At 42.2% G+C, this 100978-nt stretch overlaps 5 protein-coding genes across 5 annotated transcripts; 2 read left to right on the forward strand and 3 right to left on the reverse strand.

The window, feature by feature from the left end:
- Window positions 1-20171: 20171 nt before the first annotated feature.
- On the forward strand, window positions 20172-70172 carry sema3fa (sema domain, immunoglobulin domain (Ig), short basic domain, secreted, (semaphorin) 3Fa). Its single transcript, XM_071517926.1, has 19 exons — window positions 20172-20413; window positions 22374-22581; window positions 50020-50180; window positions 50265-50327; window positions 52628-52747; window positions 54236-54325; window positions 55543-55636; window positions 56982-57101; window positions 58145-58284; window positions 59276-59390; window positions 63758-63827; window positions 64664-64808; window positions 64969-65191; window positions 66056-66144; window positions 66302-66343; window positions 66574-66731; window positions 66978-67045; window positions 67232-67365; window positions 67563-70172. The coding sequence occupies exons 2-19, from the start codon at window positions 22416-22418 to the stop codon at window positions 68004-68006; spliced, it is 2442 nt and encodes an 813-aa protein (XP_071374027.1). The 5' UTR covers window positions 20172-20413; window positions 22374-22415; the 3' UTR covers window positions 68007-70172.
- Window positions 70173-71159: 987 nt separating this feature from the next.
- Window positions 71160-75432, forward strand: gnat1 (guanine nucleotide binding protein (G protein), alpha transducing activity polypeptide 1). Its single transcript, XM_071517933.1, has 9 exons — window positions 71160-71390; window positions 72724-72766; window positions 72860-73001; window positions 73102-73259; window positions 73378-73506; window positions 73631-73760; window positions 73912-74065; window positions 74166-74382; window positions 74553-75432. The coding sequence occupies exons 1-8, from the start codon at window positions 71285-71287 to the stop codon at window positions 74354-74356; spliced, it is 1053 nt and encodes a 350-aa protein (XP_071374034.1). The 5' UTR covers window positions 71160-71284; the 3' UTR covers window positions 74357-74382; window positions 74553-75432.
- Window positions 75433-76471: 1039 nt separating this feature from the next.
- On the reverse strand, window positions 76472-85139 carry edem1 (ER degradation enhancer, mannosidase alpha-like 1). The gene is made up of 12 exons (XM_071517932.1): window positions 84535-85139; window positions 82242-82314; window positions 81428-81531; window positions 80455-80626; window positions 80046-80229; window positions 79696-79870; window positions 79030-79150; window positions 78768-78938; window positions 78598-78671; window positions 78413-78509; window positions 78138-78320; window positions 76472-77964 (listed from the first exon to the last, which is right to left on the reverse strand). Exons 1-12 carry the CDS (start codon window positions 84999-85001, stop codon window positions 77875-77877), a joined length of 1911 nt encoding a protein of 636 aa, XP_071374033.1. The 5' UTR covers window positions 85002-85139; the 3' UTR covers window positions 76472-77874.
- Window positions 85140-85727: 588 nt separating this feature from the next.
- On the reverse strand, window positions 85728-93112 carry arl8ba (ADP-ribosylation factor-like 8Ba). The gene is made up of 7 exons (XM_071517929.1): window positions 92917-93112; window positions 89888-89968; window positions 89646-89719; window positions 89365-89458; window positions 89163-89230; window positions 86982-87052; window positions 85728-86734 (listed from the first exon to the last, which is right to left on the reverse strand). Exons 1-7 carry the CDS (start codon window positions 93037-93039, stop codon window positions 86685-86687), a joined length of 561 nt encoding a protein of 186 aa, XP_071374030.1. The 5' UTR covers window positions 93040-93112; the 3' UTR covers window positions 85728-86684.
- Window positions 93113-94021: 909 nt separating this feature from the next.
- tnfrsf18 (tumor necrosis factor receptor superfamily, member 18) lies at window positions 94022-96790 on the reverse strand. The gene is made up of 7 exons (XM_071517955.1): window positions 96667-96790; window positions 96350-96475; window positions 95997-96128; window positions 95503-95590; window positions 95329-95399; window positions 95118-95240; window positions 94022-94851 (listed from the first exon to the last, which is right to left on the reverse strand). Exons 1-7 carry the CDS (start codon window positions 96752-96754, stop codon window positions 94694-94696), a joined length of 786 nt encoding a protein of 261 aa, XP_071374056.1. The 5' UTR covers window positions 96755-96790; the 3' UTR covers window positions 94022-94693.
- Window positions 96791-100978: the final 4188 nt, after the last annotated feature.

Consider the following 100978-nt stretch of genomic DNA (forward strand, 5'->3'; position numbering starts at 1 on the left):
AAACTGTTTTGTTTGTTTTGTTTTGTCTGTTTTTTTGCAGCAAAGGATGGTGAATTTGGTCAATTTCTTGTCACCATTTTGCTGTAGTATGTATGGTGTCTTTCTCTTAAGCACCTGATTAGGATTAAAACTTTTAATTTGCTACTGTGTTAAAAAATGGCCTTTGGAGTATAAGACCTTTTTACATGACGGAACTACACTACAGGTTTTGTACAGTGCCTTAAGCAGTGCTGAAGACTGCTCCAATGTCTCACAGATGTTAACAGTGTGTTATTTAAAGTCCCTGCTCCCTGCCCGCTGATTACAAGCTCCACACCTCCAGGTGGAGTCAGTGGGGAAAGGCCATTTTATTCCCAAAGGCACAGGTGGAATGGGGGACAGACCCTGGTAACTGGAACCATGAATGTTTTGGTTGTGTGACATCCATCCCAAAGAGAATAAATAGTGGATGAGGTGAATGCCATTGGTGATCTCCTTAAATGCATGAGACAGCTCATCAGGCTTTGATTTATGGTGTTAATTGGGAGGGAGAGGGAAGAGAGTATCAGATCTACAGTTAAAGCAACTTGAATCAGCTGCTGTAGTAGCTTGTATCACAACAGCTTGAGTGTGCTTATGCAAGCCAAGTATGGTTGAGAATTAACCCTGCTCAGTTTCATTTAATTCAGAGTGTGATTTTAGGTAAGCTGAAAATGCATTTGCTACCAGCTATATCTTTCATTATAGAATACCAATTCAAAATTGCAGCTTGGTTGGAGTTTGATGGAGAAGTGCACAAGAAAATCAATCACTACAGCGGAATTTGAGGCTACAGTAGATACAAAAATGCAATGATAGTCTCTATCATAAGATGAACCTAGGGAGGATGCATGCAGTAGAAATAATAATGTTGCATGAGGATGAAAGAATATTCCACCAGGAAGAAGTGGAAGAAGTGAATAAGAAACCTGTACAGACCCACGGCGTGTGTTCAATTCTACGCACTGAAGCACTGCGACATGGTTAAATTACCTAATTCCACAAACGTTACTTAAATACGTTAAATATATAAGGTAACGTTAAAGTCACCTACCGTTTAAGTCTGTATGGCAACAAAGACGAGTTACTGTCTACAAATCCCTGTTACTGACTGTGGAATGTTAAGTTTCACTTTTGTTTTCACACCGGGATACTCTGTGGATTGAGTCAGATGCATTAGAGATCGATTTAGATCCATTTCTGTACAGTGAGCAACTTTTGATTTTGTGCCTCTGTATGAGAAACACTAAGCGTTACCTGACTGACTGACTGACTGACTGACTGACTGACTGACCTGAATTTGCCTCATGATGCCCTGTGCCGTGGGAAAAACACTGTGTGTGAACGCAGCCTAACCTTGTTTTTTTTCTTTTTTTTTGGGGGGGGGGGGGGGGGGGGGGGGCGCGGGTGGCGCTCAGCCACTTCAATACCACTATACTGATTATGACGCTGAAATTCTATATTCCGTGACCACTGAATGACCACTGAATTCTGACCACTGTCATAATCAGCAGGACATTTGAGATGCTGTTGATTGTCTGCAGAAAAATTCTTCTGATAAACAATACTCTATAGATAGGCCTATTTTGTTTATTTAGGGAATCAAGGATTATAAAAAAGGCTGTTGATCTTTCAATTGAGGCACCTAATGCTGATTTTTGTTGAAAAACAGTAGGCTAAAGACTGTCACTACCTACAGAGAAGAACTTTCATCACACAAGAAAAGGTGATTTCTCTCAATTTAGATTAGATTAGATCGGATTGAATTAGACTATTGTCTGTTTGCTTGTTAAATAAAGCTTTCATTGCAACTAGTGGCGTTCTGAAGTACAGTACATGTAAACCACTGCCCCCTGTGGCCACCCTTTGCATACTGTGTTGAGGAACCCAGGGGGATTGTGGGATGCTAGGAGCACCAAATAATATGCCTCCATGTTGACAGACACTTTAAGCTGTCTACATCTTATATGTTGCTGTAGCTGGGCATAAGTGTCACATGTTGTGAAGCAGAAATTGCTCAAACTTGTTCCCTGCCAGCTAGCATGGTAGGTGGTGTACAGTAAAGTGACTGCAAACCTGCTTACAACATGAGCTAGTGCAAGTTGGCATGGAAGGGCATGGGAAACTCTGATGAACTGTACGGTGCAGCTACACTGCTGGAAATATGATCTCATTACTGTTTTATTAAAGAACACAACATTTTAGACACTGTATAAACATTTTAGAGAATTCAAGAATTCTGCTGTTTTTAGATATCTATTTGGAGTTTTTTTTTTTAAACAGAATCTATAAATAATCTATAAATGTCCAAAGATCTATAGTCAGAGTGACCAGGATATCAAAGCGTCAGTGTATTCCAACAGCCAACAGGGTCAATCACTTTCCTCAGCTGTTCCTTATTCCCCTCGAGGGTTTATGACCTTTACCTGAAGCTTCTCATTACGACGCCTCAGACACTATACTGGCAATGCTAAACATGTGACAAAGGCTGAGCGCATAGCTGGGACACAAGGAGTTGTCTATGACAGATTCTGTGTTAAGAGGTGAAAATCTGTGCATGGTGGTCAAAGGAGAAACGTACAGTATGCACGCATCTCAGAATTTGCCTGGAGGCTGTTCAACACTCGCCATAGCTAATGGACTTCCTTCAAGGTGCAAAGGGCAGAGAGTTTATTGAGCACAAATCCTATGGGTGTCTGACTGACTGAGGTAGAGGAAGTTCATTCTACACACACACACAGGAGAGGTAGAGGAAGTTAATTCTACTCACACACACACACACACACACACACACACACACACATACATGCATGCACGCACACACACACTGTATTGAGCCATAAAGACAGAGTTTTTCGAAGCGGAGGCAGGAGAGATATGGTTTTTGGTGGTGTGTCAGTGCACCTGGGGTCTGTCATCCAGGTCTGGAAGAGGGCCTCCATTTCACAGATGGTAGAGCTGATGTGGGCTTTCTGCAGAGGGTTTTTGATTACATGACCTGGTTTCGGTGTTTGAGAGAGGTGTAGAATGTGGAAAACAGTCTCTCAGACACCATGTAGCTGCTTTTGGAAAAGAGGAAAGGTTTTTCTGCTTAGATGATTAATTTGTTCACAAGTTTCTTTTTAGCCTTTGTATGCCATACAATCAGTAAAGCATATACCCTCACTAATATGCAGTAGGGAGCACAATTTGCTCTGCAATGACATATGTTGGGTATTTTTTTTTATCATTGCCAAGAAGTTTAATCTGTGCCTGAATGTAGAAATTGTCCCCCGATGATGAGCCTAGCATCTGTGAGCATGTGTCGGCTAGTTTGTGATCCTTTAGACAGGAGCATGATGGATGGTCAAATAAGCTGGACAAATCTTCTCCCTGTGACTGGGTGTCAGTAAATAGTAACGTGTCCATGGCCTTTAAAGTGAAGGATTCTTTGTCTCGTAGCTGCCTCAACACTTCCTGAAGCAACACTACAGGCATAAAAAGCAAAAACATTTCTCTCTAGAGGATTGATCATATCAACCGTGTGGCCTCAATGAGAAGTTCAGAGCCATGAGAAACTGGGTCATCGATCCAACACTTCATCACATTCGCTGCTCTCTTCATATACTCCGGGGGCCATTAGATTAGTGTGCGTTGCCATATTCCATCGATCCCCCTAATCCACTCCCACACTGCATTGTCAACACCTGTAGGTGACAACCTCATGCCCTTGTCAGTGTATGAATACACACAGGACAATGTGGGAGCTTAATCAGGGAGTCCAGTCAAAGGAAAAGCATGGAGAAATTCTATATCATGACTTACATGCTGTGTAGACATTGGGGTAATAACCAGGACCGCTGGCTAATCTCTAAATCTCTTGTTTTGTGTGTGATGTTTCCCATGACACATATTTGCCATTCTTATTTTTAGGTTTCTCTGGCAGCCAATCAAAGCTTGTCTGATCAGAGACGCTTACTTGCTGACAAGGCAGCAAGTCCTCTAGGTCATGGGAGTAAATGAAAAACCTATTTTAGCAGTGAAACAAGCCATCTGCTTTATCTTCACTGGCTACAGATTCACATGAGTGTACAGAGGTTCCTTCTTTTATCATACCTCTAAAAATGTTGGTGTATGATTCTTGAGGTCTGATATCACAAGTTATGGTCAGAAATGCCTATTTATTTTTCACTTTGAATTGATATGTTCAGGTTTCAGATGTGTAAACAATGGATTTGGACATCGATAATTGCAAAAGCCAATGAGTCGGACAACAGGAATACAGGTTTCAGGTTAGTTATTTGTATCATGAACAGGGGTTTCAACTCCCCTCCCCTCTGCTACAGATGAGTCCAGTGTCCCAGCCAGGCCAAACTCAGCTGTAATGACCCAACAAGCTGCTTCCCAACACCTGCCCCTACCTAATCACACCTGCCCCCTATATGTGTACACACACACGCACACACAGTCACTCACAAACACACACACACTACCTCATTAGTGTGCTTGCCGCTTGGTCTCCATGGTAACGCTAGACAGGTGACAGTATTCCAAAGGGGGAAGGTTTGGGGAGCTGACAGGATACCATCCTGAATGTGTATCTTTCAATGTGTGTGTGTGTGTGTGTGTGTGTGTGTGTGTGTGTGTGTGTGTGTGTGTGTGTGTGTGTGTGTGTCTATCTGTGTACGTGCATGCTTGTCAGTGCTTGTGTGTGGTTAGTTGTGCATGTGCCCATGTTTCCTGTGTACTTTTGGCTGCGGTCGTGCTCAGGCTTCGCTCCGTCTGACAAGGCAGGATAGTGCCAGGTCAGAGTGATAGGATTTGTCAGCTGCTCCCTCTGGCCAGTGACAGACACTCCCCCATGCCACAGCCCCATGCTGTAGGTAGCTCAGTCCTTCGCAGCATCATGTCGACACACACTCCTCTAGACTTCTGAATAATTCAACAGACGGATACACAGGAACATGGCTGCCTCGCACTCCTTATCTGTCTTCTTATTCACTTGCTCCCGCGGGGCTTGTCTCTCAGGGGATGACAGAGGAGAGAGGGAGAGCATGTATGTTTGAGCTAGTATAGAATGTGTTTTTTTTTTTTTTTTTATCTTTCAAGAGTATGGGATGTTTACTTACTTTATTGTTGAGATTAAAGTATTAAAAGTCTAAAGTCTAAATATAGAAAATAGTGCTTTAGGCAAGTTAAGGCACACTTTATTTATATAGCACATTTCATACACAAAGCAAATTCAAAGTGCTTCAGAAAACACAAAAAATACACAATTTGTCAGGTAAAATGACAAACTCATAATATGAAATATTAATAATATGACATATTAGAAAGAAAGAAAGAAAGAAAGAAAGAAAGAAAGAAAAAGAAAGGATAACATTTTTAAATTTTAAAAAAGTTAGTAAGGATAATAATAAAACAACTTTAAGTACATTGGCTATCATTATAACATTTCTCCAAGCATTACAGATGTAAAGGATATTTATATTATATGAATTTCTGAGGAATTAATGCTGTATATGAGTCAAATTGCTACATGGTTATCGGGATATCATGATAAGCATGCTCACACACTCTTGAAGTAGACCTGTGATACTCGCTAATGACTATGAATGACAGTCACAAGACATAGTGGCTGATGATAGCGGTGTAATCAGCCTCCCTATTGTATACATGAAAAAAAAACTGATCCACAGAAATGCAGGCATGTGGAAGCATGGTGAGACAGTTCAGTTCGGAAGTGTCCTGAGGCATTTCCTTTCTATGCCATAACAGCAGGGATGAATCCGCAGTGGATTATCCGACCCCCTTTCCAAACAGCTAATTGTTACCACAACAAATAGGGTTGTTTGTGCATGTGAGGAGAAACAACCAGAGGGTGGTCTGGTGGAGTGGGTGAGGGGATAACCCCAATTCAAAGCGTGACCAGTTTAATATGTAGGGCAGACTTAATGTCATGGCTGTGGCTGGTGGTAAAAGGCATAGCGGGCTGACTGATTTCATGTGAAGTTGGGTTCAGAGGTCATCGTAGACTACTAGGTTCACAAAAACATTCACTTGTTGCAAAAATGCTGCAGACGTTTAAAAACCTTAAAATGAGATGGTGATTGAGATGCTGTGCTCAATGCAAATGACAGAAAAACTGTTTCCGCACCATAATGACAACAACTAGTTAACATCAATCCACTTTAGAGGCATGCTTTCTCACTATGCCCCTAAAGCCCATACGCCTATGTGATCCTGCTGTGCCTGAAGACTCGTTACAAGAGAGGCGTCCCATAGAGTGTTGTACAGTTTACGTAGCCATGGTAACTGGACTCAACTGGGACACGACAAGCAGAGCGGAGGGAGGAGAGGGTAAGTGCGCATGTACAGTAGATTCAAATGTTGTCACAGGTGAACACACATCATCCCACATGGGCTCAGATGCTCTGACATGCAGGGGCGAGGCCAGCCTGCTTTCAGCTACCGAGGGATGCAGAAGGGAGGAAGAGGGAGAGACTTGCGCTGAAAACATCAGTGTGTCAGCAGCTCTCTCCACGGTGGGTTGTCAGACATGATAGGCTCATGAACGAGGTCTCCCTCCCTTTCTCTCGTTCGTACACTGCACTGCAGGTGAGCAGAGTGTCAGGCTTGAATCTGCTAAAGCGTCATTAATATTAAAGATTTAACCCACCAGCAGCCACTGAGCATTGCTGTGCCGGAGGGACTCGTTCTGGGTGAGGCAGAAAACGCCCCCAGCTGTGTGACTTGAGAAAGGAGCAGCGAAGGTTCATGAGAACTGGGGATAGCATAGGACCAGTGAAGGTGCAGGAACAATTGTTGTGTCGAACTATCAAGTGTCAAGAAAATGATCCAATTACAGAACAGCCAAAGGCTCCCACTGTCACATCTAGGCCATCACTCTAGGGTCATTTTTGAGAAATGCCACGCCACAAGAAAATAACCCAGAAAGTTTAACTGTAATTTTGTTGTAAGTAGGTAAATTCATAGTCAGAACCTTTTAAGCTCAGGTTTAGCCAGGTTCCTGTGGGCATAAAAGAGTGGTCTCCTCTGTTACCTGACTTTCTGTGTTAATGAGAAGTGACACTAAAGATGTGGCTGATTTCCTACATGGCCCAGGCAGTCGCTTTGCATTAGCAGGGATGACAGATGATTAAAGGGGAGGCAGAGAGTGGTATCTTGCTGAGTGACAGTCAAATGAGGGAAACACGAGTAAGGCGACAACCTGCAAAAGACAGGAGCTTGATTACTTGATCGTTCACTCTCTGGGGCTGCTGTGAATGCATGCAGGCTCCCTAGCAATTTTTAATGAGAAAAAGATGCAGATGTAGATAGTCCAGCTGTGCATCTATTAGCAATTGAAAAAAAAGATTACAAGTTGAATGAATTTGGCATTATCATGCTGTTTAATTCACTGCTATACCTATACTGCACTATACAAATGCTGTGTAGGGAAAATAACGATTAACACTTCTGAGGAATCGAAAAACTGGCAATTACAGACTTGTAAGCTCTGCAATTTTCCATCTATCATTTTCAATCTAACCAATAAATATGTTATATAAATGAATAATAAACTGAACTGGAGTAACTCAAATGACATAACGCCATCATCTATTGTCTGAAGTCAAACTCCCTAATGCCCTTTGCTCATTTGTATCAGGATAACATTGTATCTTATTAGCTATGTATACAGAATCCTCTTCCTCCCTCCCCTGTCTGTGGTCCCCTCCCATCAAATGTCTGTTACAAGCTCCACAGCAGCAGATTTTTGATTGCTAAGAGGCATTTATGGTAAGCTTTTCTCATTAGCATTACCATAGAAGAAGACTCTACTAAATTCCCAAAGTAGCCCTGTGCAGCTGACTGACAGCAGAAACCCTTCTAGAGGAGCAGGGTGGATGCCTGTTCTCCTATAGAGTCTCTATCAAACAGGAAAACTGCAGAGCACAGTTGTAAGTTTGATATAACATATTCTTACACTGAATGCAATGTGAGTTCAGGAAATTTGTTAGTTTGCTGAAAGCATCCCACCCATCCTCCTCTTTGTCTACCTACTGTATAAAGATCTCATCTCCTTTTTCAGCCTGTCAAATACCAGTTTCCTGACCATCAAAGGCCTGGTAGTCATTGTTTGGGTAATAAGGGGTTGCTCCCATCCACAGCCTCTTCCCCCCTTATCCTCATTCCTGACAACTCAGTCCATAGGGGACCAAGCAAATCTGTCTGCTTGAGTCTTTGTGCCTCGGGGAGAGCTGCATTTGGGGTTCTCCCCCACTGTTTTCAGGAAGGGATTAGTAAATTTATTGTGATTACTGGCGCCTTGTATTCAACCCCACAAAATAGGAGGTCTCTCTTTTTATCATCTCTTTTTTTGCAGAAAGCACTAGGGTCTACGACTCCTCAGGCATCTCACCTCCTGATGGCTCTCATCTGATTTTAATCCATATCATACTAGCAACCTCAAATCACCATGTTTTACACAAATGCACATGTTTCACCCCTTCTAAACATTCTTCAAGATATTTCAAAGAAAAACAACAAAGCATGCATGCCACTTAACATTTCCCATACGTATCAGTTTCCATAACATTGGTTAGGCAAGTTAGTGTTAGAGAGGTGAGGGGTCATGTCAGGGCCCACTGACCCAGGTCCTGGGTGTCTCTGGAGGGGAGTCCCAGCATGGCACATGGGATAGCTCATATTGCAAAGCCCTCCAAATGTCATAATCCCTCAGAAAGGTAAGGCTAATATGCATTCACTGCTGAGCCCTTCTGACCCCTCAGCCACTATGGAGAAGACTTCAAGGCTTACTCTTTTCCCCAGTGACCTCTTAATGCTCCCCAACAGATTTTCAGTTTGCTCTAAGCTCACTCAGTTCTGCTCGTGATGAAAGCTACCTGCTAATTCTCACAAAAACAACAGCACAATATTAATAACTATATATATAATAACTATAACTAGCTACTAATTCATTATAGCATTCATAAATCTAGCAACATGTTCAAGCTCAAGAGAAAGACCTCTTTACAGAAGCTGTTGGGCCCAGATGGTGGATAATTACTTCAGTTAATATGTGCATGTTGGTAGGGGGCACAGCCTCATATCTTTCTTCCTTGCCTCTGCCCTTTATCACCCTGGATGCATAAAGCATGACACACTGGATGCTGGTCAGGTTCCAGCATGGATTAAGTGTGGGATGCTTCATATGTATCTGTGAGAAGTCTGGGGTCTAGGGTTATCACAAACTTAAATGTTGACAAGGGATAAAAAAAAAAAAAAAAACTGATACACTTCCTTGCTCCTACTCTAAACTCTTTAAATAGTCATCATTTGCCTGAACTACTGCACTGAATACTACCAGCAATTCTACCAGCCCCAGATTTAAATGTAATTCAAATGGGCTTTGCGTTACGTCAACCAGCGTGTCAAAGATTGTTGGGAATCCAGGTCTGCTTTGAGTGAAGCTAGCACAACCCTGACTAGCATGCTTGTCAAAGTGAGCCATCCATGGCCCCTGTCCTGGGCATCATGCCACTGGTCTATTGCTGGAGACATGAACTCTTGGGAATGTTGGGATAAACAGTAGGACACTGTGTGATTACATGTCCTTTTTACTATAAGACAACACCAAGAGGAAGAAGAGACAGAAGAAGGTTAAAGTCAATAGAGAGGCATAACTTAATGCGTTCAGACATCTTACAATCAATCAGCTATTGCCTGAAGTCCATCTATTTTCCAATAGAGCTGAATATCCAAAACAAGACAGACATTGTTGACAATGCCTGTCAGGCTGTGGCTTGCTTTAATCAACATCATCTCAGCAGAGTGTTCACATTGCTTTATGCCTCACATATTGCTGCAGCGTCAGTGTTGCTACAGCATGTATTGGCCAAGTGAAGGTAGCGGTAGAATAGTAGAAGAAGAATTACAGAATTTTTAAAATGGTAATCCTGCTAAATGGTAAAACTGCATGATGGCTGTCGCTGGTCATGCTAATTACCCAGTTCTGCTTTCATTTTTACCAAAACAATGCTGCTGCTGACAGAAATGTAAAACGCATCACTTCCTGTATACAGAGGATGGTTCCTAGGAAAGACCTAACCGGCACCGGGTGTTTAGGACAGTGAAATGTAAAAACTTTCATGAACTGGGTATAGGTTTATGTTACTATTGTATTATATCAACTTGTGATAGAGAGTAGCAAAATAGGCATTTATTTACTGTATATGAAAATGTCATGGATTATTACTTATTATTACTAAAAAACAATGTAAAACATTATAGCAATAATATCCCAGTAGTGATTGCAACAGGAGCCTGTAGGGAGGTAAGCTTTACTTTTCAATAGTGCACTGTGTGAGTGATGATATAAGGCCTTGACAAAACATGCAGGCTTAACTCTGAGCAAAGTGTTTGGATTGTACAGGCTCATAGAAATACAATTATGGCAGTGCGGAGCAGTGGAGGACTGGCCTTTGAGGTTGCACAGCAACCTCACCCACCAGGGGATTGAACGAAAAGGTCTGTTACCACCTGCCTGTCGACACAGCAGGTGGGCTTTTTGTATATGAGGTGGATATGCTCGTTTGTTTCTGTGATTGGCAAGCCGGAGGTGGGAGGTTTGAGGGAGGCTGGAGGGGCACACATGACAGTCTGCCTGGACCCACTTGGTATGCTGCGGGCTCTCAAGGGGCAGAGAGGAAGGACGGGGGCTTCAGTCTCTGCTAATCTAGTTGGCAGATGACTGACGTCTCCCTGTCCATCAAAGTGTGACCTGGGGCATACTTTTAATGAGATCCATTCCACATGACAGGCGCCACTTCTCCCTGGGCTGTCTGTCTGATCGCCGTCTCTGTTCCAATCAGATTGCTGACTACATGTGTTGCTGCTTTATGTATGGTGTGTGTGTGTGTGTGTGTGTGTGTGTAATGCATGTGCGCTCACTGTGTGTTTAAAAGTGTATGAAACATAGAAAGGGAGGTGATATTGAGATCTCCACAAAACAATGGAGATGTCAAACTCAGTCAGCAGCTCTGTCGGCTGCCAGCATTACAGTTCGATGTTGTTTTCATTAATAGCTCATTTGTCTGATTGAAAACAAGCATGTCATCTTAAGCCAAAGCATTAATATCCTTATTAGCCAGTACAAAGCTCTCATATGCACTGTATGCTGAGCAGTTGTATTTACTTACTGTAACGGCACAAATCAAGCTGTAGGTTTGTGCAGGCGAGAGTATTTATTCAACAGCTGAGTCTGCCATCATTGTTTTAGAGTTCATGTGCTAATGTGGAATCTATGTACGGAGGCCAACATCCATCATAAGCCGAGAAGAAAACTGCTGGAGCGTCTTAGCCTTGGCTGAACTAACTTGGCCTGTTGTTTTATATCAGAAACACATCGAGCTGGGAGGTTGTGCAACTGCTGCCACACATCTTTAAAAAAAAAAAAAAAAAATCCTCAGATTTAGAGAGACTAAGATAGGAACAATGAAACCCTCATAGAGACTAACAGAAAAGGGGGGGGGCATGGGAAATGGAATCCTGACTCCACAAGAATTGCCCAATCTATTAAGTAATCATTATGCAAACTTGAAAGCTGGTATCCATGGAAAAATGAGCTATCATATGTTATTAGTATTACTCATAAACAAATTGATCAAGAAACTGAAATCATTATGACTGCTCTCTGTGACTTTCAAGTGAAATAGGGAAGGAGAATAAGCTTATTTGCACCTCCAGTCCACAAATTACATACACACACACACACACACACACGTACACGCACCTCCACAAACACAGCCCAAAGATAATGGACTCGACAACCTACATCTCAGTACACCTCATAAAAAAGAGTGAACTGTCACAGAGGTTTATTGTCATGTGGAAGGACACACAGCAGCAGATTTGAGGATATAGTGGCAAACTATCTGGCTGACAGCTTCACACGGAGAGGACGACGAGGTTGGCTTACTTTGGCTGACAACCACTGGCACAACTAGTTAGACTGAGGGATCTGCTTATTACTGCATCATTAGGAGGCAGATGTGCCATTTACTGGCAGTTCACATACAGTCTGAGGTTGGACACTGTCCCCAGTGATCGACTGTAAAGCTGTCAAGAGGTGATAATGCTCCAGTCTAATGTCAGTAAAGAAATACATTCATTAGAAAGTTTTGTATAATTCATCAGAATTTTCCAATAAAGTTAGAGGGTGTACTATATATCAGCATGAACTATCTGACCCTTGTGTAAACCATTTTTGGGGGAAACTGGTTTTGAGTACTGAGTTCTTTGGAAAGAGCAACGTTTCTTTGCTATTGTGCCATTGAAGTAACAGGAAACCCTAGCCAACATAAAAGAAAGTGTTCAGTCAGTGATGACTCCAACATCAACAACTGATATTAAAACTATGTGTGAACAGAACTTCTGTGGAAGTGTTGCAGACTGATTCACTGCTCAAATGCTGAGAGGTGTTGTGCTGATGGGAAAGCAGACAGTGACAAGACTGGGGAACTTTCTTCTGGGATTGAGTGGGGAGCCGGCGGCAGTTGCGACATCCTTCCAACAACATTTCCACAGTTAATTAAATTGAGAACTAAGCCATGGAGAAAGCCGTAGTTTAGAACATGCGCTTGATGTGCCATACTGTCTCCAGACAACTTGCTGGAGATAACAGGATCTTTTACAACGCAACTGGTGTTGGAAATATCTGGGAACAGATGTCCGTGCAGATTTGTTCTCTTTCTGCAAAGCTGAGAAGTTTTCGGCTGTCTACATTGGGCACAAAAGGGTCGGGGACAGCGGGGCCATTGTTAGATGTGTTTACCCAGATTCTTCATGTTACATAGAAATTATACCATCATATCACAGCAAGTGACTGTATCTGTTCCAACTGAACTATGCAAAGCCACAATCGTGAATGCTTTTGTGTTGTATAAACCATCCACTCTGTCACTACTTCCAGTTTTATATTGAAACCTGTGTTTCGAGGGCTTTTTTCTTCATCTGTGATATTTAAGAGCCCTGGGTTTGTATCAAGATGGATTTCATTAAGCTTAATTTAATTTAGGTGCGCTCTGGCAACAATCTCAGCAGAGTGAAGGGTCTTATGAAATAACTTTGAGACAAGTAAAACTATGTATGAGGAAATGGGATGATAGTAAGTACTGCATAAACTGAGGGTTGAAATATCATTAAATAAATTATTATTCTTGTTGTCATTGTTATCATTTCTGTTTGGCCTCTCGCTCACTTTCTTCCTGTCTGTCTTTCATGAACACAGGCACACACACACACACTCTCTCTCTCTCTCTCTCTCTCTCTCTCTCTCTCTCTCTCTCTCTCTCTCACACACACACACACACACAACTGTTGGGTCTCCATCTCTCCTATGTCCTTCTGAAGTCTGCAGCCACCTGTTTCATGGCCTCATCAGAGCAAGTGATGACAGGAGGATGAGATGGGGAGAGAAGGGGAGGAGGAGCAAGGGAAAGGGTGAAGGACAAGGAACTCTGCATAGTCCAGGCAGAGGCATTAAAACGGAGGGTAAATTAAAGACAGGCACGGTAATTATATCTTTCGAACACTATACACTCACAACTTTTAACCCTGTGTGAGCTGGGTCACACAGCCTGAGGTGCTGCTCTTGGCAGGTCCCTAGTGGCTGTTCCAGTCTAGGTTGAAAACAAGAGACTGTGAAATGACCTGCCTGAGCAGATTTAGCAGCTAAATCAGTATCATCTTAACATCTTATCTCACTTTTTAAAATGCTTGCTTTTATGTAATGATCTTTTATTAATTGTCCATGACCTCACTTTTTATCTTTTACTTCTGTGTTTCTTGCTAGACAAGTGCTACAAATAATACTACTACTATTGCTACTACTACTACTATAATAATAATTATTATTATCATCTAAAAACTCAGTGGTGTAACAGTATTTTTTTATAACACTCGTCATCCCGTAAGATGATACTTCCTTCCTTAGTCTTTCAGAAGCAAATAATAAACACATTGCAGCCATGGGAAAAAGAACATTGCAAAAAAGTTGTGTGCATGTTGAAGGGGTTTTCCACTCTGTATTAATAACAAAAGAACTGTACTACAGTAAAAACCCTATATTATCACCTACCAGATGAGACTACATTAGACCCACTATAACTACAACAGTTGACCACTTCCTGCCAGTAGAACAAAAGCACAGTCATTTCCTCTGGCTGTCTTCAGCCTCCCCCTGAGGCCAAAGACCTGTGGTTGGTTGGCGATGAAGAATGACACTGACAGACCCTGTGCTGAGGAGGGACTTGCCAACAGCGCTGCATGGGAAAACTATTACACAAGCCCCCCAACCACAGGTAGCAGGGCAGAGGCTCCTTTAACCAAGAAGTCATACTAAATATAAAACCATTGTTATTGTTTGCAGGACATTTTACTGTAAAAAAAAAAAAAAAAAAAAAATGCTGATCTAATGTAATACATGTGTTCCTCTGGTTGATATTGGGGAGAGAATCCACCAGACAAGCAGGGGACAGGATCAGACCCTCTGGAGCCTGTTAGGAAACAGCTTCTAATTCATACCAAATCATCCCACCACAGCTGCCCTCTTCCCTTCGTTCCCAGGCAGTAGACATGTGAGCCAGATACAAAGAGACAAACTTGTGTCATTTAAAAAAAGGCAGCTGTCCCATTTTAACCCCGCAAAGCTCCAGCTGAGTCATACTCAGCTTCAGCGACAAAGGACTGAGGAGCAAATACCAGCAGAAAAAAATGACAATCACTAAGATCTAAATGTGAGAAATATGCATGAAGCAAAGGTCCGGAAAGCCACTAATCTGTAATGGCTACTGCTTGATAATGCTCTGTTGTATTGTACTGTCCTGTTCATGAGAAGGCATACTGTGTGTGAGCGGTTGAAGCAAACAAATCACTGTACCTCTGAGGAAAAGTACTCTCTAAATCAGAATGTGCACATTACACTGTAGATACACATCGATTTGGCTGCTTGCATGGTTCTAATTAACTGGCAGTAATAGCATTAGCCTCTATATTTATAAGCATTACAAAGAGATTAATTCTTACCATTACAGTCTCTTGACAGACAGCTATGTTAAAGTCAACAATGGTAACATCATGACAGGCCAACAAAAACACAAAGTATTTGTTTAGATTTGGTTGTTTGAATTTGAATGACCAAACAGAGGGTGAGTGTCTATCCTGCTGGCATAAATTCCCTTATTTGTCCCACATCACTGTGTGATACATGAATATTCCTATTTATTAACACAAACAATTTGCTAGAAACCCAAGAATCATGCCCTGATCTGTAATATCATCAAGAGACAAAACTTGGAACTGCTCCACCGACAATGAAGACTGACTTCATGGACTCAGCATATTTATTTGGGCTTTTACAATCAGTTTTATTTCACTGCTGTGCCAACTGGTACATGAATAGGAAAATATGCCCTTATTCCCAACAAATCACTGTGGGCACTGTCACAAAATGTATGAAATGTAAAAAAAAAAAATTGTCTCCCATTCACTCTTGATACAAAAGCTCCAGGATTTGTCAGTTGATGACATCACGCTCTCTTGGCTTTCCGCACAAATCAAGACCGGACTGGGGGATTTGTCCTTTAAGCTTCTCCCAGTGGTGATGGTTCGTGTTACTGGACTTCTCTCTAAAACAATAAAAAAAAAGGGGAAAAGTGAGTTTTTTCTCTATAATACTATTGCAGTATTATAACATGCTATATATAATATAATAAATAACTAAATTAGTTGCTGTGTCTTCTAAGAGTTAATTGTGTAAAAGGAAATACGCAAAAAACTATTACAGGAGATAATAAGTATAAAAGCATTATATAATAGATAATAACAAAATAACATGAGTGATATAAAGTGACTATTTTCTGCTCTGTTTTCTAAAAACAGCCCAAGTTTTCAGGGCCACATTCAAGTTTTCTTCTCTGTCTGCCAGCTTTGTGATGGAGGTATGACTCTGCGAAGTGCAGCGTTATCTTTTTCCCATTTAAATGCTAATGAGCGTGCTGCCATACTAGTCAAAGCGCTGCAGAAAGAGTGTGAATTTTTAATATCTTATCACACCAAAAGGTAACAGCTCTCCCGGTGAGGTTGAGGGATGAGTACATGTTCCCTCATTAAATTCTACACAAATGATGTGTCCCTCAGAGAGCGCTAAGGGCCATTCTGCGTGTCACGGTATGCACGGCTCTGTGTGTGGTTTCTAGCGCACTGTGCATGGTCATTTGTGTGTGTGTGTGTGTGTGTGTGTGTGTATGTGTATGTGTGTGCACCCACATCTGTCCATGTCATTTACGTGTGCGTGTGTGTACATGCAGATATGCACAACAGTGTGAGAGTGCACTTGTTTCTTCACCTCATCAGTAATGAACAGCTGTTAATTACCTCCCCATCATGTGGGGAAGCCAACAGACAGAGGTTAAGGTTGTCACAGCCTGTTAAAAATTGCTTTCCATGGCTGGTATAGTCATTGGCATTGATGGCAAAGTGTCAGAGGAAAATTCATCAAATGTAATGACACTCATATGGGAGAATAACCCTTGCCCTTATGCTACCAGGATTTATATTCCCCCTGGCACCTGTTCCCATGAAAATCACCAATAAAAGGTGAGTGTAATTTCCATAATTGTTAGTCCAGTAATGCATTATTTGCTTGTTATAGGATTGCACTCGATAATAAAAAGGTATGTGCTTGCCTATGAACAATCTCCAGAGACGAGTGAAGCTCTTCAAATAATTTATAAATGCAGTGTTACCTCCATTTACTCCAGGAAAACGACAGCATTTTAAATAGATATGCTCAACTTTAGTCAAACTCGCATTGTTAGCACTAGCAGGTTTTGTCTGGCTGATAAAAGTGAAACATTTCAGATGAAGTGATATAATATCTGTACCAAACATAAAACTTTTTCAGAGAAAGAAGAAAGTCTTCCACCAGCAGCATTCAAACTGAGTTTTAAACCTGGCATCTCCTCAGTGCTTCCTATCCAGAACAAAAGCCTTACGTCAGCTTGCACAAAATTCCTCTAAATGATCAACTGTGTTGATAGAGTTTTGCCTCTGTGGTTTGGCACCCAATGGTGATCTTTGGTTTCATCATTATCTTTCAGATTTCACTTCTCAAATAGCTGCTAGAGAATGCAACTCTAGAGAAAAACTGGAAAGCATGAGGGACTTTTACGAAGGCAGGCGCTCCTCAAAGCCAGGATTCTGTAATTACTCTCCTCTTGTCTCACGCAAGTGACAGATGGTGAGGCCGCCAGTGGCTTGAAGATGGAAATAATATTGTTGATTAAAAAGAAATATAGGGAACAACATGCAGCTGTTGGGCATAAGACAGAGGAAGAAAGACAAGAGGAGAGGAAAAGGAGAAAATGGGGATAGATTGTGGAGCTGGATAACAGAAAGAGACACAGCAATGTGTCAGTAATGATACAGTGGTAGTGCAATAAAATTTGGCACAACCACACACTTTTGGAACTGTTGATATGTGAGGTTTGGATAAATGAGGTTCTACTGTATTGCCTAATTTACTGTATCCTCAATGAGCCCTGAAGGATTTGGAACTGTATTCCAAATATTGGTATTATGAAGGTTTTTGGATTTGGATTTGTGCATCATAGAAAATCTAATGTACAGACCTCCCTCTAAACACGCACCTGCCTGCCTATCTTAAGCAAGTCCAGTCCTAGTGCTTCTTTGTGTGTGTGTGTGTGTGTGTGTGTGTGTGTGTGTGTGTGTCTGTGAGGAAGCCAGAGAGTGAATGAGTCTGATGGTTTCTCAAGATCGTCCACGTTTACAGAATTCAGATTAACTGAAAAATATCAATATCCGTTGCCTCATGTGGGCGAGCTCATAAGTGTGGGGTAATTGTTTCCCAGAGCTCTCCGCTGGTGTCAAGGGAAATTTAAAACTTTTAATGGCAAATGCTGAACTGTCTTCCTCTCTCTGCTATGAGTATCAAAGCCTGGAGTCACACTGTGCAGCCCACTGTTTTGCGTAGACTAATGTTATAATTGCTTTCTCTTTCCAAGACAGCTTTCAGAAGGGAAAACTCAAAGTCATAGCCAAAGATCCACTGGATTTGTGTTCACTGTGGAATGCTGATGGTCTGACCAGGGAGGCATAAAGGTGTTTCCTATCTGTCTGTTATGAATGACAGTTGACACAGGGGACATATTCCCCCGACACGAAGGCTGGAACAAGTAGCAAACAGTTACATTTCTTTCCAAGTGACTTTTTACACTAAGTGATCAGCATGCGCATGAGGCCCAGGCTAAAATTACAGCACCAAGGGCATATGCAATATTAACAGCAACTGACCTGCCTGCTGCAGTTGGACCGCATGACACTGTGAAAACATAAATATTGAATCAATTTGAAGTCACAACTACTCCAGCTACTTGAGTATTTAAAAATGAATATTAGTGAAATTAGCATCCGACCAATTTTGTGTTAGTGCGGCAGGTTTCGTAGTTTATCAGTGTGACAATATCTTGGTCAGTGAACTAACACAACACAGTAGACACAGCTGTAGTATCAGTCAAATTAACTCAATAGCTATAATTAAATTACAAGTATTATAAGTATGTAGTAATTATTTCTGGCTGATTTTACATGTTTCTACAGTTGTAATGATTATAAAACTGAATGAAACCTAATCTATTATCATTTATGGAATAATAAGCATGCACACTGGGCGTCAGCTGCGTTGACTGATAAGAAGCAGAATAAGCCAGTGTGATCAGGGGAGGGATAGAGAGAGATTAAAAGATTTAAAGCTCACTTTGCCTATGAATATCAGATGCCTATCTGTGTTTTAAAGTCCCAAAGAGGCAATGATCATCTGTCAGGTCGACAAGGTGTTGGAGGGAATCTATCTTATATGCATCTTGGCATTTTCCAACAGTTTCCTTTGTGAAGCAAATTTCACACCCACATTCCTGTTGTATCAAAGAGCTATACAGTACAGCAGCTGTCAGCAACAACTAAAAGCATTTCTTCTTATCCTAAATCTTTGCTTGATTTTCATTCTTCTCCGTGTGCAGTCAGCAACAAAATGTAGTAAGTGATTCATACTTCATTCAAAAAGCCGGCTCTCTTCCATACTGTGTGACTGCCAAAGCCAGCAGATACTGAACAATTGTTTGGCTCTCCTGACCAGACCTGGCATCTGAAAGCTTCTCACCACTAGTCTCTCTTGGCCCCAGCTACCAAATAAAAACCAGTAGCTGGCAGTCACAGGCTAATCAAGTTGTGAAATGACCTGAGCCCTTTTTTGATACTGGAACAGCCGGGTAAGGAAGGCTTCCGCTAAAGGACAGCCCTCCTTCTAAATTCAGCATCACCCTTAGCTCTGTATTCACTATCTGACTGAGCTTGTTGCAAAAGTACTTGTGAACTTGGGAATTTCACAGAATTTCATTGAATTAACTTAAACTTCCTGAAATTCCAATTCCAATTTCCTCAGTTGAATTGGAATTGATTAATTCAATCATGAATTGAACCCAGTGTGATGTGATTTCACAGACACACAGTACGGTAAGAATGAGTCCATGTGGTGCTTAAAGGAAACCATCACTTGGATAGTCAAAACTCACCGAGCATCTTTCATGGGCCTCCTCCAGACAAAATAGGGTCTACACATTACCACAAGATCAACTTACAGTGTGTAGGCTATTTTGTTTTGTGTAATAAAATAATGATAGGGGTATTATTTAAATCCCGATCAAATGGGAAAGGGAACGCTGAGTGTTCATTTTCAGCAGAGAAAATAGAATTTGCATGACTTTGCTTGTTGCACTACTACTTTTATCTCTAGTTTTTGCTGACGAAGACAAATTGGATCCAAAAACAAAAGATAGAGCATGCTTCCGTTTTACTGCTTGCATGTTCTCTATCACGTTTAAGCGTACCTTTTATACCCCACCTGTACTGTAAGGAGGTAAAATTTGGGGCGGGACGCAGCCCTCGGATGCTAAGGTAAGTTCCCTCCCCATGGGTGTGTCTACCGCCGGCGGACCTCAGTCTATCCACCTGCAGAAGCCTCTTCCCTTCACTACAGACTTGAGCGCCGCTGCGCACAGCTGAATCCCCAGCACTTCTGTCATCTGAGGGAACAACTCTTTGTTCTGACCTAACTTAGTGGGAAAATACAGAGTCTATTGATGAGATCACTTCAAGTCAAGGTGGTTGTGTCAAGTTAATTTAAATCCAAGCTTTGTTTGGCTGTTGGATAATCGCGGGATCTGCGGCGGATACACTGATATTACAGTGTGCGGACAGAGGAGCTCAAAGGATCTGGATGAATGGTTTCTAAATGTTGACCAGTATTAATATAATATCCCGTGGACATAACTAAAAGGTAGGTCGCAATACTATTGATATTTTGATACCAGTCAAGTCAAATTGTATTGAGACAGATGAGCTAATAAAACAATGGGAAGCCACATTAGGTGCTGGAGTCGAGCAATGCCTGTGTTGCATGTGCAGTAAATTACTGGACAATAATACATTTGATTTATTTTATTTTTTGTTTTTAAAGTTAAGTAGAATAATTTTGTCTTGAATGTTTTGAAAGGCGTAGCCTAAGTGATATCATGATCACTACCTCGTTCGTATTTAAGAGTTTTTTTTATATTTCCATTCCTTATTTTATTGGACTTGGGAGGCGTCCTAAGCAAGTCAGTTTTTGCAGTAATTGGCTAGTTTCTTTATTTCAAACTGCAAGAACAGTGGCTGCTTCTCAGTGTGTGTGTGTGTGTGTGTGTGTGTGTGTGTGTGTGTGTGTGCGTGTGTGTCTGTGTGGTTTGTGTATGTGTGTTGAGGTTGGGGTTGAGATTGCTATAAAGTTTTTGCTGTGATCTTGTAGTTTCAGGTTGTAATCTACTCTTCACTGTTAATATTAGGATACTACTCCTTTCTACTCCCTAATACTATACTATTCCCAGTCCCAGGTAAATGAGGCATGGTTCATACATGCCCTTATAATTTAAAGCCAAGTCACGCTTTATTTTGGTTATTGGTCTTTGGAGTCAGGTCTGCCTTGGGGGCTTAATGCGGAACTTGATCCTAAGACCCCGAGTGGCTGTTTGACCTCATACCCTGTTGATCCACGTTTACAAGTAGAGCAGTGCCATGCATGGGCGATTATAGCAAAACCAAAACAAGGTTGCTTTAAATGTCTAAAAACCCTGCAAATAAGCTCAGATATTGTCTTCATCAAGTTTTCTGTGGTGGTGTTTCGCAAAGTTATTTAACCTCGTCCCCGCTGATAAACTTGGAAAGTCTAGAGATACTTGTAGGCTATGTTAATATTGTTTAGCCTACAGCCGGTTGTAGCCTACCATAGAAGTGAGGATAGATGCGCTTTGTGCTTTAATTTGTGAACACTGATTTATGCGCGCCAGGCGTAACGATCGAGCTCCCTATTAATTCAGCGTATCTCGCTTTATGTATAGACTAATAATGAGTAGGCTATATAACTCTTGACTCATATGATTCACTCTCGATTGGAACAGGTATTTGCTGCTTTCACAAATGCCTTTTGTTTCACTATTTATGGAAAGCACTGGGCGTGAGGATCGGCAGAGTGAGGCAGCGCTGCTTCTTCTGGCGCTGTGACACTGGAGCTTCCGTCCATTCAGAGCAGCGCTGTCCTGTAGCACAAAGGAGAAAATACCATCAACAATAACTAGGCTACGGTTGTTTAGGGAAGGAGTATTATAATGAGTCGTCACAGGATTGATATGAAATGCACTGAGAGGAAGAACATAGAGCCAGCAATGATTATTTATAGAGTATCTGATGTGAAAACTACATTCTGCCCTATAAGAGTTTCTTGCCAGACTCCTGCAGCTCTTAACCATTCTTTTAGTGGAGGTTAAGGTACCTGGCCAATATCATTACCTACTTACATATTGCATAAAGAAGTGAAAGAATACCTGATATTTATTTTAAACATTGTGTGTCTTCGATGCCCTCTATACTAATTACAAATATCCATTCATGAATATTCACAAAAAATGCATTTTTGAACATAAAGTGACCCAAATCTTAGCACAGTGTCTAGGACCTTTTACAGCTCAGTGTCAGGTTGACTTTCTGTCTTGTGAGTGTAGACTGCTAAGCTCAGTGGTTGAAACTATAGGCTACTAAAACTACTTACTGTTTTTAAGAGTGGATGTATTATTGCAGCTCAGTTCTCCAGGCAGTGAGGGAGAGTCAGGTGTTGCAGTTGGTGTGGTCTGTCAGTTGTAAGTGTAAAGGCCAATAATCGTTCTCTGATGTGACCCCCCCCCCCCCCCCCCCCTTCTGTCCCTCAGCTCCTGGACTCTGCATCTCCTCTGTTCGGAAACAGAGGGACAATGTTGTGGGACAAACTGTGCTGGCTGCTGGCCCTGCTGGCCTTATCATCCGGGGCATCCGGGCCATCCGGGCCATCCGGGGCATCCGTGCCATCCGGGGCATCCGGGACGCTGCCCGCCTCCAACGAGCCCCTCTCTGCTCCCCGGGTCTTTCTGTCCTTCAAAGGTAAGGCGCTCTCACACTATTGGCTCCAAATGCACACCGTGTATGTGACCCAGTTTGTGTCATTCTCTACGTCTCTGCAGCTTTAAGGACATATAGATTTGATTACTACTATTATAGTCACTTTTCAGGCAGTAACAGTTTCAGGGTTTTTTTGTCTTGTGGGATAATTGGAAAGAGTAAGGTGTCAGTGCCAACTAAATCCATGGCTTGGCAAGCCTGGAGTTTGTCCCCTCACTGCGCAACAGAGAGTTTGATTGTCTGCCCCGAGAGAGGGGAGTGATGAGAGGGATGACGAGAAGTGCTGCTGATTGTCCCTGCTATTCAGAGCCAGAGAATATGTCTTCATTTAAGCGTCTGGCTGCCATTAGTTCCCCAAACAGGGCTTTCTCTGACCTCGGCTCCCTTCTGAAATCAAGTCAGATTTAACACTTGGCTGGGCACATGCTCGGGGCGCCGGCCCAGCACGTTATGGATGTTTCTCAGTGCCACATGAGACCCTGTGTGTGTTGAACTGTCCCTTTAAAATAGGTCTCAGTGCTGCTATCTCCGGTGCTTTGTCATTCCAGCGCAGTACATGTGAAGCTCATGAGGTTTACCTGCCGGTGCAGCTCAAGGCAGAGGAGACTTCATTAAGCCTCTGATGAGTTAAAATCCCCATCCTCTCGGATGGTGACACTTCAGATCTTGATCCATGCATAAACCATGCATCTAGTGGAATATGAACAGTTATGAACACTGAATTGGAATTATTAATAAAGTCAAATTTATGCAGTGAACAATCTGTCAAGCACTTGTTATGATCTGTCAAGCACTTGTTTCTACATCTGAAAAGCACCAGTTGGTCCTGGAATATCAGGAAGGATTTCTCTACTCTAATTCACTTTTTATGACTTCATGTCATGGGCTATGTATTGTTACTCTGAAGAGGACATAAGATTAAATTATAGACCTTTCAGTTTATAGGCTTTGGCAATGAAGACTTGCCCTCTTTCAGTCTCTCCTCTTCTTCCACAGTTTTTTGCTTACCTGTCTGTTTTCTCTCCCTCTCTCACACATCCTCTCTCTCCCTCTCTCTCTCTCTCTCGCTCTCTCTCTCTCTCTCACTCTCTCTAATCGAGTTGGATTTCACAGTCTACTGGTCTCACATTTACTCGGTAGAAAATTGTTCATTTATTTTCTATTTCTTTTAATTGAGTTCCTTTTTGTTTTTAATTGGTTTTGGAGGTTACTTTATGCCTCACAGAGCAACTTCAGATACTCGGCGACTAGAATTTAGCATAAGCTGTGCATTTCCTAATTGTATTAGCTTTGCACTATGCTGCTGGGAATTGCTCTTAAATGTGCCTTTATTAATATTTTATGGGCCAGCGTGCTTAACCAAATAATTGGCTTTAAGTTTCATAATACATGTCTAGTGCTGGCATTAAGGTTTGGCTGAATTTTAATAAGTGCCTCTTGAAAACATAATCCAACTGATTTTAATAAGCATTTCAGTTTTGATGCTGAAAGAAGCCACAGCCCCAGCTTACCTCTGGATCATGCATGCAAAGACTTTCCACATTTTTTTGTAATAATAGCTGGTGCATTCGTGATTTTACCAAATGTAGAAGCTGGAAGAATCTGTTTTGGCATATAAAACCACTAACTGTGCTGTTTGCTTCTGTCTATGACCCAGCGTTACATGTTTAGCCATAAAGGCTTCATAATACCAGTTTTCACTCATTATTTACATCTTGTAAAGCTGGTAGAGTCGATTTAGCTGCTGCTGGCTGACATCCAAACCCTGGCCACAGGAGAACCTAGACCTTGTCTTGGCTTTTCTGATCCTCTCTTTCTAACAAAGAAGATGACAGCTTGAACAACAGACAAAGGGTCACACACACACACACACACACACACACAAAGCTAGAGGCAGATAGAATAAATTCATTTTAAACGCTCTTTAAAGGGAAGAGGTAATGTAGTAGTGTAGTATGATACTGTATTAGGACTTGCATGACTAATATTTGTCAGTGTGGCCCCCTGCCTTACAAAGGCTTACTTAGAAATTCCATAATTTTTGAGAAGTCAGATTAGTTTACTGCCTTTTAAAATCCCTACTTTCCAAATGTGTCTATTTTGATCTAAGGTTTTTATATCCTTTATCTTATGTCATTTTGTCTAAGCAAAGAAAAGCCCTACACTGCATGACTAAAAGCTTAAGGATTTACATACTAAAGATTGACCAAATGAGAGAATCAGATCACATGCTATAGCCACCACACAACATCACTGTCACACAACAGCTCATGTTTCATTTCTCTACAAAGACTAAGGAAAGCCTGTCCTCTGGTATTTTGTGTATAGTTTATGCTTATGTTACTTGAGCACAATTATACAGATTTTGTTGATATAAGTTGATTCATCATTTATAGTAAGCAGAGGAAGTTTTTTTGTTCTTTGTTCAACATTAAGGTCTGTGTCCAAAAGATCGCATTTTTACAATAGTTTTCAGTAAATGTTTACTACCAGTTTTATTAGAGGACAACATAAACTGAAGGGCAACAGCTGATATTTCTGTCTAATGAGGTTCCTAAAGTAGCTATTGAGTGTGTTAGCGCCAGGCTGAGTTATTAGCAGTGATAAGGGCCAAGAGAGCAAGCAGCGGCTAAGAGCAAAGGAATGTCCATTCAAAGCTCATAAGGATAGATCATCTACCCCAACTAGAAAAGAGTTGAGACATAGCACAAACACATGCTCCACAGCACGCCAGGCAACCATCCATCTCTCCTAACTATAGATTGCGTATTTTTCTAGAAAAGTGGAATGCAACACACCGACAGCACGTACATACATGGTAAAATTCTACATTACACCCTTTTCCTCAGTACATTAACTCAGAGGCGTATGATGGGTTATGAAGATAACTTTGGTTTTGCAAGAGCAAATGAATAGTTGACAGAGAGATAGTGTAGCCATGGTATTTCAATATTACAACAAAAACAAAGGACCATCTTTGTGTGATTAAGTAGGTGTATTGTTTTACATACGGACCGAATGAGGCAGAGAACTCCTATATTTACTTTCAAACAGGGTCTATAATCACATGCTATTTTAGGGCATGGGGCTCGGGGAGGTTGTGACCCTTCAAACAGGAGCCAGTCACACCCTAGGTTAACTGCCCCCGCACTGTGGGAGAATGGGAGTATATTAACAGGTAATAGCTTGTTACGCTAATCGTCAGTCACATTTGAAAGTGTTTAACTTTGTTTTCCTTCTGCCTTTAGTTCAGGGTGAAACACCTGGGTACAAGGCTGGCTTTGGGGAAGAAAGCCTGGAGAGAAAAGACAAAGCCAGACAGTCCTGTAATTGGACAATTTCTCTGAAAGAATCTTAAGGTTACTTTAGCTTCTGCTCTCTGTCACGTTCTCCCTATAGCAGTCTTTCTCTCTCGTGTAATGGATACACGATTGTCATGTCTGTACAAAGAGTTGACTGTTGGCTCACCTCTCCTGATATTAGACATAAGATCAGAAACGGCAAGATGTCCTCTGCTTCTTTATTCTGTGAATAATTAGGCTGCTACTAAGTTTGAACTCTCAGTTCTATTTTTGACTCTGCAGCAATAGACCTTATCTCTCACCGTAGATTAAGGTTCTATAGGCAGATATGTGTAGAAGACATGTGGGCAGACCTGTGTCTTCAACAAGTGATATCAATGCAAATTCCTTCTGTGCAGATGGTGCTTTTGGTGTCCTTTTGACTTCTTTAGTGAAAGAGAAAGCAATATAGTAATATGTGTCTAAGTCTTTAAGCTTGTGTGCGTGTGTCAGAGAGCGAGAAAGGAGAGAGAAAGAGGGAGAGAGAGAGAGGAAAAGAGAGAGAGAGAGAGAGAGAGCCCTCTGTAATATTGTTGGCGGACACCTTTTCCACAGAGATTGTTAGAGAGATGCCAAAGCAAAGTTTATCTCCTCACATCTCTCCCAGGCTGCGAGGTTCTTATATAATTGCGACATTGGAGACAGAGCTAAGTGCCTGAGCCAAGCCTTGCCCTCCACACCACACTGAGGATCTCAGCGATCAATGAGCTGCTGGAAGCTTATCCACAGCTAACCTGTCTGCCAGCAGACAACGTTGACTCCTACCTACCCAGGGTGTCTCCGTAGTCTGGCTAGTGAAGTCCACACATACCTGCCAGACAAGGCTCCTGCCTGTGCCACTCCCACAGACATACAAAAGTGTCTTTTAGGCACACATCCACTGTCTGCTTCAATTGTCTTGATCTGTCTCCTTTAAACAAAGGTGAGCAGGCTGCATGAAACCAAGCCCCTGATATAACCTATTGTGATTGTCTAATCACTGGGGAGATGGCGTCTGTGTTCAGTCTGTGATTACATTGTTCTCATAACCCAGAATCCCACCTTGCTATTCAGCTCAGAGTTAATGTCATTAATTAGCCATATCATCAGATCACAGAAACAGCTACATTACACATTACGTTACATTTTATACATGCATTGTCAGAGATGTTAAACACAATGAGACCATTTTGCACATCTGTGTGAAAAGGCTGTTTTTCATCTTCGTTGTTTTTCTTCTTCTGTTAAATATCGTGTATAAATATCCCTGTGTTACTTACTGTACTATAATCACTTCACAACCATTACTGTCCATTGCATCAAGGCCTAGCAGCCCACTATCTCCTTTCCCATTGCATTCTCTTGGCAAATCAAGCCTAGCTTGCAGGGACTGGAGTGAAATATACCTGGTTGTTTGATTGCTGGCATGTAATGAGAATAAAATAAACCAGTCATCGTCCTCTCAGTTAAGCTTGGATGAGAAATGGCAGAGAAAAGTTTAGCCTACTTCGTCTGGTGGGAAGTATTCCCACCACTTTGATTGTGAGCCGAAGGATGACAGAACATTGGACATTAACGTTATTTAGTTTCCCTCATGAGTCACAGCAGAGGCAGTTGGGTTATCCCAAGGTAATGTAGGACACCAACCAACAATTTTGGGGAATGGAAAAGTAATATGAAGTAGCATATCAAGTGAATGCTCATAGGGAGTAATAAAGGAAGTAATAACAATACTTTTGAAATGAGTAATGTGTTACTTTTTTTCAGTAACAAGCCCAGTACTTGTTAGATACTGCTCTTTCACATCTTCCTACGTGCAAATAAGCTCTTTAAACTGTTTAAATTATACTGCACATGCCACCCTGTGCTGTTTGATCCACTCTATACATACCATGTCATATCATATTTAATTCACATCCTTCTACCACTCCCTTCCTCTCATTCCTCTACCTACCAGTTGTGCTTGTTTACAACTTTCCCAGCAGATAAACATCCTCAGTTTACTATAAAGGGAAACAGGTTTGTCACAGCCATTTACTGAGCAACATCAACTCAAGCATAACAGAATCTGAGAAATCCTGGAATGCAGAATGTTTTGGGTTTTCTATAAATGTCTGTCGGCCATATTGCTGGTCATTGTGCTTGCCCGGTATGCAGCATCCATACGTCACTGTGCCCATCAACAGTCAGTAGTCCAGAACTACAACCTTTCCCCATTATCTCCATTAGAGAATATGAGGGCGCCGAAAAATGCTTCAGCAGAACAGTGTGTGGTGGCTGTGGCACGCAAGCCTGCAGCAATTATTATTACAATACTTTGCTACCTTCTCTCCAGAGATGGTGTTGGTGGAGGGGGGTGGGGGGGTACTACATCCCAGCAACCTCTGCTCTGCAGGATACATGCTGTCAAACTGTGATTATTCAGGAGAGAAAAACAGAAGGTGACAGCTCCCGTGCTAAATATAGTGTCCTTTCTGTCTCTGCTTCTTTCTCTTTTTATTTCCCTCTCCTCCTCCGCCTTGTCCTCCTCCTCTCCCTTACTCTACTCTCACACCCTCTCTACTTGCTTGTTGATAAGAGGTTGGCAGTGTGAGTCAAGGGAGGAGAGCACCCAGTATGCCACCCACAGCAGGGGCGCACTGTTTTAGCACACTCAAAAGGGGAAAGGGGAGAGGGGGTCTCTGAAGTGCCCCGACTTTCCTTCAGAGGGGGTGAGAGGGTGCATGGAGGGCACAACGAGAAGGGAGCAGGGGAATGTATAAGGGAGGTGTGGGTGGACATATATGCCTCTGAGGGCAAAGGAAGGTTTCACATACCGGCTCTGTGAACGTGCAGTAAGTGTAGCGGTAAGTTGGATCCCAGGCTTGAAAGAAAATAATGTGTCTCCACTGTGTATTCAGCCCTTTTCAGTCAAACTCACCCTATAAATTGCTGGCTCACCATCCTTAAATGATGTCACAGATTAAAAGGGAGAAATGCAAATATAAACTAGTGCAACGGACAGGATTGAAAATGAAAAGCAGACAGTTCGCTCCGCTGTGAATATTTCTTCTGAGCAGGCGACGGCAACTTGGGCCCATGACTAAGTACTTAATCATGCTGGGATCTCTCCCTGCAGTGACAGAAATGCACAACATCCAAATGAAATCATAATCACTCTGCTATTTATTATTCCAATCTTTAGCCATTAGGCATTTTAATCATAGATTTAATTATCTGTACAGGGGAAGAGCAGATCTACTCATCTAGTCCTCTCAGGATCCGCCTGTCTTCCTCACCACTCAAGGACTGTAGATTATTAGGTCTAGACAGCAACACCCAAACAATATAGTTTCCTTGACAACGGTGTGGTAGTTCGGTTACTGTGGGACCTGAAGTCTTTTTCGGACCAAGTGGGCACACTGGTTCTGTAGGATGCTCGTCCCATGTCACTCCATTATTTGTAATCTGTACACTGCAAAAAATTTCTTATTTTCAGTCATTAGGCTCATATTCAGCCCTCAAATCTTATTTTTCTTAATCCAAGAAAAAAATTCTACCAGTGAGGTGAGATAACTCCAATTGTTTCCAATGCAGTTTCACTTGTTTCAGGAATTTTCGGGAATGAATAAAGCAGATCACTGCACTACTATCAATAAAATGACACTCGATTCTACTAAATTCTTGGAACAAGTTGATTTGCATTGGAAACAAGTGAAATGATCTCACCAGGCAGTTTCCTTTACTTGTTTTAAGAAAATTTGGATTTTAGGACTCAATAACAGACTTGTTAAGATGGAGATTTTTGCAGTGTATAGGCCTGATGGTACTGTGTGGAGAGGACGCTGTTAAATCTCACAAACAAAAACAGAGTGGAGCGAGGAGAGAGAGAGATAACAGGATAGTAGAGCAAGGTGAACAGAAGAGGGAAAGTTTGCTGTTGGTGCAAGTAACTCTCTTCCTGTCATGTCAAATCCACTCATACACTATACAGTTAAGATTCTCGCCTAATTTCTCACACTCAATCTGTCTTTACTCCACATTTTACCTTTCAACAGTTTTCCTCCCCATTGCCTCGTGGCTCCCAGGAGCACTTCCAGTGATGGCATAATGTTTTAAGATGCTGACCTTATACAGTATGTGCCTTGATGAATTTATATTTTCATGCATGTGTGCTTCCTGGGAAGTTTTCTCTTCCTACTACTCTGATCACCCATGAAGAACAAGAGAAACCATTTATGCGTTTCCCAGACTGCAGTCTTCAAAACATGCTGTATTAAGAAAACATGCTGTATAAAGTGTTTTTAGTTAGAATGATATCATACATATGTAGATGATAGTTTTCTTCACATGGGAGATGCTTTGGCAGGCTTGATAAATAGCCCTTCCATTTCTCTCTCTGCTGTGTAAAGGGGGGCAACACTCAGCAGGGAGTGAGAGACAGCTACACTGTGATGGATGTGTGTGTGTGTGTGTGTGGGAATGGCAGTGTGTGTGTGTGTGTGTGTGTGTGTACATGCTTGCGTGTGTGTCTGTGTCCACGTCTCTTGGTCTCTGCTGCAGCCAATTTTTTTGATCGAAATGTGGCAGACAGGATAAAAATAGGCTTAGGCCTCGGTGGTACATCAGACTGATGTCAATTTTATTTTTCCTGGTTTAAAAGAACCACAGAAGTGCATTTAATGTTTCGGGTATCCAAGCGCTTGGAGTGCTTCATGTAGTTAATTGGTTAGTGTAGCCTTTGTAATTGTCTCTGTGGAGCTTCTGAGCACTTTACAGAGTCCCTACTTTTAGAGGTATGATTTTAGTCGTTATTAGAAGCAGATTATTATGCAGGCTGTGATCAACCTCACTACATGCAGAGGAGCAGAGGAGGACAGAAGAGGCAGGGGGGTTGAGGAGGACGACAGTTGTTGTGCTTAAGAGACAGAGTTAGAGAGCGAAATGATAATGGATTTCACAAGAAGCGTTTTTCTTAAGATTCAAAGTGACAAAGAGGAATGAGAAAGGGTCTTTTAATATTCATCTCCTCAAGTCCATGTGCCTGTGCCTGTGTCTGTGTGTGTGTGTGTGTGTGTGTGTGTGTGTGTGTGTGTGTGTGCGTGTGCGTGTGTGTTGTGTGTGTCTGTGTTTGTGTTTGTGTATGTGCGAGAGTGCTTGCAGAGCTTCTGTAAAGAGCTATATATGACACTACTTTGGTTTGGTTGCCATAGCAGCATCTACCTGTCACTCCTTACAAACCAAATCGGGTTCAAATGATTCTCTCCACAGAGGAGAGGTGGAATGCAATCACAGCCTTGTGCTTATTTCCCCTGACATCTGTTGTCTCGTCTGCTCACAGAAAATCCAGAAATAAGCCGGCGTCGAGAACAAGAGTTAGTTAAGACAAATGACGACTTGGAAAATGAATTTGGTAAAATGATGAACTCTGATAAGGATCTGATAGGATGTAAAGTTACAAATTGTGTGGAGTGGGTGGGTGGGTTGCATGGTAGTGAGTGAGAAAGTGAAGGATTAGGACGTGCTCTCCAGATGTGGCCCTGCTCCTCGGGGGTTAGCAACCAGGACTGAAATTAAGGAGACACAGGGTCAAGGGCGCCTCTCAACTTGTTTACCCAGACACCTATCATTCATTACTATTTGTCTGTCAGTGGTAGGATCTTGTTACTGCAATGCCATTGACCTTATGGCGGACATTTTGAACCTTCAGGGTGGGAAACATACCCGAAAAATTGGCATATAAAACTGGTGTTACTTCAGAGACCTAACTGCTATAAAACAACAACAATCACAACAACTGCTTGAATATAGCAGGACAGTTAGCTAGCTTTAATGTGCCAACTAGCTAGCAATAATGGGCCAAATATATTAAAATGTGAGCATATCCCTCCAGATACTTGAGATCCATTAATTTCCATTCAGTTTTTCAGTGGGGAATCTGTGAAATGATGAGTGTTTGATGCATCTTGGTGCACAACAGTAGGACATAGCTGTATTTGTTCTTCCAGGTAGATTTCCCACCCAAAGTGTTCAAAATGGCCGCCATGTGAATAAGGTCAATGGCTTATGCTTTGTCCCCAGAGGCAGACAGAAGCTGGACAGGGAGGAGACATTGGAGGTAGAGGCCTGGTTAGGAGAGGACAACAGTTGGGCTGTGCTATCAGTGACAATAGGCATGTCCTGAGAATGATAGTGAATTTAGCGTGGGAGGAGAGGCCGGAAAATAGTTATCTATGGAGCTTTTGTTGGTATCAGGTGGAGAAAGATGGCCTGTCTAAGGGGATTTTCTTCAGCCCCATCACAATAATGTTACATGAATTTGACATGAGTGCAGGCTGGTACTCCTCCGGACAGAGAAGGACATGTTGAACTGTCGAGCTCATCCTGTTTCAGCTCAGAGAACATCCAGGGGGAATAGGAGGAAGGGAAGGAGGGAGGGAGAGAGAGAGAGAGAGAGAGAGAGAGAGAGAGAGAGAGAGATTGGGAGTCATAGATGAGGAGCGAGGGACTAGAAGCGGGGACTGTCGGGAAGATAGGGCGAGTGGATGAAAAAGTGAAAGGAGCGATAGAGCAGACTTAGAGAGGACTGTGAGAGTGCTAATGGACTACAGGGCATCAGTGTCAGGTTTGCTATCTCAGCCAGACCGGCGTGGATGGATGGAGGGATGGGAGGATGAGAGGGAGAAGGGGGAGTGTGGGTGCACGAAGGCATACTCAGAACAAATTGTGTGTCTGTTTCCCATTAGCTATGTATGAGTGTTGGTTGAGATGGTTTACCTCAGCTGGTGAGTGCTCCGGCTGCCTCCACAGTTCAGCTCCTTGCCAATGCCCTGACAGTAACCTCAGCACATGCCCCCCCCTCGCTGCAAGGTCCAGTGAAAAAGTCAATGAAGCCCACTGACTGTATTCACACTTACGAATTGTCACACAAACTGTTTTAAATCATTTGGTATGGGAGAACATTTGGGCTGAAGCCTGAAGTGCCGTCTGAACCATACATCTATTCACTGACGATACAAAAATGGTTGGATGCCAAAGTACGAACTTGTACAAATATTTCTTTTCGCTGAGTGCTATTGCGATCAAAGTGGCTCATAACATACCAGTTTGGCAAAGCCTGATGGGAAACTTTCTTTTTAGTCATTCCTAAATGAAAGGTCAGTGTTGTTTTTGTGTTGAGACAGAAGCTGGGCAACCTCAAACCCCCACAGCCCTCATGAAAGTTTTCAGCCAGACGCAGGTGTGGGAGATTCAGACTTTAGTCTATCAGGCCTCTGTGTGTGTGTGTGTGTGTGTGTGTGTGTGTGTGTGTGTGTGTGTGTGTGTGTGTGTGTGTGAGTGTGTGTGCGTGTGTTGGATGAGGACCAAGTCGCTGTCTACGTGATTATGGGAGTGATTAGGCCTGTGGTTGAGCCCAACCATGATCCCGTGGGAGGATCCTATAGCGGTGTTTCACTGTTGGATTAGAAACGCCGGAACATTCCTCCTCCTCCTCCTCCTCCTCCTCCCGCCTCTGTCAGAGCTGTATTTCACCATTTACTTACAACCCTCTCTCCCTCAGCGCTATCCTCAGCCCAGAATGAGTTCTTGGCACAACGTATACTTCCTTCTCTAATATCCCCACCAGGTAGAAGAATATCAATATCCATCTGTGAATGGAATAAAAGGGGCAAGTGTTTTGCTGGTTGTCAGCATTCAACACCACTTACATCCAGTCACTCCTGATTGTTCTCACATCTGCAATATTCTCTCTGCAGCATGCATAATTGGTGAAAACTGAGCTTCAGTCAAATCCTAACTTCATTACAAAGTCCACTTTCCAAGCTATAGATGTGAAGCTTCGTAGATGGTAAAGCCCTCAACGTCAGATTTCTCTCGATTCAAACGGATTTGTATTCCCCATGTTCCACCGCTACTGTGGCTTTAGGCATGTAATGTCTGAGTGAGTTTGAAGGTTGGGGTGTCACTTAGACCTCTGACATCACTCCTGTGTGGGCTGGGACCCCTTGAACCCACCCCATCCTGGAGGAACAACAGAGAGCAGAGGAGTGGAGGAGGAGTAAGGGGAGAATGTGGTGGAACATGAGGTTTCAAGGCCTTGTTTTCTGGGTTCATGCACTGATGGGTTTTCTGTGCCGCTGATAATGTGCTGATTGTGAGGGGAGGAGATGGCCTCTCATCCCTGATTATTGTGGCAGTTGCATTGACATGATGCCAAGATTTCCCCCATGCCTGCCCTGTTCACTCCCCTTTGCCTCCCAGCTTTGTTAGTCCGCCCTGTTCTCAGGAACCCTCTCTAGGTGTCCCTAATGGTATGTTGGCAATGTTGTCCATGGTATCTGTGCCATGTGTGTGTGTGTGTGTGTGTCTGTGTGTGTGACTGCATACATATGTATGAATGAGAAATAGGAGCAAGGGCCTCCTATGTTGCTGTTGTTATTGTTGTTGTTGGTGTCGACGCCTCACTCATCCCGGTGAATGGACTGCTTGGTCTCAATAGAAGAGGGGCGTTTGTGTGGGCAGGGTCCATCATTCATTTACTTCATTCATGTCCCAGGGGAAGCGGAGGAGGAGTGGCATACAACACTGGCACTGCATACATACTAAAAGCATCCCTGTCTCTCCCTACCTCCCTCTGCTCTCTCTCTTTCTCTCTCTCTCTCTCTCTCTCATCATTCTCATCTCCCTCACTTTTCCACTTCTTGGCACAAATGCTGAAACAATCATTACTGAAAGCTTGGCTGTGATCCCGTGCTTTCATGATCTGTAGGATTTCATGTTGGATGAACTGATGTGTTCCTCTGGACTATGTGCTAAGCCACACTACAGTGATGGAAGACTACAGGCAGGCAGCCCTCAGGAGGCTTATAGCAAGCAGCACCTCCTGGCACAAATGTGTCTAGAACACAGAGGCACTAACTTTTCTCAGCAGTCCACGGCTGACAGATCTAGTTTTAATGTGGTCCCCTCAGTTGAGAATCAGACAGAGGAAACAAAAAAATCTCTTTTGCCGTAGGGAAGATCTATGGACTAAATAATGGTTTGTTCATATGTAATCGCCTTTAGAAAGTTAAAAAGGCTGCAATCCATTAGCCTAAGACAGTTGATTACACCAGTGCTGCACACAGGATTGGTGCACACTGCACAGCGTGAAATTTGCCTATTCACTACCGTGGCCGGATTACACTGTCCTATTAAGCCATCTATGCATGATTAATTCGTCACAAACCATTGCATTATGGGCAAATTAGACCATAAAAACAACAGTGACTTCAGGTTTCTTGGCTGCTATACTGTGCTGTGCACTGTAGCGGTGAACTGCATTGTTCTTTGTTGCTGATGGTTTCTCCAGGAAACCTGAGAGCCGCAACGTTTTTTGCAGTTGGCTGGTACAATAACATGCAGGCTTTTTTCTCACTGATCTGGGAATACACAGTGATGTTGCAAGAAAAGGAGGGAACAGAACTTGATGAATCAAGTTAGAGGAAGAGGATTTTTCAATCCAGGGTAAAAGTGATGGCTAGCACTGAATGTTTTAAATTTCATTCAACAAATCTGATGTTGTAAAATTAAAAATAAAAACCTTGCTTTCCATCAGACCAGTGTCTGTACAGACCATTTAATTTCTTGTGGATATTAATTCTCGTTAGCTTGTATCTGTCCTTCACAAATGTAAGCCTATACAGTAATTCAAGCATGATAATAACATAAGATCATAAAGCTCTTGATAAGGTCTCATGAGGAGAAGTCCAGCTGGTGCTATCATAATAGTCCTGTTGCAGCAACAGTTACCCTGCAAATTCAGTTTAAATTAAAACTTTGTCCCTTCATATTTTTCCACAAGATTGCAGGACTTGATTGCATGAAGATCAAAAGACTTGATCGTATAGTTTCTCTGCACTCCCAACTCAAGCTTGTGTGAATGTTCAGAATGATTCGCCCATTTTTAGTATGATCATAACCAGACTTCTGAACATGCTACAAGAGAAACTCTGGCAAGCAGCAAACAAACAAGCCCTAAGCAGAAAAATAACTTGTCTGCTGTTCAAATCTGATGGATGAAAAACAGATAACTAAGATAGGGCAGGGAGCGTGAGTGAGAGAGAGGCCACTCATAAACGCAGATAGGAGAAAAGACTCTCTCCATTCCTGGTGTGGATCAGTCTGTGTTTGGTTGTCTTATCGGTGCAGAGCGGATGGCTGAGTGCTGATTTATGAGAAGGTATGACAATGTAAGATAAGAGGGTTTTTAGCCTCCATGTGTCCCTGCAATCACTGGCCGTCTTCAACACCCCGCCTGACTAAGGATGGAGGGTCTGTGACCAAGAGTTCCCGCTGTCACGCATGTTGCTCTCTTTCCAACTGATAAAACAATCACTCATGCCTCCCTCTCTATCTCTTTCTCTTTTTTTCTCTTTCTCCATATATCCTTCTATCTCTCTCATCATTCTCCAAACAAAACAGATACTTCCCAGTAATACTTTATTTTGTCAAACCTGTCTGAGCATCTCCCACCAGGGTGTGTAAATGAGAACCTTTCAGTTTCAGTAAGTGTGAGCCTAAAGCCAAATAGCTAAGACATGAATCCTATAGGATAATTGGTTGGTTCTGAGACACAACCAGTATGGTTTTTAATATGTTGCGTCATCTTGTGATCTGTCTTGAAGTGGAGACAGAAGGCATGTTTACAGCTAAAATGTCAGTTAAACCCCTCTGTAACAGGGTTAGAATATTCTTGGCTATGACTGCATGACTGTTTGAAAGGTCATTTCAACATTGCTTATCTATCTCCAGTTGTGTGCATACTAACTTTCACTGAGCAGAACAGCCAACAATAACATGCCAGAGAAATTATAGCAATTTTCTGATTGGCTGTTAGTATTTGGTTGCATAGAGTTTTTGTTCCACATGGTGCATATAATTGATAAAGCTCTTAATCTGAACAAGGGGCAATCTTATTTGCTGATTTCATGCCTGGTTTACAGTAATTGCTGTGTAATAATGAGAGGAAGAGTTTATGTGAACCAGAGGCCCTGCTGTGGTCCGCGTAGGGCAGAGAGCGTTATCTTGTATTGTGCTTGTATCAATTTGTCTCACTGTCTGTCTGTGCATCTGTTTCTCTCTCTCTCTCTCTCGCTGTCTGGTTGTCTCTGTTTTGCTGAACAAGCCTCTTGGTTTTGCTTGTGCATTCTTAGCAAGACATGCAAATCTGTACAATCTTGCCAAACTCTTTGACTGCAAAACCTCCGTCTGAATTGGAAGTTGACCCTATAAATTCACTTGGGAAAGTGAATTTATGAAGTCCTGTTTTTTTTTCTTTTTGAACTAACTGCAGCAATTCAAAATCATCTCCCAAATGCCCCTAAACAATCCTACTCTGCACACTGACCCTTATGGTCATGGGTGAGAAAAAGGCTACAGGGTCATGGGGTAGGATGTCCCATCTGTCCATCAAACATGAAAGCCACCAAACCAACAGGCGCTGGTGTTTTAAATGGGAGGGGTGAGTATGTCAGTCAGCAAGGGGAGTAAAAAGGCTGCGGATTACACAGACAGACAGTAATCTAAAGGTCTGTCAGCCTGTCAGTCAGTCTGACCTTGGGTAGCACTGCTTTAATTGCAGAGTAGGATGAGAGAGTGGGGCCCGCCCATGGCAGACAATTCACATTATCCATTAAAGATGTAATGGCTGCCAACATGTTTCATCTTGAATGACAAATTTTCCATTCAAAGCGCATTTAGCCTTTTGGAATGTAAATGGTAGTTTTGGCCTGCAATTATTTTCTGAAGCTCGCTCATTTGAAAGTGATTCAGGCCATTTATGTTTGAAAAGTTTTCGTTACATGCAGTATTCTTGGTCATATAGTCAGTGCTTCTCAGAGGCTACACGAACACACATACCTCCAAAACTTTGATGGCGACATGAAGCATTAAGGTGGATTAAGTAGACTGCTGCCTCATGAGATCACACTTCAGTACCCCATCTGTTTACTGAATGATACGGTTATGTTTTTTGCAACTGTTGTGTGGCTGTGTCACGTATCTCTTTCTTCACACCGCTATCACCTTGTCAAATTCTCATCTTCACAGAGACCTTCTGAAATAAAAAAAAAAGAGTGATGACATGTGATGGCAGAAGAAAAATACCTGGGAAATTTGGGGGGGAATTTTCAGACAGGGAGGATTTGTACATTTATTGGGACAAAGGTATTATTACAACTAGTATGTGATTAATACAAGATTTCATATCACTTTTTTACTGCAATCATTACAGTTTGTCTGTTCTTTCCCAACCCCAGCGATTTCCATAAGAATCTTCTATAGCATTCCCACTGTCTGCATTCCTTTATGCCTCCCCTTCCCCCACTTCTGTCCCGTCTCCCTCCACCACCACTCCCTCCATTCCCACTACCATCACCTCCATTGCACAGCCACTCTTCCACAAAGAAAAGACAAATGCCCTTGACTGACAGAGCTCTGCCTCGTCATCCCCCCCTTTTCTTTTGTTTTCTCCTTGTTTCTCTCCTCTCCTCTCCTCTCCTCTCCTCTCCTCTCCTTCCCTCCCCTCCCCTCCCCTCTCCTCTCCTCTCCTCTCCTCTCCTCCGTGCCAAACATGCTGACAGCAAACGGCCCACCTTCAGGAAAGTGCTGTCACTCACAGCATCCGGCCAATAATTCTCACCGGTCTTCCTACCTTTTATTCTTCCCCTAGTTCTCAGCAAACCATTCCTGCTGCGTTCCACTCAATTTTTCAATCAAATGTGTGTGTGTGAGTGTGTGTGTGTGTGTGTGTGTGTGTGGGTATGAAGCTGTTTTAAATGTCTCTGTTGTACTCACAAATGTGGGGTGTGATAAAAAGAAGCAGTGGGATGCTGCATGCTAGCCTTGCTGATAATTGCTGGTGTATGTCACCTGCAGTCTGATCTGAAAATCAGTTTGTCTGCAGTGTGAATTCCTGCAGGCTAGTGCGTTAGACTGATCAAATCACCAAGGAGTCACTAAGGAGAGGGCTAGTGGATTAAGTGAAAGACAGACTAAAAGACACCCAGATAAAGCTGCTACATTTTAAACTAGTCCTGGGAGGGGTCAGTAATGCAGGATCCTTAGTGTAAGCAGAGCCAGTCAAACCCGAGACATGAGACATGAAAAAATACAGCTCATGTTTCTGAGGATCAAACTGCTTACTCAGACTATAGGAAAGCATAATATTAAGTCTGGGCTCTTCCCAAGCAATAACAGCTCAGGAGTTACCTGTAATAACTTGTCAGGGACTATCTGGGTGTTTTTGTTTGAGAATTTACTCAGGAATTCTCTGGGTAAGTTTGCTGGCTAATATGTTATTCTTAGCCAAGGTCATGGTTGCAGTTTAAAAGACTCAAAAGGAAGAGTTTGTGCTCTGCGTGTAATTATCCTCCGAATCATCTGGCTAGGTCAATGCCATATTGATCTGTTGCTGCACAGTCTGCCACTAATGGAATGGATTACTAGAGGAATGTTAGGTTTGATCTGTTTGCAAAGGACTTCTCTTTAGGGAGTGTGTTGTGGAGAAACTTGACCTTCCATGTTCATGGAAGTGTCAATCAACCATGGTTTACAGTGGTGACTAGTTGAGCAAATCAATATATTCCGTCTGATTGTACATGTCATGCATAGCTCTGTCATAGATCGTAAGTAAAATAGTTCAATTAGAAATGATCTATTGAGACACTAATTACAGCGTAGGCCTGTCACCACAAGCGACTGACAGTACAGCAGACTCTGTAGGAATAAAGTTTATTTACTCCTATAAGAAGTAACTTTTTCCCTGGTGGCTAATTTGAGCAGAGCATTAAGTCTTATGGCCATGCATGCCTGTCGCAGCCTTTGTGGCAAAGCTTCCATCTGCTGTTAGCTGAGCACAAAGCCTGTCAGATGAATGCGTAGGCCCTCACCGCAGGCCCTGACTCTGACACCCCATCTTAAGACCACGCCACGCTGCTCAACAACCAGCCACCTGATTGTTGAGCATTATCTGGTTGTCCTCTGCCTGTCATACAGCATTAGTGCAGGAGGCTAGACCGGGGCTCTCTGTTGACACGTACCTGGTCGGGGGTGACCCTGCCTTTGTCTAGCAGAGACGTGGGGGTCAAGTGGGTGTGAGCAGTGGCAGGGCAGGCAGTATTTTGTCGCCCGTGGGGCGGCAGATGGGCCGCTGGCGCTCGCCCATTAGTGGCTTGTTGTATGATAACCTCCCAGATGCCGGTGACCCCTGAGCTAAACTAGCTGGCCTGGCTGGTCATTTTAATGGGACTGGGGGCAGATTTATATTCACATCACAGACCTCTAATTGACCCTCTCTTTTCACGCCCAATAGAGAGTAAGGCATATTTGGAGCAATGTGGTGCATTTGACAAAGGGGGTTACCACATTTGAGCTCAATCTTTATTTAAAGATAATTTTTCTAGCCTTTTTGCCTTGATTATGATAGTTTTTACAATAGAGATAGACAGGACAGATTAGGAGAGAGAGGGGGGAGTGACATGCGACAAAGGTCCTGGGCCAGATTTGAGCTCAGCTTATCAAGGCTCCATGTTGGTTTGTTGAATCTCATTAGACCTGTCTATTTACAACCCTCTTTCTTCATGCTACAGTTAAATACTATTAATGGGTGAAGCATAAGCCTGACAGTCGTAGCAAAATATATCATTATTGCACACATCGTGCATGCAATTCCCCCATCACCCTGCTTCTTCCACCTGTGGCATGCTGGGTGCTAAAGAAAGGAGGAAAGGGATCAACAAAAATAGGCATGCGTTATCTCAATGGGTTGGTATGCAGACAGGGAGCTAGTGGATGCTGGCAGGATCAGACAAGCCAGAGGAAAGGGAAGGTGTCAGAGGAAGCTAGGAGATAAATCAAAATGGCATTAACCAGGCATAGAGAGGGAGATTCAAGATAGATGGCGATGGAATACTCTTCTGTAGAGCTGCCATGACAACACCTTCAAAGAATCCTCCCCACAATGTTCTGGATGGTGTACAAGGCTGGCGGAAACGCTAAAACAATCTGAGGAGGTTGGTGCAGGGCTGGAAAATAGCAGATCTCATTGAGATACTGGCCCGTTTCCCCATCAATCCTCACTGGGAGATAAGTAAGCCTGATTTTGTGAAATAGGAAGCAGGATTTTTCTTATCTGACTTTGGCCATCACCTAAATTTAAGTCATCCAAACGAATGGTCGTTTAAAATGACTAAAGGAAGAAAATGCTTTGGCTTATGTAATATAGCAGAACCATGGCCTAGACTGTGGTCATAACACAGTATCAGCTGTAGGTCAACATTATCTGGGTGAGGAATGATTCAACCTTTACACAAAGGAAAGTCTCTAAAGGTTAAATCCGATTCTGATTGTCTACATAAAATAGAAAGAGAAATTCTGTAATGTGTATCATCAGCATAAAGCATTGCAAATCCGTGCATCAAATGAGTGGTGAAAATACACACACATGTTAAAATCTGTAGTTTTAATGTACTGCCTTGTGCATTCATTTGGACAACTAGCTGGGAGATTTTCAGGTTGAATCTTTTGTAAAACCTAGGGTTGTCACGGTGGGCGGTGTTACCGGTGACATACGGTCTTGGAGTCCACACCACCCCACACCAGGAATACCGTTATTTTGTATTTTGTAAAATAAAAGCACATATTCAGAGCTTCCATGTTCAAGTTAGGCTACAAAATGATAAATGGACATACTAACAACATACTGATCACTAAATCTGATCACTAATATGACAGATTAGGATAAATAGGATTAATTATTTGTCCTTACCTAGTGACAGCAATGTGTCCAGTACAATCCAATGGTAGCCTAAAGAAGGGCAATATGCCAGAATCTGCACTGCACTCACATTAACTCCCTGAGTGTTGAGCAGTGTTATAAATCGCTGATTAAAAAGTGTTACCGTTTACAAATGCCGTTAACGCGAGTTTGGAGGAGTTTGGAGAGGAATTTTAAGTTTAACTTTCATTGTAGTGACGCTGACTTTGATAGCGCTTAGACCTTCTAGTGGCGACAGGCGGTATAACCGGTATGGCCGGTGTTGGGGAGGGAAACAACACCGGTGTCAAAATGGCACCACCGTGACAACTCTAGTAAAACCTCCTTCTCTGGTAGACTGGTAATTGACACTTCAAAAGTAGCAGGGCCAGGAGAAAATCAAATATCCCAATAGAAAGCAGGTTGTAGGTGCTATAGAATATTGCTAATTATATCATTATATCAACTTATTTGACTCATGCATGTAATGAAAATCTTCAATATATCATCTGTAATGCAGCTGTGTGTGCTGTCTATTTAACTTAGATTCATGTAATAAATAAACCATTGACCAACTCTCTGGGAAGCACATTGTGTGTGTGAATTGTGTTGTTTGTAGAGCAGGAATATACAGCTGTCTGTGCTTGAGATAGCACTTGACTGCTTGCTCAGTTCCTTTACTGTTCTCTTTCAGGGGAATCGTGATGTTGGAGAACTTCTCACTCCTCTCCTTTCTCTCCTTCTCTCTACCTAAGCTGGCAGCTGAGATCTCTGTCAGTGTTTTTTGTGTGTTTGGGCACACACTAAGGGAGTTTTGTCCTCTGTCCAACTCATGATTAGAATACACATCAGAGCGCCTCTGTGTGCCTTTGTGAACTGTGTTTTAGGAAGGAGGAAAATTGAATGTTTTTTGCCCCTTCAGCAGCAGAAGAGGGGATCTCAGCCTCTCTGTTGGCCATATAGAGTCAGCCTCAGAGTTTCCATGGCTCTCTCCTGCCTGCTTTGATAAATGGAAGTTCTTAGGTTCGCTGTCAGACTCCTCTACCCTCGGGACTCCTCCCTCCATTCTCACCCCTCTGCCACACCATTTGCTGTTGTGGGTGAAAAATGACCAGAGAGAATATAGTAGATTCCCAGTGCTGGACTGGAGAGTGGAACACCAGGAGAGGGTAGAGATGGCTGTTGTCCCCAGTGGAGCCTGAGTCAACACTTGCCGCTAATGGTCTCTCTAAATTTACCTCCTAATTACCCCCCTCTCATTGCCCCCAGCTAGCACCACATTGGCCATGACCTTGATACTGGAGGAAGCGCGAGGGCACACTTTAAATTAAGCCATGTTCAATTCTGGTTAAAATCAGTGAGAAGAGACGAGAATTGATCTAATGTGGCTTTATCGACAACTGGGCTCAACTTGGGACTATGCAAATTTCTAACGGTCCTAAGAGGAGACAAACTGGATCGAGGAGAGGATTAGCAGATCTTCATAAATAAAGCATGAACAGATTCTTCTGTGAAGCCATCGTGTGTGTTGGCACAGCTGACAGAGGGAGAGTATTTGTTCTAAGTGCCAGGTCAGAGGTCAGCCAGGGAGAGACGGATTTTTCACTCATTCACACCAGCTCCGTCTCATTATTCAGCCCTCCCCTAATCCCTCTAACCTGCGTTGTCACCACTGACCACCGCCGTCAGCCCACACAGCCGCCCCAGCTCCACCCAGCCAGCCCACTGCCAGCTACAGCACAGCTACAACAACAAACACAGCTTCATCATCATTACAGGGGCTTGCAGCATCTGCACGACCCACACACACACACAAACACATGTGCATACAATGGCTAGCCACGGGCCCAGACAGCGCCTTGGGATAGAGCATTTTGTAAACAAAGCAAGGAACCAACCAGTGTTTTCCATGTTCTCCAAAACCCGGGGATTAGTGTTGCCGAGGAAGGGAGCCTGGCAGACCAACTTACTGATTTGCTGAAAGGCAGGGCTTTATGGCATTAACAGCTCTGCATGAATATGGATTTATCATTTCTCTTGGCATCTGAAAGGTTTTTTTGTCTGTAAAAACTGGAAGGTATTCTTGGAGAAATGTGATAAAATGATTGCACTTATTTCTTTGTGTGTAATGCAGCAGAAAATAGGATTATACGGATTGGATCAAAAGCTTTGTGTTACTTTGTGAACAGGCAACAGTAAAAATGTCATTCATTGTATTTGCTTTTTTTTTCATAACTAGGGCAGTGTCCCCCCCCCCCTTATTGGTGACTGAGGTTCGTCTTCCTAATCTCTCCCTGTTCTCCTCCTCTCCTCAAACCAGCCCACCCTAGTATCCCCCTGACCTCCGTGCTCTCTCCTGACCCGGCTTGGAGCAGGCACCCAGACCACCAGAGATAATCCTCATTATGCTGAAGTGTGTAAAGGGCCAGGATGAGCTTTCACCCCAGACCCTTCATGACCTCTGACCCTTCACCTGTGTCCATGCGGGGGTGTTGAGGGCAGCTGTCCATGGCACTGTGTGCTGAGGGAAGGGCATGTAGGGCCCAGTAGTATTCGCTTGAGACGGTACTGCCAGGACAAACCTCTGAATCTCTTAGTAATCACACCGTATTGACACATAATGGCTCTTCATTCTAATGTATCCAAAGCACTGTGTGTACAGCAAATGAATATAGTTTACTGTAATGTCTTATGGAAAGTTATATTTGTTTCTTACATAACAAATATATACATACATACATACATCTTTTCTGGAAGAATCATAATTCAGTATTGGTTATCCCTTTGTATTACATTTGGAAAGCCAATAGGATTGCTCTTGAGGTGCAAGACAAATCAAGTCTACTCCTTCTCTCTACTCTTAATCCCCCTATCTCCTGTTCTCATCACTACATGTATAACATGAAGTGTATGAAGGTTAGGTGTGCAGGCCAGAGAGAAAAATAGAGGAAACTAAATGACCTTCCCTGTCAGTTGAACGAGAGATCCTCCTCTACTCCCTGATGCTTTAATTAACCTTTCCTGTCATCCGAAACAGCAGAAATAGATTTGTTATAATCTCTTGTTTCCACTCAGGAAGTGAACTCACTGCTCAAATCAATGTTTCTCTCCTCTTGATTTGTGCAGTGGGAGACAGGTGTCCCTGATTTGATGTGAGGATCAGAGGGCTCAACGGTGGCACAATTTCTATCTACACACACATACACACACATGCACAAGCGCGCACAGAGTGTGTGTCAGTGGCAAAGAAGCGTGAAGAGCATCTGAGTGACAGCATCCGGAAGCTCAGAGATAAGACATAATCTGGTGCCAATTATTTCTCCTTGACAGGCACAGGTAAGCAGCAATCAGCTCCAGTGACATGTGTTCTGAGTCAATAGTCCTGGTCCCAGTGGGTGGTGAGAGGCTGATTATGAGGTGCTGAAGGGAGGCAAACACAAAGCTGCGACAGGTTTGACTGATAAGGCCTCCCACCTCCCGCTCAGCCCCTCTGATGTCCCTGATGTCCTCCCTGTCCTGTGCACTACCAGTTACAAGACACACCGGCCTAACATATTCAATCAGCACTTGCGTTTTGTACAACACACTTTCAATGTTTGCTTCTGTGCATCCATTTACTTATTTATTTAAGTACAAAATAACCCTGAATCGCATTAATACATGTAGCTATATGGGCCATGCACGTCCTTCACTTGCATCCATTTGCTATAGAAATCCGTGCATGGACACATTCACGCATGCATGGCTGGAGACAAGCTGTAGCAAGATGAGGCCACACCTCTCCTTTATGAGAATGTGAACAGGAGTAGAACGGGGAATTCAGACAACATACCGGGGATGCCTGGGCAGGTATGTGGGATTTTCTGCTGCCTGCACCCTCAAACCCCCCTTCCCTTTCCCCCGAAACAAACACACACACACACACACACACTGGCGGGCAGGCAGACAGGGGGCAGGGGAAGGAAGGAGAGATTTCCGAGTCTGATAGTGGCTTGAAAAGAAGTGGTGGCGGTGTCTGGGAGCTGCCTCTTTCTCCCTCTCCTCACAGGTACAAAACAGGGGTCAGTCTTGTCCCTTTGTGGGTGACCCAGGCACCGCTGCACCCAGCTACAAGCCTGGCCAGCAGGCCACATAGCTTGGCTGCCCAACAGAGCAGAGAGTGTCCGGAGTGCAGAAGGATCACATCAACAGGTGGACAGACTGCAGGCTCAGTTTACCAGCAGATGTCATTCACATTCTGGGATTGCAGTAGGAGTAGATAATGGCCTTTATCTAACTAAAAGATCTTCACCAAGGTCATCAAGATTTTATGTCAATTGCTATAGTTTTCTCAGCTTTGAAATATAAATGCACACGCTCGCACACATACACACGCGCGCACGCACACACACACGCACACAGACACACAAGAAAGAAAAGGAGAAAGGAAATTTAGCTGTCTGCCTGTGGGTCTGGTAGTGATTACAAAGGCCTTGCTGGGAACCTCAGTGATATACACCAGATCCTACGACCCTCATGGACACTTGTGACCTATCATTGCTAGATTTACTATTACCAGTTGGTTCTAAATAATACTGTTTAACACGATGCCAAGGCTATGTCTTGTTTCTAGCATTTTCCTTGGCTTCAGAGGCATGGACTATTAAGTTGAGCTGCAACAGACAGGAACCCTATTGAGAAAATGAATTGTGCTGAGAATAGAGTATCTATTATATGAGACGGACTGTTATCATACCTTAGTCCCTATCTCAACATGCCAAAGGCATTATTTCAAAGGAAATGTGTTTTAGCATGCCTCATGTCGCAAAGAAAGCAATATTTCTCCTGATTGCAAGATTTGCACCTAATTTGCACAGATCAAAATGGCAAGATGAACTAGGATAATATACAGTATACCACTTGTATAGAGATTGTACTTTTCCTGAGCGGAAAATATAGCCTATGGGTTTTAAGAAATGTGCTTTAAAATGAATCCCTTGTGCTGTAGGTGTTGGTTAAGAAATCCTGCTCTGATACTGAGGTGTAAGCTTCAGGTAGTCAGACATCTAGTCCTGGCTGATGCTTGTGCTCAATCCTTTTGGTTCCCCCATTATGTCCCATACCAGTTGATCTCCTGCACTGCAACGGCATCTAGTTTAGATACAGGATTGGATACAAGACAGGGTATCATGATGAGGATTAGCGAGCATGTGCAGCCCCATCACACCATCCCCCACACACCACCCACACACACCACCCATCTACTTTTCCCTAACTCCAGTCAGGTTTCATGCAGGGTACTTGGTCTGCTGTTAATTTGGAAGCCTTAATGCTTCTTTTTCATCCCTTTTGAAACTAGAGACATAGCCGTGTTTACCATTACAGTACGATTAGTTACCAGCAATATGCACAGCAGACCTCCATGCCAAGACTTTTTTTTTCTTCCTTTCTGTATCACTTTACGTCAAACATAGCCGATCTTTTCTTGGTCTTTGACTCTCCATGGCAGTTTTCTTTGGAAAAGAAAGTGAGGAAGGAACAATGTACATCTTAAGATGGTTGTTGCATGCATGGAGCTTTCCAAAACACAATTACATGACATATCCAGCTTGCAAAACAAACCACAGAATAGAAGCAATATCCAGTGTGAACAGGGGCAGTAATTATTCTATTTTGAAAATGTTTTGCCCCATTTATTTTCACATCATTTATAAGCTGATAGTACATATTTCAGTTGTATACTTTGTTAGCTGCCAAATTCATTTTTTGGCAGGCTCTGAAGCTATTACCATATCTCAATATTATAATAGATTTCCTCACTATCTGTAAGGGTGTAGTTCAAATTATCTCATATGCTTATGTTAGCATCCAGTCTTGACAAAGAATTGAGGACCCCCCAGTGCTATTGGTTTTGGCCTGGTGGTCATTATGTCTTTGGCTTCAGTGAGGTCATTTTGTTCAGGATTTGATGAAGTCTGCTCCCAAAACGATAGATACTGGTCAAATGATCCTGTGTGATCAGTAGACTGAGTTAAAGTCAGTGGAGGAGAGCGAGAAAGATGAGAGGCTGTCAGATACTTGAAGCTGGTTGCTGGTGACTGGTAATGTGTTTTGATGAATGTTTGTCTATAATTTAGTGCAGTACATGTGTCTGCCTGTCTGTCTGTCCTCTGACCTTGAACTTAATAGTGACCTAAGCCCTGTCTGACTTGTGCCAGCCAGTCACCGCCAGTAGGCTCTCGTTCAAATGACCGTGAGTGTGAATCTGAGTGCAGAGGTGATGAATGTGGGATGTCAGCTGGTGACGTCCGGTGTCCCTGAAGCTGCCGTCTCCAGTATCCCTCCACCGCTGGCCCTGCCAAAACAGCTAGTGGGCTTGGCGTCTGGGTGAGGGGTGGCCCTGAAATCCTGCCGGTGGCCCGAACTGACAACAACACAAGGAGGGCAGACTCGCCAGGATGTTAATGGAGAGAGAGAGGGAGAGAGAGAGAGAAAGGGAGGGGGGTGTCTTTTCCATTGCTATGTAGATCTACCATTTAGGGCAAGGATGTTCCTCTGTGTCTATGTGTGGACGGTTGGGATCGGGTATCCAGTGTGGATATGACTCATCATCGGGCTGCAACAGCCGCACCTGTGTCCTCGCTCCACTTACTTAACTGGTGCATGTGCTATGAATCTCCCCGTCTTTGTGTCTGGAAACATGTACTCAAACACGTATGTTTGGAGGCGCCTTATGAGACGTGTACGAGTGACAGCCGCGTCGTATTCACCACCCTATGTACCCAACGATGCTTCACCGTGACAACAGCGTTTCACAGCTCCTGAACGAGCTCGGCACGCTAGCAGCTGAGAAGCCGTCTGGTAGAGGATTCATGTTGGTGTCACACCACGTCCTGTGCAGCACCTCCACAGTGGAGAACGCTATTCTCTCTCTTATTCCATCTGAGTTAACAGACGTTCTGCTTCCCCACGGTCAAGGAAAGCTGTCATAGGAACTCTTTATCATCAGGGGGTGTAGTGGCAATGTTGAAGAGAGAGACAGCAGGGGCATTTGTCCAGTCCCATTGGAGTGGAACATGACCAGGTCAGCTACCATGGTGAACTCCACGACTGGAGCAGTGCAAGTGCAGGCTCAACTTTCCCAAGCGTGGAGAGAGAGAGAGAGAGATAGAGAGAGAGAGAGAGAGAGAGAGAGAGAGAGAGAGAGAGAGAGAGAGAGAGAGAGAGAGAGAGAGAGAGAGAGAGAGAGAGAGAGAGAGAGAGAGATCAGATTCTCTAACAGCTCGGGAGGTAATGGGAGGACGGGGACAACGGTGTTTTCTGTACACCAGATCCTCACTTATCTGCCCTCACACCCCTTTACACACACACACACACACCAGTGTTCTGCCATTAGCAGCAGCATATGTGAGCCATTGGAGACCAGTTTTATTTCCAAATAGTTTTTCCCAGTGAAATGGAGGCCATACAGGAGTAGAGATGTGGCGATGTGGCAGTGTGGTTGGCTGTATGATCTGATGTGATGTGATGTGAGACGAACCCAGGAAATGGTCTGCATCATCTCCGAGGAAATGTAATGTGCATTGAAAAGGATTCACAGGAAAATATGTAATGCCACACACAGCATCACGGTAAAGCCTGTCGCCTCCATCACAGCTTGCCAGATAAAGTGAAGTGAAAAGAGGAGGAGGAGACACGGGGTCATGCTGCCAGATCCTGCACATTATCTGCTATCTGGCCCCTTGTAATGGAAGACATGTAATGTGACACCAGCTAAAATGTTGTAGGGCCACCAGTAGCGATCCAGCACAGATGGATCCAATGGGGGAAAGCAGCATGGGCCAATATTAATGGCCATTTATACAGCAGTGAGTGATCTATTGCTTGCCTGTAACCATTCAATTCTGACTCCTTTGGGATATGCTGTGTGTCCATGCTTTGGGAAATGCAGTACATTTGTATCAAACCTAGTCATAATCAGGTTTTGCCAGTCCATAATCCCATGATACATAGTGGAGACATAGTGGAGACGCCCTAGAAAACAAACTTGAATCTAAACAACAGCTATTGTGAATTCAGTTAGGAGAGTTTGAGGACTAGGTTTGGAAAATCATCAGCATATATATCTGTGTGTGTGTGTGTGTGTGTGTGTGTGTGTGTGTGTGTGTGTATGTGCATGTGTACACAACATTACCACCAGAAATGAAAGAATGAAAGAAGAGCTTTGGCAAACAAAGGGGCATCTCTGTGCCAAAAGTGAGCTGCCTACACAAATGTCTGTGGTTTACGTTTGTGTTTGTGGCTTGAAGAAAATAATTTATTTTCTTCTCCTTTCCCTCTCTATAGAGTTGAGGTCCACTGGCACTGCTCACCACTTCTCCTTTCTGCTCAATTCAACTGACTACCGGATCCTTCGTATGGACGAGGACCACGATCGCATGTATGTGGGCAGCAAGGACTATATCCTGTCTCTGGATCTGCACGACATCAACAAGGAGCCGCTCATAGTAAGAAACGTCCTGTGCAACCATTGATCCTGGATGTGCTGAACACGAGTCTCAATCTAACCGGCTTGTTGGTCTCCCCATCAGATCCACTGGCCTGTAGTCCCCCAGAGGAAGACTGAATGTGTCTTGTCAGGGAAGGACACCAATGTAAGTATTCAAAGGACACAATATAAATTGTAAAGTCCCCTCTAGTGGCTTCAGATCATTTTAAACATTTTCAAACAAGCCTTGCAAGCAGTTCATCAGTTTACAAGGCAAAGTCGGAGTAACAACAGACTCCTGCCGATTGAAAAAGGCACAGCTGTGAACTCCTGTCCTTTTTGACCTGCTGCACACCTGAACTTCATTTTGTCTGGAGTCATAATTGTTGGAGATAATCGTGTGTCATTTTATGACAGTGTGTTTTGAGTGTGTGTTTTTGAGAGACGTTTAAAATTTGAATGCGGTGATGAGGTCAGTGGAGGGGGCCTTTAAAGCTCCTTCCAATGTGTGACTGGCTGTGAAGCCCTTATTTACTGTCTCTGCATCCCTGATTGCTGATTGCATACAGCTGCCACCAATTAAGCTCTAGCAGGAACTTGGAAAGTGCAACATTCAATCGTGTTCATTCAATATTGAAGACATATTCCATGCCGTGACCTACATAGCCAAAATTGTTCAATCTTTAAACCACTTATAAAAATAAAAATCTCATCTTCACATAGAATAATTCTTTTAACCTTGGGTTGGTCAGACAATCAGACAAAGTGAATTAACCTCTGGAAGCTAAAGCCACCGCCACCGTCGCCCCCCCCCCCCCCACACACACACACACAAAGATAGGATTGAAATTCATCATTGAAATTCATATCAAAAGCAGATCCTTCTCTTTTGATTTGTACACACATGTTGACCCCCCCCTACCCCCCACACACCCACACACACACACACCTCTCCCCCCATGCTCGGGGTGAATGTGGGCAGGGACGGTGAGCTCCGAGGGAGTGATGAGGGGGGCTGTGGCTAATAACCCTGCTCTCCCCTGCTGGTATTGAGAGAGCAGGCTGCTGTTTATCCAACTGGAATGTTCATTTATGCGTGCTTAGTGACCCGCGCCTCTCACTGCCTCTGGCTACATTGTATTGGCGTCTGTATATGAGCATGTGCATGTATCAGCCTGTGTGTGTGTGTGTGTGTTTGTGTGTGTGCGTGTGTGTGTTTGTGTGTCAGAGGTGAGGTTGGAATTTCATCACTAAAATAAGAAATAAAATTGGCTACAGGGGGAGACATCTTGGCAATCCTGGTCCCTCTTTAGGAAATGACAGATGATGACAATTCAAAAGCAATTCAGAGGGGATGTCGGTTCAGGCAGGAGGTCAAAGGCAATCATCCCCACTGTGCTCTCAGTGGGGGAGCACAACTGTGCACTGAATAATACGCGCATGCACACATGCGTAAACACACAAACACCCCCACACACACACAGAAATCACTGCAATGTGCATCTGTCATGTTGCTAAGATTTGCCAAAATGGCTCATCCCCCATCCTGAACACAATCTCTTTTGTGCTTGGTACATCCTTTTTTCTTTTTTTGCCAGCTGTCGCAAGCATGTTCCATGCTGGACAAATCTGATCAGAGATATTATCAACCTGTACATTTCTGTAGTTACAGTTTTGTCCTGGTAGATTGAGACCAGGAGGGCAGGGTATCCAGACAGCTGGCCAGACAGATAGAGATTAGAAAGCTGCAGACCACCAGCACCTCCATGTCTGCGCTCCTAAAAGAAAAGTGTTATGTTGGCACCTTTCTAGCCAAATCATGTTCTTGTGAATTCTTGCCACTTAAATAATTCCAAATCAAAATAACCCACATTATTGTTTGGATAAAAAAAAATAGACGTTTGAGGACTACAACCACATCTTATTTTAGCTATTAGACATCTTCTTCTTGGTGGACCAAAAAACCCTATAGTGGATTTTGATAACTCTATTTCAGAGCTCAGAAACCAGAATTTAGATTCAACAATCTTGTTTGGTCTGACCAAAATGTTTTTTAGTTGTTAAGTGTGACAGTACATGGAATTGGGTTTACCCTCAATCCCCTTGCAAACACCACTTCACAGCTCAGATGCACTGCTTTTCTGGGTTTCTGCAACACAACCATGGTGTTTGGAAACATTTTCTTCTAACAGTGTGGTCTGATCTGAAGCCTGGGCCAGGCCAGCAGCACAGAGCCAGGGAACAGGCTGCCAAACACACAAGCCACCAGTGGAAATGATAGATGTGATGGTTTTAAGCCTAGCAGGGGGGGGATATTAACCACCAGTGGGGCATTATGTATTACGTAACTCTTTTTTAAAATTGTTTTTTCATTGCATTTTCATGAGCAGAATAGCTTTTTTTCATTTGAGAAACCTAAAGGGATGATTCTCTAATCCTGTCGAGTTGTTTTCTGCTCTCCCTCAGGGGGAATGTGGAAACTTCATCCGCCTGATTGAGCCGTGGAACCGGACCCACCTGTATGTGTGTGGAACGGGGGCATACAACCCCATCTGCACCTATGTGGACCGAGGACGCAGGTCACAGGTAACCAAAGACACAGCCGGGCATCCGTGGAGACACTTTGACCTTTACTCTCCGCTTCTTTAAAAATCAGATCTGCCAATCAATCTGGGGGTCAGAGAATCTCATTTTGTGCCTTGCTCTTCAGTCTCTCGGGCTCCGCTTTTCTTCCATTATTTTCTGGTTCTTAGTTTTCATCGATTTGCGCTCTTTCACGGTCTGGAGGGCTCAAAGAAAAAGCTCATAGCCGGTGCCTCTCTCAATCTCCATTATTATCACAAAATTGCTGTCGGTGAGGTAGCTAACTGCTACTGCGGAGAGATAGTTGGAACACCAATCTTCTCTTACCACTGGGAATAGCATGTTGACAGTATATCTAAAGCAAATGCCCCTGTCTTCCCTCCTCCCTGTCCTCCCTCACCTGTTTATACGCAGCCGAGCCTGTGGCCCGTCTCTCTGTCTGTCTGAGAGCCTCTGAAAGGCCATCATTACTGATGGAGCCTCTCATCCATCACCAGCCTTGTAGCTCACCCCTCCCACCATCCCTCCCTCCCTCTCTCCCTTGCTCCCTCTCTCCAGCACGGCAGCCATGTGGAGCTGCAGCAGCTGCCTCCCCTAGTCCGCACTTACATTCGCTACCCTGCGTGTTTAGTCTCACTGTTCGAATGGAGGTTCAGATTTCAATGTAAAGGCCAGTCCGCCTCTTGTCATTCAGCTTCTCCCCTAAGGCCCCAAAAGCTATGTTACTTCACACTGTAAAGATTTTCCTTGGTAAGAGTAGATGTAAACAGAAACCATTTGTTCGGAAATTCCTCCACTTGTTATACAGAGGGCTTCACGCGTGTTGAGTCCTCAGTCAACTCTCAAGTTTTTCCTTTAACTACCTCACTTCTTTACTCTTTTGTTGATGCTGTTTCCAAGCTCCTTTTCCACAGTTTTTTGCCTAATTGACAAGTTTTATACCAAAACGCTGTATATCTATTTTGGGGAAAAAACGACTCCAGATGATAAAAATGATACCATTTTGTCAACCAAGGATTTAGGTTATCAACTATCTCCAAAAATGACATAATTTGTTTTAATTTGTATTATCACTCATTTCATTAGATGTCACAGGGTGTGGCACACTGTTTCAAATGTTGGTTGTCTCATTTTGGAATGAACCTCTTCAGTTGTTTCTCTGTTCTTTGTTCTGGCATGGCATGATTTATGCATGCAATTTGCAGCTTTGGTAGTGTGACACTGAGTCTAATCCATACACAGATGGATATAGTTACAGTTAGTAACCACTGGGGTCTTTTCAATCTGCTTTTATTTGATAGAAACACTCTCCATGTTTTAGTCATTGTTTGTCTTCATCGAGTCTGTTCCTTTTGGGCTTTCCTATTTTTCCGTTCTCTTTGTTTTATGATCACCATCGGGGGCGTTTCGGTTCACTCTGGGCTGTCGAGTGTTCATTAACGGAATCCTCTCGGTAATCAGATGGCCCACTGTGCCATGTCTCTGTTTTAGGGCTCCCTCTACCTACAGGCGCCCCAATCTGGAGGGAGAACAAGTCGGGCGGCAGACTACAGCACCACAACAGGGCCTATGGAGGCAAAGGTGGGCCATAGGGAGTTTGGAAAGACTTAAGTTTGGTGCCCACCTGGAGTACTATAACGCTCATGTCAGAATGGACTGGGGCTCACATGTCTGTTTGGAGGGGAACAGTTGTTGGGATTTTGACCCGTGTTGCCACTTTGCACAGAGATCAGTAGGATGTTCAAATAATATTTTGGGGCAATACGACCACATGCTGAACGTCTCAATCTCCTACAAATTGTACTGTCAAAATATTGACTATGAATGCGTTTCTTGCAAATGTAGAATAAATGGTTCCCTCCAGTCACACGGAAAACAAAACACTGCTTCGTAAATGTGTTACTCTCGTGTCAGTGGAGCTTTTTGGGAGGATGCCTGCTAGGACTGATGCCATGGACACAGGGGTTGATGGACGCAGCTCCAATTGTCTAGCACCAGATAGCAACCATACAGATTTCTCTCAAACTGTATTTTCTTTTGTTGTTTTTTTTCATTTTTAAGAATATGATAGAAAGACAAATAGACAAATACGCATAGTTGTTGACCCATTGTTATTATTGCTTTGAGATCGATTTATAGGTTGCTATAAAGGGCACCTAATCAAAGGAAATATTTCTGAACATCAGAAGTTATATTTATGGGTTTCTGAAAAGCTTTCCAAGAGCAAGTTATACGCTTTTATATTACTCTGGATTCCCCTGTATATTTCTTACCTGTCAGAAAACATCAGCCTGCTTTGAAGTACTGGACAAAACTCTATGTACACACACACCCAGTGTTGACACAGATGTTCAAGATGTCCTCATGCACTGTGGAATGATGAATTCTCATCCAAGCCACTAACATCAGAAGCATGGTGGATGAGTTTTGGATTGCGCTCCATCTCACCGATAATTGGCTTTGTATGCTTTTTGTTCCCCTCACCAGATCTAATAGTGCCGTGAGAGTGTCTCTGTTCAGCACAATAGGGCTGCAGCTCACACCCCATCACCGTTACTTTGTCTCCCAGCTGATTAAATTATCAGTTTGATGCTACTGCTGCCATCCAAGCAATTAAAACGGCATATAACATAAAAGTACACTGAATGTGCTTTGTATTTGCTTCATTCAAAGAAGATCCTATCCCACACCTCACCCCCCAAAAAATATTTCTAATACATAATAAATCTGTTATCAAATAGAAAATGGAAGCAATACAGTTATTAATGGTGTTCTTCGTAATCCTTTCGCTGTTTCAGGAATACATTTTCCGTCTGGAGCCTGGCAAAGTGGATTCTGGGAAAGGCAAATGTCCCTATGACCCCAAACTCAACAGCGTCTCAGCTTTGATCAGTAAGTACCTGCTATTTTTTTCTCCTTTATATAGTGTGTATGGGCACCTTGAAATGGCTCTCTGTGGAAAACAAAGATGGTTTGCAGTATTTCCTTGGTTTCCAGTCAGCTCAATTTGTGTACTCTCCCCACAGGATTGTTTGTTACCACACTTAAGTTAAGCCATTAACTCCACCATATTGATTTCAAAGTTTCATTTAAAAGGAAACAGTATTTTAAAGTGTTTACTTGAGGGAAATCTAATTCGGCTGTTACAGTAGCTACCCCAAGATATATAGTATTTCCATAAGCAATGATTTCATGCTCAGTTGTCATACTATGCTGTTATTGTGCGCTGGAGATTACATCACCATATATAAAGTTCATTGATATGTTCAGTGATTTGGTCAGACTGTCAAGTTGTGTGCACTCTCATGTCAGTAGGTGGTCTAGTGTTGTCAGCAGCTTGCAGGTGGTCAGATTTGGCTGTTGACCAGTCACCTCTTGCCCTGTGTAGGTATGTGTGTGTGTGTGTGTGTGTGTGTGAGAGAGAGAGAGAGAGAGCGAGAGAGAGAGAGAGAGAGAGACCCTCTATTGTGCTATGCCATGTCAGCTCACTTCCAGCTGACCTGAGCAAAACTAAGAAGCAAACACCAAGGAAATCAGCTGCAGTGTGATTACATACTGCAGCTGGCAGGGCAGCCAGAGACAAACCACACCAACACAACACAAGTTGGAATTCCCCGTTTGGTAGCCTTATTTTTTTGCACTTATTTCACTGGCTGTTTCTCACTTTATCTCCCCATCATGTATCACAGTATAGCCATTAGACACACCTGGTTCCCCCTTTTTGTCCCCCACATAATGAAACTGGGGTCAACTGACACTATGGGTCAGACAATGTCTGCTCATCTGTCCATCCATCAAATGTGATATCTCAGGCGATATCTCAGACACTACTGGTCGGATTTTGTCTTGAACCTGGAATTACACTGACTGGCCTAATGAGGGCGCTATAATAAAAGGCCAAGCCCTTTTTTTAAGTCAAAGTGATATCTCAGACACCACTGGTGCGTTCTTGACAAAACTTGGAGGGATGATGTATTTTGTCACTGTGTTTTGGCATTTAAAAAATTTCACTGATTGGCCTGATACTATAACTATAATTAAAGGTTGAAATTTCAAACTTTGAAAGGCCATATCTGCTACACCACCGGTCCAATTTTGATGAAACTTGTTATCGATTGGACCAAACGTGCCTGCATCAGTCAGAAGGCACAACATGTTTACTTGTTTAACCTGAATTTTTGCATCTGTCATGATTTCACCTCTGTAACACCCTTCGTTCCCTGTCGGTGACTGACAGACGGAGAGCTGTACGCAGGAGTCTACATCGATTTCATGGGGACAGACTCTGCTATCTTCCGCACGCTGGGGAAGCAGACAGCCATGAGGACTGATCAGTACAACTCCAGATGGTTAAACGGTAATGTTTCAACTCGCTGCTTGTTGTGCAACCAGCTGTATTCCTTTGACTTATCCTCCTGACTGTTTCAATTGATTCCTCAGCTCTTGAAGTACACTGCTGTAATGTCTCACATAACATCCACATGTAGCCCAACTCACTGAGTCTCTTCGGACAGTCTTCTAGGAACCATAAAGTCTGTCATGAACTTGTTGCTCTTTCCACCCTGTTCCACATGAGCCAATGATCATTTGGCTCAAAGTACCAATTGCACTGGTTCTTGAACGCATGCCTCCAGAGCCTGGCAGCAAGGTCAGTGGTAGAGAGAATGATGTCGATAATGATTCAGAGTAGCCTCCACTCTCTAATGACCCATGATTGTCACAGCACTATAAATGCTAGGTGGGTGCTTTTTTTGTGGATGTAGCCAAATCGATCACAGCCTCCCCTAGTGTGTCTGGCTCCCACATTTCTCTTTCGACCCTGTTGCCCTGACAACAGTCCCCTGGTGGGGGTACAGCAGATCCGGACACCTGAGTCCTGCTAATCAGCCATGTGGAATCACCGGGATATTCCCCCTCCCCGCTGCACGGGATATTCCCCCTCCCCCATTGAACCGTTCCTGGTAACCCCCTCCTCCATGTTTTGGCTTGCCCCCATTTGGGATCTTGGTCTGTCACAGCGGGGAGGAGCACCCTGTGTTGTGTGTCCAGCAGTGACCCAGTAAGTCAGCCAGTGGGAGCAGACTATGAGGTCATATCAAGCCCTGTCACTGGGGAGAAATAACGAGGTGGAGTTTGAACAGGGTGGCATGCTGTGCTGGGCTTCAGGCTACTACTGTCTGTGCTATAGCAGCATTTGACCAATCATCTGTTTTCATTTTTATTGAATCTCTCCTTCATTCAGTCTCTCTGTCAGAGTTTAAATGATGTCCGTGTGTTGAGCAACATGCACTGCACTGCTGGTAATAGTAACAAAGATCTGTCTCTTTGCCGCTCTCTCTCTCTCTCTGTCTTGCTCTCTTTGATCTCTCTCTCTGTCTCTATCCGCTCTCTTTTTTACAGATCCCACATTCATCCATGCACACCTCATCCCAGACAGTGCTGAGAAGAACGATGACAAGCTCTACTTCTTCTTCCGGGAGAAGGTTTCAGAGATGGGCCAGAGTCCCATGGCCCAGTCCAGAATAGGGAGGATCTGTCTGGTGAGTTATGACACCCATCAGCAAATCCTTGAAGAAGCTGCATGTTTATAATCAGAGGTGATAGGTTTATATGCCTCCAGCATGGTTAGTTATACTCAGTCCTCTGTTTCTTACTCTCTTAGTGCCCCAAAGAGGAAGTTCCCCATAACTTCTTACTGAGCATCAGTAATTACAGCTGTAAGGCACACCATTCACCCGTCACTAAACAAAATCTTTGCCGTTTGCCTCAGCAGCCATGTTAGGAAAACATTCTGTTGCGGGACGGGATATTTTTGTTCCTCCCAATGAAGTGTTTGAGTTGAAGTTTACCTTAGTCCCCATCTGTATACATACACAAACATCCATACAAACTCAGCGCTGTGTTTATGCAGCGATGTAAGTCCTAGTTGTGCAGTCGCCTGGAGCGCTTTCATTCATTGAAGAGGGTCAGAGAGTGACAGTGTCCAACCCTTCAACCCATCGCTACACTCCATCACCTCAGAGACAGAAGGCCTGTCTCTCAAAACCCTCCTGTGTCTCCAGCCTGCTAGAATACATCCCTTAAGCATGTAATTTGCACAAAATATACAAAACACAATGAAAGGAAAACATTTATGTCTGTGCCTGAAGGATAATAAATTGTGTTGCTCTTTTCACCAAAGACCGCAAGAAACTGTAAAAATAGAATTCTTCTGCATTTAATGTTACAGTAAATACAGACAGATACAAAACTATTTTTTTTGCAAAATCATAAAGTGTGTTGAGTTCCAGCCCATTAATCTTTTTCCCAAGGCTTCATTCTCCACCTCAGTAGTAGAAGTTGGCTGACATCCCCAGCAGATGGGCCAGGCTGACACACAGAGATGATCTTTATTCATACTGACCCACTAAGCCAGCGCAGGCCGTTAGTTTGGTCTCAAACAGCTGTTGGTCAGACACTGGGGCGGGGCGGTCCACTTGTGGTGGTTTTGCAGGAGTGTGACACCGCCCGCTGTGTGTCTCTGCCCCACAGAACGACGATGGTGGACACTGCTGTCTGGTCAACAAGTGGAGCACCTTTCTGAAGGCCCGCCTCATCTGCTCAGTGCCTGGAGCGGATGGCATAGAGACACACTTTGATGAACTAAGTGAGTTGAGAATAATTACGGTCCTCCTCCGGCTTTTTTCCCTCCATTCTTGCCCCTTTTGGAGCATCGGAACATGATGCTTGCTGCCATCTCCTGTCAAAATGCACAAGTTATATCCCCATCCTTTCACCACTTGTGTCCTGTGTGCACCACCTGTGTCCATTCACATTCTACTCAGTGTTTTGCAATCCAAAAGTTTTCATGTGTTTTCAACTATAACACACTCACTGCATCAGGAAAATGTCATGTCTTTTCCTCACAAAGACAAATGGGAACCATCTATCTTAAAATATGTAGCATGCTCTTTTTAAGGCTCGTTTTCCTCTGTTCTGGTGACAAACACTGCATACGCTGAGAGTTAGTGTGAGGTGCATAATGAACAAAGCCCTGACATGACAGAAAAACTGGCAGATGGAAAGTCAGAATCCTCGTGTGACCCTGTAACCACGATAATGCAAAACAAGGGTCTGCAGATGGACTTATTGTTGACAGATTCAATATCAACCACTTTTTCCACTATGCAGTTCACACTTTGCGCTGTATTTGCTTTGCATACTTTCACCATGATGTTAAGGTTTTAAGGCCTACAATATTAAACCACGTCTACTCAGATTTTGCTGCAGTGTGTGGGCCTCAACAGCAGACTATACCGTACTGGATGTACATCCGGCTTTTAGCACTTCTCTGCTTGTGCACAGCAATACCTAGAAGAATCCCAGGGAGGTTGCAGCACAGATTAAGGTATCACTGACTCATACACTTCCATTAAGCTTATCGTCTCCTCTCCTTTGAACATCAACATGGTTCCCATACATAACCATCCTCAAGGCAAGACTGTGATCACTCTGCTTTAGAGCATCGTCCACATGATCTGCAGAGAGTTGTTTGTATTTGTGTGAGAGAGCAAGAGATAGAGAAGCATTAAGAATGTGTTTTTGAGAGAGACGGAGAGAGAGAGAGAGAGAGAGAGAGAGGGAGAGGTGAGGGAGTGTGTATGGGTCTGCTGAGCCTGTGTAATGAGCAGCTGTGTATTAAAGGGTGTCTCAGGATAAAGTCCTGCCCCCATGGATCATCCTGTCAATCACTCACATGACTGACACATGACTCTCACAGAAATGTTGGTGGGCTTAAGGGGGGATTTGTACTATCCTTGAAATTATAATGAGTGCTAGTATTAGCAACAATCCTTGCCACTACATATTTATATGTATTAGATGGTTTTAGTTTAGATGAGTCAGGCAATCACTGGTTTTCAGGCAATGCTGGTTTCAGAACAAAATAACTGTTACTACTAGGGATGTGATAAAAATTTGTGACACAAAATGTCCTGATAGAATAAATTTGATGATATGCATCATCACGAAATCATCTAATATCAAAGAAATGACTTTCAGAATGGTCTTTCATCTTTTGCATTGTTTGAACACTAGAGCTCCTGTGTGGCAGCATTTGGGGTTTCCAACTGAGGAAGAAAATGACAGTAAGACAAAGACTGTTTGCAAGTGTTGTTAGAGAGCCTTGCCTTGCAGGGAACACTAGCTGCACGCTGCACCTTGTAAAACCACATCACAATGAAAAGCCAGTCACCAGTACATGGTGAAGTGTGTGTTTGTTTCAGAAGTCTTAAAAATGTTGCTGTTTTTCTTTGTAGTGCTTCTCTAGTGAGAAATTAAATTTAGATTTTTGCTGTTTAGGCATGAGAGGGGATGAAATTGGTCTTAAACTTTATTTAAACTGGCATTAAAAAAGTGAAGTTAAGCTTAAAACTTAAACATAAACAAAATTTAAATTTAACTTACACAAACCTGCAGTCACCCTGTTTATGGTTTGCATCTTTGTTTTGTTTTCCTTCAGAAATAAAAAGGGATTTTTTTCAGTCATAATTGCCTTCATTCAAATTTTGCGCAAAATATTGTGATAATATCAAACCCAGTGAACCCAGTATCGCGTATCGAACCGAACCGTGAGCTGAATGTATTCCTACATCCATAGTTACTACCTTGATGAGGCTGTGCAAGCTGCAACCATATGTTATGCATTAACAGCACTCATTGTGATCTTCTGTCAATGTCACAGTGCTCTTAGCAGCCCATCCGCGGGTCAAGAGGTGAGCCGTAGTCTGAGAGCAGGCAGGGGCACTCATGGTGAGGCAGGGTGAGGTCATGGGCTTGTAACTGCTGCGGTACAGGAGAACATCCCAGAGCGCTGCGGTTAGCCGCAGCCACGGACAGGCTCGCAGAAATGTATTGTCTCCAGTCCTGCTGGTCGTGATGGAGCCCAGCGGAGGCATCAGAGTGGTTCTGCGAGGGCCCGGGGGAGACAGGGGAGTAGATTCAGATGTTGAGGAAGAACCTTGGCTAACAGAGGAGAAGGCCTTTAGAGGAGGCCACAGAAAATACGGTCAGTCAGAGAGAGATGATAATGTCTGCCAGAGAAAAATGAGAATGGATGTGTGGGTGTGGAAGTTTTATTGCCTTTTCTGAAATGTAACGATGGAGAAAAAGACCATTCTTTTTTCTCAATGTGTTCTTCTTCATGTTAATGTAATCCCCAAATCCCAAAACCTCTCTCTGTTCCTTACTGCATCTGAAAAAAACATTTTTGTTTTTTTGTTTTTATTTTGTTGTTTTGCTGTTTTGTCTAAATTTATTCCTGAGCAATGGGCTTCGAGTGGACATTTCGCAACATGTTTTTCTGTCATCAAGAGAGCAGTATGCTTTTCATTTGTGTTGCTTTTGAGATGCAGGTCTGTTTAAGTGGGCGTCAAGGGAAAAATTATATATTATCTACAGTCATCTGACAGTCCCTATTCCTCTCTGTCCATCCGTGAGCACACCATTCACTTTCTCTCTTTTGTTTTTACTTTTTTAAGACATCTCATTTATCCCCACTCTTTGTGTCCCTTCTGTTTACAGCAATCAGTGATGTCTCTCTACAAATGTGATACTGAGAATGCCTCAAAGACTCTGTCTGATCTGACACATCAAAAACAAAAGTTAGAATGACGCAACTTGTTCCACTTCTCTGCTGATTTTTTCTTCTCCTTTTCCCTCTTCCTCTCATTCTGTAGCCAGGAGGTCTGTCAAACTGGCGTCAGATGGGTTATGAATTTCTACTTTGTTTGCCAAAAGTTAATTCTTGTTTTGTTTGTAGCCATTACCTGTCATTTTCATACCCTGGCAAATAATGAGATTTTTCTGAAATGATGTCAAACTCATGATGTCAAAGACAGTTTGTTGATATTGCAACTTTACAAGGCCAGAAATGATCTCTGTTTATACAAGCAAGGCAAGTTTAAGCTTCTTCTTGTTTATTCTTTGTGCACATACTTAATGCTAGATAACGCCAAGGGTGTAAACCTCAAGTAATGTCCTGGTGTTACATTTCACCGTCAACTCAGAGTGCATAATGGTAGAGTGGCATTTTGTTATTTTGCATGGTGCTTCTTACATTTATTCAGGTCTAGAAATAATATTTGAGAGATGTTTCTGTAAGGGCAGCTTGAAGTTGTTGATTCCTGTGGTGTGGCAGATTAAATGTCTTGCTTCTTGCTTCATAGATGACCATGAAAAAGGTCATCTATGAAGTTATAAAGGAGAGGATAGGATTTCACGCCTAATGTTATTGCATATTCATGGTGATTGGCATTTTCCAATGACTTGTTACTAGGAGCTGTTCTTGTCCTATATCTCTCTGTTCAAGGCCATGTGAACTAGCTGATCTGAGCTCTCCTCACTTATTTCCCCCTGATGGAAAGCATTACCTGGAGCTATGTTTTCAACTGTGGGTGAATGGGTGTTATTCTATTCAACTTAGATAGTCTACTTTAAATTGATTTCAATTTTCTTCCTCATTGTTTTTCCTTGCACTTTTCACTCATTAAACCATCACAGGATACCCAGGGTTCAATTGCTTCACCCCCACAGTCATCGGATGCATATGGCTCCTATTAAAGCCATGTAACACCAGAGATCTCTATTTCACTTATATTCCCCGCTGAGACTCAGGAACTGTAGTTTGAGCGTTGGAAGAGTTTGGATTCGGGATCCCACTGAGACTCTGGTAACCACTGGCTCTCCAGTTCAAGAGGCTTTCTCCTTTAACCCACCGCCTATGTAAATCTAGGAAGCAAAACGTCTCCATAAGTCACGGTCACATTTACCTTGGGTTGGAACCAGGTGGAATCTGGGAACTATAGTCATGGGCTTGTTTGATATGAGACAGAAGCACAATATTTACTTATTATACCACATTTGCTTTGACTGGCCATTTGTCATATGACTGCTATTGTGCTTCTGTTACAGAGCTGCTTTTTCATGGTTTTATTACTGTGACTAAATACCGTAAATTATTTTTCTGTCTAATAGGGGACGTGTACATCCAGCCAACTCAAGACACCAAGAATCCCGTCATCTATGGAGTATTCTCAGTTTCAGGGTGAGTGACTGACAGCTTTCTCTAACTCTTAACTTTTATACAGATTGAAGGAAAGGTGGATTTGGGGTTTTCCTCCTGTAGTTTTGCCTCCTCCTTTCATATTCACTCAGCCTAAAGGTGCCAGCTCCCTCTGATATTGAAATGCTGTATTCCATATGGCCTGACAGAATCAGGCTACAAGACAAGAAGTGAATCTAGAGCCCGGAGGGAGACAGGCTCCTCTGAGAGACTGAGCCTATAGTTCCACACAGGTCAGGTTTGATAACAAGGTGTCAGTCAACAGAAAGCATTAAAATTCAAGGAGTCAGTCGCCACAACCAGACATGTAAATTGAGATTCTGAGCGCACGCAAGCAGGGAGAGGTGTCTCAGTCGCACCCAGTCATAATAAACACGTCTTGATAAATGTATTTGAGAAACAAATACTGTTATTGTTTCCACTTTCTCCTTAGGCATCAGGCCCATTTAAACCCAGCTGATAAAAACACTTGCAGTGCTAATGATAGAGGGCTATGACAGGAGTTACAAACATAGTACACCCACCACACAGCGGCGAGGTACTGCGCTCTGGTGATTCGCTGCAGTACGTGGGTGTTTGTATGTCAGTGTGTCAGACAGCTTGACTCTGGTTGAGTCAGTTTGAGAGAGGGTTTGTGCGTCATGATGTTTGAGTGTGTTCCTGCGTTCCTGTAAGAGGCCCGGTTGAGTACGTGGGAAGGAGGTAGATTCTACCAGTCGGAGAGAGTGCCTAATTATCTCAGAGAATGAGTTAACATGTGTTTCCCCCCAGCTGTTGTCTCTTTGTGTTCATCCTTTCCTTCCGTTGCCCTCCCCCAGGTCTGTGTTTAAAGGTTCAGCCGTGTGCGTCTACTCCATGGCTGATATCCGTATGGTCTTCAATGGGCCGTTCGCCCACAAGGAAGGTCCCAACTACCAATGGGTAGCGTACACTGGGAAGATCCCCTACCCCCGTCCTGGAACTGTGAGTTACAAACAATAAAAAAAAAATTGTAATTGTAACTCTAATTGTAATTGTTTAATATGCACAAAATTATTTTCTATTTGTTATTGAGACCCACTATTAAATTCTGTAAATTCTACATGAGCACGTTTGACAGTCAAGTCTCTTATTGTCAACACAGTGTCCCGGAGGTACTTTCACCCCCAACATGAAGTCCACAAAGGATTACCCAGATGAGGTTATCAACTTCATGAGAAACCACCCCACCATGTACAACGCCGTATACCCGGTGCACAAGCGCCCCCTAGTGGTCAGAACCAATGTGGACTATGAGTTCACCACAATCACTGTGGACCAAGTGGCAGCTGCTGATGGGAGCTACGAGGTGCTCTTCCTGGGGACAGGTCAGTGCTCTTAGGCCGTAACTGACATTAATGCTAATAATAATAATAATAACAATAATAATACATTTTATTTGTAATGCACTTTTCATTGCAAGTAAATCTCAATCTCAAGTGCTACAGAGTAAATAATACGTGCATAAAACAGATAAAACAAACCAATAGCAAAGATCATTAAAACCAACACTCAAGCATTATGTGACAATGCGTTGATACCTGTCTCTGTTCTTAGGCACTTTATCTTGTTTGTAGCACTGCGACCCCCTTAGGACATGGCTTTTGCTCTTTTATGTTCCTTTGTCGTTTTTAGCGTTGTTGTTTTAGCTGTTTGTTTAGTGCTTTAGCTTCACATTTTTAACTATTTTAGTGTTTTGTCTGTAACTTTTTATGCTGCTATCTTGACCAGGTTTCCCTTGAAAAAGATATCTTTGATCTCAACGGGATTTTAACTGGTTAAATAAAGGTTAAATAAAAACAAATTAAAAAAAAAAAGGTGATATTATGCAGTAGTCTGATTGCATGGTGTAAAAAGTGTGCGTCAAAATCTGAGAATCGATTACATATTGGCTCCGTCTGGCAGAGGTTCACACACACTTTCTGCCTCTGTTTCTTAATCATAGATGGGTCAGATTGTGGCAGTCACCCTCTGCTGCTGAATTCACTGTAGCATGACAGTATGATATGATGAATGGCTTGTGTAACACACTGTATGACAAGAGATAGTCTTGTATTCCTTATATGATTTAAGAGCTGATATTTAGGAGGGCGGAAGAAAAAGAGTATACTGCACTCACTAAGGTCAAGGGTTCATGGGTCAAAAGGTCAGCAGGACTGTGGATAAAGTTGCTTCCTTCTTGTATGTCTCAGATCGGGGGACGGTCCAGAAAGTGATTGTCCTGCCCAGAGACGACTTGCAGACTGAGGAGCTGGTCTTGGAGGAAGTGGAAGTCTTCAGGGTCAGTCTCTCTCCGTAATTCTTCTTTCTCTTCCTCTCTGTCCGTTATCTTCTTCTTCTTTGTGCATGTGTATCTGTTTGTTGTTGGAGAAAAAAATGTGTGTGTTCGATATTCAGTGTCTGCTCATTAACAGCTGCTGTTTTCTGTGTCACTGCAGGTTCCCACCCCAATTACCACCATGAAGATTTCATCAAAACGGGTAAGATACCTTGAGATGGCTCAGACTAATAGTTCAGTTGGAACAGAACTTCTATGAAGCATAGCAAAGCACTCACTTCTGAGCCAACATTATGAGTACAGCAAGTAATTCAAATTAAAAATTTACATGTTTTAGGTATGCTTTCAATGATTGAAAACAGAATGTTTGCATTTCAAATCAATTATGTTTTTCTGATTTTCTGATCTTCCCCTCTTTGTTTCTTCTTGTAGCAACAACTGTATGTAGGTTCAGTCTTGGGCGTGACCCACCTGGCTCTCCATCGCTGTGATGTGTATGGGGAAGCCTGCGCTGACTGCTGCCTGGCCCGGGACCCATACTGCGCCTGGGATGGCAAATCCTGCTCCAGATACTCCGCCTCACAGAAGAGGTGAGTATCAAGATAGTACAGGCATGCATGGCTGCAGTAGATGGATTTGTCGGTGCGTCTGTCTGTCTGCATGTGTGTCTGTATACACATCCGAATAAAATAAAACAAAGTACACAAAGCGTATACTGTGTGTAAAGAAATATTCTTTCATGTGCATTACGTATTTTAGAACAAGAACAAGATCATATTTTTAGAATGCATTGTAGTTAAACTCTTTATTTTGGATTGTTGATCTGACCCCTCTAGGCGCAGCCGTCGACAGGATGTAAAGTACGGCAACCCAATCCGCCAGTGCCGAGGTTACAACTCCAACAGTGAGTCAGGATGATTTTATATCAAAAAATCAAAAAATATTAAAGCTACAATCATAATGTAAATGTAAATGACATTACTTAAACAATATAATTGTACATTGTTGTCAGCTGCCTTTTTTTTGTTTAATCCATTTTTTTTTCTTAGCAATAATACTTCAAACATATATTCATTATATTGTTTTGTAGCCAATAAGAACACTCTGGAGGCAGTTCAGTATGGGGTGGAGGGCAGCACCACGTTCCTGGAGTGCCAGGCCAGATCTCCCCATGTGTCACTCAAGTGGCACCTGCAGCGGGAGAACAGCGACAGGAGGAAAGAGGTGAGCAAAGCTGTCACTGAAATGCAGTTGGAACAGGTCTGGTGTGTGGATCTATACTTAAACAGCAGGCTGTGGGCGGCCTCTGAATAATGGCGGTGCTAGATGAATGAGCCAGGAAAGGCTGAAAGAATGAATGAATGAATTGTTTCAAGATTTTCCTCCTGACCTCTTGGCTGTCCTCTCCACTCCCCTTCCAGATTCGCTCAGAGGGTCGCATCCTGAAGACGGAGCAAGGTCTCCTGATCCGCTCCCTGCAGTCCTCTGACAGCGGCATCTACCAGTGCACGTCCACAGAGAAGAACTTCAAACACACACTCGTCAAATTGCAGCTCGTGGTGCTTTCCAGCCGTACAGTCAACAATGTATTGGTAGAGACGGGCAGTCCGGCGCTCCCTCCGCTCCAGTCCAGCGCCTGGACTCCGAGCGCCGGCCAGTACAAGGACCTGCTGACCATCCTGAGCCAGCCGGAGATGGGCCTGATCAACCAGTACTGCCAGGACTACTGGCAGCTTGGAGACAGCAGCGTCGGGGACACCATGCTGGGGCCCAACAAGGCCAAAAGCCTGAAGGAGCTGAAGGAACAGAAGAAGCCCCGCAACCGTCGGCATCACGATGAGCAAACGACTCCAGCTGAGACATGAGGAGCTTGACGTACACTAACCTATCATACTCAAACACACCCTGTCTCCCTGTGTTCAACCTTTCCACACCACCTCCTAAACACTCTTTCCCCTTCTGTGTAACCCTCTACAAAGGGGAAAGACTTCAGTCAAAGGATAGAAAAAAAATAATTATCATAATGGACAAGAGAGATACTACAACCAAAAGCAAGAGTCACAAGCAGCAAACAGGTTCTACGTAACTGTTGGAAAAAATACACAATATTTATTGTAGGTTGTAAAAAGTAATTCTTTGTACCTACCTAGAAAACATGTTTTTTGTGAATAGGTAAATCCGTGCAAATATTGTTGTTATTATAATATTATTGTTAGTGTTATTGTTTATTACAATGTGTTATTATATTGAAAATATCTTTATGTTTTGTCTTTTGGAGAAACAGCAACAATACACAGATGGGACGTTGGGAGTATTCACACATGGAGAAGGACCGATGAAAATGCATTCAGAAACGTTTAGCGCATTGGCTACCATGTTGGATCATTTGACTGCTGGCAGTATTTAGTCTTTAAGATGGAAGCCGGGTCACTAGTTGAGTGACACTGCAGAACTTCCCCTAAACTACACCAGAACTCTCTCCATGTTGGACAGTTGTTTTTACTGCAAGATAACAGCCATTGGACATAAAGATGAGAAAAACGGCATTTCGTTGGACATGCACGGATAAAAGAAATGCCCATAGACTGCAGCTCTGAAAATATCTCATGGTCATACAGTCACATGTGAACAAAAGGCCCTTTGTGACAGGTATGACGCCCCAGCACCCTCCTTCCATGTGGTCCAGTCTGGCCTCAGTCAAAGAGACTGTCGAATCCAGATGCTACGGTTACAGCACCCACCCAATTTCTTCCAGAATCAATTGCTGCCAAGTGTTTGTTTTGTTTTATGTGTGAATATTACATCTCAATGTCGTATCCTTACAAACGTGATCTTTGTGATAAGCTGTTTTGGGGGGAAATGGGTCTTTTAATGACACTAAAACTGAAAATGACATTGCCTTCTCTTTTCTCGTTTGAGATAAGAATTTCCAGCAGGCAGCTATATGTGAGTTTGTGACAGTTTGTGAACAATTATTAGAGACAAAGCACCTTCTGTTGCCAAATTGGTGATCTGGATTGATTAATGGTAAATTATTTTATCAGTAATCAAATATATCTGTGGCACATGCAGTATATTCATGTAAGGGAGAGCATGCACTTTGTATGCTCAAAGGATTTCTTTAGCTCTCAAACTCATCCAAAAGTATGCATCCAAAGTTCGCATTCCTGCCAGTTCCATACTAAATATTGGTTTCAATAAGTGAACATTGTTTCCGTTGTCCCAGGTAATCAGTATACAATTAGATTACTACCGACAAATATGCTGATTGCAGTGCTTGAGGTTTGACAGTTTTGATTGGTACTGTGTTTACTGTATCAGTTGGTTAAGCACTAAAGTTCACAGAACTTTCTCAGCAACTTTCTTTGATCAGTCCAGTGCAGTGCCATCTTGCTTTGAAATGTGCCACAGACTTAATATAGAATATGAAACTATTGCTGTTTGTACTGAACAACTTCCATACAGAAAAAAAAAAATTGTACATAACTACAACCACTAGGATGCTGATCACCACCACACCTGAAGATAAATGTGTACCAAAATCTTCAGAAGATGGTTTTTCATTGTGCATGGCATGTACAGTGTATGTACGTATATGATATTTGTCCAAAATGCTATGTTGCTGTGGATGTCAGTGAATGTCTTTCTCGTTGTGGGAATATGGAAATATTATCAGTGCAAGAAAGATGTACTCACACCCTTATGGTGGAAAATGCTGAAAGTACAGAAGAGGTCATGTTCGGATAGTGGTTTTTAACTTCTCTCTCTCTCTCTCTCTCTCTCTCTCTCTTTCTCTCTCTCTCTCTCTCTCTCTGTCTCTCTCTCTCATCTTTTTCTTGCTCTATTGAAAATTTGCAAAACACATTTGCATATCTCAAACATGTGCATCTATTTTATTTTCTTCCTTTTGCAAAGTCTGCTCTGGGTCATTGAGGTAAAGTCATGTATGATATAATGCACAGTTGATGTTATTGTAATGACTTGTATAAATTACTATCTTTTCTTCCTCATCAATGTTGCTGACTAATAAATTAAAGCTCTATATTTTATAATAACAGAAGTTGTATTTTGTTCGCCCTTGGTGAGCAGACAATCTGATCTGAGTTCTCATGTCTACTCGGCCTTTTGTCGTGTTTACTGATCTGCAGCAGCGTTTCCATTCACAGTAGTGACTCAGGAGCTTAACCGCAGCTAGCTCCACAAAAGAGCATGATAAAGTTAAAGTGATACCTGCATGTGGAGCAATATGCAGTGCAATGCTCACACACATACGTACTGTACATGCATGCACACACACAAACATGTAATTGAAACAGAGTGGATTAGGATCACTTATAGGCTTCAGATTGAGGTCAATAGGATCTGGCAGGTGAAACTGCAAAGCTCTTTAATCACTTTAGATCTCACCCTTCAGTAAGCAGGATACTATAAGAGATACCAGTATGTTTTTCCACATGTTTGCCCTGGCAGCTGGGGGGTTGGTTGTTTATTTCGGTGAGCCATGAGCTGCATTCGGATTCTTGCAATACTAGTGGTACTGTATGGAGCAGAGACTGAAGCAATTGTTTAACATGGACCAGCTGTTGTCTCTCTGATGGACCCCTCAGCAAACACCACACATATTCAAGACAACACATTCCCACACCAGATCCACATTTGATATTGTGCACAGTCTTGATGAACCTAGTTTGGAGAACCAAGTTCTTATAGGCACAAACACTCTGCACCAGACACTTTAGCTTTCCTTGCTTCTCTTTTAAAGGCGCCCGATAACAGTGTAGGGAGATAAGCACTTGAGCCGATGTTCATCTTCCGCTGAGCACAGCAAAGTCCCCCTAAAGGTTAGATCACTCCTACACCGGTGTGCCTCTGCCTCCCCTCACACCTTCTCACTCTGCCCCAGAAGACTCCTGTCCTTGTGCTCCATTGGTCATCCCTGGTCAGGTGGGCAGAGGATACCCAAAATCCTTTCCTAAGATAGGAAAATACTCAAACATCCCCCAGTGTTTGCTGGAGGCAGTTGGCGCGTCAGCTGCGTAGGTGACGGCACTCGTCAGGTTGTAGGCGATCAGCTAGGAACCTATTTTCACTTTTTTCCTGCCATTTGGTTTTTGAGCACAGGGGCCGAAGCCGGGAAATTAGGATGGGGGCTGGAGCGAGCGCCGAGGAGAAGCACTCCAGAGAGCTGGAGAAGAAGCTGAAGGAGGATGCCGACAAGGACGCAAGAACTGTCAAGCTGCTGCTGCTAGGTAAAATCAGTCTAGCAGGCTCACTTCTCTCTGAGGCAGAATGAGTATGGCTCAGGAAGCAAAGAGGCCGAGATGCAGTAACAGGACGTCTCATCATCTGGTGCCATTAGTGTAAATTTAAGGCCCCCATAAGGCTTCATAGGGCTGATGAGGCCAGTTTATGGTTACAGTCCAGTGTGAGATGATAGTTAAGGACCCAGCTGTCTGTGGGACATAAATGGAGCATTACTGTGTCTCTGTTAAAAAGTTTGGGGATGTGAAGACAATACATCCACAGAGATACCTGTCTCTTTTAGTGAGGAATGCCTCTGGAGAGATAATGCAGATATGGTTGTTACTTTGTCTGTCTTGTATTCTCAAAGTACTCAACAAAAACAATATATTGTAGATAGAAGTGCATTTATTATTATTAATAATATAGCACTTTACTAATAAGCTCAGAGTATTTATCAAATTGCATAATTTCTAAAGCCATTGCATTTACATGGACTGTGATGAGTACAAGCAACATGTTTGAGTCTAGGGGCTTAATCACCTCTGTCATTGAATTGCTCAGACACTTCTAATACTCGCTCACCTCAATCCCTTGTTAATCCTAAAACAACAAGCCTTCAAACACTCAGAGCTTAACCATGAGGTACAAACATACGCTACAGCCCAACCCAAACTTTTAAAAGCTCCAGTGGCTGTAGCGCTCAAACATCATTCCCTAAATACATTACAGGCACTATGTAATTAGCTGGGTGAGGAAGAAAAAGGATGATTTTTAGGCTAAGTACGTTGTTGGGACTTAAATGAGTAAACATTTAGTTCTATTTATGGACCAGTAAGTTGCGTATACCAAAGATTCTGTGTACTGTATATAATGATGAAGTTGAATTTAAAAGCAAAAACATTCACTACTGGGTACAAAGTTATCTCATACTGTTCCAGTTGGGCAAATACTGTACTGAAGATCTGTTAGAGTATCACTCTCAGCCTGTGTCATCTCCTCGTGACCATATAGGTCACGGATAGGAAAAGTTTCCCCTGACATCAGCTTTCAAGGAGCTTAGACATGAAGTAAGAAGTATTATGGCCTATTTAGGATCCTCTGTCCTCTGATGAATGCTGCAGCCTAGTGGTCATCCTCAGCAAATATAATTCTTCTCTTATACACAGTTAAAACTTACAGAACAACAGAACAAAATAAAGAAACAAGCATATTTCTCAGATTTCTGTAAAACCCTCTGAATTTGAAATCAAGCTGCGTAATAGCATAGTGTTAACTGTTTTTGTAAGGTGTCTTTGATATGAATACCTACATTAAATATGTTTACCCTCTTTCCTACAGGTGCTGGAGAATCAGGGAAAAGCACTATCGTCAAACAGATGAAGTAAGATCTTTGACCTTCCACCTAAGCATTGTATCTCTGCCTCTCACGCCAGATGTAAACCCACATAGTCACACTGTACATTTTCCTCAACAGAATTATCCACAAAGATGGTTACTCACTTGAAGAGTGCTTGGAGTTCATTGTCATCATCTACAGCAACACCCTGCAGTCCATCATGGCTGTCGTGAAGGCCATGAACACACTCAATATTAACTACGGGCACTCTGACCAGCAGGTATTCTAATGGGAGCTGAGGTTGATTTCTGCATGTTCTGTGTCAGTTGGTGTCAGGTTCTTACCAGATTACCAACTCTAACTTGTCTGTCTGTGTGTAGGACGATGCCAGGAAACTCATGCATCTTGCAGACACCATTGAGGAGGGCACCATGCCTAAAGAAATGTCAGACATCATTCTGCGCCTGTGGAAGGACAGCGGCATACAGGCGTGCTTTGACAGGGCCTCAGAGTACCAACTGAACGACTCCGCTGGATAGTAGGACATCAATCCCTGCTCTTACTAGATGAAGAGTTAACAAAGATTGAGTGTTGGAAACATTGAAAAGGTCCCGTGTTAGTGTGTGTGTTAATGAATGCATTTTATTCTCTCTCAGCTACCTGAATGACTTGGAGAGACTGATTGTGCCAGGCTATGTGCCCACTGAGCAGGATGTGCTGCGATCAAGAGTGAAGACCACTGGTATCATTGAGACCCAGTTCGGCCACAAAGATCTCAATTTCAGGTGACGAAACATAAATCAATGCAGTATTCCTTCGGATGAAAATACAAATAACCCATCGCCGGTGCTCCTACTGGGCTATAGATGGAGTAATGATGAAGTTGATGTTGCTACCTTCTCCATGCAGAATGTTCGATGTGGGCGGCCAGAGGTCAGAGAGGAAGAAGTGGATCCACTGCTTTGAAGGTGTGACCTGTATCATCTTCATTGCTGCTCTGAGCGCCTACGACATGGTGCTGGTGGAGGATGATGAAGTGGTAAGAAAACAATATATTTCAAAGTTCATATTCTGTACTAGCTTTTCTCTTACCCTTCCTAATTATCCTATTCGAGCAATCCACACTTGGGACATTTGAAAGGCTCTTCATTGGGACTTCATCTGGGAAATAAAAACCTTTTCCCTTTCAGAATCGAATGCACGAGAGTCTGCACTTGTTCAACAGTATCTGCAACCACCGCTACTTTGCCACCACCTCCATTGTACTCTTCCTCAACAAGAAGGATGTGTTCATTGAGAAGATCAAGAAAGCTCATCTGAGCATGTGCTTCCCTGAATATGATGGTGAGGTCATCACAGCACATACTGTATATCACAGCAGAACAAAAGTCTTCCTAAACTGACAAACTAATCAGGTGCTTTAACTTGATATCTTTTCGTTAAGGCCCAAACACTTACGAGGATGCTGGTATCTACATCAAACTGCAGTTCCTGGACCTCAACTTGCGTCGAGACATCAAGGAAATCTACTCTCACATGACCTGTGCCACAGACACAGAGAACGTCAAGTTTGTGTTTGATGCCGTAACTGACATCATCATCAAAGAAAACCTGAAAGATTGTGGCCTCTTCTAAGAGCCATGCTGAAAAACCCAATGTAGGTGAGTAAAATGCATCTAGTGTTACACTGATGAAAAATGACATCTGCTGCTGCTTCTAATGCTCAGTTCAATGCATCCTTGAGCTCTCAACCTAGATAATTGAGATTGGAACAACTTTTGGACCAGCAAAAATGTAAACTAATCTGTGTGACTGTCTCTCTCTTTTACAGGGTGTTATTGTAGCCCTGTCCCATTCCTCATATCCCTCCTCAATTCAAACTGTGACATCCATTGAGGACCAAGACGAGAAACTGTCCCTCCAAACAGCCATTCTCAAACAGACGCACGCAAAAAACAAAATATGAAGTCATCTATTTGTTGTGTTCAAAACTACGTCATAGCTTTGACCAAAGACTTCAGGTCATGTGAGACCAGAAGAGAGCTCTTAAGTCAGAGATTTCGGTTGAGTTAAATTTTAGTCATGCTAACTTTTCTCTTGAGTCTGGAATACAATAGGAACTCTTCTTTGGAGTGCTATGCAATCTGTAGTTGAGACATCAAAGCTTCTGTCAGCATAAAGTGCTTTCTTCTCATATTCACTAAAGTGAATAGGTGTCAGACAAACGCATCATCTCTATGCTCCAGTAACTGGCCAGTACAGCCAAGACGCAAACAAGTTGGCCTCACCACCTGCATATGCACTTCAGCCTCTGTTAGCTTTTAACGACAGACTTCTCAGTAAAAATGGGTTGTATGTATAGAAAAGACATACATTATAGCACAGTTGGAGCTACTGTACAGGCAGGTAACAAATTGAACTTTTAAGGGCAACACTCATGTTAGAAACATTCATTTTTTTTGCAATAGTTGGGAAGGACCAGTGTTGTATATAATTAAATTAATTTATATTGGACAGTTCATGAAGTGTCAGAGTTGGTGATACCATGTTGATCTGTACCAGTGTGGTGAAGATGTAGCATACTTCAATTTATAAACCCTTGTCAACAAGTTAACTCAAACTGTAGGCCTTTGAGCCAAATACCTGTACAGAAACAAAGCCAATGCCATGTAAACCTGGATTAATTTATTAAAGCTTCTGTAGAAAACTGAGTACTTTTTCATTTTTCACAAACAAAAAGCAACACAGCAATGTCTTGTTCATTACTTGGTATTTATTAATTTCATGGAATATTTTAGGATGTTTTTTCTGACATTATGACACTGCCATGCTTATAATTGTATAGCCTACACCTATAATTTAGTTCAAATTCAAGATAACCTGAGAGGACATGGTTAAAGGGGAATGCCAGTCAATTTCAAAACTCACAAGTTATTCCTATGGCCTGGAACAGTTCAGACACTTGTGAATACTAACAACTGTCTCCCAAAGCAAGACAAGAGAAATGACAGAGTCTCTGTGTTGTGATGCCATTAAGATGTACAGCCTGATGCTCTGCTCTGGCTGTGTGGACAGATAAGACATGTGATAAAAGATGAATGAGGTTCATTTTATAGTACAGGACAAACAAATCTGAGAAAATATAGCCATATCCCCGAATTCCCCTGTGTATAAAGTGACCTCACAGTCACTTTATCCATCAAATTCATTCTCAACGGAGCTGTACATGAATGGAACATTACAGTTAAGGTGGCATTATAAATTATTCCTTCTCCTTTCTGTCTGTATGGAACAGGAATGAATGTTCACAGTAAAAATTGCATATGTAAATACTGAAATTCAGTGCTGTTCACCTTTAACCGCAGATAATTCAGTTCTAAGATCTACAATATAAATAACTAAGGCTATCCCAAGACACTGTAGGCAACACCTTTTTAAGACAGTTGTTTATGAAAGCATGCATTGAAAAAGTTTTTTCTTTAAACCCTGAGTTCTTAGCACATAACAGTTATTAGGTATTATGCTGTGCAATTATGTGAAGGAGAAATAAATAAAGACTTCCATTTGGACTGACTCCCCCATGTACAGGCACAGCTAAGACACTAATTTACAAACAAAAGTGTGACTAAATAAGTGTGAACATTAAGCACCAGTTATGTACTCGCCCCATAACAACTCTGAATATATATGTATACCAGACAAGTGTTAAAGAAGACACAAGGTTGTTAAAGAAGACACAAAGCTGTCACATAACCTTATAAAAATACATTTTTATGGCTTGTTTTGTCATGTCTAAAAAAAAAAAGGAGCATTATGCCACAATCAGTGTAAATACTGTACATACCACATGGAATGATGCCCATTGTGCAATATAAACAGTGGCCGCAAAAATGCTTAACAATGTTATCCACACCTAATGTGCACTATATAACATCCAGAAGTACCAAAAAAAAAGTTTAAGGCACTTAAAAAATAGTATGCATCCTACGCCTCTCTGGCACATCTGTTTGCCCTTTGTAAGACGTCAAGTAACTAGAGGCCTGAGAGATGCATGCACCAGTTTTCCTCCGTCACGTCAGAAATGTGATTATGAATGGGGTTTAACAGCCAACAAGCAGGAAGCATTTCGGGATTTCAAATGTAATCTGTTACTTCCTGGATAGAAAATATCTAGGCTTGGTTTACCAAAATTCTTGATGCCAAGGTGGTTCTTTGTTTCACTTGACAAATCTCAAATATAAGTACAAGAGAGCAACCACTATAAAATTGATGCTCAATGGCCAATCCTGTCTATGATAAGTAATTAAATATGTAGAGAGAAACTCATTGTACTTTAGAGACATGAGACAATTGTTTCTACAACTACTCAAAATCAAGAACATTTTGGGAAACCAACCAGAGTTCCTAGAGGCTCAATCTAAAATGTGGAATCACTAGAACAAGGTTTTACAGTATGTACATAAGCCATTATCTGTTATCTGTTAATGTGCAGCCCTTATGTGTAAAAGCACTGATCAAGTCAAGAGAATAAACTGCAGTGAGGCACTAATCATCATGTTTAGTGAGATGTTGTTGAGTAGTGAACAATCTTTATAGTCAAAATATTTTACATATGTGTGGCTGGATGGCACTGTTCCCATTAACACAATATAACTGCTCACAGCTCAGCTGTATCTTCAATACACATACACACAAATACATACATACAGTACATTCATACTGTATTTGCACACGCATGCCTGAACCAATACCTGAACAGACGTTTTTTGCTTCACTTGTTCTTTCTTGAATAAAAACACATACTAGTTGTTCTAAAAATCACATCCACAACCTCAATCAGTCACCAGCTAAAATGCTGTGAAGCCTGGACTCCACATACATTTCCAGCAGAAAAGTTATTTTTCACCTTTGTTGAGTAGATGCTTCCCCACCGTACAGAAAGATAACACACTTTTAATTATTACAGCAAGTAATCAAACTGCTACCTCAGGTTTCCTTGAGTGTCAGAATTTTCTATCTGGGTCCTGAGCAGCAAAACAGATGGGTAAAGGATTTGGACCAACAGTAGATCCCTTCTGACCTCAATGTGTCTGCACCTGAGGGAGTGTACTGAAGACCTGGTCACACCAGCATCATCAACTGCATCCTCTTACTCAGAACAGTCCCACCATATGATCGATCTGCCTCATGTAGACGCTCTTTAGCGGCAGAGCATAGCGTCGCTCCTCTGGGATCCTGTCACACTTCACAACGAGAGAAACAGTAGAAAAGAATGAGACTCATCTAAAAAAAAAAAAAAAGGTAAATGACAACAGACAATACAAAGTAACCACAATACACAATTTTAATTTCAGCAATTTTGTCAATATTGGCAATGATATGTATAGAGCGGGCTGGGCTAGGATAATGGCCTTACATTGCTGATGTTGCTAGGAGGTCGTTTGTTTGGCTCGTTCTCTGCCAGCGCTCCCTCCTCACAAGGAAACAGGTCATTCCACTGTTTCTCCCTGAAGCGCTTGTCTATCGGCACAACATGGCCCTCTGTGGTGAAGATGTACTTGTTCTCAGATTTGTGCAGTGGGTTGTCCTCATCAAACAGCTGCAAAGGACAAAAGAAACTTCTATTGGTATTACAGTATAGACGGAGTTGAAGCCTGATCTTCGCTCTGACCAAACAGGACTGCAACATACCAGGTAAAGGTATTTGCAGGTCTCGCTGAGGAAGAAGCTCTCCATGCGATCCTCTTTGGACTTGTCCACAACATGGTGGAGAGTGGCATAACCACATCTGCAAATGACACAGCTCAGCTCAACGCATGCATGTCAAAGCATCATGAGACAGACCCCAAAAAAAAAGAAATATGTTTGATGCATACCTGACTTTGGCATTTTTCTCAAGGCTCTGTAGAATATCCATTCCAACATGCAAGTAGAAAGGATTTTTGGTCGCCTGTGTGAAGAGAAGGAACAACTGACTCAAACAAAATGACTGGATAACAGGAAATCCCCCCTCCTCCCGTGCTCTGAAACAGATCCGTATTGCTACCTGGTACAGCAGATAGGTCGACTCCACCAGTTCTGGCCTTAAGGGGTAGAAGAGCACATCGGGGGCTTGCAGCTGCCAGTTGTATCTCTCCGGTAAAGCTCCGAAGCGCTTCCAGATGGCATAGTAGAAGGCATGCAGGCAAATGGCATTCTCTACATCACCATTCAGCACCTAGGACACAGAGTGGTTGAACCTTTAGTTGTACACCACATTCCACATTTGTGAACAGCTTAATGTCAGATCCCAAAGCCCACATTCCTACCTGGAGCCCTGGAAAGAAGGCCTGAAGGGAGTCAATCCAGGTGTTCATTATCTGGCCACTGAACATGTTCACATTAACGTAGAGAGGTGGGTCACCCTCTCCCTCATTACACGACTCTCTCCTGGAAAACAAACAGAAAGCAGGAGGGAGGATGTCATACGACTCAATGTGCGTCCATATTATTCAATGGAATTACCTCTTTTAAGCTGTATTTAACCAGGGGAAAGTCGACTGAGGAGACACCCTGCTTCACATTCATATAGTGCGACCACGCGACTGAAAACTCCAGTACTTCAGTATTTAGTTTAGTAGTATGAAAGCTGTCAACATCCTCCAACAAAAAACAAGAAAAATGGAATCGGTCACTAGTTCCGGTTCCTCTTTGTTCAGCCAATTCTGGATGGAGGAACCTTGACGCAACTGTGGCAGTCAAAATTACATCATTTTGATCACGCGCACTCAGTCACATCAGTTTCTGTGTGAAGCGCATTCACTTTCCCAGTCGGTGTGGAGATTTGAACCAGTGACCTACTGACCACAAGGCTCTAGGCCAGAGAAGATATCTCACACAAGCAGAACCGGAGCAGTATACTTTTCCTTTTAAACAAAAAACCCTTCAAATGCAGACAATCTACTTATGTCAAATTCTTTTAGTCTAGGACTCACCCTCTCCTCAGGTGGTTCTGTATGCTCTCATAGGCCGCTTGGAACATCCTGTAGTCCTCTTTCTCACCAAAAAGGATGTAGGACTTGAGTAAGTACTCATAGAAGGAGTCCATACCAGCCCCCAGACCACTCTGCTTGCCAACCCACTGGCCTGTTTGGATGTTAACTATGTTTCCTAAGAAGCAAATAAAAAAATTGGTTTATATTTTATGACAACTGCAGGAAATATTGTAGGTTTTAGCATAATAGAAAGAAGCAAGACAGACAGAAAGGGAAAGAAAGACAGACAGAGAAAGAAAGACAGACAGAAAGAGAAAGAAAGACAGAGAAAATGTCATAGCGGTACTCACCTAACAGACCGGTCTCGTTGCTCCTCAGGTTCCACAGTGCTCTGACGGCCCGTCTGGCTACCCACTCAAATGTGGAATCTCCAATCAAACGGCTCAAAATCCCAAACTCCACCAGTAGGGATCCAGCTCCCGCTGTGCAGGTCTCATTGATGCTATCAGGTGGGACTCCAGTCTTCAGGTTCACCTGCATTGAAGGCCACATAAATAAAGCTGCTGAACGACATTTCAGTCATTGTAGTTCATAGTGGACTATGCAAGTTCACTGGGTATGAGTATGAGTCTTAATTATGACTGTTATGACTGTTTGAACAATCTGCATATTAGCGCACACCTTCGTAAAATTCCCCTCTAATTGCTATCCAGTATGTTTGACATCAGTACAAATCCAAACCAGAACAGTCTAGCTCACCCTGGGGTAGGGAATCCCTGTGCTGGTGTTCTCAAAGGCAGGCAGCAAGCGGACAGCCAAGTCATGGGCCAAGTGAAGCAGCTCATTATCATAACCTTCGAGGCCCACCTTGCCAAAGGGATGTTTTGGGTCAGTCAGCAGAATGTGAGCTGAGATCAGGCTTCCCAAGATCCTTAAAAGAAAAGAGAAATGTAAGACTGGGGTCCCGCACACAAACAAATCCCTTTGTGCTTTTATCTAGACAGTCTGACTCTGAAAATTATTTACTCATACAGCGCCTTCAGAAAGTATTTAAGCCCCTTGACTTTTTCCTGCATTTTGTGGTGTTTCAGCCTGAATTCAAATCAATTACATTTTCTACACACAATAACACACAATGTCAAAGTGGGTCAAGATTTCTAAAACTTAAAGTGAAAAGATAAATTTTTTTGTGTACAACAAAAGAAAACCTCATTGCCAATCAGTAGCACTGATCTGTAAAATACAGCTGATCTGTCAAATACAATAGTTGTATTTCCCCATTGGCTGAGACTGGAGAAACTAGTGGGTACCAACAGTGGGACCCATTGTCCAAGAGCATAGAAATAACATATTTAAGTTCTGTTATAGATTGAAGTTTTGCTTTTAAGGCAACTTTCCTGGAAAGCAGTTCTCTGGACCCGTTTCCCAGAGTGTGAGAATAGAGATGAGAGTTGTATAACGTCAAAAATGTCTTGAAACATTCCTGATTGGGAATACTTGAGAATTTTGCTAATATTGTCTAATGAAATAGCCCAAGAATGAATGCATTATGAAATACCTGCAAAAGGAATGTTAATCATCTGAAAAATACTGACAGGCTTTCAGCTGCAGCTTATTATCAGCTGATATTTGGCCCAACATTGGCCTTGGCCTATCTACAGCAAGCTGGAAAGTTCACAGCTTCTGTTTTTTTTTCAACATGACTCTGAGATAACAGTATAACATTTTGTACCTGATGTTAACCTCAAAAACTTGCACGGTTGAGTCCTTGTCAAAAGATACGGTATCTATGACCAGCTTGACGGCTCTGTGGAATTCTGTGACATTGCCGAGAACCTGCAGAGAGAGATAAGAGTGTGTGAAGGGATATCGACAAGCCTCTTTACTCTCATCATTATGGCTTTAAGTTACTTTTGTCAAATTATTGTCATAATATATTATTATATATTATACACTATTACTATTTTAGAGATGCTCTGTTTGTGAATTTGAGCGCAGAAGGCAAGGAGACAGCCTGAACAGTCCATCGCAGAGTTAACAGAGATAGACCGACACACACTCACATACACACCTATGGGGACATTTTCAATCTCCAATCCACCTGACTTAGCATGTCTTTGCAATGTGGAAATGAGGAAACCCATGCAAACACAGGAAGAACAAGAAATCTCCTCACAGAGGGCTGGGGCTCAAACACAAAGCTTTTCGGATAACAGATGATGTAAAGATCATGTAAAAAACACATTGTAATAATGAATTATGCTGCTCACAAATGTCCCATTCATAGTGAATATGTGCCAATACTGATTGGTGCCGGTCAATTGGCACAAAATTCTACTTTTATAAGCACAGCCTTCTTGTTCACAACTTTGTCTCTACCAGAGCCATATAAAAGAAACACCACAGTCTCTGGGGAATGTAGCAACCTCTGTTATCCTCTGTCTATTTTCCAGTGTTTTTGGCTCCTCTTTACCAAGGCTACTAATTATTCTGGAGGGTGTTGTTCTAGAAGATAAAAGACAGAAACTCAGTGTAAAACAGCTTACCAGTAAGGTGTCTAAGGTGTCAATGAGTGTCAGGGAGTAGTTCCCCAGGACATCGTTTATGTTGATGTTTGACCTGAAATGACAGAAGTGAAATAGACTCAGTGGTGACTCAGCCATGCAATAGCAACAGTAATAAATACAGAATGAACAATAGAGAGCACAAAAACATTTGTAACTTCAACAGCACTGTGGGATTATACTGTTCAGTGTTCAGGTGTGAGAGTAAAATCTTATCTAGACTACAGACGGTGGACAAAACAATGGAAACATCACAGGACTTTCACTTTGAAGCAACTGAATCACAGTTACGTCATAATAAACTGAGCGCAGAGGAGCTGTGTCAGTTTTAAAATAGGTCCGACAATCACCACTTTTATATAGGAGTTTTCAAAGTAACATGAGGCATCTAACAGAGCCATTTGAGAGGTCAAGATGCACCCTACAGTACCAACACTGTTCCATCATGTCTCCATGTCCCAAAAGAGTGATTTCATGAACACCATGGATGGAGTCAAACGCCTGCCACGGTCTCTCCACTCACCAGATCTAAACTTTATTCAACACTTATGGAGGCTGTGGAGTAAAGAGCGCAAAGTAGATTTCCACCTCCCACATCCCTCTAAGAACTGGAGGCTTTCCTTCTTGAAAAACGGTCCAGTATCCCACTGCAAACAGTTCAGGACTTGTGTGACAGCATTCCACGGAGGACTGAAGGTAAATGGTGGCCCTTTTCCTTATCAGGTACTTATATTTTGTTGGATGTTCTGTATTTTGTCCACCCCCTGTATGTTTTGTGCAAGTGGGAGGTCAGTAATCTTAAAACTGAAGAGTAACAGATTTGAAGGAATGCTGCTGGATTACATTGTTAAAAAGTATCCTATGTTAGAGAGGTTCCCAAATGTTTCCATGTCAAGGTCCTGCCAAAAGATACGTGTTAAACTGAAGATTTTGCACCAGGGACGTTTGCCACCAGGGCACTTCAACTTTGGGGTAACCTGCCTGAGGAGCTTAGGCTAGCAGAACAAGTATCATCTTTTAAATCACTTCTTAACACATATCTTTATAGACTTGCTTTCATGTGACATTACTTTTAAAGATTTGCTTTTACGTTCTGAACATTATTTACTCTATCTTCTCATTTGTGTTCTTTTATCCTTTGGTGCTTTTGTTTTGTTTTAATCTCCTTTATTGAAAATGTTTTGGACAAATCAATTGTAAACTCTGTTTTTGAAAAGTGCTGTACAAATAAGGTTTATTATTATTATTTTGTACAAAATAATAACAATGGTCTCTGCAAGTGGACAGATGACAGTGGGGAAAGTGAAACCTTTGATCAGAATAGACACTTCCATAGCATTCTCTCTCTGTCATAACTTCAGATGAATGAAATGATAGTCAAAGTGAAATTGAACCATCCCTCATTCTGCTGGGAACCCCCTGGAACACCTTCAGAGCCCCTGGAGGCCCTTGGACCCCAGTTTGGAAACTACTGTCCAATGTTAAGGTGACTGAACCATAACCTATTCACTACTGAGCAGCAGGAACAGCTTAAGCTAGCTAATTTGTTTACAAATTACTCATGTCAGGTATGCAAATGGTGCTAGTTGCAAAAGACAGTTAGGTAAAACAGTTTGGCTGACCAGTGATGCGTATTGGCAAAGTTGGAAGTAACTAATTACATTTACTCACGTTACTGTAATTGTGTAGGTTTTTGTGTACTTGCACTTATTTGAGTATAAGTCAGTAATTTTACTTTTACTTACGGTAAGTACATTGTTACGGTAAGTATTGTACTTAGCTACATTTTAAATCACATCCATTACAGAGTACACATTTTGTGGCTCCCCATCAGCGTCAGAAACTGGACCATTGTAAATTGACAAATTGCGGAGCCATTCACAGTGAATAATCAGCATCTGAGAAGAGTAATCTGGCTTTACTTTGTTTGTACACTTTATTTTCTAATATCTAATTTTTCCAATTAAAAAAATCTAGTTTGAACTCTGTCTTCTCATCCTTTTAGAATTGCATGGGGGGGGGGGGGGGGATCACATCTAACAACATTCTATTTTCTAAAAAGTAACTCAGTAACTTTTACACTGAGTACAATTTAAATGAGCTTTTTACTTTTACTTCAGTAGATTTTTACACCACTAGCTTTACTTCTACTTAAATAAAATATGAGCAAAGTAACAATAGTTGTACTGGAGCAGAATATCTCAGTACTCTGTGTATTCCACACAGAGATGGGCCAGCAGGTGCCTGACAGGTATTAGTGAACGGAATGACTCACGGGTTGAGCACGTCTGGTCCCCTCCCTTCACAGTCTATGGGATTCAGCTCGTCGTCGGGAAAGGCATATTTCATGTAATTGTCATATCCAAAATAGAACATTTCTTTGGCCATCTCCTTCATTTTTGCTTTGAGTGTGTCCGGGAAGGAGCCGTATCTCTTGTCGTACTCGTCCTTGTTTCCGTCAAAGAGGCTCAGGTAGGATCTCTGGGGTGACTCCTCTCCAATCTCCGAACAGGCGCTCCGTGGCTCTTCATATTCATGGCCGTGTATCCGCTGAGACCACGAATTACTCTTTGAAGCGGTCCCCTTTTCGTCCCTGAATAACGCCAAGTCTAATTTGTGCAAATTGAAATTGAGATGGAAGTTGAACCCCCAGCTAGGTCCCAGACCAAAGGCTAGCCACAAGACACAGCTGAGAGAGAGTCTTAGTACGACCAGACCAACTACTATTGACCTCCATTGCATCTTTGCCTCGGTTCGGTCTTAAAACGCATAATTTAGTTCCTCAAACCTCCGAGGGCTAAAGGACTATAAAATCTGCTATTTGCCAGGTTAAGTTACAAGCACAGAGGCTGCATCTGAGTGACTGATGCTGCCTCACACGCTTCCTGTCAACAAACGAGCCCCTCCCAGACTTTGAGGTGTGATTGGTTCTTCGCTCGTGTCGTCATCTAAAGCAGAAGCCAGGATCATTCGGTGATTGGCCACGAGGCTGTCAATCTTGCGATTACGTTGGGTATCGTGGCATTCTTGACGTTTGTCGAACAGTTTAACTTCTACGCCAATAGAAAACGGCCACAAGCATGAAATATTTGAGAAGTATGGACCTCCAAAAAGGCCGCGGGATCAGTTTTGTTTTGTTTTGTCAGGATCCCAATAAATAATACAGTTTGACGGAAAGGTAAACATAGTGGATCCAATAAACCAGATGTTACAATTTGCAGAAGTAAAAGTATTTGATGATTGATGTGTTACTAAAGTTATTCCCATTCTGTAAAACTGACAAAATCAAAATCACTGTTTGGTATTTAAGTGACTCATCACAGCAACCGCCCCCCACCCCTGCCTTTTTTTTTTTTTTTCTTACAGTCAAAAAGATACAGAAATACATCATCTGAATATCACTTTTACTTATCCTTATGACTTATGAGTATATGAAGGGTGCATATTCCAACAGCTTTTATTGTTTGTGTGCGAATACAAATAACAGTACAAACGTCTAAATTAAAAAGCATGCCTTTTTATTTCTTGAATATATTCCGAGTGGTGTTTTTGACTGCTCAGGTAGGCACACCTTGCATGCTGCTTTGCTTCAGAGGTGAGAGATATTGCACAAGGCACTTTAAATTCTGCCACTCTCTCAGCTTGGAGGCAGCACAAAGGACATCATTCCACTGAGGCTACTTACAAACATAGGCCAATATGAACCACACAACCACTACAGCTTTACCTTTAGTACATTCAAACTTTAAATAGAATCATATATTCATACACGCTTATCTCACATCAGTAAAAATCATACCAGCTTGATATTTGTACATACCTGCTTAACTTTACTTTACTTTAATGCACTCTTTGCTAAAATGATAGAAAAGTCTTTGAAAGAAACCCTTTGATTGGCAAAGGATGACTGTCATCAAACAGTTACAATCTCATAGTAGAGCATGACAGAACTGGGGGAAACCTGCATGTCCACATCAACCTTCCCCTCGCATTATATTTGACTGTGAGGAACATTTCTCATTATTGAAGAGGCCTGTTTGACAGACTAAGCCATCCTTCCTGAGGGTGTTGTTGTATACCCAAGACTAGTGTTATAAACCACTGGGTATGATCAACTGGGTAATGCCTAGAGGGTAAAGGGGTAGATCAGAAATTAGGTTCTTACTCCAAGCTCAAGTAGAGCTTTACAGGAGGTACAATGCCAATTACGTGACTCCTTAAATTTTGTTTCAGAATTACATCTTTTAGTAGTGCATTCTCGGGGTTTGTGAAACAATCACAAGGTGAAATAATAATTTTTTTTAAAAAAGGGTGACATGAGCAGAACAGTGATGCATGTGAGTTGGAGAGACAACTGTACATCAGAGTGAGGGTGTGGCATGACAGTAACATGGCAGACAGAGCTAGGAAACAATTGCAGCATTTTCAGCTTCTTCGCGATTTTGAGTGCTGGATGAGCCACTGAAGTGTGATATCTGGAATCAAGAGGGATGTTAGTCAGTATGAGAATCTGCCTCAGGAATTTCTAATTCAGTAGCAACTTACACTGGGACATCGGTACTAATGAACAGCATGTCCCATTTATGTTTATTTATCTATCTTGGCATAGATTTACCTTTACAGAATTCAATCAATTACAAGTATGATCAATCATATTTAGTGCTTGCCATCATGATTCATCTCACTATGGAGATTATACCACCATCATCTACTGTAACTCACCGATGTTGTCTTTCTCTTTGCAGGAAATAGAATAGCAGCATATCTCTCTGTCTTGAATCGCTGACAGGTTCCTATAAAGGGAAGCGGTATATGAACGAATAAATATGAAGAATGTGCATCCCAATCAATCATCAGTCTCATCCCCCTGCTGATTTTGTGGCATACAAGTAATGGAATGAACACAACTATCGGCAAAAATATCTACTCGCCAGCAGGGGGAGCCGACTCCTTGTGATAAATGCAAACTACATCCAAACACAGCTCCAACTCCCACAAATGAGTGTGTCATAATGTTTTGTTTCAGCTGATGTGCGATTAAAAAGTAAGACCTGTTTGCAATACAAATAATGTGAATAAACCAATTGCTGAAGACTCACTAAAACTCAGAAATACAATGCCTTCAGAAAGTATTCAACCCCCTTTTTCTGCAGCCTCAATTCAAAATGGATTAAATTAGGAGCTTTAGTCAGAGTGGATTTTTATATTTACAAAGTTTTACAATCTAATAAAAATTAAAAGCTGAAATGTTTTGAGTCAAGAAATATTCAACCCCTTTGCAGTGACAAGTGCAAGTGCAAATCGAGTTAAGGTGCATCAAAATTCATATAATTATCCTTAAGATGCAACGTGATTGGACTTCACCTGTGGTCAATTTCGATAGATGTGACATAAAATACACAAAACCCATATATCTATATAGCGGTTCCACACATGGCAGTGCTTGTCAGAGCAGAAACTACTATGAAGTCCAAGGAACTGTCTGTAGAATTCAGACTCAGGATTTTGAAAACTATTTCTCAAGTGTCAGATTTCTCAATTTCTAAAAAGAGCAGTCTTGCCGGAAGGACAACAGTCAGTGTAGCACATCACAAATCTGGATTGTATGGCAGAATGGAGAGAAGGAAGCCACTCCTGAAAAAGAGACACACGACACACACCTGCAGTTGGCAAAAAGGCACGTGAAACAGTCTGAAAGCATGAGGCAAAAGAGTCTGTGGTCTGATGAGACACAAACGTAACTCTTCAGCTGTGATGCAAAGCGCTATGTCTGGCAGAAACTGGGCACAGCTTATCACCCATCTAACACCACACCAACCGTGAAGCATGGTGGTGGCAGCGTCATGCTGAGGGTTTTTCAGATGCAAGGACTTGTAAAGATAGAGGGACCAATGAGTGGAGCAGGCAAATCCTTGAGGAGAACCTGCTTCAGAGCACCAAAGACCTTAAATGGGGTGACAGTTTGTGTTCCAAAAGGACAACGAACCAAAGCATAAAAGCCCAATCAATACTGAAAAGGCTTCAGAACAAGAATGTGAAAGTCCTTGAGTGGACCAGCCAATGCCCAGTCTTTAATCCCATTGAAAGTCTGTGGAATGACTTGAAGATAGCTGCTCACAGACGCTCGCCATGCAACTTGACAGAGCTTGAGAGAATTTGCCAGTTAAAATGGGAGAAAATCCCAAAATTCAGGTGTGTCAAACTGATACAAGCATATCCAAGACGGCCTGAAGCTGCAATCACTGCCAAAGTTGTAAGTAGTATCAAATGTAAACGGTTGAATACTCAAATTAAATTAGATATTTCTGTATGTCGTTTTCAATAAATTTGCAAAAATTTCTAAAAACATCCTTTCACTTTGTCATCATGGGGTATTTTGTGTATATTGTTGACAAAAAAAAATCCCAATTTAATTTAATTTTTAATTTTTTAATTTTTAATTTTGTATTCGGTTTGCAAAACCACGTAATGTGGAAAAAGTCAAGAAGTCTTTGTGAAGACATTGTACTGTATATTCAGAGAGAAAAGGGCCATCATGTCAGCATCAAAATATACTATTTTATCTTGTGGAATTTTCTTTGAAGTAACTTTGTATAACCAACTAGAGTATAAAGTAGAACATCCAAGGTCACGTCAGGAATGGAAGCATTTCTTTAACAGCAGGGACAATGACAAGACCAGATGTTGTACGATGAAGCTAAATTTCACTGTTCGGTTTTACTGTTAATATATTCAGACACTAAACCCAATATTCTTCCCCCATTACACATCTGAGAATACATTACATCATTTGTATTTCATGAGTAGAATCTGTAGTGCATCCGTGTGCATATAACACAACACAATGAGAAGTGGGCTTTCATTTATCATCACAAGCAACTAAATCTAGGCCTTCATACTCACATTTTCTCAATGAGCTGCTTCTCATCTAGAGCAGTGGGGAGATCCCTTTTGTTACCAAGTACCAAAACCTGAAAACACATAACAATTTAGATCTAGCACAGCAAAGGCTTTTACACACAACGACCCACAAATTGTACTGCATTTTTGGCATGGAAAATCCCCAAATAATAAATTCTTCAGTCCATTTAAGGGGAACACTTACAGGAATTCCTTGCAACTGAGGTTTGTCTAATAAATTATGAAGCTCGTTTCTTGATGCCTCCACTTTTTCTCGATCCGCTGCATCAACCATGTATCTATAGAATGAGCAACATTACAAAACTTTACGAATCATCAAAAGTAGAGAGTGATTTGCATACATTTACAGCATATCCACTTCAAGGTCTGGTGCTCCCTTTCTCTGACTTAAATTGCCTGTTGTTTGTTTTTCAGACGAACTTGAAATGTTCCCTCTGGAGACAAAGCTAAAAATTAGATACTCACACTATTGCATTAACTCCCCGGCAGTACCGCTCCCACATGCTCCTGAACCTTGGCTGCCCTCCTATATCCCAGATCTAGAGAATTAAAGGCATACATCACATGATGGGAAGATATGCTGTATCAAATCTCACTACAATGCAATTATTATCTCATTTTAAAGCTAGTGTACTGGTGTCACTTAGTAATTGCACAGACTAGTGACAGTGATGCTGTGATAGATGGAGAAAGATCTAAATATCTACCTTGATGGTGACATTTCCTTTAGTGACCTTCCTCATGTTGAACCCCACTGTAGGGATCATGTCTTCACTGAACTGCCCGGACTGAAACGAAAGAGAAAAGTAGATTAAAAGTAATTTTTTTCAGAAGAAATTGTGACTTTTGATTACTGAAAATATCTCTCAATTTAATGCAGAGCATGTGCGTACATGTGCATGCATGCAATGAAATAACTATGCCTAACATATAATGAAGTACAGGCTACTTCAAGATATTTTACTACAATATAAGATATATTAAAGTTCATAAAGTGGAAATTGAGAATAGCATCAAGTGTAGCAATGGAATTCGTCACTTTACTATATCATATATACTGTACATATTACAATATAAATGGAGTTTGCAGTGAGAGAACAGGCACGATGCACTATTAATTAAACAAAGCTCAATAACTAAGCAGTATGAGATGTATTAAAAAAACACATACAGCAGAAATGTACACACAAAAGAATGTGACATGGGAAGTGGTGGTGCAGTGGTTTGGAATCGGGCGTGTTACTGCTCATTCTCATCAAGTTTCAAATGGCCTCCAACATTTAATGTGTGAAATTTACCACTGTTAATATATGAAAAGCCTGGTGGACCGCTGATTGTCTTGAACATGAAAACTGACTGAAATTAAAACTGAATTTCAGATTGCAGCGTTCACAAACTATTATAAAAGGATAAAAGAGTAGACATGACCCTTATTGCAGAGCATGCAATAGCGATTACAAGATGTTGTAGACAATATGCTATTTATGCTCTAAATCAAGGCTATGTGTAACTGAGTCGAAACCTGAGAAAATACAGAACTTAGTATTTGTGAACAGGAGCAATGTCTCAAAACTAATAAACACAGACCGAATGTTTGAGCTTGAGGTTTTACACCAAAATGAGTTCCTCTTTATAGAAGTGATAAACAATCTCAACAAGAAAATGCATCCATAACTGAAGAAAATTATCTTTGGGGTGTTTTAACAGATTCTTCTACGTTCTGGCTATAGTGACTGCTCATTAAAACAAACTGAACTGCCCTCAAGTACAGGAAAAACACTTCAGGATTGAGATTCAATGCCATTCCCCCACTGCAAAACTCAAAGTTTTTTATGTTCCTTGTTCCTGTCTGCGTTTTGATAAACCGGAGAGTATGCATCGTCTGGTGCACACTGTTCACAGCACATGACTTGTCTGAGTCACCTGACAAAGCTAAGTGGAAATGAGTGCAGAGGTCTTATGACTGAAGACAGGAGGCACTACCCCCACTACAACCCATTCACTCACTCAACAATCTATGTCATTGCCTGGTATGGCCTGTTCAGTTACCTGATGCCCAGGACACGCTGTGCACTGAAAACCAGTCTGGCAGATTTACAGGAAATTTGAATTTCCTGTAAAGAGGTTATGTTTTTGTTTTTTTTCTCCTAAGCTTCAGGCACAATAAAAGCTGCACTGGTGATTTGCTTTCCCCTAAAGGTGATTAGGATGAACAACATTACATTCTTTACACAGATAACATTAAGATTAGTGGTAATGGTCACTTAGTTACAATAATAAACTGGATGCATAACCATAATCATCACATCTATGTTTCTTTAAATAAATAAACTTGCTGTTAACACTGACATCAAATAAAACAAAACCTCCTATCAAGTTTGTTGAAAATGTATTTACCACAATGTGACAACACACTTAAACATAGCTACTACTACTAAAAGATCTGAGAGTTTTTAGCTCTCCTCAGCTTCCATAGATCTCAGATGCAAAGAAATTTGTGATTTTTTTTTTTTTGCCTTCACTTCCTCTGTAGTTTCCATGCCACCATGTAGACTTTGGTAACACCCAATTAGCAGGTCCCTTATCAGTCATCAAAAGCACACTGAATATGGCAGAGAATTTTTTCACATGTTTATGCTATGTATGTTCTGCTGTTTTCTGATTAGTTTTGCTTCCGCTTTGAGCAAAAACACACACATGCAAAGGGTCAAAGTGAATGGTTTGTACCATCTCAGCTGACCAATTATTACTCATCACAAAAATGTCAAAAAGGGCATTTTCTCTCCCATAAAATAGCCCAATTAGAACCCAAGTCTACTTTTAATCAGTTTTCTTTTAATTTCCATACCTTTTCATACCTAGAAATGAAGAAAATAATTGACCATAGCCTACTTTTTAAGACTTTCTACACCTGTGCAGTAAACCTTGTTGAAGGCACCAGTTGTATTAAGGCATTTCCATGCCATTAGCCACCTTCATTCAGGCATCAACAACCCCACTAGAGACCACTAACAGCGAATGGGAGACTGGCACACAGCTACAGGGTGATTTTGCATGGCTAGGAGAGAATTTTCTGTTTCAAACCCCTTAACATTACAATACAATAAAGTCAATTTAGATGTAAAAGAAAAAGATCCACAGTCAGTCTCCATTCAGTTTTTGCTTCTATGACCACATAATAGAATGGATTTCCCTTTTGACCCCCAGCTACGGCAGGGAACCTGTTCAATAGCCGTGACAGGCTGACAGTGACAGGCTGTGAATGTGTCTGTGTGACCCTCCCTATCAAGCTAACTGGACCTACATCAGGCAGGTGTTGTAATGCTTTCCGTTAATTTCCAGATGACAGATGATAGACAGCTGGCAGCCATGAACCCTAATGTTCAGTGATTCTAAAGTCTTGATATGAAACGATCTAAACCACGACTGGGCAGATAATTGTATGCTGACTTCGGGTTTGGCATGCTAATACATTATCACCTAGCCAACAAGGAAGGGATCCACCAATAGCAAACTGGGTAGCTCAACTAACTTGTTGACACAATATGAACAACCTGTCACACTTTCAGGTTTGCTTTTATGGGTTGGCGGTCCCAAGAGAATAACGATACACTGTTCTACTACCAGAATAGGAAACCGAACAGTCTAGCACAAAGCTAACGTTATCCTATTATTAACGCTAATGGCGTTAGCATTACCCTAGCTAGCTAGCGTTAGCTAGCGTCTGGAGACTTACAGCGATCACGTTAACAAATGTTGTTTTTCCCGAGTACTGTAGGCCTACTAGCGTCAGCTCCATCTCCTCTTTCCAAAACAGAGACTTGAACCAGTCCAAAAGCCGGTTTATGAGTGCCAGCATCTTGAGGTTGGTGGTCACACTCAACTTCGTTGTGTCTGTTTCTCCCTCCCTGTCAGAGCTCAGCTGTGGCGTTTTCCAGCGCTGAAGGGAAGTGGGAAGCAGCCTGTCATATGATCAATGTGACAAAATGTGTCCGACAGCGCCCCCTCTGGCACATTACAGAAATGCACCCCATACTCCTATGTTTTCACACTCAGACAGGTACACACACACATCGTGGTAGGCTACAGACACCTTTGCTGCTGCAATGACCCAATTTCCCCAGGATCAATAAAGTTCTCGAAATAGCCTAAATTAGAATCATCGTGACTAAATATTACAAATGTAATAAAAAAAGCTATTCATTTTGTATCTAAGAGATGATAGATATAAAAGATTAGGTAACGAGGGATGATTAGGTGGCCATGAGGGAAGGAAGGCCTGTTTTGGGAATTTTGCCAGGGCACCGGGGTTACACCCCTACGCTTGCAATGAGTGCCGATGGAGTTTTTATTGACCACAAAGTCAGAACCTCGGTTTAACATCTCATCCAAAGGACGGTGCTCACTCACAGGACAGAGGCCCTGTCTCTGCCCTGGGGCATTGGGGATATTATTCATGAGACCAGAGGGAAGAGCACCTCCTACTAGTCCTCCAACACCACTTCCAGCACCAGGTGGTCTCCCATCCAAGGACTAACCACAGCCAGACCTGCTTAGCTTCTCAGACAAGCTAGCAATGTGATGCAGGAGCTATGGTACTAGATCTAACTGATCAACACGCAATCATAGAACATACTTTTAGTTCCTTCCACAAATAAGTTGACACCACCAGAGATAGCTGTATTTGAAATGAATCTCCCGCCAAGATGGCAAAATCATGTTAACATATCTATGCACGCTACTGTTAATATGAATTTGAGCCCTCAAAGTGGGGACACTACGCCTCTGAATGCTGACAAGAATAATGAAGTACCACACAGTGTAATTTTCATAAATGAATGTATTTTAAATTTCTCATCGTAGGTGATTGTCCATATAATGTTATTTTAAAAAAAGAACATATTATTCACAATTCATTATATTGTTATTATATAATTATATGGCACGACTGCTGGTGCATGGACATCACTCAGCACTACTTTATCGTGCTGCCATTATCCCTCCTACTTTAAAGGCAGTTCATTTAAACTGTTGTTTGATGACCATGATGACTACAAGCTTGTCAGGCATTGATTTCAGTAGTTTGATTGACTCAAATCTATTTCTACAGGTGTCTATCAATCCCTATTGCCTCTCCAAGGAGGTGGCTAGAAAATGTTTCTAATAATGCTGTAATAACACAATATGAGGTCATTTCTAGCACAATAAAAATGTTAATTTCAAGGTATAATTACCTAAGAATAATACATTATCACAAAAACAAGTTTACATATTGCTGAAATATATTTGTTGTCAAATGTAACATGCAAAAATAGAACCGCAGCAATGAAGCCTCATTCAAATTATCCAGAGATGAATAATGATTTCCTTACTGGCTTCAAACAATGCTGTCACAGCCTTTTGACCATAGCACCATACAGTAAAGTGTTTATTTAGACCAGCAAGACGCTCTCTACCTGACTTTATTGACCCATGTTGTCACTTTTGTCACTTGTTGGGTTTTTAAGCTTATATCAAACAGTGGTGAGTTGTTCCAGAGCCAGCAGACTAAATCTAGTGCCTTCCTTGGGTTCATCCTGGAGAATGAGCTGGATCCCACTCTCCTCCTTCGAGAGGTGAAAGTCACTTGTTTGTTGAGAAACCACACGGACGTTGGCAGCATGGCGGTTCTCTGAAGTAGAGGGAGTCATAGCACAACAACAGTCTTTGAAATCAATAGCTGTGAAAACCACCCTCTCATCAGATGCCCACATCAAACGTATCACGTTCAATATTTAGTACACTGCTCACTTGCTGTTATTGATGAATCCCCCTAATGATTTCTTGAAATTGTGCCTGTGCTTGAGTATGTGAGATGTGCATGTGAGAATGAGTACAGTCGGTATATTTACACCCTGTATGTTTCAGTTACATTTCAACATGTTAAGCCATACTTACTTGCTTTGAGCTTCCGGAGGCTCCTTACGCAGGCATAAAAAAGTAACACGAGGAAGGCAAAGGAAATAAAAACAAAGCCAACGGCAAGAATCACCTGAGTGGAATCCCCATCAGTTTGCATCCCTGTGGTTTTGATGAGAGATCAAGTCACTGTCAAGTCATTCAGTATACAACATCTGTCGCTGAATTAAATAGTTAAATGTCCACGTACCAGATAGGTGACAAACTGAGTTGTGGGTTTTGTTCCCTGGAAAAAATGTAGTAAATCCATTTGCACTGCACCTGTTGACCAGAGGAAATCACTATCACTGCTGCATCAGAAAGCCTTCTAATCCATTTCATGTCCTGTCATTGTATTCAAACTTTTTTTTTTAATGGTTCTTACTGTGTAAATGGCTTGCAGTGACCTTCATTTGAGTCAGAGTATGTATTGTCAGGACATGGTTCACACTCATATGAATAATCTTTCAACCCTACAACAGAGGAAATGGCTTCTGGTTAGTAACGACCACACCAACTGCAGAAATATGCGATAGATCTAAAGATTAAAAAACAAATGCCCTGGCAGTGTTGTCAAATAATTATAGAATTTAGAATGAAATAAAATGATTTAGGTCAACTTCTTTTCTTATGCTATTGAAGAGAATGGGTTTTAAACATTTAAAATATAGACATATACATATGATACAACACTGGGCACTTTGCTTTAACCTGACCCACATTTCCAGTACATGAGCGCATCTACCCCACATAGTTTCCATTGAGACGTATTTGTACGTCAGGTATCACCCAACATGAAACCCACAAAGATAAAAACATTTCTCTTTTGAAACAAGTAAGGCCTAACCACATACTGACTTATTTCAAGTACTGTCTTACCTGTCCTCTTCAGTTCCTCCCCATTTTTACATGTCTTTTTCTCACATTGTGAACAGACATGATTGGAGCACAGGAAACCCGGACGGCATGAACATTCTGCATTTGTGGTCGATGTACATTTCCTTACATATTCTGCAGAAAGACAAGAAATCAACCAGAGGATCAACCAGATTATAACTACTCTTCAACAGGGGTGTTGAAATAAAGACCTTTTATATCTCTCTTCCGCTGTCAGCTTTGATTTGATGTTATTCTTCTCTGTTGTCTGGTACATTTTGAGTACCAAGGAGCAGGACAACCTTATTTTCTAAATCACACTGGCTATAACATGTAATCATTATTCTCAGTCTTACCGTGTTGGCACGTGTGGCATTTCTCACAGTTCTGCCACGCGTCATACTGGGCAGAGTAGTGGCCCTCCTCACAGGGGCTACAGACAGTGCTGTGGTCCTGTGAGCAGTACTCCTTCACATATTCACCTTCAAAAAAACAAACAATTGGAAATCATCACTCTCAGAAATAGGAGAAACTTCACATTACGTTGAATGTAAACTTTTTCTATTATAAAGAAAATATGATAAATCAAATGATTCAATTTAGGATTTAAATAAATCACACATTTCCTATGTTATTTTGACAATAAATTATTCTAATAGGCTGCAAGTTTTACCTGGGGGACAAAGCTCACAGCATCTTCCTTTTATCTCAGTTTGGTGATTCTCGCAGTTCGCAGCAAAACCAATAGTACAAGTATTCATTAGACATATAACAGTCAGGTAAAGACTGAGAGAGATCATTATGGCCAGTGTTACCACCGGCCCCCAGGGTTTTATGTTGGCTCTGACGTCAGATACATATCGTGTGGTTAGCTTGCAAAAGAGCAAAACATTTTGTGAGAAATCTAATTAAGGAAGTGAAAGTCCACTAGCTACTAGCAGCCTTTGATTATTTCATGAGGAAAAGCTGAACAGACTGTTAATTCTGATTGATCTCACTATACAATATGTTCCTCATGATTTTATTTTATTGGAGAACTCTGCATACCTTAAGCACCTCAAGCTACCTTATACACAAAACAGATCTCCCCTCATCCCTCACCTGGAAGGGTAATCAAACTGGGAAGTTTCCATGACTCATGTATGTAAAGTGTTGCCGAAGATGCATTCAAATGCTTTTTCTACAACCACACGCCACACTGATGCTAGCCAAACCCTGACATTCAAAAACTGTGCCTCTGCCATGGAAGAGTTGCATCTGTGAACCGACATGATGCAGCAATTAAAATACAGTGAGCAGAACAATACACTATGAGAAATAGTGCAATCATCAATCATTAATGTTGTGTAATATTTAATTTTCAATCTTGGTAATAAAATGAACTATGTAATATCAAAGTAGGGAGAACATCATACATTAAATTAATTCATTATATGGATTGTTGAAACCATTATCAGGTTGAGCCACAAGTTCATTGATATCCCCCAGTTGATATTTACGCCCACCAAAACCTCATCACATGTGGGTGTCACTTTTAAGACTAGACACAACCACATTACTATAATCTCCTTGTCTGCAGTTGGTGCAGGATGTGACATAACAAACAACTTGTACGTCAGTCTTAAAGGCATACTATGCAGGATTTTCCCCCACACTACACGTTGTTTTGCCTGCGTGTTCCCCGCACCCTCTCACCAGGACACTTTCTCATGCATGCTTACAGCTTTCTCATGCATGCTTGCAGAAAATGTTACCCAACATCATAATAATAAATGTAATAACAGCGACGGATATCTAAATAGCCATTTGCTCACCTTAACTGTCCAAAGGAAAACAAGCTCTGCATCACTGTTCATCCCCTTCCATTCTTTTAATTCTTGCCAGCCGGGTAAAAAAAAAACCTAAATCCTACTTCTGAATAGGAAAACTGCATTTGAAAGGTCCTCAAACTGGTAATTCCTATCAGAAACTTCGGACTTTTGTCTGAGCTCCAAGTTCTCCAGAAAGTAGTTCTGTGGTACATAAATCAACATGGCTGCATGCATAGTTAATGATAAGAACTAAAAATAAGTGTTTCAAAATTGTAAACAGACTTTCAAGTTTCTGTTTGTGCATGGCATAATCAAATATATATAGGGCTAGATGAAAGACTAAAATAAAATAATAACATAAACACTCACCTTAGGCACTTTATATTTATTTATTTAGAATGAAATAAAATGATTTAGGTCAACTTCTTTTACTTATACTATTGAAGAGTGTGTTTTAACCACAGGAAACCCGGCATGAACATTCTGCATTTGTGGTCGATGTACATTTCCTTACATATTCTGCAGAAAGACAAGAAATCAACCAGAGGACTTCCAGATTATAACTACTCTTCAACAGGGGTGTTGAAATAAAGACCTTTTATATCTCTCTTCCGCTGTCAGCTTTGATTTGATGTTATTCTTCTCTGTTGTCTGGTAAATTTTGAGTACCAAGGCGCAGGACAATCTTATTGTCTAAATCACACTGGCTGTAACATGTAATCATTATTCTCAATCTTACCATGTTGCAGAGATGTGGACTCGAGTCACTGTGACATGGACTTGAGTCGACTCAAGTCACTGTTTTGATGACTTGCAACTTGACTTGACAGAAAATAAATGACTTGAGACTCGACTTGGACTTGGTAGTTAAAAACTTGTGAATTGACTTGAGACATGATGACTCAAATGACTTGTTTGTGTTCATTTTATGTTTTCAGTTTAAATATTAAATATGTAAGGGATAATGCCCGACGAGGTGTTCATGATCAGGAATTAATGGACGAGGAGGAGGCCAGAGCGCGTCGGACGGTTGCCTCCGCGGAGTCCATTAATTCCTGATTATGGACACCTCGAAGGGCATTATCCCGCTTATACCATGGTCACTTGCCAAAGAAAAAAAAATAAGACCATTAATTTATATTTTCATGTGTTTTGTAAATCAAAATCTAAAGTTTTTCACAAGCCATAACTCAGTTTCCCTGGTAACACCTGAGGGTTTAACTAATACCTGGACAAGCAGTACCATCCCATAAGGTTCTCATTCAATGGAAACATTGTTCACTACTCCAGTAAATAGGACGAACCTTAGATACGACTTGGCAGCGGGAGATATTTCTTGTCCGCTCAGCTCATAGAACCCTTTGGCTCAGCTATGAGCCAGAAAGCTAACGTTATGCTAGCAACATTCAAAGTCAATATAATTTGACAGCATGTTTAACAACAAGACTAGCTAGTTATTCAGCCATGTCATTGTCCACAAATCAATATCAAGATTTTCACGAATAAATGAGATAGGCCATGTGTACTGTCGGCCGCAGCCTGAAGTAGCGAGTTGAATAGCGAATGGGATGTGAGATGATCGCTTACCGTATGTGATACAAAGTATCAGTAAGTTCAGAGGGGCAGTGTGCTTCTTGCAGCTTGTGTGTTACAGTCGCCATGCTGTGGTGTTCAGAGGATGAGGCACTATGCTATGGTTACTCATTTTAGATACAGGCTGATACTACGTAGCCAGCGCATTAATTTAGAACGGTGAACAGACAGTTTCACTGGAACTACTTAGTAGGTGTCCATTATCTGGAATTAATGGACACCCTGCAGCCAATCAGAATCAAGTATTCACCCAGACCATGGTATAAAAAATATTAAAATGTTCAACATTGTCAATGTTCACATTACAATTGTCTGTAGTGTGTGATGTTACCTGGTATGCGAGCGCACACTGGGAATGGCATTGTCATGATTGAATGACTACCCTGTCAGTCAACCTCCTCGCTACCTGACGTTTTTTTTTTCAATGAGAAGCGCTACACCCTCCCGCTCTGGACTATTTCGTATTTCTGGTGGTTACACACACAGTATGATCAGATCTTTATACGGTCTATGGATCAGATCAGATCATCATCATCATGGCGGCCGCGACTGTGCCAAGAGTCATCACTTTCGGATTCAAAAATTTCACATGTGAAGGAAAAAGGCGAACTGCTGAATGCAAGACCTGCTCATCAAAGATTTCTGACAGCCAGACTACAACATCAAACTTTGTTCGTCATTTGAAGACTCATTTGGATCGGTAAGTGTCTGTGAGGGCTGATGTTAGCTAACGTTAGCCAGATACAATCTGTTCTCTCACAACTCCGTATAGCTAACGTTAGCCTGATATGACAATCTGTTCTCTCACAACTGGCTGGTGTTAATTTCCCTCCCTGTTATAGCAAAACGATTGATATCACTAATATAAGTGACTTGACTTGGGACTTGACTTGCCTTAACTAAGGACTCGACTCGACTTGACTTGACATAACCTGTGACTTGACGTGACTTGACTTGACTTGACTTGCCCAAGAAAAAATGACTTGGGACTTGTTTGAGACTTGGACCAAATGACTGTTCTGCCACGCGTCATACTGGGCAGAGTAGTGGCCCTCCTCACAGGGGTTCTGTGGTACATAAATCAACATGGCTGCATTCATAGTTAATGATAAGAACTAAAAATAAGTGTTTCAAAATTGTAAACAGACTTTCAAGTTTCACTTTTTCGCCTCTTCATGTGCGTTTGCGAGAGATGTATACCAGCTATTCCAAAGCTTTTCCTGCTCTGGAAGCAGCCAAACAAACGCAACTTTCTTGCAGGTGTCCATATTGTTCCCACCTCAGAGCATTCAAGTGGTTGAGGTGGAGACAATATGGACGTCTGAAAGAAAGAGGGAAATCCAAGTGGAAAGTTTCGTAGTTGTCTTGGACATACCACAGCCCCAACACAGAAAATGGTTACATCTCAGAGAAGGTAGAAGGGGGGAGACTAGGCAGTCATGAGTATTTGTATAGACTCCCAGTCCAGCAAGTCGGTGTAGTAATTTAAAAATATTTTAAATAGGAAAATCCTGCATAGTGTGCCTTTAATAATCGTCATGGTAAGTCTGCAGAAAGTAAGAGGCATATTGTTGAAAGCTG

The sequence above is a fragment of the Centroberyx affinis genome, unplaced genomic scaffold, assembly GCF_046629955.1.
Source record: "Centroberyx affinis isolate AG114_WGS23_722 - 3 ecotype Tasmania unplaced genomic scaffold, CSIRO-AGI_Caff_v1 ptg000543l_1, whole genome shotgun sequence".
Classification (NCBI taxonomy): Eukaryota; Metazoa; Chordata; class Actinopteri; order Beryciformes; family Berycidae; genus Centroberyx; species Centroberyx affinis.

What these genes read in the sequence shown, in the direction of transcription:
- edem1 (XM_071517932.1), bottom strand. Translation starts at nt 85,001, where the DNA reads ATGCAATGGAGGTCAATAGTAGTTGGTCTGGTCGTACTAAGACTCTCT. An exon ending in GGACCAGACGTGCTCAACCC is followed by an intron (nt 82,315 to 84,534) that starts GTGAGTCATTCC and finishes CTGTCATTTCAG; the next exon opens with GTCAAACATCAACATAAACG. An exon ending in CAGAACCACCTGAGGAGAGG is followed by an intron (nt 79,151 to 79,695) that starts GTGAGTCCTAGA and finishes TTTGTTTTCCAG; the next exon opens with GAGAGAGTCGTGTAATGAGG.
- sema3fa (XM_071517926.1), top strand. Translation starts at nt 22,416, where the DNA reads ATGTTGTGGGACAAACTGTGCTGGCTGCTGGCCCTGCTGGCCTTATCA. An exon ending in TGTCAGGGAAGGACACCAAT is followed by an intron (nt 50,328 to 52,627) that starts GTAAGTATTCAA and finishes GCTCTCCCTCAG; the next exon opens with GGGGAATGTGGAAACTTCAT. An exon ending in GAATAGGGAGGATCTGTCTG is followed by an intron (nt 58,285 to 59,275) that starts GTGAGTTATGAC and finishes TCTGCCCCACAG; the next exon opens with AACGACGATGGTGGACACTG.
- gnat1 (XM_071517933.1), top strand. Translation starts at nt 71,285, where the DNA reads ATGGGGGCTGGAGCGAGCGCCGAGGAGAAGCACTCCAGAGAGCTGGAG. An exon ending in CTGAACGACTCCGCTGGATA is followed by an intron (nt 73,260 to 73,377) that starts GTAGGACATCAA and finishes ATTCTCTCTCAG; the next exon opens with CTACCTGAATGACTTGGAGA. An exon ending in CACAAAGATCTCAATTTCAG is followed by an intron (nt 73,507 to 73,630) that starts GTGACGAAACAT and finishes TTCTCCATGCAG; the next exon opens with AATGTTCGATGTGGGCGGCC.
- arl8ba (XM_071517929.1), bottom strand. Translation starts at nt 93,039, where the DNA reads ATGCTGGCACTCATAAACCGGCTTTTGGACTGGTTCAAGTCTCTGTTT. An exon ending in CTCAGTTGCAAGGAATTCCT is followed by an intron (nt 89,231 to 89,364) that starts GTAAGTGTTCCC and finishes ATGTGTTTTCAG; the next exon opens with GTTTTGGTACTTGGTAACAA. An exon ending in AAGCAGCTCATTGAGAAAAT is followed by an intron (nt 87,053 to 89,162) that starts GTGAGTATGAAG and finishes TTCCCTTTATAG; the next exon opens with GAACCTGTCAGCGATTCAAG.
- tnfrsf18 (XM_071517955.1), bottom strand. Translation starts at nt 96,754, where the DNA reads ATGAATACTTGTACTATTGGTTTTGCTGCGAACTGCGAGAATCACCAA. An exon ending in CTGTGAGCTTTGTCCCCCAG is followed by an intron (nt 96,476 to 96,666) that starts GTAAAACTTGCA and finishes GTTTTTTTGAAG; the next exon opens with GTGAATATGTGAAGGAGTAC. An exon ending in CTCAGTTTGTCACCTATCTG is followed by an intron (nt 95,241 to 95,328) that starts GTACGTGGACAT and finishes TCAAAACCACAG; the next exon opens with GGATGCAAACTGATGGGGAT.